General features: G+C 50.9%; 3 protein-coding genes and 1 pseudogene across 5 annotated transcripts; all 4 read left to right on the top strand.

Moving 5' to 3' along the window:
- The first annotated feature begins 7,613 nt into the window (after nucleotides 1-7,613).
- LOC132431518 (large ribosomal subunit protein uL10 pseudogene) lies at nucleotides 7,614-8,627 on the top strand (annotated as a pseudogene).
- A 12,877-nt stretch (nucleotides 8,628-21,504) lies between these two features.
- PTK7 (protein tyrosine kinase 7 (inactive)) lies at nucleotides 21,505-45,467 on the top strand. The gene is made up of 19 exons (XM_060021631.2): nucleotides 21,505-21,587; nucleotides 21,973-22,075; nucleotides 22,443-22,633; nucleotides 22,729-22,879; nucleotides 23,859-24,007; nucleotides 24,257-24,523; nucleotides 28,085-28,218; nucleotides 28,379-28,514; nucleotides 28,626-28,745; nucleotides 30,040-30,189; nucleotides 30,307-30,457; nucleotides 30,555-30,682; nucleotides 32,016-32,219; nucleotides 33,078-33,233; nucleotides 33,858-34,090; nucleotides 34,992-35,072; nucleotides 42,739-42,890; nucleotides 43,704-43,882; nucleotides 44,376-45,467. The coding sequence occupies exons 2-19, from the start codon at nucleotides 22,044-22,046 to the stop codon at nucleotides 44,534-44,536; spliced, it is 2,775 nt and encodes a 924-aa protein (XP_059877614.2). The 5' UTR covers nucleotides 21,505-21,587; nucleotides 21,973-22,043; the 3' UTR covers nucleotides 44,537-45,467.
- A 7,108-nt stretch (nucleotides 45,468-52,575) lies between these two features.
- On the top strand, nucleotides 52,576-60,866 carry SRF (serum response factor). Of its 3 annotated transcripts, XM_060021787.1 has the most exons (8): nucleotides 52,576-53,463; nucleotides 54,376-54,450; nucleotides 55,090-55,356; nucleotides 56,828-57,089; nucleotides 57,649-57,768; nucleotides 58,820-59,011; nucleotides 59,415-59,491; nucleotides 59,717-60,866. In XM_060021787.1, exons 1-8 carry the CDS (start codon nucleotides 52,945-52,947, stop codon nucleotides 59,810-59,812), a joined length of 1,608 nt encoding a protein of 535 aa, XP_059877770.1. In that variant the 5' UTR covers nucleotides 52,576-52,944; the 3' UTR covers nucleotides 59,813-60,866. The 3 variants fall into 3 exon arrangements, with proteins under 3 accessions (XP_059877770.1, XP_059877769.1, XP_069397225.1); XM_060021786.1 differs by lacking the exon at nucleotides 54,376-54,450; XM_069541124.1 differs by lacking the exons at nucleotides 54,376-54,450; nucleotides 57,649-57,768.
- A 1,933-nt stretch (nucleotides 60,867-62,799) lies between these two features.
- Nucleotides 62,800-100,954, top strand: CUL9 (cullin 9). The gene is made up of 41 exons (XM_060021784.1): nucleotides 62,800-62,905; nucleotides 64,629-65,232; nucleotides 65,786-65,940; nucleotides 66,263-66,775; nucleotides 67,297-67,432; nucleotides 67,586-67,779; nucleotides 68,062-68,461; nucleotides 68,879-69,071; nucleotides 72,385-72,592; nucleotides 74,436-74,632; nucleotides 75,016-75,233; nucleotides 76,067-76,316; nucleotides 76,406-76,511; nucleotides 77,043-77,270; nucleotides 77,529-77,619; nucleotides 77,743-77,914; nucleotides 79,358-79,463; nucleotides 79,756-79,851; nucleotides 80,055-80,230; nucleotides 80,476-80,609; nucleotides 80,991-81,170; nucleotides 81,353-81,462; nucleotides 81,543-81,725; nucleotides 81,851-82,011; nucleotides 82,277-82,505; nucleotides 82,594-82,783; nucleotides 91,216-91,361; nucleotides 91,509-91,638; nucleotides 91,789-91,988; nucleotides 92,417-92,667; nucleotides 93,644-93,989; nucleotides 97,031-97,171; nucleotides 97,328-97,492; nucleotides 97,660-97,823; nucleotides 98,188-98,281; nucleotides 98,808-98,882; nucleotides 99,031-99,141; nucleotides 99,259-99,376; nucleotides 99,706-99,839; nucleotides 100,454-100,527; nucleotides 100,608-100,954. The coding sequence occupies exons 2-41, from the start codon at nucleotides 64,638-64,640 to the stop codon at nucleotides 100,804-100,806; spliced, it is 7,569 nt and encodes a 2,522-aa protein (XP_059877767.1). The 5' UTR covers nucleotides 62,800-62,905; nucleotides 64,629-64,637; the 3' UTR covers nucleotides 100,807-100,954.
- Nucleotides 100,955-115,714: the final 14,760 nt, after the last annotated feature.

Raw genomic sequence — 115,714 nt, 5'->3', positions numbered from 1 at the left:
GGGCACAAGCGGGGGCAGGAAGGCTCCTACGTATTTTAAGGGGAAGCTTAGCCGAAAGCAAGTGCTGTCTCCATTCACCCCACCCACCCCCTGTTCCCTACTGATGGACTTCAGGCTGTCTCTGAGGGTTTGCTCTTGTAAACAGTGCCACTACAAATATCCTTGTATCTATCTGTACCCTTGTGCTTGTGTACCTGAAGGGTAAATTCCCAGAAGTGGAGCTGCTCTGTCAAAGAATAGGAATATATCACAACTGGGTACAGCATTCTGTATTTATGTTATTTTTCTGGGGAGGGTGTTTATAGCTTTCATCAAATTTCTGAATCCCTGTTGTACAGTGGGCCTGTGAAAATTGCACGGGTTAAAGTGTGAAAACTAGTAAGCATGGTTCAGATGTGAGACATTGCTGGGGTGACTGGAGAATTTATCATCCAACCTGGGGCATTGTTAATAATTATGCGAAGACAACCTGCATAAACCAGGGTTGTTCCAGGTAACTTGGGAGGATGGTAGCCCAGTGCCCACCAAGATCTCTTCCCCTGATCTCTGGGACCATATATGTTCTCTCTTCTACACCATGGAGCTCTGAATTACCTGCTCCATTTTCTTTTCCATTCTAGCAGCTGTGGTCTTTTTGTTGCTCCCAACTTGATGATGAGCTTAGTAGGGTGGGTCCAGTTCCTGACCTTTGTTTTCCCAGATGCTCAGTGGTTGTTCAAGTTGTTCTTGGATTCCCAAGGCCAGAATTTGAGTCCTGGAAGCACTGTAACTTCTGAATTCCATTTCTCTTCTTTTCTTTTTTTAAAAAATATTTATTTATTTATTTGGTTGCACCGGGTCTTAGTTGCAGCAGGCAGGCTCCTTAGTTGTGGCATGCATGTGGGATCTAGTTCCCTGACCAGGGATCGAACCCAGGGCACCTGCATTGGGAGCGTGGAGTCTTAGCCACTGTGCCACCAGGGAAGTCCCTGAATTCCATTTCTTAATCTGCAGGATGACAACGATAATATCCACCTCATAGAGCTATGGTGAGGGTCTAATGAAGGAACGTTTGTGCAGGGGTGTTGCAGCGTGGCCTTTGTTTGTGGGAGGCAGGCTTCAGGGACACACATATTGACATGTGTTGTCACTCCTTATTGACATAGACTTGGGAGCCCTTGAGCATTGCTGGCTGTAGATTTGTGTTTTCCACTTCTCCAGTTATTACCATCCCTTTAATTGCTCTCGTATCTATTCCCTCCCCTTTTATCCTATTGTCTGTGGCTTTGCCATTTCTCCCTTGGAATACTGCTGGAAAAAAGAAGTGAGTTTTTGAAGGCAGCATCTTTTTTTCCCTCTCAAAAATGTCAAGAAGTCATGCACTTCATGAAACCTAAGATAAAAACATCCGGTGAGTCTCAACAGACTGAGATAAAAAGGAAGCTGACCGAGAAGGATGAAGAAGTAATAAGAGGACTGGCCGAGATAATGAAGGAGTATGAGGAGACAAAAAATGCAATAGCAGAATTCAGTTTCCAGTATTCACTTTAAGGAGCTGAATCAGCACTGCAGTTAATCTAATCAATGTCATGCAGTTGAGGAGCTCTCAGATTCCAGAGGAAAATGTACAGTGAGATGAAAACGATGAAAAAATGTGATAATTAGAGAAATAGATTCAAGATTTTAAAAAGGAATAAACAAAGGATATACAAGTAGAATTAAAAAGCAAATCCTAAGAGGCAAATAAAACACAATACATATAACAAAGGAAGAATTGTAGTATTAAAACATAAACCAGATAAAAGCAGAGGTAAATATAGCAGTTAGTATGATAAACTTCAGTGGAATATGTCTCCCACAGAGGTAAGACAAAATTAAGGTTGAGTTAGAAAAGTTTCATGTTCTTTACATGAGACAAACCTAAAATACAGACAGAGTTCATTTTATTCTTTTTTTAAACTTTAGACCAATAGCTTAATTTATTTCACTTATTATTTAGGAAAGAATTTTAAGGTTGTTAATTTTCTTCTGAGTACAGCTTGGAAATTAATAAATTTGAAATGAAAAAATATAGAATTGGTAAGTTCCATTGCTTCAGAAAAAACAAAAGAAACAAAACTTTGGCCAATGCAGTCAAGAAAAGGAGAGACATGGTCAATAAGCAAAGCAAGAAAGGAAAAAGAAGCTTTAACCTCATCCTGGCCTCACAACAATTTCTTGAGGCCAATTTCAACATACTAGGTACCTGGTAGATTCTGGGGACTTAGAGCAGGGAATGAGATAGAACTTACCATTTAGTGGGGAGGGCTTATGAAAAAGTGTACTAATAATTACAGTTGTGGTAATTGCCATGGAGAAGATTTTTTAAGTTACAAAGGGTTACCATGTTCAATGCTGTGCTGAGAAGTCGATGCTAGGAGAGTATAAATTATTGAAATGTAATGAGCCATTAGGATGACTAACTAGACCAGTAACTGTTAAAAGCAATTGAAAGATAGTGAGAAAATAAACAAAACACCCCCCACCAAACTGTCGTATCAGAGGGCCTTGAGGGGAAATTTTGAAAAATGTAGAAAATCGAGCCTTGTAGTGCTGTATAGGCAGTCACAGAGCCAAGGAACAGATGGATGGCCACCCCGTGCATGTCACAAAGTTGATATGACCTTGATCCCAAATGCTGACTGACAGTGCGGAAGAGGAAAATACACTACTTAGAAATATTGGTATGAAAGTCTAAAGAAAATATTGGCAAATACTACGTTAAAGATAATGTACCATAAATAATTAGGATTTACTCCAAAAATGGCATGGATGGTTTATTTTAATGTAATTCATCAAAATAAGAAGTCAGAGGAGTCACACAGTTATCTCAGTAGATGTGACAATGACATTAGATACAAATTAACATCCATTCCTGTTTCTTTTTTAATCTTAAACAACAGCTAACGTATTTTAAAATGAAATTATAGGGACTTCCCTGATGGCACAGTGGTTAAGAATCCGCCTGCCAATGCAGGGGACACGGGTTTGAGCCCTGGTCCGGGAAGATCCCACATGCGGCGGAGCGACTAAGCCCGTGCGCCACAGCTGTTGAGCCTGCGCTCAAGAGCCCGCAAGCCACAACTACTGATCCCGCGTGCCGCAACTACTGACGCCCATGCGCCTAGAGCCTGTACTCCGAAACGAGAGAAGTCACGGCGATGAGAAGCCCGCGCACCGAAACGAAGAGTAGCCCCCGCTCGCCGCAACTAGGGAAAGCCCGCGTGCAGCAGCAAAGACCCAACGCAGCCAAAAAATAATAAATAAATTTTAAAAAATGAAATTTTAATGCTATTCTCTTTAAAGAAGTCACTACATTAAAATAATAAAGTCTCTACTGTTGAACATTATTCTGGAAATTGTAGCTGAGATAATACTGTAAGAAAACGAAAGTCAAAGTTAATGCTCTTTGCAGGTGGTGCCATTATTTTTACATGTGAAACCCAAGTATCCACTGAAAACCATTAGAATCAGTAAGAGAGTTGAGTCACTTGGCCAAATACAAAACTACACAAAACCCAGAAGTTTCACTAGTTATCAGCAAGTAACCTTTTCGAAAATACAATGGAAACGTTTATCCCATTCACAAAATCAACAACTATAAGAAAACCCATAAAATACGCAGGCGTACAGCAATAGAATGGAAACTGTATGTTGAAGGAGTCAGTAAATAACACACTTCTTTCCTCTGAATTTTAAACCAGTGGATGTAGGGAGGAAAGAAAGACAGACAGGAATCAGACAGATGGAAATTAATGTATCACCTTTATTACAGATAAAGGCTAGGTTGAGGAACAAGGCTGTAATCTGAACAGGATAAGCTTGTCTGATTCATCCCTGAATTAGGGTGTGTGTGTGTGTGTGTGTGTCTGCAGGGGGTATATTCCCCCTCCCCGAAGTGGGCAGGAGAGGAAGGATCAGAGCCAAACATACTCGGGGAGACATCACGCCTCCCTGGAACTTCTGGGAGGAGGTGGAGTGAGACTCCAGTGGTACCCCCTCCACTGAAATGGGGAAGAGTTATTCCTCCTTAAAACTTCCTTTGCTCTCTGAGCTCACCAGGGCTTAATTGTTGAAGGCCCTGGACTTCTAGGAGGTGTGGGTGCCTGGGGTGTGGCTCTTTCAAGGAAAGGGCACAGCTGTCAGCTGTTCCTGCTTCCACCTTCACTAACCACACTGCTCCTTTGTGGGTGCTTCCAGAACACCTGGAGAACAGAGTAGATTTCCCCCTAAAAGGCTCTCGAAGCAAAACAGGACAGTATTTAAATGAATTCCAAGGCAGCTTTGCACCCAAGGGTGAAAATTCACTTCCTATCTATTTCCAAGCCCAGATTATATGCAAACACATTTTCTTTTGAGTAGTTAAGTAACATTTGAGAACAGGAAGCCTCACTGCCCTGTTCACTGCTGTATTCCCAACACTTAGAACAATGCCTGGCACTTAGTAGGCATTCAGTAACTTAATGACCATTCTCGGGGGGGAAAAGTGTAACATGAAATGCAGAAAAGGCCTTATATTAGTGATCTTATTGATTATAAATTAATAAGAAAAAGATAACAGTAAAAATAAACAAGGAAAAAAGTAGACAAGGAAGTTGAATAGAAAATTCAGCTAACCCGTGAACATACAAAAGATGGCTTTATGTTGTTAAGAACAGACTAAATGTCTTAAATGAGTTGCAGAATAAAACGAAGTATTATTTTACGTCTCTCAAATTGGCAAAGATTAATAAGTATCAGTGTTGGTAAGGAAGCATAAATTGGTACAGCCTTTTTAAAGAGCAATTTGTCATTTATCAAAGCCCTGAAATTGTGTTCTCTTTGGTCCAGGGGGAGTCCTGTTTCTAGGAAGTCATACTACAAGAAACATTCCCATTACCAATGTGCATAGGTGCCTGTACAGAGAGATTCAGCTGGGGCATTGTTTGTAATGGCAAAAAATTGAAAACCATCTGAATGTCCATGATTAGGGTGTTAGACAAATAGATTTTGGGTCACCGATACAGTGAAATAACATACGGTGGTTGAAATGAATGGGCCAGAACCATGTGAACAGACACGGAAAAATACCTGTGGCTAGCTGTAGGGCAAAAAAAGCAGTTTGCAGAAGAGCAGGTGTTCATAGGTTGAATGGTGTCTCCTAAAAGGGTATGTTCAAGTCCTAAGCCCTGTGACCTGTGACCATGACTTTATTTGGAAATAGGGCCTTTGTAGATGTAATCAAGTAAAGAGATGTCATTAAGGTGGGCTCTAATCCTATGTGACTGGTGATGTCCTTACAAGAAGAGAAGAGACACAGACGCGCACAGAGGGAAGAAGGTCACATGATGACGGAGGCAGAGCTTGGAGTGATGCAGCCACAAGCCAAGGAGCGCCAGGGATTGCCTGCAACCACCAGAAGCTGGGAGAGGGGCATGGAACAGACTCTTCCTAGAGCCTCCAGAGGGAACCAGCCCTGCCGACACCTTGATTTGGCACCTCTGGCCTCCAGAACTGTGAGAGAATAAGCTTCTGTTTTTTTAAGCCACCCAGCTGTGGTCATTTGTTACAGCAGCCCTAGGAAACTAATAGACCAGGTATGACGTTATCCCATGATCATGCCTTCTGTGAATGTACCGTGACAAAGAGCTTCTTCAGTCCATCTTCTAACCTAACAGCCACCTCCTTGGAAACGGGGACTCACTGTATTGGTGATTTTTTTTTGTCTGGGGACAGCCTAAGCAGGGTAAACTTGGATTTCACCTCCTTTGCCTTCTCTACCCCTCACAAACCAGTGTCCTAGTGGCCTTTTGCTGTGTTCCCCCTCATCATCCCTTAAACTCTGAGCATCTGGAATTACCCTGAGTTCGTGTTTTGTTTTTGTGCTTCTTGTTCTATTTGCCAAGCCCTGTTCCTTCTTTTTTTGTGTTTTTAATTTTTTTATTTTTTGGCCACTCTGTGTGGCATGTGGGATATTAGTTCCTTGGCAAGGGATTGAACCCATGCCCCCTGCAATGTAATTGCAGAATCTTAACCACTGGACTGCCAGGGAAGTCCCCAAGCCCCGTTCCTTCTTAAAATCTTGTTTTGAAGAGCCTTCTTCCAGGATGCTTCTCTGCCCCCTTATACCCTCACTCTGAGTTAAAAGCCTGCCTTGTGCACCCACCCATCGTGCACCCACCCATCATGCTGTGTGATAATGTGGTAAAGCCTAGTGATTATGATAGGTTTTCCTTTGGAGCCAGATGACCGGAGATTTGAATCCTGCATTTGTCACTTACCAGCTATGTTACCTTGAGCAAGTGGCTTCACCTTTCTGTGCCTCAGTTTCCTCATCTGCATAACGGGGGTCGTAGTACCGACCTCACTGGGTGGTTTTAAGCATTAACAATGGGGTTAAAGCTCTCGCAATAGTGGCTGGCACGTAATAAGCGGTCAGTAAGCCTTCGCTGTTGTAATTATATGTTTACTTGTCTGACTCTCCCACTAAACAGAGATACTTAAAGGCAGTAATTGTATTTTTCTCTCTCCATCCCCAGTGTCTTGCAGAGTACTTGGCACATGGTAGGCATTAAATAAATGTTTGTTGAATTAATAATGATAATTAATGTAATTGCCGACCAGGATCCCATATTGGGCTCAACTCTGTTTGGATTCACATCATGCAGGGGCCAGTGAACCCACCACAGATCAGCTGGTATTTCCCAAGCTCCTCCAATGGGCAAGGCGTCCACAGTGGAGGGGATGGAAGAGTGGACGTCCAGCCCCTGACCTCAGGGAGATGAGAATCTGGTGGAGAAGATGGTGGAAGCGCACGAAACATTAACAACAACAATATTAGGTCTTAACCGTTTGTGGGAGCAACAGAAGAATGTGCATTCACAGTTAACTATTTCAGCCCTTGTTTTCCAAATTCTTTCTAGAGAGCTTCTTTTTTTAAAATAAATTTATTTATTTATTTTTGGCTACTTTGGGTCTTCGTTGCTGTGTGTGGGCTTTCTCCAGTTGGGGCGAGCGGGGGCTACTCTTCGTCGTGGTGCGTGGGCTTCTCATTGCGGTGGCGTCCCTTGTTGCGGAGCGTGGGCTCTAGCCGCGCGGGCTTCAGTAGTTGTGACACACGGGCTCAGTAGTTGTGGCTCACGGACTCTAGAGCGCAGGCTCGGTAGTTGTGGTGCACGGGCTTAGTTGCTCCGTGACATGTGGGATCTTCCCGGAGCAGGGCTTGAACCCTTGTCCCCTGCATTAGCAGGCAGATTCTTAACCACTGCGCCACCAGGGAAGTCCCATAGAGAGCTTCTTTTTAATAATGAAACATAGATCTGGAGGCTTCGTCAGGGTCAGATTTGATTTTTTTTTTTCCAGATATACTTTCTCAGTAGGCACATAACATCTGGTTGTCTCTCTGGAATTAGCAGCCGTCAATAATCTTTGCTAGATCCAGTATTTCATTAGGGACTATAAAATGGTGATATTCTGTTTATCAGCTGGAGACTTCTATAAAGATAAACCGCCCCTTATTAACTGTTTGGTTACCCTGAGGTATAGCTGTTCATGAAAGGGAGAGTAAATGCTTCTTGACCAGTTTTTAAAATAATGAGCCTCTTGCCAGGTGTCCTCGAGTGAGTGACATCGTCTTTAAACCCTGCGTGGCAATCCCTGACGCACCGCCGTGATGCCCAGGGAAGACAGGGCAACCTGGAAGTCCAACTACTTCCTTAAGATCATCCAACTTCTGAATGATTATCCGAAATGCTTCACTGTGGGAGCAGACAATGTGGGCTCCAGGCAGATGCAGCAGATCCGCGTGTCCCTCCGCAGGAAGGCTGTGCTGCTGATGGGCAAGAACACGATGATGGACAAGGTGATGCGAGGGCATCTGGGAAACAACCCAGCTTTGGAGAAACCGTTGTCTCACATCCAGGGGAACGTGGGCTTTGTGTTCACCAAGGAGGACCTCACTGAGATCAGGGACATGCTGCTGGCCAATGACGTGCCGCCTGCCGCCCTGCAAAGTCACTGTGCTGGTCCAGAACACTGGTCTGGGCCCTGAGAAGACCTCCTTCTTCCAGGCTTTAGGCAATACACTAAAATCTCCAGGGGCACCATCGAAATCCTGAGTGATGTGCAGCTGATTAAGATTGGAGACACATTGGGAGCCAGTGAAGCCCCGTTGCTGAACATCTCCCCCTTCTCCTTTGGGCCGGTCATCCAGCAGGTGTTTGACAATGGCAGCATCTGTAACCTTGAAGGGCTCGACATCACAGAGGAAACTCTGCATTCTCGCTTCCTGGAGGGTGTCCGCAATGTTGCCAGTGTATGTCTGCAGATTGGTTACCCAGCTGTTGCATCTGTACCCCCTTCTATCATCAGTGGGTACAGGTGGGTCCTGGCTTTGTCTGTGGAGACTGATTACACCTTCCCACTTGCTGAAAAGGTCAAGGCCTTCTTGGCTGATCCGTCTGCATTTGTGGCTGCTGCCACCACTGTTGCTCCTGCTGCTGCTGCCCCAGCCCCAGCCAAGGTTGAAGCAAAGGAAGAGTCGGAGGAGTCGGACGAGTATATGGGATTTGGTCTCTTTGACTAGTCGCCAAAAAGCAGCCAACTCAGCCGGCTTTATTTGTGAAACAAGGAAATAAACGCTTACGTCTCTTACCAAAAAATAAAATAAAATAAAATAATGAGTTGGTTTTCTAGCATCCTTCAAAGGTGACCAATGGAGGACTTTGGGCTCTTTTTTTTTTAATTTTAAAAACTTTTTTAATTTTTAAAATCTTATGATTTGGCATTACCGGTGTCTTTTTAAAAAATTTTTATTGGAGTATAGTTGATTTACAATGTTGTGTTAGTTTTAGGAGTACAGCAAAGTGAATCAGTTATACATATATCCACTCTTTTCTTAGATTCTTTGCCCATGTAGGCTATTACACAGTACTGAGTAGACTTCTCTGTGCTATACAGTAGGTTCTCATTAGTTATCTATTTTATATATAGTAGTGTGTATATGTCAATACCAATCTCCCAATTTATCCCTCCCCTCTGGGCTCTTGTTTTTTGGCGGTACGCGGGCCTCTCACCATTGTGGCCTCTCCCATTGTGGAGCACAGGCTCTGGACGCGCAGGCTCAGCGGCCATGGCTCATGGGCCCAGCCGCTCCGTGGCATGTAGGATCTTCCCGGACTGGGGCACGAACCCGTGTCCCCTGCATCGGCAGGCGGGCTCTCAACTACTGCACCACCAGGGAAGCCCTGGGCTCTTTTTTTAAAAATATCATTATGAACTCACAGATTTTAAACTTACCAGTGTGTTAAGGCCATGTAGTTCTTACCCTTATGAAGCTTAAAAGGTCCCTTCTTGGCCTCGCGGGAGCCTCTTCAAGCTGGCCCTGAGCCTTTTGATGCGGCCCTGCTTGTCTTTGCTCATTTCCTCGTATGATAAGATGTTCCAGGTTCATTTGGCGCATTTCCTGCCCAGACCTGGAATCAAGTACTTCTCCAAGGAAGAGGGCATGTATTTTTTAGGATACTGGTACAATATTACCAAACCACGTTCCAGAAGGACATTATTATCATTTACCCTCCCATCTTCAAGGCATGAGGACCATTTTCTCCATATACTCAACCAGTGTTGAGTGTTATTTTAAAAACTTGGCATTCATTTGATAGGGCAGAATGATTTGCATTTCTTATTTGCATTTATGTTCCAATTTGCATTCATTAGGTTACTGGTGCATCGGAATGTTTTCTTATCTTTATTAATCATTTATATTTGTTTTGAGAAGACGTGCTGTTTTGACCATGTTACTATTAGAATTTTAGTAGTTATTATGATTGATTTGTAACTGTGTATCAAGGCCAGCAGCCCCTTTTCTGTCGATTGCTAGAAACCATTTTCCTAATCGGTCGTTTGCCATTGAGAGTTGATTACAACTTCTATTTTATGTAGTCAGATATTTTCCTTTATAAAGCATTTTCCAGTCCTCTCTCATTGGGGACTTCCGGGATCAGAAAGCTGAACCCTAAGAGTTATCTCCAGGCATTAGTTGGCACCCAAACATTCACTGTGCTGTCCTCACCTAACTACCGTTGGGTCCCTTGAGGCCAGAGTCCTGCCTCCTTCCAACATGGTCTGGATCCATATTTTCACCCAGACAGACTCGCTCTGACTCTTCTTCATAGTGAAGGTGGGGGAGTGACTGAAACGATGAGCAACTGCTAATCTGGGCACTGCCTGGAGGTTCCCGGGGCAGTGGGCCAGAGAGCGCAGAGGTCCCAGCAGTCAGCTGTTTCCCTGTGGAGACCCGCTGAAGTGACCCGCCAGCTCCAAGGCTCCATGGGGCAGCTGCGGGACAAAGTTTTGGACCCCGGGGTCTGTTCAGAACCTATACACCCACATGGCAGAGATCGAGTGGGTGGCGAGTCAAACAGGGCAGCCGGCAGCTGCAGACGGTCTGCGTGAGAGGGGTGCCGACCAAGGCCTGCACTGGGTGAGAGGTGGTTGTCATGGGACGGAGGCCCTTAAAAGATTAAAAAAAAAAAATCTTGAACATAATAATGACGAGCAAGAATGGCTAAGAGCCCAAACTCATACGATACTTAATACGTGCCAGGCACTGTTCCAAACACGCTACATTGGTTAACATGTGAATTTACTTTTCGCAAGCCTAGGAGGTAGATACTGTTATTAGCACCATTTTATAGCTACAGAAACGGAGACACCGAGAGGATAAACAGCTTGCCCAAGGTCATATGCTCGGTAAGTGGGAGAGGAGAATTGAAGTGCAGTCTGACTCCAGACTCTGAGCTCTTGTCGCACCTCGGTCCTGCCTGTACACGGTGAGCCAGGGCCTTAAAGTGGTGCAGCTCTTCAGACTTCCCAGGGGGCATTTCGTCCCTGCAGGATAAGGAGCAGCTGGCTTTACAGATGGGGAAACTGAGGCCTGAAGGAGAGAGTGATTTGCTCAGAGCCGTCTGTGCAAGTCAGATGCAGGTCTTTCTGTAGGTGACACTCGTTTGGCATCAGAGTCAAACTCTTTGAACCTCCTAGGAACAGAATTGCTCTTAGACAGGTACAGACAGTGGTTGCCTTTTCCCTTTGAGAGGGCTGACCCCTCCGGGGTCTGGTGAACAGGGGGCGTCTTACTTAGGACTTTGCTGGGCTCCTGAGGGCTGTGGAGGCGGGCCTGCTCTCGGGATCTCATGGTCTGAGCCCAGGCTGTGGCCGTTTCTGGAAGTTGACGTCTTTGCCTTTGTGTGAGGAGCAACAGAGTGTGTTCCAAGAGCGCCAGGACTGCTGGGTCAGGGGTTCTGGAAGAGTTGGGTAGAAAGTGCCCTGCTGTCTTCTTGCTCCTGGCCTAATGGCTCAGACCATTTTTAGATGTCAGGAAGTGTAACAATATGGTACATTTATCTTGGTGAATAATGGATGAGCGCAGGGAAGGTGCTGTATTTTTCCTGGTGAATTATTTACCAGGAGCCTCTAATTTGAGGCTCTCCACTAGGAGTGGTCTGAATCGGGTGTATCTAGAGTCCCTCCTGACTCCTCTCACTCCCCCGGTCTCCCAGCTACAGGTTTGCTGTAACCTTCCGTGTCTAGTGTTACACTGGGCAGCCCCGTGGCTGCCAAACTCTCTTGAGTTTGGAGTCCCTGTGGCCACTGGGTTGGGTGGCAGGAGGGAGTGGGGAGGACCCTCCCTACTAGAGATGCAGGGAAAGCCCTGTGGGGGGTTTACTTGGCCGGGGGTGGGGGGGAAGCTGGGGTCAATGTGGGGCTGGGGGCTGCTCTACAGGCATGGGGAGCCTTTTGTGTGCTTACGTGTGTGTGTGCACATGTGTGTGCTCTGGGCCTTTGTTTTTTTTGTCCCTTTCTCTGGGTCTCTCTAGGACTGTATGTTACTCTCTGTCTCTCAGTTTGTCCGTGTCTCTCTGTTGATCTGGGTCTCTCTGTGTCTCTCTGTCCCCGTTCCTCCCCCCTCCCTCCCTTCCTCTGCTCCTCCCTCCCTTCCCCCGCCCACACCATCAATCTCCCTCCAGCCCCCTTTTTCTCATCTTCCTGTCTCCCTCTGTCTTTCTCCATCAGTGTCTGCTTCTCTCTCTCTCTCTCTCTCTCTCTCTCTCTCTCTCTCTGCGTGACTTTAGAGGCCTGTAAGAGGCACCTCCTGGGATGGAGGGGCAGCCGGTTCCAGACTTAAGTGAAGCCAGATCTTGGTACCTTCCAGACCCTGACTTCAAGATCGACAGAGTAGGCATAAAATAAACTTTAGGTCTTTGTCATTTTTTTGGCTATTCAGTTATTGCATCAGCCACTCCTAGGGGCTGTTTTTTTCTTTAGCTATTTGTGTGTGCTTTATGTTTTATAACACCACCCCGCCCCCCGGCCCCCAAAAGTCAGTTATCCCTAGGCTTTAAGCATCTGGTAATGTGTTGCAAGTTTTTGGTGCTTTTAAAAATAACTTACAAGGAATTGTTTCTGTCTGTTATTCATCAGATTGTATTTTTTTCATCTGTTGTTACTGATTTGGAGATTGAAATACATATTTTGCCATCTTTAGCCAGAATGCTTTTTCAGAACAGCTGATTTTTCAAAAACGACTCTTTTTTGGTTATGTTCTTTTAAACAATAAAGGAGCAAATCATCAGTGATGCAGTTAAGAAATAAAAGAATAAAATTGATTTTGTCTTACTAGAGAGTTTATATTTTAAGCTGTAAAGTGAAGTTTATAAGGAGTCTGATGCTTTGACTCTAATTAAGCAGCTGGCCTGCCTTCCCCTCCCCCCTCTGTCCCCTGACCACGCCCTCCCCCAACTGGGCAAGCATCAGTTACATCTGAGTGATGTCGGAGCAGTGACCACGGCCACAGTAGTCGATCCCCACCTCCAGATAGCTTCCCCCTCCGACATTTTTCCAGCCACACGTGGTAGCAGAGGTGGCTGAGGGGAGGGCCTTTGATGGCAGCAGCAGGTCTACCTTCAGAAGAAGGCAGTGGACACTGTGCAAAATCCTGCCCCCCACCCCCCCCCAGCAGCCTAGAGGCGAGGAGGGCACCCTTGCTTCTTGAAGACACTGGCTCTTCCAAACCGCCTCCTTCAGTCGGGATTCTTCTCTTTGTGTTTCAGATTGAGGCTTAAAGCCTGGAGCAACCCTTTCCCTGGAGAGAAGGGTTGGTTTCCAGAAGCAGCTGTTGGTCAGACAGGTGGAGAAGGAAAGAAAGGAAGGCTGGGAGAGGGGCACTTGGAGGACTGTGTCCGGCTCCGACTCCTGGGCCCTGCCTTGTGCCCTGGCCCCGAGGGGATGGCCAGGCTGCCGAGGGCCACGTTCATCTCCTGCACATGTGTTCGGCATCGCCGCATGTCATCGGGTGTGTGGTACACGCAGCCCATTGCTGCAGGCCCTGGGTGGCTCGTGCTTTCCACATCACACATAGCAAAGCGATGTCCTCACATTCCCCACTCTTGTCTGCTCCAGGAAGTGGTTTGCAGAGCACTTCTAAATATAAAAGTATGAGACTGCCTCTTTCTCTTATCCCTTTGGAACCAGCTGAGGACCAACCTCTTTAGTCACTTTTGGGGTTTGGTGGGAGGAGGAAGGGGCACGGGAGAAGCTGGGGGGGTGCGCCTGCATGCGTGTTTCCCCAGGCTCTGCTGATACCCGTATGCGTGCCGGGGCACGGCTTGAGGCTAGGTGCAGTGCTGGAGGCCCGGGCAGAGAGGAGGGTGAAGGCTCAAAGACTGATTTTCAAACTTTGGGCAGCTATGTTCAGCCACTTAACTTGTTTTCAAAAATTTCATTTGCTTCTTGCTTCTCCAGACCCAACAGTATGTTCTTCTACTGGGAAAAACAGCAGGATGTAGGTGATGGCCCCAGGGAAGGCGCTTCAAAACATAGTGCCGAATGGAATAAAGTGAGAGGCAGAATGAGAGATAATGCAAGATCATTTATATGGGTTAAGAATAGCTGCGCACGAAACAACATCACATTTGACCAGAGCACATACAAAGAGACGACCTACCTGAAACAGGACAGAATGGTTGTTGGGGGGACCTGGATAAAAGGGAGTAAAGTGAAAGAAATGAAGAGCAGCTAGCGTGGCAGCGTGGAAAGAACACAGACGTGGGAGCCAGACAGATCCAGGGGCAGTTCCCGACCCTGCCATTACTGGGATGGCCTTGACCCCAGTTTCCTCCTCTGTGAAATGAGGCTGGTCCGTGTGGAGGGTTCTTTGGATGAGAAGTAATGCGTCCATGTAATAAGGGCCGGCAAGAAGCAGACGGTCAGAGTAGCTAAGGCAGCGCTGACTGATGGGACTTTTTGTGGGGACAGAACTGTTCTGCATCGGCGCTGTTCAGTACGGTGGCCACTAGCCACGTGCAGCTCCCGAGCACTAAAAATATGGCTAGTGGAACAGAAGCAATGAGTTTTCAGTTTTGTTTCATTTTGATTAAGTTACATTTGAATAGCTCCATGTGGCTAGTGGCTGCCATATTGGACAGAACAGGCCGAAGGGATGTAAAGTCTTTAGGAGCCAGGGAGGATTTTCCCTCATTGAGTGCAGTTGAGGCCACTCCACCTAAAGGGCAGGGAATCATGTTCTCCCTGCATAGGGAGTTTAGGGCGTGTGCCTCAGAGATGAGTAGAAAGAGCTCAGAAAACAGAGTCTCCCAGAGTTTTCTGAGCCTGTCTTGAAAATGAATAGATGAAGTCAGGTCCAACCAGTCCCCAGACTGTCATTTAGTTTGCCCTCTGCTTGCACAAGAAGGACCGTGGGAAGCTCACCCTGGCACTGTTCTTGCTGTGGTGTCCCTGGGCCCCTCCCCACTGCACCTGGGAGGAAGACCTGGTTGGGCCTGGGTCTGGGCCCACCTAATGAATGGCTGTGGAACCTGCAGCGAGTCCCTTTCCATCTTTGGATGATGAGGGCGGACTCTTTGAGCACACCATCTGAGCATCCCAAAAGTCTTCCTGGGCCTGAGCTCCTGGATCATTTCCCAGTCTCGTGGTCCAGCAGCCCCATTGCCTTCCCGCAACGTAGATTATTTCTGCAGGCCGCTCACTGGCGTCTTCAGGAGACAGGTGGCTGCTGTCTCTCTCTCTCCTTGGAGCCGAGAATGGGCATAGAAGGTGCCCATTCAAGCTCACCTTGAGCTTGCAGTCTAGCTTGGAAGATATGGCTCTTGGTCACAGCACAGGCGGGCGTATCAGGGGTGTCACGGGCAGTGAGCTGGCAGTGCAAGTGTGTGGCCGAGGCAGAGGCGGGATCTCCTGGGGAGGCAGGATGCAAGCTGAGCCGCAGGAATGGGAGTAGCTCATCAGCAGTGATGCTGGGTCCCAGTTTGCGACTCCCAGCTGCCTCTAACTGCACACCTGCCATTTATAGCATCACTTTTAATCCCTCCCGGGGCTGGCCCTACATGTGGTGTGTGGGCTTTAGGGGCCGGCTGTGCAGCTGGAGGCTGGGGGGCAGGAAGGGGACTCTGGGGAGTGAGCCCTTTGTTTCTGTAACTGCGTCTCAGGCTCAGTGCCAGCGAATCCAGGACTAGGTCTTGGTGACTGTCCAGTCACATCCTTTCAGTTCTCTAATTTTACAGATAATAAAACTACCTGGTGGCGGGTGGTGGTTGTCAGGGTCACCCTACTTGTGAGGGATTGTATCGAGACTAGAACCCAGGTCTCTCCACCCCATGTTCCTTCTGCCTGATCACACCACGTCACTCTGGCTGAGCTTTTAATTTATTGCCGCTTCCTTGGAGACATTGCAGCCATCTGAGGGTTACTAAGGGCGAGAGATGTGTCCTAGGTGTGGCCCTCTGAGCCCCAGCAGAAGACAGGCTGGTTCGAGGATCAGGTGGTGTGGCTGCTGGCTGAGGAGCTTCTTAAAGCACATCTCCCAGCCGGTGTACCTGCCCCTCTGGGCTCGGATGCCGCGTGATACTGGACACGAGGACCCGCTTCTGCCGTCAGAGGTTGATCTTCCCCCTCCAGGGCCTCCCAGGAGTGGGCAGGGCAAAGCTGAGCTGTGGTTTTCATCTAAGGTAGAAGAGCTGGCCCGCTAGGTTGTTTCTGTGCTAATCCCTGGTGATTTTGTTCTGTTTCTGTAATCCGGACGTGGGAGCCTCTCCAGATATTTACAGTTAAATCCCAGGACAGGAAAACTCAGCCCGGTCCCTGGCTCTGCTCCCTCCCGCATGTCTCCAAGCGAGGGCTGTGATGGCTTGTGGAGGGCTGCGGGGCTGCTGTCGGCGAACCTGGGGCCTTCTGTAGACACTCAGGAGAGGGGGCCGAGGTGGGGGGGCAGCTAGAACTTTGTGCTCTGCCTCTGGGTCTCTGAGTCAGCGGTGGTGGATTTTCAGCGACCCTCTGAACCCTGATTTTCTGGGGCTTATCATCATACAGGGTTGTTGGTGCTAAACCCACCTGTGGTATATTGGTGGTGGACTGGTGGCGGTGGAGGGGGACATTCCAGATCCCCAGATTCACAAACCCCACTGCAGCATTTTGTGTTCCTGCCGGCCCAGGTGCACTGGGGAGTGCTTGCTGTTCATGCAAACGACTTGTTCTTACAGAGACTGAGATTTGTCCCTCAAAAAAATGATGCACGCCTATGAGCCGTGGACCCTTGGAGTGTCCCAGAGCAGCTGAAAGTGCACCAGTTAGACCCTGAAGGCCAAAGTCCAGTGGTGCATTGGCCCCTTGGGGAGGAGAGGTGGGGCAGGGACCCTGGTACCCCTGGGGCCTCTCATTTGGTGTCCTTAGAGTTTCCACATGGAGGGGACCTGTGAACAGGGCCATCCTCGTGTGGGTGAGGAGGCCTGGGGCTGCTCTCTTTCCTGGAACAGAGCATTTGTGCCTCTTGGGTTGAGGGCTGTCTCTCCTGGCCTGTGTCCTGATGCTGTCACCCCACATGGGACACAGGAAGTTGGCAAACCTCTCCCTCAGGGGACCATATGCCCAATAGGAGCTGTCTTGGCCTGTGCTCTCGAGGTCATCCGGGAGGCAGGATGTCCCCACAGGGACGTGGGCCCTGGAACCAAGGACTGAGTCTCGGGGATGGAGGAGTCAGCTTCCTGCCTGTGGCTCGTTGGCCTCGTGCGTGAGAAAGGTCACAGTCACTCGTGATTACACACATCCGTGCAGAATGCCCATGCCCGGGCCACTCAAGGTCATCTTGGTACCTCTGCCTGGTGCCAAGGCAGCTGTCTGAAGGATGGAATTTCTTTAGTAGGAGGGAGAGAAGGTAGATGGAATCAACTGGTCAGGTTTGGCAGGTTCTGGGACCTGTACAGATTCAGGGGTTGTCTTTCCAAGACCAAGAGGACTGGTCTCTGGGAGACAGGTAGTTGAGTGGCCCAGATGGTTACTTGGACCGAAGTAGCTGAAATTATCAGAGCAGAAAAACTTCCTGCTGCTCTCTGCTCTCCACAAAATCATGTTTACACATGTGTGTGCGCAGATGCACACGTATATACACGTGAGTCGACTGGGCCTGGAGCCCAGAGAGCATCAAGGAAGGTGGGCACCAGACCAGCTGCTTGCTGGTGAGTGGGGGACGGGAGTTGGGCTGCTGCCCACACAGGCCTTTCTCAGGGGGCTGGGGCCAGGGCGCAGGCAGAGTGAGTGTCTGCATGTAGATGGCTGTCGAGGAGCCAAGGAAATGGCTTGGAAAATGTCCTTATTGGGTATTCGCAGCGCCAGCTCTGTTGGGGTCGTGCCTGATGTGGGCAGATGACTCTGCCTGCCGGTCACGGTGCCAGTGCTTCCTGAGCCCACCATGCCCTCTCTGTGCTTCGGGCTTTGCGTTTATGAACCCACTTAGCCTCACACAGCCCCTGAGTGGTAGGCTTGGGGTCCTCATTTCATGTCAAGGGGGAGGCCAGCGGAGGTGGCATTGCTAGGGAGCGGCAGGGCCACTGGCTGCTGCTATGCTGAGCGGCTTCCTTGAGGAGCACGTGGGCCAGGTGTTCCGTGAGGGTGCAGAAGGTGTCATGCACGGAGGACCGGACTCTGAAAGGGGGGAGGCTTTGGGAAGCCCAGGACCGGTGTGCTTCTAGAGCGGGCCTTCCCTGGACCACAGCCCTGGGGGCATCCTCAAGTCAGGTGGTGCAGGGACAGGGATGTGCTGGGGACTGTGCCACCTCGAGGCAGGTACCACCTCGATCCCCAGAGCCTTCCTCCTTCTCTGTCATTCAGCCGAAGCTTCTGAAGAGTCCCTCGCTTCCCAGCCCCTCCCTGTCTGGAGTCTGGCATATCTGCCAGGGGCTCCTCGGCCTGCCCGTTTCCCCTCAAACAAAACAACAGACCAGCCTCTCCTGCAGACCGTGCAGATGGCCAGACTGGGCGCAGTAAACGTGGGTGCCACAGCACTGGGCCAGGCTCCTGCGTGAGAAGCCTGGTGGCCAGGGGTCTTAGAGGAGGCCTGGTGGCTGCCCTCCCTGCCTTTTGTTACATCTAAAGTCTGCCCCAGCCAAGCACTAACCAGGACCTGCTGTGAGCTGACGTCAGGACAGAGGGCCCCGCGGGGCCGGCTTTGATGTTTCCCAGGCCCTGTCTTGGGGGTGCGGCGGGGGCTCTGAGTGGCAGTCTGGGAATGCAGCGTCTCACCACAGCTCCTGCAGCTCCAGCCCCGGGACAGGACGGGATGCTGGAGGCTGAGCTGGGGTCCCTCTGAGTCATGCCATCTCTTCTCCCAGCTCAGGTTTCTGTGGCAAGTGGTCTGTGGTTCCTGCAACCCCACAGCCCCTTTCCCTCCATCCTACCCCCCACCTGATTATCCCTTTCCCATCTGGGGTCTGAGATGGTGCTGGGCCTTGCCTGGGGGGAGCTTCCCAATATCCCTAAAACTCGAGTCCTTGGGCAGGATGGGTGACAGTGGTAAGGATCACGGTAGCCACCCGCCGAGTGAGCTCATCCAAGACACTTCACACGTGTTACTGCGTTTTTGAGTCACGACGGCCTCATGGGAGAGGCAGAGGAAGCTGGGGCACGGTCTGTGTTCCTTACCCAAGGTCAGGCAGACCGAGTGTGATGGTCAGGATCGAGTCGGACCTGACTGCAAACGCTTAACTAACGCTCCTGTGTATGGACGAGACTCCTGGCCCCCACTGTGTCTGGAGAAGCTGAGCTGGGAAGTGGGGAGTCACCTACACTTTGAGGCAGATGATCTCTCTCTGGTCTTTGATGAGCATCTTTAGTTCTGGGTTGAGGGCCCCAAGATTTGGGTGAGTCACGTTTGCAGAGGCCTGCTGAGGCCTCGGTGCGAGGCTGCCCATCTGTGTCAGGAGTCGGGGTCGGGAAGTGTTTCGGATGCCCCTGTGTCCGCCAGCTCTTGCCCCACGCTTCCTCTGAGGTCACCCCAGTTCAGCTAGTGTTCGCTGAGTGCCTCTGTGAGCCTGGCGTTGTCTGCAGGAGGTGTGTCTAGCTTTCTACCTGGCTGCGGGGAGTGAGACCCATTCTGAGATCAGATACTTCCAGGATTGGTTTTGAGTTCCTGGACGGGGCTGGGAAGAGCGTGGGGTATGGAGTTGGCCTCCTTGGATCATGGTCCTGGCTCTGCCACCAATTAGCTGTTTGATCTCTCTGGACCTCAGTTGACCCACCCATCCGTACTACACAGGGTTGTACCATGTTGCTCAGCGGGGGCAGGACCGCACTCCTGTGCAGATATTGGAACTGAGCGGGGTTGTTTGGGCTGTTAGGGTGACTGGGTGCAGATTTGCTAACTTGCACAGTGGGTGGGGTAGCCCAGCGTGGTGGAGAATTGTCCCATCCAGAGAGCCAGCAGGAACCCAATGAGAAGTAATGCGGGAGCTCCCAGCCCCTTTCAGCTCTGTGTGTCTTGCGGGCCGGCCCCTCTGGAACGCTGGGAAGCAGACCAACATCGGGTCAGCCCCTCCTCTGGCCCCAGCCCTGGGGGATCCTGAACTTGTCTTGAAACTGACTTTATGAGGAGACAGGTTCTTGTGCCCTAAAGAACCAACACCCCCCTCCCCCGGCTCCGCCCAGGGACTGGGAAGGGTGCTCTTTGGGCCAAGATCAGTCTCCAGTGGTTTGGGATGGGATGGGCAGAACCCCATTAGCCTCTTCCTTCCGGCCCTTACTGGGCCCAGTTTGGCCAGAGGCAGAGCCTGCTTCTTCACGTAGCAGCCCCAGGTGGCCTGTTCCTTCTTCCTGGAGGGGTAACGCATCCTCCTCTGTGCCATCACCGCCCCCCCCCCCCCACCTGCCAAACTCCCCAGGCGGCTGGTGTCCCGGGCTCTGCAGCTCTGGGCCTCTGCAGGGCGCCCACACGGACCAGGAACAAAGCCCGGTGTATTATTCCTGGCTTGGTAACTATGCCACCTGCGTGGCCCTGCCCTCCGCCTCCCCAGCCCATCTGCCACTCTGCACAGGCTCTTCACTCTCCCCTTTGTTTGGCTACAGTTCCACCTTTGATTGCAGGGCCCCTTCCTCCGAGGGTGCCCCCCTGACCCCTGCCAGAGCTGAACTGTAGCCATGCAGGAGGAGGAGTGGATTCAGGTGAAAACCTGGGACCACTTAGCTCACCTCTCACCTAGCACAGAAGAGCCAGCCTTGGCCACAGACGGATCCTTAAGGATGGAGAGAAGGACGTGGGGGTGGCCCTGGCATGTCTTTGGGAATAATGCCAGTTCAAGAGAATATTGGCTTCTCCTGTGATGGGATGGGTTCTCCCAAAGACGCCCCTGGGGAATGCTGGGCTGCAGAGTGGTCTGTGGATGCGATTCAGAGCCGCCTCCCTGACCTGTGGCCAGCTCTGATGCTGGACCCTCAGCGGGTATGTGAGTGCCAGCAATCCTTCCAAGAAGCTCTTTGGATCATGATTTAACTTTGCTCAGTGTCCTGCATTCTGAAGATGGTGGGAGGGTTGCTTGCTGATGTTCCCCGCTCCTTGGTCTGGCATTTCCTGTGATCTGGTCCCGTAGCTCCAAGGCCCTCTTCCTCTAGGGAGTGTCCCATGTGGCATTAATCCCCTCCTTCCCCTAGCCCTTGGGGCTCCCTCCCTCTTCGGTGTTCTAGAGGCACCGACTGCCCACAGCATTCATTTGGCACGAGCTTTGCCTTATCCTGGGTCCGCCTCCAGACTAGCGTCCTGGAGGGTACCGCATCTTTGTATCCTGCGGAGCACCCAGCACAGTGTAAACGTTCCTCAGTGGACACTTGGCAATTGTGGTCTAATGATCCTTCTCACCTGCACTTACTGGACGTCTCCTGTGCACAGGACAGTGGGTGACCTGTGTTAGAACAGTGGCTGCAGCTCCCCCTGACCCTGCCTCTCCCGTGTTCCCCATCTGCAGGTGCCCAGGCAACCATTGTCTTCATCAAGGAGCCATCCTCCCAGGATGCGCTGCAGGGGCGCCGGGCGCTGCTCCGCTGTGAGGTCGAGGCCCCAGGCCCAGTGCACGTGTACTGGCTGCTGGATGGGGCCCCAGTCCAGGACACCGAACGGCGCTTCGCCCAGGGCAGCAGCCTGAGCTTCGCAGCTGTGGACCGGCTGCAGGACTCGGGAGCCTTCCAGTGCGTGGCGCGGGATGATGCCACCGGAGAGGAGGCCCGCAGTGCCAACGCCTCCTTCAACATCAAATGTGAGAGCCGGGAGCTGTGCCCGCCCCCTCCCTCTAGACCCTCAACTCCCGAGCCCTGCGGGACTCCTCCTTTGCCTCAGCTTCTCCCATTTCCAGTTGAATGGGGCAGGGAGAATGCAGTTGGGGTCAGCTCTCTGCTTGTGTGGATAAGAGGAAGTTAAAAAGTTTTAATTTTTCCAGAACTTATTTTTTTTCCCCTTCAAGTCTTGAACCCATTGATCTGCCAGATACTTTTGCAAATGGCAGGAGCAGTGAGGCAGTGTGCCCCAGTGTCCCTCGGCTGCAGAGCCTCCAGGTTCCATCGTTTCCTGCTTGTCCTCCTCCTCTGCTCTCTCACTCTTGCTCTGCCCCGCCCCTCACTCTGCAACCATGGCCTCTGCTCCAGGGATTGAGTCCGGTCCCGTGGTCCTGAAGCATCCAGCCTCGGAAGCCGAGATCCAGCCACAGACCCAGGTCATGTTGCGTTGTCACATTGACGGGCACCCTCGGTAAGGAGACACTGAGGGTGGGGAGGGAAAGGGTTATTCTGGACTGATGTCAAGAGCTGTCTCCCCAAACTGTGGACTCTGCCACCGCCCCTGCCCCATGCTGCTCCACACTGGGCCCTGGTCACCAGAGAAGGGGCAGCCTTGTGCTGTGGAGTGATCCTGGATTCTGGGAGCTGTGAAATCTAGAATCTCAGCCAGATTCTGCCCCTGAATTGTGTGCCTCTGTGCAAGTCACGGTCCCTCTCCAGGCCTCAGTTTCCCCATTTGTAAACTGAGGGGTCTAGCCCTGACCCTCTGATTCTGGCCCTCCCTGCCGGCCACCTGAGACCCCCCTGCCCCCCTGCTACTGACCCCCTCGGCCCCTCAGGCCCACCTATCAGTGGTTCCAAGATGGGAGCGCCCTGTCTGATGGTCAGAGCAACCACACGGTCAGCAGTAAGGAGAAGAACCTGACCCTCCGGCCAGCCGGCCCTGAGCACAGTGGCATCTACTCCTGCTGTGCCCACAATGCCTTTGGCCAGGCCTGCAGCAGTCAGAACTTCACCTTGAGCATTGCTGGTGAGCCTGGGGCAGGGATGGAGAAGGTGAGTTGGGGATGGGGGAGGGGCCTCCCCACCTTGCCTGCTCATGTGTCTGTGCCTCCCTCACCCCAGATGAGAGCTTTGCCAGGGTGGTACTGGCCCCCCAGGACGTGGTAGTGGCAAGGAATGAGGAGGCCATGTTCCACTGTCAGTTCTCAGCCCACCCGCCCCCGAGCCTGCAGTGGGTCTTTGAGGATGAGACTCCCATCACTAACCGCAGCCGGTAAGGCATCTGGCAGCAGCTTTCCAGTATGGTGATAGAAGTTGTGTATGGTTCTCTAAAAGGGAATGAAGTTCTTATCGCAGACATCATAGATCTATACGTGTATTACTTTGACTTTCCAGCAGATGGCAGTAGAATGTCTTCCTGTTACAAAATGATTCCAACAAAGGGAAGGGTCTCCAGGAAGGGCATCTTTTTCCAGTTCCCGCAGACACACTGTGTGAGCCAGCGATGGCTCTGCTACTTTCTCTCCTCCCCTTCTGCCCACATGGGTCCTCTGGGATGGGGGGTAGAGACCCAAGGGTGGAGGGACACAGGGGACCTGGGGGATCACAGTCTGCACAGGAAGGTCCTGGAGGGCAAGGATACCTTACTCACACACATGCACGCACACGCACATTTTTTGGAAGAAGCAGACATTACTAGAAGGTGCCGGGAGGTGTCAGGCCCTCTATAGGGACTTCTGTCCTCATCCAGGCCCTATGAGAGCAGAGACCACACCACCTGTGTGGTGTCAGGTGTGGCCATGGTCCTTTGGAGGTGTGGCTCCCTAGGCTGTGGGCTGGGATCCCGCCTGGCTGCAGCCCTGAGGACATCATCAGTAGTCCGTCTGGTGCGTCTGAGGGACTTCTGGTGCTGGAGTTGCTGCTTTACCAGCAGGCGTATCTTGACACTGTCTCCACATTGATTGCTTGCTGCCTCCCACTTGCACTGCTGCTCGCCTGGCTGCCCCAAAGCTGCGTCTCTTGTAATTAGAATACACACCTCCACATACACGCGGACAAGCGCACGCACACACGTGCACACACAGGCACACACGCACACACCAGAGTGGCGTGTTGGCTTCCTTCTCTCTGCCCTGTTCCTGGTTGATTCCTTCCTGCATATCTGACCTGTGCAGGATGGGGTTCCACTGGCCGCCCTCCAGAAGAAGGCCTGTGGGCCACTCCTTTCAAAGAGCACTCTCTCCCCTCCACAGCCCCCCGCACGTCCGCAGAGCCACGGTGTTTGCCAACGGGTCCCTGCTGCTGACCCAGGTCCGGCCGCGCAATGCAGGGGTCTACCGCTGCGTAGGCCAGGGCCAGAGGGGCCCTCCTGTCATCCTGGAGGCCACTCTCCACCTGGCAGGTGGGTCCCTGGGTCTGGGGTGCCGAGGTGGGAGCCGCCTTCAACGTTGTGGGCACGTAGAGATTTAGGCTCCTGTTTCCACTCAGAGCAGCTTGGAGGGCAGAGGGAGGAAGAGGATGCTGGGCTTGGAAGAGGAAATGCTGAAGGTCACGGGGAGGGCTCGTGCTGGAAAGGGCAAGGCTTGCTGCGGGAGAACGTCAGGTACCCTGGGCCCCACAGTAACCAGGCTGTCTGCTCCCATCCCTGCAGAGATTGAAGATATGCCACCATTTGAGCCACGGGTGTTCACAGCTGGCAGCGAGGAGCGTGTGGCCTGCCCACCCCCCCAGGGTCTGCCGGAGCCCAGTGTGTGGTGGGAGCACGCGGGAGCCCGTCTGCCTGCCCACGGCAGAGTCTACCAGCAGGGCCATGAGCTGGTATTTGCCAGCACTGCCGAGAGCGATGCTGGTGTCTATACCTGCCATGCAGCCAACCTGGCTGGTTGGCGGAGACAGGATGTCAACATCACCGTGGCCAGTGAGCACCTTTGCCCTGAAGGGCGAGGCGAGGAGGGGAGCCCAGGTCCCAGGAGGTCTTGGGCTCTGGGTGTGATGGATAGAGGCTTCCCTGGTGCTCACCTGAGGCCCTGCCTCAGCTCTGAGCCCTGCCGGCTTGGGAACCAGTCAGCCGTTGGGAGGTGATATTGGAGTGGACAGTGGCGAGTCAGGCACAGAGGTTGTGGTGCCAGAAAAGTGGTCCTCTGGCTGCAGAGGACAAAGCAACAGAGTGGGAGTCTTGAGACCCAGGTCCCACTCCGTCCCCAGTGCATGGAATGACCACGGGTAGAAAGTCACCTGCCTTGCCAGGCGTCAGTTTCCTCATCCATAAAATAGGGCTTAATAACTCACTACCTTCCCTACTAGATGGCCAGAAAGATCAGTGAAGTAGATAAAAAAGATCTTTCCTTTTCTTTTTGGGGAAGGTGATGTGTCAGAGTTATAGGTAGTAATTATTTTATTTGTTGTTATACTTTCCAAATTTCTACAGTGAACATATGACTTGTGAAATAAATGATAAAGACCTATATACCCTTGCTACAGGCATAGAGATTTATTTATTTATACCATGCCTGTGTCAAACGTTTATGATAATTTAAAAGGATATCCGAGACAAATTCATACACACACACATACCATTTTGCAACCTGCTTCTTCCATTTACCTCTACATCTTTCCAAGTAGGTAAATTGCAAAAATTCAAAAAGATTTCAAACATGAAAAGAGCTTTGTACACTTGGAAGTTGTGATGGTATTATTCCCATTAAGATACTAAAACCTAGGAGACATGCACTTTCGTGCTCAGGTACCTGGTTCGGGTGGGAAGCTGCAGCATCCAGGTAACATGCGCTCAGGACACTTCCACAGCGACGTGCAGACAAATGCAAGCAGCCATGATCAGCCTTTCTCCAGTCGGGGTCTGTTGTTCACCTGTTTCATTGGGGACGCTTTTATTTTTTTATTATTATTTTTTAATTTTGCATTTTATTTATTTATTTATTTTTAATTATTTTTGGCTGCGTTGGATCTTTGTTACTTCGTTACTGTTTGCGGGCTTTCTCTAGTTGCAGTGAGCAGGGGCTACTCTTCATTGTGGTGTGCAGGCTTCTCATTGTGGTGACTTCTCTTGTTGCAGAGCACGGGCTCTAGGCATGCGGGCTTCAGTAGTGTGGCACGTGGGCTCAGTAGTTGTGGCTCATGGGCTTAGTTGTTCCGCGGCATGTGGCATCTTCCTGGACCAGGATCGAACCCATGTCCCCTGCATTGGCAGGCGGATTCTTAAGCACTGTGCCACCAGGGAAGTCCCGGGGATGCTTTTAAAAATACAGAATCTGGGACCACACTCCACATCTCCTGCCCCCGGCCTCTCTGGGGGTGGGCCCAGACAAAGAGTGTTCAGCATATGCTCCAAGTGAGGCATATGCGTGCTGGAGGTGGGAGTGCTGGCTTTGATCAGTCTTTTGACAGGCACCAACAGTGCCCTGTGCCTGCACTGCTCCCTGAGAAGACCTGTGGAATTAGAGAGAGTGCGTGACGCACGCAGGGCTGGACTGGTGCGAAGGGGTAGTGGGTACAGTTCGGAGGAGGAAGGACTCCATCCCTGCATTCCATCAACAGCTTTATCGAGTGCCTTCTTTGTGCTGGGCACTGCTCCCAGTACTGGGAATGCAGCAATGAACAAAGCAGACAAAAATCCTTCCCCTTGTGGAGCTCGTAGTCTAATAGCAACAAAGCAAGCAAGGAAAACAATTGAATGAACAAATATATGATTTTAGGTGGCAGCAGAGCCATGAAGAAAAATCAAATAGGGTAAGTGACAGAGAGATGGCATGAGGGCCAGGGGGAGTTTAGAGAAGGCTTCTTTAGAAGGTGGTATTTGAGCTGATGCTTAAATTAAAGAGGGAACCATGTGGACGGGCCCTGAGCAAGAACTGGGCTTGTAAATTGAAGGGACAGCAGTAGCCTGTGTGGCTTGTGTTGAATAAGTGATGGTGAGTGTGGTTGAGGTTGTCTGAGAGGCAGAGATTAGATCATATGAAGCTTTGTAAGAACATGGTAAGGACTTTGGTTTGTAATACAAGTGTACCAGTTAGCTACTGCTGTGTAACAAACCAGTCCAAAACATGAAACAATAGCCACCGATTTGCTCATGATTGATTCTGTGGGTATGGTTCAGCTCCATGTGCTGTTGGCGGCAGCTGGTACGTCAGCTGGTGGCTGGCTGTTCCCTGATGTCCTCCCTCAGGTGCCTCGCTCAGTCTGGCAGTTGAGGGAGGATATCGACCAGGGTGCCTTGGTTCCCTTCCACACAGCCACTCCAACAGACTAGCTCAGGCTTCTCACGTGGAGGCTGGGTTCCAAGAGTGCAAAACTGGATGCTGCAAGCCTTCTCAAGGCATTAGCTTAGACATTGTCCACTATATTCTATTGGACCGGGCAAGTCTCAGGCCACCCAGATTCCAGGCAGTAGAGAAATAGACCCTGCCTCTTGTTGGGAAAGTGGCAACGCCACATTACAAAGAGAAGCAAGAGATGGGAGGACTGTTTAAAGCCACCTTTGCAAAGTCTGCCCCACCAAGTCAGAGGATGAGAAGTCCTTGCAGGGACTGAGTGTGAGAGTGACATTTTCAAAAGGTGACTCTGGCTATTCTGAGAAGACTAGACTGTTAGGGGCAAGAGTCTAAACAGGAAACCAGTTAATAGATGACTGTAATCGTCTAGGGGAGGTGTTTAAGGGGCTTGAACAGAGGTGGTAGCGGTGGAGGTGGGAGGTGGTGAAAGTTAGGATACATTTTAGAGCTGAGGTAGATGAGGTTTGTATAGAATGAATGTGATGGCGGGGGGAGCCGTAGAGAGAGAAGTCAACTAAGTTTTTGGCTTATACAGTTGGCTGGATAGTGGTGCTATTTACTGAGATAGAGAAAACTGTGATGAGCAGGTTTGGGGAGAAATTGAGCATTCTCTTTTGCACGTATAAAGCCTGAAGTGCCTATTAGATATCCAGTTGGAAACGCCGGTAGGATTTGCAGGTCTGAAGTTCATTGGGGGGAGGCCAGGAGCCAGGCTGTTGGGACTCATCCACTTGGATGGTACTGAAGGCCGTGGACTGGATGAGATCATTCAGGGGATGAGCATGGCTAAAACGGAACAGAGATTCAGGGACCGAGCCTCGGAACGTTATGGTGTAATAAAGAAAGCAAGGATTTTGGAGTCATGCAGACCAGAGTTTTCAATCCTCTCTCTATCATGGATTAATAAATCACCATTACTTCTTTGAACCTCTGTTGTCTTACCTATAAAATGGGTATAAAAATAAATACCTGGGGGGTATATTGTGATCATTAGCTAGGATAATGTTCAAAAGGTACCGGCACATGGGCCTTCACTAAGGGGTCATGGCTGCAGTTATTGCCGGAGCAGACAAGGGTTTCTAAACTCAGGGCCGGGGTTGGGGGGGAGGGTATTAGAATTTCTTGGGATTGGATCTGTTGGTTTTGTAGATGGGTTGGTCAACCTTCTGTTTCCTCCCTGTCCCTCTAAGCTGTGCCCACGTGGCTGGAGAAGCCCCAAGACAGCCAGCTGGAGGAGGGCAAGCCAGGCTACTTGCATTGCCTGACCCAGGCCACACCCAAACCCACAGTCTCCTGGTACAGAAACCAGATGCTCATCTCGGAGGTGAGAACGGGGATTACTGCTGGGGGGGTGGGGCGGGGACACGGAGTCCTCTGTGCTCACCTCCAAGGCTCGCTTCCCCCCACCCCGAGGCTGTCCCCCAGGGAGATGATGGTGGGGGGTAGGCCGAGACCTGCTCTCAGGCACATCTTCTGTGCTGCAGGACTCGCGGTTCGAGGTCTTCAAGAACGGGACCTTGCGCATCAACAGCGTGGAGGTGTACGACGGGACGTGGTACCGCTGCGTGAGCAGCACCCCCGCTGGCAGCATCGAGGCCCAGGCCCGCGTCCAAGTGCTGGGTGAGCTGGCGCCTGGCCTCCTGGGCAGGAGAGGACCAGGGAGGGAGCAGCAGCGTCCAGAATCTTCAGGCCTGCCGCCTCAATTCCTCCCCTTTTCTGCTACTGAAACAGAAAAGCTCAAGTTCACACCACCGCCCCGGCCGCAGCAGTGCATGGAGTTTGACAAGGAGGCCACGGTTCCCTGCTCAGCCACAGGCCGAGAGAAGCCCACTATTAAGTGGGTCCGGGCAGGTGGGTACTGTGTGAGCATGGGGTGGGGGCAGCAGGCAGTCCACTGGTCAGATGTATGCCTGTCTGAGGACGAGCTGAGTGCCCAAAACTTTGGGATAGACAAGAAATGTAGGGGCCGATTTATGGTCCAGTTAGAAAAAAAAAAGCCAGACACAAAAGAGGTCAGGTTACAGCATTAAACAACATATAAGACGACTCAAGGCAACAAATGATTGGATTGGTCCAGACAGGGCCGTAAAGTCCTTTCCCTCTTTTCAAAATAGTCATCCTTTCCAATGTAAAAGTAATCCTTTAGAAAATTTTGGCAGAAAATAATGCATAATCCCACCATCAGTCATCTCTGGGTGTGTACCTTTTTGTGTGTACATCTTTTTGTTTTTACATAGCAGTTTTACTGTACATATAATTTTCACTTATTATACTTCCATGAGTTGAGTCATGCTTACTATAGAAATAGAAGATGCAGATAACTGTATGTAATTTTATCTTTTTTTACTTAACATTATCAAGCATTTCCCCGTGGTTTTGTACATAAACATTGGTTTTGATGATTGCAATAATATTCCAATGATTGGATTCACTGTAATTTACTTAAATATCCCCTAAATGTTGGACATTTGGGTTGTTAACCACCCTCCCTTCCTCCCTCCCTTTCTCTGCCTCTTTCTCTCTCTCTCTCTCTCTCTCTGTCTTTTTATTGCTGCAATAAACATCTTGAGGCAGAGTTTTTTCTGGACTTGGGTTTATTTCGTTTGGGAAAGATTCCCAGAAATGGAATAATTATGTATAAAAGGGTATGCACATTATTACAACCCTTGATGCGAATGGCCAAATTGTTTTTTAAAAGGTTTTTACATTCCCATTAACAGTGAGAGAGAGGGGGGTTGTAGATTCTGAGCAGCAAGTGGGCTGTCTCTGCTCAGGTGTCTGGGGGAGCTGTCTGTGGGGGGTGGAACTCAGAATGGGTGGGACGATGGCAAAGAGCAGGAATGAGTTCTAGGAGTGGAGAGTGACAGGCAGTGAGGGTGAGAGCAAGGCACATTCCAAGCCCAACCAGAAGTCCGGTTTGGTGGAAGTGGAACGTTATACAGGGCAGTAGAAGGACGTGAGACTGAAAAATTAGAAAAGGAGTAAGTAATAGGGACTCCCAATGCCTGGCTCAGGCGTTTGGATCTTGTCTGTGAATAGCCAGGAGCGATGCCGTGTTTTTCAGTAGAGGCGAGTGACTGAGGGCTTTGCTGGCCACTCATGGGACTCTGGTCCATCCCATCATTCCCCAATGTTGCCCCTGTAGATGGGAGCAGCCTTCCAGAGTGGGTGACGGACAACGCTGGGACCTTGCACTTCGCCAGGGTGACCCGCAATGATGCCGGCAACTACACTTGCATCGCCTCCAATGGGCTGCAGGGCCAGATCCGTGCCCACGTCCAGCTCACCGTGGCAGGTGCGACCGTGCAGGGGGCTGGGGCTGGGGCTGGCGGGCCCTGTGGGGCAGCTGCCTGCACCCCGCCAGCCCCTTTGCTCAGTGCTCCCTGCCCCTCACCGGGCTCTTCCCATCCAGTGTTCATCACCTTCAAGGTGGAGCCGGAGCGCACGACCGTGTACCAGGGCCACACGGCCCTGCTGCGGTGCGAGGCCCAGGGGGACCCCAAGCCACTCATTCAGTGGAAGGGCAAAGACCGTATCCTGGACCCCACCAAGCTGGGACCCAGGTAGGCTGTCTCCTTCCCACACCCACCCTGCCTCTCCTGCAGCCCAGTCTCCCTGGAGCTGGCCTGGTGGGCAACGCTGTGACTTCTCTCCTGGCAGGATGCACATCTTCCAGAACGGCTCCCTGGTGATCCACGATGTTGCCCCCGAGGACTCGGGCCGCTACACCTGCATCGCGGGCAACAGCTGCAACATCAAGCACACGGAGGCCCCCCTTTATGTCGTGGGTATGGGACCCGGAGGGGTGTCCTGCACAGGAAGTGGGGGCACCTCACTTCTTTCTCATCCTTGTGCTCATCGGCCCCTGTACACAGAAGGCACGAAACCATTTTTGCGGTGGGCGCGGGCATTCAGCTGTGTCCCCTCCACCAGGCCACCTCACCATCAGTCTCAGGTTCCTTGCCTGGACCTGGGCTCTCCCTTAAACATTCCACAGCTAGTGGGTGTGTGCCTGTTCCGGGGAAGTCAGGGGATGGTGCCCTTGTCCTAAAATGCTTCCTCCCAGGTCTCCCTACAGGTCCCTGGGTGGGCAGGGAGGGGATCAGGCCAGGAAGCAGCAGCACAAGTTTCCTTTACCCTGGAGGCCCAGAGAGGATGGTGTGTCAGGTGAAACACCCTGACTAGGGTCAGGGACTTGGGGTTTGGGTCTGGCCTCTCTTGTTAACCACCTCTGTGCCCTTGCAGGTGTTATTTCCTCCCCAGGGGCTTTTTTCTCTGTCTGTAAGGTGGGCGTGGTTTAAATGAGAGGTTTCAAACTTTTTTTGGTTTAGCAGCAGAACTGGTTTTCTAGACAAAGTTTTATGTGGAACTTTAAATGAGTAAGGTGAAGTGACAGCCTCCTTGGTTGAAGCCACTGGGTGTGTGTGAGAGTTGGGGAATCCTGCATGGCCTCCCCCTTGGGCCTCTCTCCCTCCAGGCACCTCTTTCTCCATGGGACCCGAGGCCACTGAAAGCCCCTAGACTAGAAGATCCCTTCTGCAAATACGTTTCTCTTTTTTTAATTTTTTTTTTTTGGCCATGCCGCACATGAAAGGTCTTAGTTCCCTGACCAGGGATTGAACCCATGCCCCCTGCAGTGGAAGTGCAGAGCCCTAACCACTGGACCGCCAGGGAAGTCCCTACCAATACTTTTCTTGAAGAACCACTCTGTGCTGGGCGATGACTGGGATTCTAAACCAAAAGTTCCCAGATGCAGCTCTTCAGAGCCTGACTCATGATGTTAAGTCATTAAGGAAGCTTGTTAGCAAACAGTGTGGGTTTGTGGTGGGGCCGACAGATGTGCCTCTTAGATGTGTCCCCGGCCTCGTGTCCAGATGCAGAGCCAGCTTGGGAATCACTGGCCTCAACTCCTGCAGAGCTCCCTCTGGCCTTGGTGGGGCCCTGAGGACCTGGCCCTTGTTGATGCCATTGCTGGTGGTAACCCTCCCTGGGTCGCTCTGGCTTGGTCAGGCCAAGTGTCTGGGAGGTTGTCTTATGTGTGCAGTAGGGAGCAGCCAGTAGAGAAGTAGGGCTGGGCTTGCTTCAGCGGCCCCTGCTCACACCTATCTGTATGTCTCTCAGACAAGCCGGTGCTGGAGGAGTCGGAGGGCCTGGGCAGCCCTCCACCTTACAAGATGATCCAGACTATTGGGCTGTCGGTGGGCGCCGCCGTGGCCTACATCATTGCCGTGCTGGGCCTCATGTTCTACTGCAAGAAGCGCTGCAAGGCCAAGCGGCTTCAGAAGCAGCCGGAGGGCGAGGAGCCAGAGATGGAGTGCCTCAACGGTGAGGGGCCCTGGAGGAGGGAGGCCCAGGAAGAGGGAGGTGGTGCTGTGCGCAGGTGCTGAGCGCCCTCCCGTGGCCACGGAGGACAGCGCTGTGGCGCTGGAGGGAACTGCTGGAGCCAGAGCAGAGCCGCTCTGCACCGCCCCCCTCCCCTTCCCCCGCCGCCCCCCTGCCCCAATCCCAGCTGGAAGCCTGGAGTTGGCCGATTCCCTGGGCCTTGGCTTCTGCGCAACCTGGCTTACATCTTGCTCGTTGGAGCCTCTTGGGCCAGCCTCCTACGTTTCCCTGCCTTCTCCCTGCAGTTCGAAACCACAGACATAATTTAAGTATGTGTGTTCATGTTTCTTTGCACACCTTGTCTCCCCCCATTAGTCTTTGAGATTCCCCAGGGGCGATCTGTCTGCCTGTTTCCCTCCTCCTGCCATTCTCTCCTCCGACTGGGAGCCCCCTGGGGACATTGCTGGGTCTCCCCTCTCAGTTTAGGAGTTCAGGAGCAGGGCCTGGGTTTCCCTTGTTGTGATTTTCCCTTTGTGCCTGCAGGAGACCCTATGAAAGCAAAAACCCTTATGTCACCATGCTGTCCAGGGACCATTGACTCAGATAAGACTTGTGCAGTTTTTTCCATTTCAAAAGTTGTAATCGGCTGTGTCAATAAGTGGTCATACCCTAAGGGATGCCTGTCTCCCTCGCCCCAGCCCCATCAGTTCATCGGTTGGATTGTGTGTGGATTTTGTGTGGGACCCCAGAATTGGACCCCTTTGGTGGAAGTGGGAGATTGTGGAAAAGAACTGCAGTCCCCGCCATGGTGGCCAGAGTGTCAGGTCTTATCCTGACACCCTCCCTGCCCCTTCTTCCCAGGTGGCCCTCTGCAGAACGGACAGCCCTCAGCAGAGATCCAAGAGGAAGTGGCCTTGACCAGCTTGGGCTCCAGCTCCGTGGCCACCAACAAACGCCACAGCACAAGTGACAAGATGCACTTCCCTCGGGCCAGCCTGCAGCCCATCACCACACTGGGTGTGTTGCCTTGGCCATCATCACCCCTGCTTAACTACAGGCTCTGGTCTGTCTTGGGGCTGCGCCAGGGCTGGTGGCTCTGGAGTCCCTGAGGCCCAGAACATCAGAAATGGAGGGAGCTTTGGAGAGGCCCGGTCCAGTGTGTCCCCCACCTGTTGTCCACACCCACCTCCACAGATTTTGTCATTCCTGTGTATTATTCACTTGATGTTTTATTTAGATTGACTCTCCCTCACCTTTAAAAAGAAATCAACTAAAGTTAGCTTTGTTTTAGGAATGACTCTGAAAGTTACGGATCTGTGCTAGTTAAATGTTTTCTGAGCATAGGTTAGAATGTAGAACTAAGATCTATTTATGGTGAATGACCTGAAATTCTCATACAGACCACCCTCTAGAAAGTACCATTAATCTGACCCCTTTATTTCACTGTTAGCAACTGCCAGGCCCAGGGCAGAAGGGGAAGTGGTTTGCTCAGGGTCACCCACACAGCTGGGGCCACCGCCCGGTCCAGGTGGGTGGAGCAGAGAGACTCCCTGCTGTGTGACACAGGCCAGGTGCCTCCCAAGTCAGGGGCTTTCTCTGCTCGGGGGAAGGCTGCTGGCCGACTCAGACGTGTGCCCGCAGGGAAGAGCGAGTTTGGGGAGGTGTTCCTGGCAAAGGCGCAGGGCTTGGAAGAGGGGGTGCCAGAGACCCTGGTGCTTGTGAAGAGCCTGCAGAGCCGGGACGAGCAGCAGCAGCTGGACTTCCGGAGGGAGTTCGAGATGTTTGGGAAGCTGAACCACGCCAACGTGGTGAGGCTGCTGGGACTGTGCCGGGAGGCCGAGCCCCACTACATGGTGCTGGAGTATGTGGACCTGGTATGCTGCTGGCCGGGGCCCTGCTTGTCTCGGGCTGGGCAGTGCTCTGACCTGGGGGGTGGGGGGCACCGTGGGAACCTGCTGTCACCACCTTGAGATGCTCAGCCTCCTGTCCCCCCAGCTCTCCGACACCCACCTTTCGTTGACCCGCACCCCGTCTGCCAGCCCCAGGTCTGGGGGTGAGACCCAGGTTCTTCCGGCTTCTCCCTCTGACCGCTGCTCAGAAACTGGCTTTCCTTCTTTCCCTGCAGCCCGCACCACTTGAGGGACAGTGTTAACCCAGCCACTAGCCTTGTCTTTCCACCCTGCTTGGCATGCCCAGCTCCACCCCTCACCCTTCATTCCCTCGCCCATCTAGGCCTAATCCCCTTGGTCTTCGAGCTGCTGCTTGTCAAACTCCCCAGCTCGGGGCAGGAAGGGGGCGGAGTGACCCTCGTCTTTCTGTTAGCGAGTGCTCGTGAGCACTTTGTGCATGTTTTTGCCGCTGGTGTCCCCTCTTCGTTATGTCTGGAGGACACAGCCTTCCTGTCTGGGGTCCGTGAAGACCCCGTGAGGACGGAGGGTTGGGGGCTGTGGGGTTTTCCTCTCCTGGCTCCCTCAGGGCAGGGGCTTCCTCACCTGCCCATCTGGGGCCTCCCCTGAGGGCCGCAATGACCGTCCTCCTCCCTTTCCGACGTGAGAGCTTCTAGGAGGCACTTCCTATAGTTTTTAATTCCCACTGGACACTCCCCATGGGAGGGGGTCTGGGCTGGGGATTGGGCGTTCAGGTCAGAGCTCCTCAACCCCCCCACCCACCCACCATCCCCCCGGGGGCGGGTACCTTGTGAGCACCTGCTGGGTTGGATGCTTTGGAGATACCGGCTGGACTCTGACTTGACAGGGACGCTTGGCTTTTCCTCAGGGAGACCTCAAACAGTTCCTGAGGATTTCCAAGAGCAAGGATGAAAAGTTGAAGTCGCAGCCCCTCAGCACGAAGCAGAAGGTGAGGACGGGGGCGGGTCGAGGCCCCCAAGGTGGGCCAGGACCCGGGGCGGTTACCTAACAGCAGTGCACTGGTTGAAGGCATCCTGTGGGCCAGGCCCCGTGTAAGTACTTACCTCAGCGATCACGGTGATCCTCTGCGATACATGTCGCTGTCCGAGTTGTGGGTGAAGACGCCAAGGTTTAGAGAGATTAGGTGACTTGTCCCAGTCATGGAGCCTGTGAGTGCCTTTGTGTGGCCATGTTGCTTTCGGAGAGAAGAGCTGCCCTTCACCTTGGCCGCTGGAGCAGGACTTCTGTCGCCTGCCTTGGACGCTGAGCTGGAGGAGCAGCAGGCAGCCTGGGCGTCTAGGGGCCTTCGGGGCTGGGCGTGGCCCTGAGCGTGTTGCTTCATCCTCCGCGTGTGAACTGGCCTCCTGACATGGTGCCCCTGCCTCCATCTCCGAGAATCCACAGGATTGTCTGCTGTGGCTGTATGTGGAAAGCCACAGGACAGGACGTGCTTCTCCAGCTGGGTGGGATGTCAGGACCCCAGAGCTCACAAATCAGGGCACGCGTGGAGCCAGTGAATCTGGCATGATGGGCCCTTGGGGATGCAAAATTGAGACTGTGCCTGTCCTTGGGGCACTTAGGATCTAGTGGGAGAGCTTGGGTAAGTGAGTATGGCGCGTGCCTTACAGACTTCAGGTAAGACACAGAAAGCAAGTGAGAGACATAAAATAAGAGACGTTGAAGACATCCACGTCCTTTAGGTGGACAGAGAGTGTGGTTAACAAAGAAGGTCTCCTGGTAGAGAAAGGCATTCGAGTTCAAGTCTCAAGGACAAGAAGTAGGTGAATGGTGGGAAGAAGAGGAGTTTAGGTATGTTGCTTTGGCTGGGACAGGGGCGTAGGCAGGTGACGGGAAGTTATTTCCATCACGTGATCCGAGGGACTCTCTTTGGCTGAGAGCCGTCACCACTGTTGCTGAAGATCTCTCCACACTTTTTTGCCCAAGTGTCTTGAACTTGATGGGGAAAATGCAGTAAGTTGGGTTTCATACTCTCCAAGGACAATATTCTGCATTGGATGGTGGGGGAAGGGCATTGCTTTAAAAAAAAATTGGAGGTTTATGGACCGTACCTCAGACTTGCGGAATCTGTGAGAGTGGGGTCTGAGGATCTGCATTTTTTTTTTTTTTTTTTTGCGGTATGCGGGCCTCTCACTGTTGTGGCCTCTCCCATTGGGGAGCAGAGGCTCCGGATGCGCAGGCTCAGCGGCCATGGCTCACGGGCCCAGCCGCTCCACGGCATGTGGGCTCTTCCCGGACCGGGGCACGAACCCGTGTCCCCTGTATCGGCAGGCAGACTCTCAACCACTGCGCCACCAGGGAAGCCCGGATCCACATTTTTTAAACAAGCTCTCCAGCTGATTCTTAAGCTCATTAAGGTTTAAGGAGCCCAGGAGTAGCATAGTGGCTTTGTAATGGTTTTGGTTAAAGTCCCCTGTAAGAAATGCATTTTAGGGCTTCCCTGGTGTCGCAGTGGTTAAGAATCCTCCTGCCAATGCAGGGGACATGGGTTTGTGCCCTGGTCCAGGAAGATCCTACATGCCACAGAGCAACTAAGCCCGTATACCACAACTACCGAGCCTGTGCTCTAGAGCCCGCAAGCCACAACTACTAAAGCCCTTGTGCCTAGAGCCTGTGCTCCGCAACCAGAGAAGCCACCACAATGAGAAGCCCGCACACCGCAACAAAGAGTGGCCCCTGCTCGCCGCAACTAGAGAAAGCCCGCACGCAGCAACGAAGACTCCAACGCAGCCAAAAATAATAAATAAATTTATTTAAAAAAATGCATTTTACATCATGGCCCAGCAAACACACACATACACACACACACAACTAAAATTAATCTTTCACAACCCTGTATTTGATGCACTTAATATTTCCTATCCTATCCTTTTTTTTTTTTAACCCACTAAATTGGTTTTCAGACCCATATGGGTCTCGATCAGTAGTTTGAAAAACACTTCTTTTGGGGGATTCCATGAAAATGAAAATTCTTAGGAAAGCTATATTAAAATTTGTAGATGCTTTCTGGCGCTAATAATTTAGTGAGCTGCTGTGCCACTTTATATTCCTAGGGTTCTGGGGGAATAGAAGGAGAAAACGTTCAGGTTTTTTTTTTTTTTTTTTTTTTTTTTTTGCGGTACGCGGGCCTCTCACTGGCGTGGCCTCTCCCGTTGCGGAGCACAGGCTCCGGACGCGCAGGCTCAGCGGCCATGGCTCATGGGCCCAGCCACTCCGCGGCATGTGGGATCTTCCCGGACTGGGGCACAAACCCTTGTCCCCTGTATTGGCAGGCGGTCTCTCAACCACTGCGCCACCAGGGAAGCCCAACGTTCAGTTTTTTTTTTTTTTTTTTTTTTTTTTCAACGTTCAGTTTTTAAAGGGAGGTGGTGGAGTGGTAAGCAGGGTGCTCCCTGGCCAGCTAGAGCTGGAATGAGGGCGCTGTGCCTGGACGGGGAGGAGCCTCAGGAGGATTCCAGGGTAGCTGTGGGATCGTGATAGCAATCAAAGACACAGGCCCTGGGTGGTGGCATAATTGTAGGTGATGCTTGTTAGAGTAGCTGATAAGATAATGGAGATGTTGAAGTTGGAGCACTGTAACCTGTGATTTCTCCATGGATCACCTTCAAGCTAATGATGGGACCAGGAGCAGGGGCCGCTTAGCACACCTGGTGGACAACGCTTTGCTTTAAGCAGTCAGATGCCGGATAGGAAGCAGCAGCCTGTTTGGGAAGAGCAGGGAAGCATCACGGTGGCTTAGCCAGAACTTGGGCGAGCCCCCAGGGTGTTAAAGTTGGAAAGGAGGGGTGGATCTGGTCTTTACCAAACTGCAGGTGTTTATAACAGCATTTGAAAATTAATCCCGTGGCCATCTGATGGCGGCTTGCCCAGCAGTAAGGAAACACTTAACTGGCTTGGGTTAACAGAATTCCCTTTTACTGTCCTCGCTTAGCCAGTATTTCCAGAAGCACTGCTTCTCTGGAAAGATAGCAAGTTAGTCACTGGGCCAAGACCTCTGTCTTCTGTTCCCATGACTAGCAGCAGATTGTTTAGCTTGTGAGCCAGAGCAGAGAGGGCAGGCTGAGGGGAAAGCCAAGTCTGATGAGGGCTTGTTACAAAATCCTTTGTCTGCCCCTTACGGACAACGGGGCAAGGCTGGACAATGCCCTGGCGTTTCGTTTTTTTTTTTTTTTGCTGTAGGCGGACCTCTCACTGTTGTGGCCTCACCCGTTGTGGAGCACAGGCTCCGGACGCACAGGCTCAGCGGCCATGGCTCACGGGCCCAGCCGCTCCGCGGCATGTGGGATCTTCCCAGACTGGGGCACGAACCCACGTCCCCTGCATCGGCAGGCGGACTCCCAACCACTGCGCCACCAGGGAAGCCCGTGGCTTCACTTTTGATAAAGAAAATGCACCAAAAAGATGAGATTTCCCCTAACTCTTGGTAGTGGCCCGCGTTCAGCCCGTCTGCATATGCAGTGTCAGTCGATATGTTGGATATGTAATGGGTCCAGACTGGTTGTGGTTGGGATCAGTGCTGCCTAATAGAACTGAATAGAATAGGTGGTGGAAACATTCCATACCTGTGCTGTCCAGTGCAGTGGTCACCAGCCCCACGTGGCTACTGAGCACTTAGCATGTGGCTAGAGAGACGGAGGAGCTGAGTTTTTTATTTTATTAAGTTTTAATTAACTGAAATAGCCACACGGGTCTAGGGGGCTACTGTTTTGGACAGCGCAGGTGTAGACCATTGTTTTTAAACTTTTTTGACTGAGACCCACAGTAGCAAAAAAAAGAAAAAGAAAAGAGAGCACATTTTACATCACAATGCAACACAGACGTGCATATTTATTTATTTATTTTAAATATTCTAAAGTATCACTTTTTTAAAATTAATTTATTTATTTTTGGTTGCGTTGGGTCTTTGTTGCTGCGTGCGGGCTTTTCTCTAGTTGTGACGAGTGGTGGCTGTTCTTCATTGCGGTGCACGGGTTTCTCATTGCGGTGGCTTCTCTAGTTGCAGAGCACAGGCTCTAGGCGCACGGGCTCCAGTAGTTGTGGCACGTGGGCTCAGTAGTTGTGGCTCGCGGGCTCTAGAGCGCAGGCTCAGTAGTTGTGGCACACGGACTTAGTTGCTCCTCGGCATGTGGGATCTTCCCGGAGCAGGGCTTGAGCCGTTGTCCCCTGCATTAGCAGGTGGATTCTTAACCACTGCGCCACCAGGGAAGTCCCAGACGTGTATATTTAAAAAATGAAAAAAGTTCCATGAATGATAGTTATCCTTACCACGTGTGATACACTCTGATATTTTCTATTCCTTTAAAAAAAAAGTGCTGGTTAAGATTCACTAAATGGGTTTTATGCCATACTAGTAGGTTGTGACCACAATTAGCAACTCTCCAGTGGAGGCAGTGGGGCCTGCAGGGATCTCACTGGTCAGAGCACACAGACTGAGAAGATCTGTTTTTGGAGTGACCCCTCTCCCAGTGTTTGGACTCAGCTCCTCTCCTGGCCTTTCCGTAACCCTGGGAGCCAGGCCGGTGAAGCTGCTTGGAGCCAGCCAGGGATGCCGAAGGGCCAGTCCACAGCCAGCACCCCACCCCTGGGGTCACTGATGGCAGACAGCCCTTCCTGTGCCCCCATCCACAGTGAGGTGACCCAGGAAAGGCGGCTGCAGTGTTGAGGAAAGAGCCAGGCTTTGGCATTCGGCTGGGACTGTGGGCAAAGCTGAGGAGGAGCCCACCTCACAGAGAGCAAGAAGGGGAGCGGCTAGCTTGGCTCAGGGCCCGGGCACACAGTAGGTGCACAACAAGTGTTCCCACCCCCTTCTCTCTGACTGCTTGGTCTCCTCCTTGCCCTGGGTAATGTGGGAGCAGCCCTTCTACCACTCACATTCACCTTTGTTCCTTTTTGAACTTCAGGGACATAGAATCAGATAAACCATAATCTTGGTTAATCGGTGACATACTGTCATTGGTCCACACACAGGCTGCTTTTACTTACTTATTGTTATTTTTTTAATCTTTTTATTGACTTGTGTATGTATGTGTGTATGTTTGTTTCACTTTGATATTTCAAACTTAAAAGACTGTAAGAATGGTTCAAGGAGCTCCTACAAACCCTTTAGCCAGATTCAGTTGTTTACGTTTTGCCCCATTTGCTTTATTGTTCTCTGTGTCTGTATATTATTATTATTATGCATTTTTCTGAACCATTGGAGGTAGGTTACAGGCCGACTTCTGACCTTTTGCAATCAGATGTGTGGCAAATGATACCTTGTCAGGTCTTGATTAGTATTTTCTTGGTCGCCCATGATACTGGTCCTTAGCCACGTTTGTCTCTCCGTGATTTAGTATGTGGTGGGTGGCTTCTCCCTTATGGATCCTGAAAGTGAGTCTGTGTGCTGGAAGAAATACACAGCTGGCCAGTAACTTGTTAAATAACCTTCCACGCGGACCTCTTTGCATTTCTGTTTGCCTTGTTTTTATACACAAGGAAATGCTACATGTCCTGTGTCCCTTGGTGTTGCTCCCAAGGATTGGATAAGGTGACGGAGGCATAGGGACCATTGGTCTTTACAGGCACTCTCCTGGTGCTCCGATTTTACCTCTGTTTGGCATGGCTCACCTTCCCCCAATTGGTGACACCCTTCTGCAGGTACAATTCTTACCTCCCTTCTAGACTGCCCTCTCACCAGGAGCCCAGTCTTGCCATCCCTGTCATATTCCATCAGCACCCAATTGTATGTGGTGTATAGTAGATGCTCAGTTGATATTCGTTCAGTGCATTGGTGTATATTTTTTAAATGTTAATATTTCTTAATTATAATTACACTTAATATGTTATATAATGTATTATATGTAATACATTCACATGGCTCAAAAACTTTTAAAAGGTGTCAGTGAAAAGTCTCCCCAACTGTCTTACACTTTGGAAAATAGTATTGCATTATTTTGTAATGCTAGAGCTACTCACAGTCCATGACCCCCCACAAGGTATCTTAGAGAAACTCATGCATATATACACTCATAAGAACATTCATAACAGCACTGTTTTTTTTTTTAAAGAGGGAGGGAGGGAGGAAGGGAGGGAGGAAGAGAGAGGTCATGCTCTTATTTATTTATTTATTTATTTAGTTGTGCCGGGTCTTAGTTGTGGCCGGTGGGCTCCTTAATTGTGGCTTGTGGGCTCCTTAGTTGAGGCTTGCCAGCTCCTTAGTTGTGGCACGTGGGCTCCTTAGTTGTGGCATGCATGTAGGATCTAGTTCCCTGACCAGGGATCGAACCTGGGCCCCCTGCATTGGGAGCTCGGAGTCTAACCACTGTGCCACCAGGGAAGTACCCAGTACTGTTCTTTTTTTTTTTTTTAATTTTATTTTTGGCTGCGTTGGGTCTTTGTTGCCGCACGCGGGCTTTTCTCTGGTTGTGGCGAGCGGGGGCTACTCTTCGTTGCGGTGCGTGGGTTTCTCATTGTGGTGGGTTCTCTTGTTGTGGAGCACGGGCTCTAGGCGCTTCAGTAGTTGTGGCATGTGGGCTCAGTAGTTGCCCAGCACTGTTCTTAATAGTGAAAATCTGGCAGGGGGCGGGGGGGGAAACAAATTTCCACTGACATTAGAAGGAATAAATTATGATGTGTTTATGATGAGAAAGAACTCAGTACAATGATATCCCAAAAAAAGGATGAACCTTGCAATGTTAAGTGACAGAATCAAGGCACAAAGGAATATACGTATTTGTATGATTGCAGCCTTATCTGGCTCTAAAACAGGCAAAACGGAATTGTATTGTTTGTTTAGGAATATACGCATCAGCGGTAAAACTGTAAAGAACAGACAAGACATTATTTTCATACAAGTCAGGATAGTGATTACCTCTTGAGGAGAGAGGAGAATTTGTGATGGGGAAGGAGCCAGTGAGGAGCTTCTGGGGGCCTATCATTGGTTTCTTTTTTTAACTTGGTGACTGTTACCTGGGTGTGGGCGTTATAGTTATTCGTGAAAGTAGACATATTTTATGAACTTTTCTATATGTAGTTCACACCAAAATGTAAACCAAAAGTTTCCCTACCTTTTCTCTCTGGCCTCCAGCTACCCTTCTCAGAGGCAACCTGTGTGTGTGTGTGTGTGTGTGTGTGTGTGTGTGTGTGTGTCTCTATCTACCTTCGCTCACACATATATTTTATATATAGATATATATGATTGTTTATTTTGTTTTTTATGAAATGCAACTAGTAGAAAATATGTAACTTTGAAGTAAAAAAAAAAAAGGAGCAGCCCATAAAGATGTGAGCTATACTTACTGCCCAGTTATTTTTCACTCAGCAGATGGTCACTATGTGGTCTCCCCACCCCACCTGCCACTCACTCAATCTAGCACCTGCTGTGCATGGGCGTGGGGCCGAAAACTTTATTTCATTCAATTCAGTTCTCCAACAACCCAGGAGGCGCAGGTCCTGTTATTCCCATTTTACAGAGAAGGGAACAGGCTGTTGTGCCTTTGTTTTGGGGCTTCCTTCAGCATCACATTAATGGTGCTGAGACCCCACCAAGAGCTGTGTCAAGGGCGGTCCGCCAGTACCCCAGTCCTGATGTGCTCTGACAGCCCCCTTTCTCGTTCCAGGTGGCTCTGTGTACCCAAGTGGCCCTGGGAATGGAGCACCTGTCCAACAACCGCTTTGTGCACAAGGACCTGGCCGCTCGAAACTGCCTGGTCAGCGCTCAGAGACAGGTGAAGGTGTCGGCCCTGGGGCTCAGCAAGGACGTGTACAACAGGTAGGGGGCACAGGTGGAGTGGGCGAGGGGCAGAGGGCAGACACAGCTGGTGGGGGGGTGGGAAAGGGCTTAGTCCAAAGCTGGAGGCCCCTGGAGGGGCAGAACCTTCCCACCCTCTCCCAAGGGTGCAGTAGGCATCCCAGCCAGTGGACCACAGCTCCCTCATCTTACACATTTTCTCTAGTGATAAAACAATTATAAACCTTTTTCAAAAGTAACTAGTCACACTTTATGTGGTTTTCTATAGAATTTAACTATTCATATGGTTCTCTCTGTAACTTCCTGAACTCAGTAGTTATTTTTAAGGCTAAGACTTAAAGCTCAGCACCCGTAGCCAGAGATCGCGCTGGAATATACATTACCTGGTGCCTCCGGGAGCTTCCCCTCGAGTCATCCCAGTTTTGACTCACCCTGATTTGTCTGACCGTTGCTTTAGTCATGATTGGGTTATCACTACTAAAGCTCTTTAAGATTTCTTTCCATTTAACGTGTTGATTTTTCACACTTTTAAACTAATATAGAAAGTATGTACGATTATTAGCTTTTAAATATTGACATTAGGCGAAGTCTGATTCTTAAGGGAATTTTTTAACCGTCAGACCCCATGTGGATGCCTCCAGGTTTCATCCAGTATACAACCCCCCCACCCCACCCCTTGCTAAGCAAAAACGTTTCCAATTTCCCTGAATGCCTTGATACAGAAAATCTGGGCTGTAGCTTGGGTATGAGACCCAGACCTGGGATGAGGTGGGGATCCCAGGCTGTGCCCCTCACCCCCCTACCCCCATGCCTGTGTGTCCTCTTGTCCCACAGTGAGTACTACCACTTCCGCCAGGCCTGGGTGCCGCTGCGCTGGATGTCCCCTGAGGCCATCCTGGAGGGCGACTTCTCCACCAAGTCTGATGTCTGGGCCTTCGGTGTGCTGATGTGGGAAGTGTTCACTCACGGGGAAATGCCCCACGGAGGGCAGGCAGACGACGAAGTGCTGGCAGGTAGGCAGCTCTGTTTCCGAGAGACAGTTCCAGATGTTCTCTAGGTGGAGAGCTTGCTCAGGGTCCCGGGGCCAGTTCAGCCCCCGCCCTCCTCTCTCAGGGCTGGTATCAGCACGTACGTGGATATGGCCACTCCACTTGTTAGATTACCGAAATACCTTCATACTGGTTGGTAAATAGCCCTTGTCCCCAGTGTTCACTCCAGCTACTCTGGTGCCTGCCTATTGACCCCACTTCAGCCCCTGTGTATTGGCTGCTTCTTGTGCTGCTTGGACCCTGCCCCCGCCAGCCAGAGAGAGCTGGGATCAGGGGAGTCCTCCCCTTTGCTTGCAAGATGCTTTCTATAAACTCCCTGAATCCTTGCTCATCCACACTGGCCAGCGTCCCTCAGAGTCTCCCTCACGTGGCTGCCTGTGGGAACTGCAGGCTCCACAGAGTATTGGACAGGTGGTTAAATATTTTGACTAACCCTCTTCCCACCGTCTTTCTGCAGACTTGCAGGCTGGGAAGGCCAGACTCCCGCAGCCTGAGGGCTGCCCTTCCAAACTCTACCGGCTGATGCAGCGCTGCTGGGCCCTCAGCCCCAAGGACCGGCCCTCCTTCAGCGAGATCGCCAACACCCTGGGAGACAACCCCGCGGATAACAAGCCGTGAGGAGGGAGCCCAGGCAGGCTGTGCCTCAGGATGGCGTGGGCAGGGGAGGACCTCCTGAGGGGTGCCCACAGCATGATGGGCAAGATCCTGGTCCTCTCGGGCCCTAGGGGCCCCGCCCGGGCACCACAGGCACTGCTGAGGTCAGGCAGGGCCTGGGCTTTCTTCCTCTTCCTCACTCTCAGCCCTTGGGGAGGCTGATTTGGACCCAGACTGGGTGACTGGGGCTTTGGGCTGGGCAGCTTTCTCTACCACCCCTTCCCCCATCAGGGGCAGTGTGGGTGCCTCAGGTAAACCCAATTTCTGGCCTGGGTCTCCTCCCTTCCACCAGGTCCAGTTCTGCCACTCACCTGCCAACTTCATCGGGGGAGGGCTAGGCTGGAGGTGAGCTGGCTTCAAGGGGATTTCCTTAATATACTCAAGTCCTGGATTGTTCTGGCCTCTGGGGACCACTGTGGGGTCTGCACTAGGATCATGGAGGACCCAGCCAGCGAGTCCCCCCCCACCCCCACCCCCGCCATGGACATGTGCACGCTGACCCAGACCTGCGCCTCCTACCCACCCTTCTCTCCTTTTCTCATCCTAAGTGCCTGGCAGATGAAGGAGTTTTCAGGAGCTTTTGACACTATATAACCCGCCCTTTTTGTATGCACCGTGGGCGGCTTTTGTATGTAATTGCAGTGTGGGGTGGGAGGGCATGGGACGTAGGGGTGGGTCCTGGAGGAGATGGGACAGTGGGCCACCCCTGCCTCACACCTTTATTGTTGTTGTTGTTGTTTGTTTGTTTGTTTTGGTTTTTTTTTTACACTCGCTGCTCTCAATAAAGAAGCCTTTTTTACAACCTGCTTCTGATGCTCATTCCCTACTTTTTGCCCATAAATGATGTGCCTTCTTCCCTCGCTTATCGGAAGGAGCCATGTGCCTTCCCGGAGTCTTGGGGGGTGCTTGGGCAGGGATAACTGGCAGACACTGGTCCTTCTCTCTGGTTTGTGGAGCAGTTGAATACTTTTTTTTTTTTTTGGCCACACTGCGTGGCTTGCGGGGTCTTAGTTCCCCAACCAGGGACTGAATCCGGGCCACAGCAGTGAAAACATGGAGTCCTAACCACTGGACTGCCAGGGAGTTTCCTCCTGGGGAAGTTGAGAATGTGGGCTCAGAGGAGGTGAGGCCACCTCTTGTTCATGTGACCCTGTGTTGCTCTTTGATGCCAACTAATTATTCTCTGCTGGCTGGCCTGGTACTCACACTCAGGTATTGGGCGTAGAAGTGTGAGGAGGGAACTAGTTAGAGTGGGATTGGAGAAGGAGTTAGTGACAGATTCAGGTCTCTGAATCCCTTTTAAGACTCTAGGAAGGTGATGGAGGAGATAAGGCTGAGCAGAGATGCGCTTAATGCCTCACTGCTCCAGGGCTTTCAGCCCTCAGCTGGTTTGATTCCTGCCTCTTCATTACCTAGACCTTGTGTCATCAGTTACACTCTACCATATCGTAACTTCAGCATGGTTCCCCATCCTAAAGAGATAAGTCCTGACCTCTGGAATTGCCCTAGTTCCTTCTTTTCCTCACCAAATTTCTCAGTAATGAAAAGAACAGCTTTTATTAAATACTTGCTCTGTACCAGTCACTTTGCTAAGCACTTAGCATGCATTATCTTATTGAACTTCTGTGACCACTCTGTTAGCCAGATATTATTGTTCCCATTTCACAGATTACGAAACCAAGGCTCAGGGAGGTCAGGTAGTTTCCCTAAGGTTAAATGGTAAGTGAGCCACTGTTGTAGATATACAGTGTGGTACATCCCTCAGGTGTGTTGGAGTGTAAAAAAACAAAAACAAAAACAAGAAAAACCCATAAGAACAATATCTCTAGAGCAGTGCTTTTCAAATTGTGGGTTGTAACCATCATTTTAAAAATATGAAACAATAAAAAACTATCTGAGTACATTGTATACCTCATGGGTAAGTATTGTTTTACAAAATTTTGTTTGTTATATTTGATATGTGTTTGGGTATGTTAGCTTATGTCAACTATGGGGGTGGTGCTGCGGCATAAAAACCCCAAATCTCACAACAACAATTTATTTTTCTCACAGATCTGCAAGTTGGTGAGGTTTGGCTGATCTTGGCTGGACTTAGCTGAGTTCAGGCGGGCTTGGCACCAGGTGGTAGGTCTGGTTTGGGTCTACTCTCCTGGCCCCCAGAGCATGCTCCCATGCAGTAGCAGGAGCACAAGAAGTCCCGCCAGATCATGCCAGCACATTTAAAAGCGTCGGTCTATTAACATTTTATCAGCCAAAGCAAGTCACATGTCAAAACCCAACATCAGCACTAGTAGGATGGGACTGCAAAGGATGTGGATATCTTATTCCAACACAGGGTGTAAAAATGGGATACAATAATTGAATTCACTCGATGTTGTGATGTAAAAATTATTTCCTCCTGTGGGATGCACTCAGAAGTACTGGGAAGGCAGTACTGTAGAAGGTCATTTATCACTAAGCCTCTTAGAGGCATCAAGGAAGATGCCTGGTCTTCCTTGACCGCTCTGCAGTGGCTAACACTGCTGGCCACATCTGCCTTTTCAAATTCTCCTCTCTTGCCTTTGGTGATGGTACGCCGTATCCACCTTCTCTGACCAGGCCTTCTCCATCCCTGGTTGTGGCTTCCTTCTTCTGCCTGCCCCAGAGATGGCTGTTCCACTGGCTTCTGTCCTTGGCCTTCCTCTCTCGACATTCTCACCCTCAGGAATCTCATCTTACCTCATGTGACTTTAACTGGCCCTTTAGTGTGGACAGTTCCCAAAGCATTAGCTCCAGTTCCAGCCTCTACCTCAAGCTTCAGACTCACGCTCCCCTTTTTCTACAGGACATTTCTCTCTACCTGTTTCCCTGGGCCCAAACTGAACTTACCTCTCTCCCAAACCTGTTCTTTAAGCCAAGTTCCCTGTTCCCATTATTGGTGGAGAATAGTCACCCTTACTTAGAATCTCAACCCATCATGAGCCCTCTTCTCTGTGCACCCCCTTCCCATGCAGGCCATCACCAAGATCCATTTATTCTACCTCTGCCCTGTTTCTATCTTTGGTTAATTAATTAATTAATTAATTTTGGCTGTGTTGGGTCTTCGTTTCTGTGCGAGGGCTTTCTCTAGTTGTGGCAAGCGGGGGCCACTCTTCATCGCAGTGTGCGGGCCTCTCACTGTCGCGGCCTCTCTTGTTGCGGAGCACAAGCTCCAGACGCACAGGCTCAGTAGTTGTGGCTCACGGGCCTAGTTGCTCCGCAGCATGTGGGATCCTCCCAGACCAGGGCCCAAACCCGTGTTCCCTGCATTGGCAGGCAGATTCTCAACCACTGCGCCACCAGGGAAGCCCTTTGCTTAATTTTAAGAGAAAAATTTTCACATAGAAGTAATACTACTGATCATGGAAGAAGTCAAGTGGTATAGACTTGCATAAAGCAAAAAATACATTCCTCTAGAAGGAACACACCCAAGCTCATTCTACAAGACCACTATCACCCTGATACCAAAACCAGACAAAGATTTCACAAAAAAAGAAAATTACAGGCCAACATCACTGATGAACATAGACACAAAAATCCTCAACAAAATACTAGCAAACAGAATCCAGCAACACATTAAAAGAATCATATACCATGATCAAGTGGGATTTATCCAAGGGATGCAAGGATTCTTCAATATACGCAAATCAATCAATGTGATACACCATATTAACAAATTGAAGAATAAAAGCCATGTGATCATCTCAATAGATGCAGAAAAAGCTTTTGACAAAATTTAACACCGTTTTATGATTAAAAACTCTCCAGATAGTGGACACAGAGGGAAACTACCTCAACATAATAAAGGCCATATATGACAAACCTACAGCAAACATCATTCTCAAAGGTGAAAAACTGAAAGCATTTCCTCTGAGATCAGGAACAAGACAAGAATGTCCACTCTTGCCACTATTATTCCACATAGTTCTGGAAGTCCTAGCCATGGCAATCAGAGAAGAAAAAGAAATAAAAGGAATCCAAAAAATGAACTTATTTGCAAAGCAGAAATAGAGACACAGATGTAGAGAACAAACTCATGGATACTAAGGGCGGAAGAGGGGGGTGGGATGAATTTGGAGATTGGGATTGACATATATACACTACTATGTATAAAATAGATAACTAATGAGAACCTACTGTATAGCACAGGGAATTCTACTCAATGCTCTCTGGTAACCTAAATGGGAAAGAACTCTTAAAAAAGAAGGGATAGGTCTTCCCTGGTGGCGCAGTGGTAGAGGGTCCGCCTGCCGATGCAGGGGACGCGGGTTCGTGCCCCGGTCCGGGAGGATCCCGCGTGCCGCGGAGTGGCTGGGCCCGTGGGCCATGGCTGGTGGGCCTGCGCGTCCGGAGCCTGTGCTCTGCAACGGGAGAGGCCACAACAGTGAGAGGCCGGCGTACCGCAAAAAAAAAAGAAGGGATATGTTTTTACGTATAACTGATTCACATTACTGTACAGAAATTAACACGACATCGTAAAGCAACTATACGCCAGTAAAAATTAAACACATTCCTCTGTCTGATGGAAAGCACGATGAGTGTTTGCAGTGTGGCTTTTCCTGAAATTTCCTGGGCACACTGACTCATGACCTTTCCATTCCCCCTAATGCTGCCATCACCATTGAGACCTCTTTTCTTCTATGTGAAGTTAAGAATTCCTGTGTAGAATTCTGCTCAATCTTATGTGGCAGCCTGGATGGGAGGGGAGTCTGGGGGAGAATGGATATGTGTATATGTACGGCTGAGTCGTTTTGCTGTGCACCTGAAACTATCACAACGTTGTTAATTGGTTATTTCCCAATGAAAACAGTTTTAGAGTGTTACAAATTTTTTTTTTTTTTTTGGTGATAGCAATTTTTTTAAAAGCAATCTTGGACTTTCCTGGTGTCGCAGTGGTTAAGAATCCACCTGCCAATGCAGGGGACAAGGGTTCGAGCCCTGGTCCGGGAAGATCCCACGTGCCGCAGAGCACCTAAGCCCGTGCACCACAGCTACTGAGTCTGCACTCTAGAGCCCGAGAACCACAACTACTGAAGCCCATGTGCAAGTCCGCGTGCCACAACTACTGAAGCCCGCGGCCTAGAGCCCGTGCTCCACAACAAAAGAAGCCACCGCAATGAGAGGCCTGCGCACCGCAACGAAGATTAGCCCCCGCTCGCTGCAACTAGAGAAAGCCCGCATGCAGCCACAAAGACCCAACACAGCCAAAAAATAAATTAATTTTTTAAAAAAGTAATAAATTTTTGTTCCAATTTTATTTGGGTGATAAAAATCAGGAGAAAGAAAGTTCAGGGTGGGAATGGTGTAGAATGAGGGGATCTGGCTGAAATTCTGATGCCCTTCTGGAGGTCCTTCATGGTCTGGATGGACAGGGGGCTACTGCGATTGAGGCCTTATCGGAGAAGCACCAAACTCACATTCCAGGGAGGCCAGGCAGGGGACTTATCTGAGTTCAGTGGGCTGTGCAGAGTCTATAGTGAACCTGGGAGCAGATGCCTCTTCTCTGGCCACCATTCAACTCTGCTCCATAATATTGGGCTCCTGCAGGCGCGTAGGCCCGGGGTTGCTAAAAATTCCAATTTTTTGAGAGAGGCCAGATAATCAGATTTCTATGTAAAATCTCCTGATTTTAAAATAGTCTATGGTCCAAAGAAGACACACCTATGAGCCAGTTTATGATTGTAACTATCCACGTCAGCAGTTTTGTTTCCTGAACCTGCAGTAATGTGGTGTGGGTGGAGTGGTGCCCCCCTTCCCCCGCCAGTGATAAAGGGCTGTGAAGGAGCTGTGGCACTAATGCTGCTGTGCAATTGCCCTGGGGTTCGGTGAACTGGGAGAGACGGCAGCCTCTGTGAAGGGAAGCTGAGTACTTTTGTCATCCTGGACCCCCTTCCTGCTGACGTGGCAGACGGCTGTCGACCTCTGTTGAGTGGAGTGCCACCGCTTAGGGCTGTCCACCCTGCGTGTCTAAAGTAGGTTTTTCAAATGGAAAAGTCTTTAGAAGCCAGGCAAGAATGAACCCCAACGGCTGTGATTTTGACTGTGCGGCTTAGACAAACCCCAAGCAAATGTTTGTGGCCCCTGAAGCCCGTCTGGAACCTATTTATCTATTTGACCTGTTCTTCCTCTTGAGCTAACACATTCCATATGTTTAACTACCTGTTGTGCAGAGTAAATTAGGAAAAGAGAAAAAAAAAACCTCTTTAGAAAACTATTGGGAAAGGGGGGAGAGGAGGGCTCTTAATTCCTGTATTTAGGGGTTTGATGAACAAGCCATGTTTTTAGTATGTATGTGTATATGTATGTATATATACACACATGATATCTCACAAATCACTTGAACATACTTTATTTCAGTATTTTTCAGTCTTTGGATTGCGATTCACAGTAAGAAATGCATTTGACGTTGTCATCCCGTATACACACATTGAATCATATGAAACTGACAGTATCCTACCCTCTTGACCTATAAAATGGCAATTTTTTATGGTTCAAACTAAAAATAATGCAAAGAAAAGTTTTATGCAACAATATTTACTCTTGTCTCTTTTTTTTGTGAGACCCATTACTTTATTAATTTAAATGCTGGTTGCAGTGTACTAAATTGATTTCACTATCACTACCACTTTATTCACAACTGACTGCTTTATTTAATCTTCATAACAATTTTTAAGGCGGGAATCATCACCCTATGCCATCCCCTTAAACACAAGAGGCTGTTTATCCTAGGGACAAGGTGATTAACTCCCTAACCACTTACTTAGACCACCACTGCACTTTAATCTATATCTCATCTATTTAAGGACCTCATAACGACAATGAGTAATGTGGAGTTTGGAGAGGTCAAAAACTTGTTTCCAGGCACAGGGCTGGGAAGAGGCAGCTTCCAGATTTTAATAATTTCTGTAATAGTAAAGCTCAAGCTATTTTTACTGCTTTGGAGCTAAGAACCAGACCCAGACCCTGAACCTGGGTTTTGCAGCACTCCACTCTTTTTTTTTTTCCTCCTATGGGCTTTGCTTGGCTTTCAAAAGAAGGGCGTGTGTGTGTGCGTGTGCGTGTGTGTCTGTGTGTGTGTGTGTGTGACGCATGCACTTGCTTGCTTGCTTAAACTTTCTGTCCGGCTACACTTTTTCCCAGGCACTGGTTGAGGGGTGGGCTTTATCCCCGCGACCACCCCCTCCCCCAGCCCAGGCCGCAGCTGGAAGTCTTTACAGATCATCATCTCTCCTCCCTGCCCCCATTGGGGACCGGGAGGCCGACTGTCTCCCCCGGTCTTTTCCAGATGTACGTCTGCCAAAGATCCCCGCCCCCCCCAAACCAGTATAGAGAATGATGAATGAGGACCGGGGAGCTGGCCTGGTGGGAAAGTGTCGTCGCCTTGAAAAGAGAGGGAAAGGGAAAGGAAGTGGTGGGGGGGGGAGGGGAAGCGGTGGAGCAGAGAGGCCGCAGGGCGAAGAGTGTAGACTGCGGGGACACAAGCCCCCTTTGCTCCGCCAGTAACGTTGACTCCCTCGGGAAGGCGTGGGGAAATGCTCTAATCCCTGCAGTCCCTGGGAATTTGGGCTGCATATCATTTACTGCAATCCGCACAATCCACTCAGGGACTATCCCAGTGTTAGCTTCCAGCCCTTCCAGCTCCGGGTTCCCAGTACCGCTCCCTCTCCTCCGCAAGACTGCGCTCCAGTGCTCTGCCAGGCTTCCTCTACCGCAGGTTCCTCCCAATTCTCTACCATTCTCTGGTCAGGGAGGCGGAGTCGTATCTCCTCTCCTGTTCCTTTAAGAGGCGTCGGCTCCTCCCCTTTCGGAGTAGCCGTCTGACGCGTGATGACAGCAGCGAGTTCGGTATGTCTATGCAAATAAGCGCTCCCTGTGGGCCAATGGGGAGCGGAGGTGCTGGAACCGCGGACCAATGGGGCGGGGGTGCAGGGGCTCACCATATAAGGAGCGGCCTCGCCATAAAAGGAAACATTGTATCTCTTTATATGGGGGGAAGGGTCGGGGGATCCCTCGCCACCAGCGCGTGGTCCCGGCCCCCTCCACCCGCCGTCTCGGCCGCGGCCAGCAGCCCCTGCCCCCCGGGGGACGCTGACGGCCGCCGGGCGCGCCGCCCTAGAGTACGGACAGGGGGCGCTCCGCGCGGCCTGGGGCAACCCGGGCCACAGGGGCAGGAAAGTGAGGGCCCAGGTCGGCCCGGGCGTGCAGGGGCCCCGGGTTCGCAGCGGCAGCGGCGGCAGCGATAGCGGCACTAAGCAGCAGCGGGAGCGCCGGGTTGAGCCGGGAAGCCGATGGCGGCGGCGGCGGCGGCTCCGATTCCTCGCTGACTGCCCGTCCGCCCTCCTACTTTGAGCGCCATGTTACCGAGCCAAGCTGGGGCCGCGGCGGCGCTGGGCCGGGGCTCGGCCCTGGGGGGCAGCCTGAACCGGACCCCGACGGGGCGGCCAGGCGGTGGAGGCGGCGGCGGGACTCGCGGGGCTAACGGGGGCCGGGTCCCCGGGAACGGCGCGGGGCTCGGCCCGGGCCGCCTTGAGCGGGAGGCTGCAGCAGCAGCGACAACCACCCCGGCGCCCACCGCGGGGGCCCTCTACAGCGGCAGCGAGGGTGACTCGGAGTCGGGCGAGGAGGAGGAGCTGGGCGCGGAGCGGCGCGGCCTGAAGCGGAGCCTGAGCGAGATGGAGCTCGGCGTGGTGGTCGGTGGGCCCGAGGCGGCGGCGGCGGCCACTGGGGGCTACGGGCCGGTGAGCGGCGCAGTGAGCGGCGCCAAGCCGGGTAAGAAGACTCGGGGCCGCGTGAAGATCAAGATGGAGTTCATCGACAACAAGCTGCGGCGCTACACGACCTTCAGCAAGAGGAAGACGGGCATCATGAAGAAGGTACCGGGCCGGGAGGCTGGCTGGCCACGGGAGACCGGGAGGGTGGGGACGCGCAAGGGGAGCCCGGGAAGGAGGCAGAGCCGAGGCGGAGGTGAGAGGCGGCGAGTCCGCAGGAGGTGTGTGGGAGGGGATGGCTGTTGCCCCAGGAGGGTGAAAGGGGAGGGGCCGCCAGGGAAATGTGGGGAGAGGGGAGATGCCGGGAACGTCCGGAAAAGAGAGGAAAGGCGCCGAGGTGGGAGTGACGGGCGCCAGAGAGGAACGGGGCCCTCGTAGAGCGGAGGAGTGAGGAGTGGTAATGGGAGGCTGCGGGGCTGCCCGGGAGGTGGTTAATGAGACCCGGGGGTCAGTAGGTCCAGTGCGCTCTGGTGTTGGGGGGAAGGCGCCGGAAAAGCAGGGAGAAGAGAAGGTATGGGGGTGAGGAGGTTGGAGCTGCATAACAACAATGAGCGAACATGTGTGGGAGGAAGGTGGGCATCACTAGAGTAGTGCAGGCTGGAAGGATGGGCAGGGCTGATGACCGAATGGGGCTTAAGAGCCCCAGGTAAGGGAGCAGGGCAGGAGACCTGATGCTGCCCTGAGCATCAGAAACCAAGTCCTGAGATGGCCATGTGTCTTCCGTGCATCCACTGGAAGCTGGCACACTCCCTGCAGGACAGGCTTCAGAACCATTTGCCCTTGGAACAAGTGGGATTTCCAGCCCTAGGGAAAAATCTGTGCACGGAGTTTGGGGAGAAGGTTTGCAGAGGTACCTAGAAATGCCTCCTCTTCTGGCTGATTATCCAGTGAAAAGGATGAGGAAAGGAGTTGTCTTGGGGTATAGAAGACATGGGAAGGGATGAAAGCAGAGGAACTGGGAAACAAGAAGCTAGAACTCTGGGAACATTGGCCGGTGTTTATATTTATCCCATATAGAAACCAAGGCTGCTTCCAGTGGGTTGTGGAACTTTGTTGGGAGTGAGGATGCTACCTATGGGGCCATCCTTGAAGGTCTGTGAAGGTCCCCTTCCTGGGTTTATGGCAGGGTAGTAGCTGCTAATCTAGCTGCCATCTCCCCTCATTCCAGACACTGTTGAATCAAGACAAAGAAAGAGAAAAGGGGGAGCAGAGTATTATAGAGCAGGACAAAATGGCAACAGGTTAGTGCCTGTGCAGTTTCTGGGAAGAAACATGGGACATTTTAGAGCTTAGGTGGCCCCTTATCCCTAATATCTATGTGACTTCCAGTGTAGTAGCGACTTCATCCTGGTCCCTGTGACAGTGAAGAGGTAGTGGAAGCCATCTCTTTGTGAGTCTCTGGGCACCAAGCTGTAATGAGGAGCAGCTACCTGGGCCCCTCCATGTCTGCTGAGGTGTTATATGTTCTGTCACCGGGAGCTGTGGCTATTTGCTTGGGGTATCTGCAGGTCAGTGAGGCTGTTCCTCAAAAGAGAAGCATGGGGTTTTTCTACTCTTCAGCTCACCTTCAGATATCCTTCAGATAAGACCCCTATAGAGTCACTGGAGAGGAAGGTAATTATGGGAGTGGGGGCTTGAGATCACTGTGTACTTCCCTCTCTTTCCCACTACCCAAGGAAGGTAGAGATTAAAAGTTTTGCTGACCTACCCATCTCCCCCCCCTACCCCCAGGCCTATGAGCTGTCCACGCTGACAGGGACACAGGTGCTGTTGCTGGTGGCCAGTGAGACAGGCCATGTGTATACCTTTGCCACCCGCAAACTGCAGCCCATGATCACCAGTGAGACTGGCAAGGCACTGATTCAGACCTGCCTCAACTCGCCAGACTCTCCACCCCGCTCAGACCCCACCACAGACCAGAGAATGAGTGCCACGGGCTTTGAAGAAACAGATCTCACCTACCAGGTGTCGGAGTCCGACAGCAGTGGGGAGACCAAGGTGTGTTTGGGTCCCCTGTCTGAGGGGAAGGAAGGGGAGGGACTTGACCGGCAGAGAGGGGAAGGGGTCTCTCTCCCTCGCCCAGGACAGGTGGATAGGTGCCTACTGATGTGGAGTGGAGCCGGGTTAGTGCCCCGCATCTTAGGGTACAGGTGTCCGTCCTCTCTATTCTGACAGGAGGCTGGCCCCCTAGATAAGCGGGCGGCCTCCGTGCCCATATAAGGCCGGCTCCGGCTCCACGCCGGCCTCCCGCCTGCAGCCCGCCTGCCTGGCAGGGCCCTTGCATTCCTCCCGCCAGCTGTCTCCCTGCTGGGGGCGGGGGCGTCGCTTAGCCCTGCCCTCCTGGCCGGCTGGGTGGCCGGGGAGTAGGAAGGGAGTGCTCATGGGTTCCAGGGTCCTGGGAAGCCAGCACTGTCAGCAGGCAGACTGGCTGACTAGGCTGGAGACTACCTTGCTAGCCAGCCGCCTGCCTCTTCAGGATGTCCGGGTCTGCGCACGTTAGGGAGTGTATTCGCCCGGCTGCTAGGGATGCCAGCCGTGGTTACGCCTCCCCCTTCCTTTTCCCGGTAAGGAGAGGGGGCGGAGCTTCCTCCCTTGCTGCTCTGGGGAGCTCCACCTTCTGTGTGGCCCTTCACTAACTGGCCAATCGGAGGAAGCAGCACTGTTTGCCTTAGCAACGCCTCCGCCAATCAGGGGCTTCAAGCTCCACTGCTTAGCAAACATCCCGCGCTGACCCAGCTCCAGTATCGGAGCCCCCTCAGTTCTCTGGGCCTGGTTCTCAGCTCGTGGCTTCCTCTTTCCTCTTCTAAGAACAAAGCCTCCCTGAGGGGCGAGTCAGTGCTCTAGGCTCCCCACTCTTTTAGCAGTAGGGCTAATTTATTCGCATGAAATTTTGCTGAATGAATAAATTCTTTTGGTGCTTCCTTGCCAAACCCCCAAGATCGCTCTCAAACCCTAAATTCCCTGAAAAACTGTCGGTCCCTATCTCAGAAGCCTGGCAATTCAGATCTGGAAGGACCCTTTTAAGGATGACATAGTAGCCCAGCCCCCTCATGTTTACAGAAGAAGAAAACTGAGGCTCAGAAAGAAGAGGTTTTCCAAGGGTCACACAGGATATCATTGCCAGAGCTGGGAACAGACCTCAGGTGACATTATCATTGTCATCATTATAAGAGCAGCAAATACTGCTTTTTTATGAGCCAGGCACTATTCTAAGTGTTTTACATATGTTAACCTCTTTAATCTTCACAACACCTATGGGGTAGGTATTATCCTTCTTTTACAGACAGAAGACTAAAGAAAAAAGCTCAGCAGCTCAATAACTTGTCTAAGAGTCAGGCTGCAGGTAAATGGTGGACTTGGGATTTGAACGCAAGCACACTGGTTCCATTCTGGGCTGTCAATCCACACAGTTTCTTGAAGGGGCAGGGTCTGGTAGAGGCTCACCACTCCATCTTTACTCTGGGTGTAGGATACACTGAAACCGGCCTTTACTGTCACCAACCTGCCGGGTACCACCTCCACCATCCAGACAGCACCCAGCACCTCTACCACCATGCAAGTCAGCAGCGGCCCCTCCTTTCCCATCACCAACTACCTGGCACCAGTGTCTGCTAGCGTCAGCCCCAGCGCTGTCAGCAGTGCCAACGGGACTGTGCTGAAGAGTACAGGCAGTGGCCCTGTTTCCTCTGGGGGCCTCATGCAGCTGCCTACCAGCTTCACCCTGATGCCTGGTGAGTCACAAGGGGCAAACTGAGCATGCTAAGAGTGGGTTTAGGGCTGGCACAAGCAGAATGACTTTCCTCACTCAGAAGGAGGGTGAACAGGGGCCAGAGCCTGAGAGAAGCCTCTTATGTCCCATTGGTAGGCACTGGGTCCCTCCCCACTGGGACTTGAACTATCCTTGTCAGTAAGTTTCAGCCATATGCTCTGGCCTTGTCTAGCAAGCCAGCCCTGTGCCTCCATTGCCACAAGGACAGCAGACATTCTACCACTTCCTTACCTTGACTGGAAGGCAGGTCATGTCCTTGATGGGTCAGTGCCTGCTCCTGTGTCAACTGAAGAGGGTAGAGTCAGGGCCTAGGGCAGGAGGAGGAGGGAAGGGCAAGAGCAGAGTGTGGAAGCCCCTGGAGACAAGATTCTGGTCATGAAGGGCTTCTTTGGCTCCCAGGAAAGATAGTGATGGGAGTTGGGGATAGAATGCCAGACCTTGGGCCTGGGGGTGTTTGAGGGTGCTTGGTGCAGGTGGTGGCTGGGTAGGACAGAGCACGAGTAAGTCTCTGTGTCTCATAGGTGGGGCAGTGGCCCAGCAGGTCCCAGTGCAGGCCATTCAGGTGCACCAGGCCCCACAGCAAGCGTCTCCCTCTCGCGACAGCAGCACAGACCTCACGCAGACCTCCTCCAGCGGGACAGGTATAGCTCGAAGCTCTGTCACCTCCCTGCTCTGCCTCCTTCATGAGGCCTAGCAGCAGGTGCCCAGCAGTATCCATCCCATAACTAAGGTCAGAGAATTTCTTCATGTGGAGACTGAGGCTTTGGGGTTAACCCTTACCCTAATCCTTATGAGAAAGTCAGGTGAGGATGGTTAGGTTTTGACTCCTGCCCTGCAGTAGGGCTGTGGATTTCAGGAAGAAATTAGGGACCATTGAAGCTACACTCCTTACTTAGGTGAGAAGCCTGAGGCCCAGAAAGGAGAAGTTACTTGCCCAAAGACACACGTTCGCTCAATTACCAGGAAGGACTTCTAGAGTAGTTATCTCCTTGTGGGAGGGTGTTCTAGGTTTTGAGTAACCATAATTCCCCTCTGTGTCTCTAGTCATTTCAGAAATGACGAGACACTTTCACAATAAAAGTACTTTTAAGTACTTTAAGTTATTTGCAACCTTGTTACACGAAGTTTGGTCTGTGGAAAGAGGACCAGTATCACAGCATCACCTGGGAGCTTGATAGAAATGCAGACTCTTTAGCCTCACCCCAAACCTACTGAATGAGAATCCACACTTTTAACAAGTTCCCCCGGTGACTGTATGCACGTTAACATTGGAGAAGTGCTTATTTAAAAGCTGAATCTGTTAGCCACATGTTGAGGAAGAGGGAAGAGGAGTGAGAACAAGTGAAAAACGGGATGAGGGAGCTCTCTAAAAGAAGAGTATCTGAGTTTCCTTGGGTTGGGTCAGTCATTGTAATCTTTGCTTTTCCCAGGGCCTTGGGGTCTTGGAACAGAGCAGATAGATAATGGAATAGAACAATGTGATAGGATACACTTAAAGGTTGGTGTGGTTGTGTTCAAGAAAAAATAAGGATATTCTTAGTTGATGACAGGGAACCGAGGAATAAGTTTTATCTAGCTTTTGACCTGGGAAATGGCAAGAGGGCTCCGGAGGCCTGGGGTTCCCGGGGGTGGGATGGGGGATGTTAATATGGACCAGTGCCGACCTCCCTGACGGGTGTTTGTGTTTGCCAGTGACGTTGCCCGCCACCATCATGACGTCATCTGTGCCCACAACTGTGGGAGGCCACATGATGTACCCCAGCCCCCATGCAGTGATGTATGCACCCACCTCGGGCCTGGCTGATGGCAGCCTCACCGTGCTCAATGCCTTCTCCCAGGCACCATCCACCATGCAGGTGTCCCACAGCCAGGTCCAGGAGCAAGGTGAGTTTTGGGGGGGCAGGGCTGCTGAAAGGAGGGCCATTTCCTCCCTTACACACACACACACACACACACTCACACACACACACTCACACTCAAATGCCTCCCCCAACTCAGATGCACACACTCACACGTAACCCAAACCAGGTGCTCACACATATACCTACACATTTACACACACAGATGCTTGCACACATACTCCAGCACCCAGGCTGTCCACTTGGACACTCATGCACACTTGAACACCCACACCCACACACATACTTAGACACATTTGGACACTTACCTTTGGGCACTTACATCTGAGACTCACCCAGTCACTTGTGCATTTATCACCACACCTCCAAGATCTGGAAGTTTCTCTTGAGCAAGTGATTTGAGTTTCTCCTGTGGCTTTTTAATGCAGGTGGCGTCCCCCAGGTGTTCCTGACAGCGCCATCTGGGACAGTGCAGATCCCTGTTTCTGCAGTTCAGCTTCACCAGGTAGGTGGGGGCACCTTTCACCCCAGTCAGCCAGCCCCTTCTTTATCTTGACCTCAGGGGTTCCATTACTGGGTGGTCCAAGCCAAGATCCTTAGCCGAGAGGCCTCTCCATTTGCCTGGTCAGGCCTGTGTGGTGGGCAGGCAGGCAGGTGAGCAGGGGGCAGCCTGAGCTGGCTGGTCAGGTCCAGCCCCCTACGTCCTCCTCACACATCCCCTTCCCTCCAGATGGCTGTGATAGGGCAGCAGGCCGGGAGCAGCAGCAACCTCACCGAATTACAGGTGGTGAACCTGGATGCCGCCCACAGCACCAAGAGTGACTGATCCGCCCTGCCGCCCTGGACAGATGGCCCAAGGGACGGCACCACTTATTTATTGTTGCCTTTTCACGTTTTCTTTACACACATGTTGACGGGCCGCAGGAGGGAGGCGGGGAGGAGCAGTGGGCAGCCACAGGACTGAGCCCTCTCACTCCAGCCAAAGAAATGGGCCAGCCTGCCCTCCACCCCATCCTCCCTCACCCTCCCCTCCTTCTAGCTCCACCTCCCATCTCTGTTGATGGTGGGGCTGTCCTGCCTCCTCAGACTCCCCTTGCCAGCTTGGCTCCATGTTTGCCATGAGTATTAGCTTACCCAATGGGACCGTGCTCCCCCTCCCACACACAGGTCTCTGTGGGACGAGGCACTGTGTCCCCCTGAGGAAGCGGTCGGGGTCCTCTCCCCAGCCTCCTTGCTGACCCCACGTCAGCTCTGCGTCTGCCACAGGCTGGGTCAAAAGAGCCCTAACCCTGCCCCTCAGGGAGCCAGCTGGGGAGATGGGGCTTCTTCCCTCAAGACTTGCCCGTGCCTGTGGCCCCTGCAGCTCCTGAGTAGCGGGGCCTGTGCGCGGAGCAGATTCCTTGGGTGACCTGCCCTGCCCAGCCGCTCCCCTCGGAACTCCGGGGGCTACTGGGTTGGAGGGAACCACCGGTGTTCCCTCTCCCCGTCTTCCCCCCCGTCCTCCCAGCTGCTTTACTTAAAGTTGATTTTGAACTTTTTATTTGAGGAGACGAAGTGAAAACAAATCTATAAATATATATTTTTAAAATATTTAACTTTTTTTTATGGCGTTTTTCTCGTCCCCCTCCCTGCCCAAGCTCCCCTTCCCTGGGGAGCCCTGGGGCTCCCTGGAGCTGGCTGGGCTTCTGTGGACAGAGCTGCCCCATGAGCTTGGGGCCCGCCAGTGTATGGGGGAGATGCTGGGATCACCCGGTCCTGGGTTGTTTCCAGGAGAAAACCGGGGGAGGGGCCCTCAGGCCATGCCCCAACGGGGTGGGGAGGGTGACCCACAGCTCTGGGCCTCTTTTTGTCCTTCAGGGCTGTTGCTAGGGAGAGGGAAAAGGGAGACCAAATGTGGGGATGGGGGTGGGAGGGTGTCAGAGGCAACCGACTTCATTTGTGCCACACGCATGGGCATTGCAGCCTTGTGTGCCCCCAGGCCTGCAGCTGCCTGGGGCCCAAGTTGCAGTGAGCAGGGTGGGGTCTGGGAGGGGGCGGAAGGCAGGAATGGGGGGGCAGAAGAAATGGGAGCAGCTCTTGGGCTGAGTGTGGGGATAGGGGAGCCAGAAATGGCAGCTCTCCCAGGGAGTGAGCAGCTACTGTAACTTTTTAAAATTAAGACAAAAAGCCTTGAAGAAAATGACTTTATTTTTCTAAGTGTAACCTCAGTATTTATGTAATTTGTACAGGGGCCGTGCCCCACCCCCTCTACCTGCTTCGGGGTAGACCTTGAGGGTGGGCCAACATAGGGGGAGGGTCTTTTACCCTGTGTCAGAGCCTACCTTTACCACCTGTATCCAGAGAGGGAGCTTTTTCAGAACAGGGCAGCAGTGGAGTGGAGTTTTATTAACCCCTTAGGACTGCCTTCAGTAGGAACAAGCCTGCTTCTGTGATTAGGTGAAGGGGTGGGGGAAATTTTTACGCACAGCCTAGTTATCAAGGGGGTGATTTGCCGACATGTTTGAGAACCTCCGAACCTCTAACCCCCGTTGCTGTCTTGCCCCAGTTTGGGGTGCCAAGATGGAAGTCATCTTTCTGGCTTTCTCCTGGAGGTAGCTGGGGGCTTATGGGTGGCTTACAAGATTGGGGCATGGCAAATCAGGGGCTAGAGAGTGGGGGAGCTTGGGACTCAGGTCTGTAACTGCCCAGCCCCTTTTCTCTGCTCTTGTTTTCACTCCACCATCACTCACTCACTCCCCCCTCTCACCCAGGGGAGGAGACCTTGATGAATTCCTCCTCTCCTTCCCACAAAAGACAGACCCAGTGAGTGAATCAGGCAAAGTGCTTATAATGTGTGTTGTGTGAGCGTGGCCTTGGGAGAACATGTGTGCGTCAGGGATGAGGTGGCATTTATATGTGCAGCGACCCTTGGTGTTTCCCTTCCTTGGTGGCTCTGGGGTGTGTGTGTGTGCCTGAGTGAATGTGTGTGTGTGAATGTGGGGTGTGTATGTTAGTGGTTTCTACTTCCCTGGGATGCTGACCCAGGAATAGTGGACATGGTCACAGTCCTATGTACAGAGCTTTCTTTTGTATTAAGAAAAAATACTCTTTCAATAAATGTATCATTTTTGTGCACAGACTGTGGGGTCTTTGCCTTTGTTTTCCCATATTGGAGGGAGGGAGGTGTGAACATGAATCAAACCCCAAAAGTTGCTGCTCTGAGAAGCAAGCCTGTCTGTTTGATGAAATGCTAAGGGGTGCTTTGGGCTGTTGAAATTCTAGGATTATACTTGAGGAACATTTCCGGGGGGGCTCGGGCATTTATCTTTGGCCCCAGCTGTGCTAGGTGCTTAGGTCAACACAGAGAGGAGCAATTTTAATTAATAGGAAAAGTGACGCAACCAATCCAAAGTATCGGGTTTGGGAAACTCAGGGCCACGTGACCTAGTGCAAAATAAGAGGAAAGCCCTAGGGTGGGAGTGTGAGTTTCAGTGGGAGATGAGGAAGGCAGACCTAGTGAAGGGGAGGGAGGGCTTCAAAGTTGATATTGGATGGAAAGGGCTGCCTACGGCTGCTGAGAAAGGAGCAATGTGACCACTACTCCGGGCTCCGCGGGCAACCGCCCACTCACCCCTCCCCCGGCCGCTCGCCCCAGCGCAGCAGCCCCCGAGTACTACGCATGCTCCGCTTGCGCGCTGCGCTGCTGCCGCGCTCGGCTGTGGGCCGCGGTGGGACCCGTAGCCGCCGGGCAGTGCGTGCACTCGCGACGTGACCCGGAAGGGAGCTGCTGAGGAGGCGGGGCCAGGACGGCGGGGCCAGGACGGAGGGGCCAGGACGGAGGGACCAGGACGGCAGGGCCAGGACGGCGGGGCCAGGACGGCGGGGCCAGGACGGCAGGACCAGCGCTGTGTCCCAGCAGGGCCGAGCCGGGCGGTGGGAGGTGAGAGGAGAGTTCTGCGACGACCCGGTCCCTGCCTCGTTCCCTCCCCGGTCCCTTGCCCACTCTCCGTGGGGCTTACGACAGGAGCCAGGTCTTGCTGAGATTCGTTCGGACCAGTCAGCCTCCTGCGACCGCGCCTCTCCATCCTCACCCCGCCCCCCAAGCCCGTTCCTGTGGCGATACGGGCCTCCTCTACGGCCCCTGGGCCTGCAAGCTCGGGCCTGATCTTGCCACCTACGCCTACCTGCTGTCTCATCCCCGCATCCAGGCCTCGACTCCACACCTCAGTTTATTGCTCCTGTTCTAAGCCCTCCCTCTCCCCCCATTTAGGCCTTTCCGATGGTGTTACTTCACCCTGCTCGTCAGTTGTCCATCGCACATCTCTGGTTACCTTCCTGTCCTGCCCCCCATGCTAACTGGACCCCTACCCCCATCGAGGTCCACATCCCATGTTTCCCCTCCTCTTCACGCCTTCTGTTCTCATCTTCTATCCCTGTACCCCAACATGACCCCTGCCCTGATCACCATTTCTTCATCTTGGTTTATCCTCCGTTCTTATCCTCATCATTCCCTGTTGTCCCCCACTGCTTCATAGTGTTCCCTGACCACTAGCATAGCCATCACCCCACACGTATTTATAATCCTTTCTGGCTTAACAGCGTTCCGTTTATCTGGGGACTGATCCTACCTTCTCCTTCTCTAAGAATAATAATATTAGATTCTGTTTACTAAGCGCTCACTGTATGTTAGAGGCTGTTCTAAATGCTTTATGTAGCGATTTTAGTTTTTACAACAACTTCGTGAGTTGGGTATGAATATTATTACCATCTTTCAGAGGAGGGAACTGTGGCGTAGAAGTTAAGTAACTTGTCCAAAAGCATGCACACAGTAAGTGAAAGAGCCAGAATTCAGAGTCCCATTTATCTGACTCTGAATCTGTACTGTTGATATATTGCCTCTCTAGAATCTCTACTGTCTCCTGACCTCATTCCCTAGCCTTCAACTCCACGATTACCATCTCTGTCTATAACTACCTGACTTAGAGCCTCACCGTACCTATTGCATAAGTGCAGGGTGGAACCTGGTTTTTTTCTCCCATGATTTTACTTGGCCCACTAGTCCCCTCCCCCTTTCACAATATTCTCATACCCCTTTCCCATTCAGCCATCTGCACCTGGGGGCCTCCTTTCATCTCTGTTCTCTGTGTCTGCTGTGGCCCACCCTTTTATATCCACAGTCCAGTTTTACCCTGTCATTTATACTCCTTGTCCTGCCACTTCCCCATCCTGACTTTCCTGGCTTGTTCTGGCCCCACTGTCTCACAGGCTGCTGTCCTACCTGCTCACCCGTGTCATCCTTCTAAGTCCTGATCTGTACCCCTCAGCCACCCTGCTGTTCTGCCCAAATTGTCCTGATTAACTGTCAACTCTTCTTGTCACCTTGCCTTTTATCCTTCTCATCCTCTTTTGTAATTTCTTGTATTTCTTAAATCTTTTCATTTCCTTCTATCGCCGTCTTTCACTCCATTCTCCTTCTCTTATAAATCCCAAAGTGTGTTCAAGTGATTCATTCCATCCTATTCTTGGCCTTTTCTCTTTGGCCTCTAAATTCCATGCAACCTACCAATCACCACCCACCCTGTCTACGCCTCAAGATTCCACCCCCTTCATGTAGCCTTTTCCCTTTCCAACACAGCCTCTGTCTTTCTCCTTGTGTGTCCCAGGAAGTCAGGATGGTGGGGGAACGGCGCCCTGGGGACCTCATGGTGCCCTTGGGGCCCCGGCTGCAAGCATATCCTGAAGAACTTCTTCGACAGCGGCCTGGGCATGATGGGCGTCCTGAATACCTGATCCGATGGAGTGTCCTGAAGTGTGAGGAAGTGGGAAGAGTGGGTGTGGAAGAGGGCAAGGCAGAGCACATCCTCATGTGGCTGTCAGCCCCCGAGGTCTACGCCAACTGCCCCATGTTGTTAGGTGAGCGGGCATTACCTAAGGGACCTCAGCATGAAACAGCTGGGGGTTCCGGAAGCTTTCCCCGAGATCCGGGAGGCCTGGATGATGTGGCAATGGGAGAGATGGAGGCTGATGTGCGGGCGCTGGTGCGCAGGGCTGCCAGGCAGCTGGCAGAAGGTGGGACCTCGAGCCTCACGGCCGCTGTGCTCCACACCATCCATGTGCTCAGCGCCTACGCCAGCATCGGGCCCCTCACTGGTGTCTTCAGGGAGACAGGCGCCCTAGACCTGCTCATGCACATGTTGTGCAACCCTGAGCCTCAGATCCGTCGGAGTGCGGGCAAGATGCTGCAGGCGCTGGCAGCCCATGATGCTGGTAAGAGACAGCCAGGGGAAGAAGGTAAACACTGGGGAGAATGAGGCTACAGGAGTAAGAACAGGAAGAGGAGGGATTTCCCAGCTCTGTAAGAATACCTAGTATTTGGTGGACATCAGTTTCATTGCAAAGGGAAAAATATAAACTAAGCTATCACAGGTGCGTAAACAGGATAAAATGATAGCACCTGGTTTATCTGTCCATTCTCAGTGCAGTGGCAGAGAAGAGAAGGGAATAAATTTATATTTTTAAACTGGTTTGAGATTTGTTAGTTGGTTATGAAATCAGTTTGGTGGGTTGTAACCAACATTTTTTAAAATGTAACATATCAGTACATGGCACTTGGTAGTGTAGGTTTTGTAACCTGAAGTATATGTTTCAGTTTTATATGTGTACACTTGCATTAGGTTACCATGTAAAATGTGTGTGTTCCTGTGAGTCTCAGTCAGAGAGAAGTTTGAAAGCCTCTGGGGGTAGGGGATAGAGTCTGGGGGAAGGCAGTGGGTAAGTAGTGGGGACTGAGGAGAAGATACAGATTGGGTGTGGATTGCAGGGAGTCGGGCTCACGTCCTTCTGTCACTGAGCCAGCAAGATGGCATCGAGCAGCACATGGATTTTGACAGCCGCTATACTTTGTTGGAGCTGTTTGCAGAGACCACGTCTTCTGAGGAGCACTGCATGGCCTTTGAGGGCATTCATCTGCCTCAGGTACCCTGGCAGCTGTGGGGGAAATGCTGTGTACAAGGCCTATGGCATCATTTCTGAAAATGTGGTTCAGGACTGCGTCAGCCTGGGGAGCTTATTAAAATGAAGGTTCGTGCTACCCTCCCCACTCAGAATCTCTGAGATGAGAATCAGGAATCTCTGTTTTAGGGCACTCCTTGTGTATTTCTTCTATAAATCACAGTTTGAGAACTACAGGTGTGGGGATGAGGCCTTTATCTTTTTCTGGAGAGGGTGATATTGAGGGGAAGGGAGAGGGGCTAAAGCCGGGAGAAGAGGAGCCTACACCATGGACTGTGTCCTCCAGATCCCAGGAAAGCTGCTCTTCTCCCTGGTGAAACGATACCTATGTGTCACTTCCCTGCTGGATCAGCTGAATAACAGTCCAGAGCCAGGGACTGGAGACCGAGGCTCCCGACCCTCAAGGGAGGATTTTGGCCGGGAGAAAAGCCGGGGGCAGCGGGAACTGGAGTTCAGTATGGCTGTGGGCAACCTCATCTCAGAGCTCATGCGGAACATGGGCTGGGCCCGGAACCTCAGTGAACAGGCCGCATCGCCACCCCGGCCAACCCGGTCCATCTTTCAGCCCGGCATTTCAGGCCCCAGCCTTTTACTCCCCACCAACATCGCCACCCCCAGGAGGCAAGGGCGGGCCTTCCGCCAGCGCGCTGAATTCTCCAGCCGTAGTGGCTACGGCGAGTACGTGCAGCAGACCCTGCAGCCGGGCATGCGAGTGCGGATGCTGGACGATTACGAGGAGATCAGTGCCGGGGACGAGGGCGAGTTCCGGCAGAGCAACAATGGCGTGCCCCCTGTGCAGGTGAGCAAGAGTGCGGTGGCGGTCCACCGTTGGGGGTCTGTGTTGGGTGGGGCATAGCTGGGGCATCCACACAGGGGACTCCTGCAGGCCACCCAAGGAGAAAACCCCAAGAAAATTGGAATGGTTTAAAGGGGGTCAGTGATGGAGAGGGGGGGCTGTTTGAAGGGCTGAGAAAATCTGGCAGGAGTGGGTGGGCTGTGAGGTCAAGGAAACAGTTCTTCCTTCCCACCCAGGAAGCAGAGCTGACATGTTCACACACCCTGACCCCCACCAGTGGAGCTGGCTAGGAGGGAGTGTGGGCGCGGAGGCCATCCGGATTAGGAAGAGATGAGAGGCAGGGCCTGCCTGGTAGGGGAAGGGAGCCTTTTGCTGAACGGAGGTTTCCCAAGCCTAGCCAGGTGTGCCCCTGAGGACTGTGTGCCCAGGTCTGGGTCCAGCCATGTCTTCTCCAGCCTGCACAGCTCAGGGTTCACAGGGCTGAGCCCTCTTGTCTTCTCTCTTTCTTTCTCCCTCCACGCTAGGTCTTTTGGCAGTCAACGGGCCGTACCTACTGGGTGCACTGGCACATGCTGGAGATCCTGGGCCCCGAGGAAACTGCTGAGGATATGGCTTCAGCAGCTGTGGCCAAGGGGGCGGGGACCGCTGTGTTGGGCACAGGTGAGCCATGGAGGGAGGGGACATGGACGTCGTGTCTCTGAACAGAGGAGGAGTGGCTGGAATGAAGCCCTTCCCGACCAGGAACTGCCCCACAGATTCAGAAATTCAGTCTGTTCCTGGCGGAGCTGAGGCCCCTCCTGCCTGTCTCCTCAGCGCTTCCCTCCTGGGACTGGAAGCCGGTGGATGGGCTCTACTCTTTGCCCTACCTCCAGCCCGAGCCTCAGAAGAACGAGGAACTGGGATACCTGACCCAGGCTGAGTGGTGGGAGCTCCTCTTCTTCATCAAGAAGTTGGATGTATGTGAGCAGCAGCCAATTTTCCAGAATCTTCGGGAGAACCTGGATGAGGTATTACAGGCCTGCGATACCTGGGGGGTTTGCAATGGCATTGGAGGCGGGATCCTCTAAGGTAGTTTGCCATATGGGACTGCCTAGGGGAAGGCTGAAGCGAGAGGTTAGAGAGCCCAGCGCGGTGGTGGGGGGTCCTGCTGGGGGAGGAGGCAAATGCTGGGAGGGTCTAGTATGTAGCAGGTGTGCAAGGCACGGTGGGAGGTGGCCGCCCTTCTGTTTCTGTCCCCAAGGCCTTTGCGTCTGCTCCTTCCTAAAAAATACATACCATTCTGTTGCCAGACCCTGGGTGAGAAGGCCCTAGGTGAAATCTCCGTGCCCATAGCGATGGCTGAGGGTCTGCTGCAGGTTCTCAGTAATCGGTTTGAGGGCAGCGCCCTCAGCGACCTGCTCAACTCTCAGATCTACACCAAGTACGGGCTGCCACCCAAGGCACTGAGCAGCTCGTCGTCTTCACGAAGTCACTCCAGTTCTCCAGTTCTGGAAGAGGAGTCCAAGTCAGAGGCCAACTTCTCAGAGGAAGAGGCTGAGTCCCCCAAAGCAAAGCCCCTTAAGTTAGAGGCAGAGCCTGCCAGGGGAAAAACTGAGCCCCCCATGGCACAGAGTGATTCGCAGCTGTTTAACCAGCTTCTGGTGACTGAGGGGATAGCTTTGCCCGCCGAGATGAAGGAGGCAGCCAGTGGTGAGTCAGGTGCTGGGAGGTGAGGGCAAAGAGGTTGGAGCAAGTCCCGGGTGGTCCCCAGAGAAGTGGGTAGTCAGGGCAGAGGGCAAGCCGTGGAGGGAGGTCACTTTTGTATGGGAAAATGCTTTGGAAGCGTGCATCCATTTTCCTTCCTTCGACCTTGATTATCGGTAATTGATCACTGCTCCCTTTCTTCAGTATCCCTGGAAAAGGAGGGTCCATATTCCAGAGTACTGTCATCTTCATTGCTTGACTATTAAATCCCTCACACAGAATTGGGAAAGTTCTAGGTGCAAGCTACAGTAGTGAACAGTGTGTTAAAATGTCAGTAGGATAACTGGACTTGACCTTTAAAGACTTCCAACGTGAAGGTGCCACAGTTTTTTGAAGGCACTGCCTTTCCCTCACCGCTTTCAGAAATGGCTAGAGCCTTGCGGGGTCCTGGGCCACGCAGTTCCCTGGATCAGCATGTGGCAGCGGTCGTGGCCACCGTGCAGGTATCCAGCTTGGACACACATCTGCAGCTTTCGGGACTCTATGCCCTCTCTCAGGCCGTGGAGGAAGTCACTGAACGGGACCACCCTCTGGTCAGTCCCGACAGATCCCTAAGGTTAGAACCGTGGAGAGGTGGAGGGGGTTATGGTTTAAGCTGTCAGTGGGGGAGGATGGTTGGGGAGGGAAGGAGCTATGAGATCAAGAGTTAGAAAGGCTAGGAGGAAAGAAGGGTCAGCCTGCGGGGTAGCTGAGCAGAAGGGTGGAATATTAACGATGGTTAATATTCTTGGAGCATTTGTTCAGTGCCAGGCCTTGTGCTTAAAATTTTATAAGCATTCTCTCATTAAATCCTTCTATCTCCAGAGGAGAACTTGATGCTGTTCTTATCCATTGCGTGTGTCAGGAACTGAGGCTTAGAGAATTTAAGTAACTTGCCCAGTTTCACAGATAACAGAGCCAGGATTCAAATCTAGGTCCTTTTGACTTTTGAGCTTGAGTTTTCTTTTTTCTCCCCTCTTTTTCCCCCCTCCCTGCTTTCTATCTATTAAAAAAATTTTAAATACTTCTTAGTTATACACATAATACACAACTGCATTCTTATTTTAAAAGATCTAAAGCATATGAAAGAACAGAATGAAAAGGCAAGGTCCGTTTTTACCACTGTTGTCATGTCCCAGCACATATCCTTCAGACCTTATAGAGATTGACATTTGTTAGTGTGTTTTCTGAGTTTGTGTTTTCGTGTATGTGATCTCACTCTTCCTGTTTCTGCAGCTTTCCCCCTGCACGCAGTAGGTCTACACTCAGTATGTCAGTCCGCATGGTGCTACCTCATTCTTCACTACTGCCTCGGACTCTGCAGTATGATTATACCCAAGTTCAAATATAGCGTTCTTTTTAAAAATTTTATTTTACTGAAGTATAGTTGATTTACAATGTTGTGTTAATTTCTGCTGTACAGCAAAATGATTCAGTTATGCATATATATGTACTTTTTCATATTCTTTTCTATTATGTTTTATTACAGGATATTGAATATAGTTCCCGTGCTATACAGTAGGACCTTGTTGTTTATCCATTCTATATATAATAGTTTGCCTCTGTTAATCCCAAACTCCCAATCCTTCCCCCGCCATTCTCCTCCTCCACTTGGCAACCACAAGTCTGTTCTCTCAAATAGTGTTCTGATCGATCTGTTTTTCCTCACATCTGCCAGTACTGGATATTAATCATTTTTTAAATCTATCGGGTTGGGAAAATTTGAAGTGATTGGTACCTCCTTGTTTTAATTTCTTAGTTCTAGAGAAGTTAGTCATATTTGCATGTATTGTATTTCTTCTTCTATAAATATTCTTATCTTTTGCCCACTTTCTTATTGGGTCTTAGTCTTTTTTTTTTAATGTATTTTTCTTAATTAGTTAATTTATTTTTGGCTGCGTTATGTCTTTGTTGCTGCTTGTGGGCTTTCTCTAGTTGCGGCAAGCGGGGGCTAGTCTTTGTTGCAGTGCGTGGGCTTCTCATTGCCGTGGCTTCTCTTGTTGCGGAGCACGGGCTCTAGGTGCACGGGCCTCAGTAGTTGTGGCGCGCAGGCTCAGCAGTTGTGGTGCACGGGCTTGCTCCTCGGTATTTGGGACCTTCCTGGACCAGGGGTCGAACCTGTGTCCCCTGCACTGGCAGGCGGATTCTTTTTTTTCTTTTTTTTTTGTGGTACGCGGGCCTCTCACTGTTGTGGCCTCTCCCGTTGCGGAGCACAGGCTCTGGACTCGCAGGCTCAGCGGCCATGGCTCACAGGCCTAGCCTCTCCGCGGCATGTGGGATCTTCCTGGACCGGGGCACGAACCTGTGTCCCCTGCATCGGCAGGCGGATTCTTAACCACTGTGACACCAGGGAAGTCCCTGGCCTTAATCTTTTTTTTAATTTACAGACATTTTGGATATTAATCCATTACTTCTGTTTCAAATATTTTGCTTGTCTTTTTCTTTCAAAATCATATTAACTTAATTTTCTGAATATAAAATACATGCTCACTGTAAGAAAAATAGAAAATTGTGAGGATAACAATCATCTGAAAACCCTTTATGCAGAGATAGTCACTGTTAACATTTTAGTAAACATCTTTACTCATATTTATTTATTCGTGTTCAGATGCATTCCTATGTATGTTAACTTGTTTATAGTAAATCATGGCTACAGAGAGGAATATATATCTAAAGCACTTTTCGATTCACGTTGTAGTCATCATAAAGCTCATGAGAGAAGACAGAAAGCATCTCTACATGGGGAGGGGCTGTTAGCACTCTGGCCGCTGGTCCCCATCGGCACCTGGTCGAGTTAGGGCTCTATGGACCCCAGGACCTCTGGACCTCGAGACCCCAGTACAATGACAACAAAAAAGACAGAGATAAACACAGAACTTTCTCAGTGCTTTTATTTGCCTTATTTCCCAGAATTTCTCTTTTTGTCCTCCTTTCCTTCCTATTTCCCAGGCCACCTCCTCAATATACATCTCTGTCACTGTGGAGAAAAATGTCAGTCCCGGCTTTTTTCCTCTTGTGATGCTCACTGTGATCTAGAAACTCTGGAGACACTTCTTCCTTCCCTTCAGATCAGCATTTCCACTGGACCCTTTCTCTAGCTTATGTGGCTGGGCTCTTAATTTTGTGGGTAGTATCTTTCATTATGCTGAAGTTTCAGATTTTCATGTTGCTATATTTTCAACTTTTAAAAAATGGCTTCTGGGTTTTAAGAGGGTCTATTCCATGCTAGGATTATAAAAATATTTCCTTTTACTTTCTAAAAATATTTATGATTTTACTTTTCATGTTTATTTTAAAATCTGTTTGAGGTTTATTTTTGCAAATGGAGTGAAGCAGAGCTCCAGCCTTCGTTTTTTCAGATAGATAGCCACATGTCTCTGCCTCACGTTTTGTATGGTTCTTTCTGTCCTCACTGTCTGAGATGCTACCCTTATGTCTCTTCTCATCTATTCATCTGTTTGGCTACCCTGTATTGTTTCCAGAGTTTTAATTATTGTAAGTTTATGTTTTGATAAGTAGTAGGCAAGTCTACAATTATTTCTTTCCAAACATTTCTTGACAAAGTCTTGCATTTTCTCTTCCTATACCTAAACCTGCCTGTCATTTTTTTTTTAAACCTTTTGGGCATTTTGATTAGCATTATACTAAATTTATAGATTTATTTGAAAAGATGAACCAGAGTTCATAACCTTTTTGTAGTACTCCCTACTTGATGAGGTGAAGAGCCTGAGACAGACTGCAGAGGAGAGGGCAGCAGGACTGGGACTGAGGCAGGGAGAGTAGGATGGAGGGGGGTGGGGGGTGATGGACTGGATCTTGGTGGACAGGGTTGGGCGGGCAGTCAGACATGACTCTTGGGATGGGGGACCCCGATGTCTCTTCTCTCTCAGAGAGAAGCTAGTGAAGACGCTGGTGGAGCTGCTGACCAACCAGGTGGGAGAGAAGATGGTGGTGGTGCTGGCCCTGCGCCTCCTCTACCTGCTCATGACCAAGCACGAGTGGCGTCCACTCTTCGCCAGGGAGGGTGGCATCTACGCTGTGCTGGTTTGCATGCAAGAATATAAGACTTCTGTCCTGGTGCAGCAGGCAGGGCTGGCGGTGAGTGGACCGGGCCTGGGGGTAGAGAGTGATGGGCAGGGTGGGCAGGTTGGGGGCGTGGCTGATCTCAAGGAGGTTCTCTGGTGATTCGGACAAGGAGGAGACATTGGGATGGAAAGATGCAGGTGGATGGAAGAGATCCAGCTGGACAGTCTTGGAGGTTGAATGTGTATTTGGAGCAAGGGAGAAGGATGTTTTTGAGAATGACTCCCAGGTTGAAAATTGAGCAGCAGGGATGGATGAGGCAGTCACTTGCCAAGGGGGAGAATGTTGGAGGCGGAAGAGGTGTGGAGAGAAGGTCAGGTTGAGTTTCTAGGTATGCTGACTTTCCCATGGCTTTTTAGTTACAACTAGGTGTCTGATTAAAGACTAAATTTCTAGATGTGACAGAGTATTTTTTAACCCTTTTGTCTGAGTGGTACCGGTACACAGAAATTACCTCCTCATCAGATGTGGGTAAAGCCCAGCCAGCATTGCCATTGCCTTGCCCCGCCCCCCACGCCCATCCCCCGCCCCCTCCCCGGGCCCAGAGAATGGTGAAAGGAGGCCCTCGTTCAGGGAGGAAGAATTGGCTTCCTGAGTACTCCAGACAGAAGGGCTGGCTGATAGGGAGGTATGGGCAGGGGACAGGTAGACCTCGTCCAGAGCAGTTCTGAGAATGGATTCCAGCAGTGTAACGGCAGCAGCATGGACTGGAACACAGGTGCTCTTAGGGCAGGCTTCCCGGGGAGAGGCCGGGAGGCTCGTCCTTTATGGGGCCAGCCTGGTGCTGCTCCTCCCAAGAGCAGCCAAGCTTTCCTAGTTGAGACCGTGTCTGCTCAAAAAATTCCCTGATCCTTTCAAACCGCATGACCAAAATACGACATTTGCCTCTAAATTTGAACTCTTGCCCTATAACAGAATTGCATCTTTTTGTATGTAACTTCAGGTCTACAGAATTCAGCTTGGGGGAGGGGGAGGTAGCTAAAGGGAAAAAGCCTCATTATGAGGTAGCATTTGCTTGAAGGGTCCAGCCCTCACAAGGGGGATCGTCCTGAGAATTATTTCTAATTTACTTCATCCTTAGAAGGTTTCTTCTCAAGAGTCAACCCTTTCACCAGCCAAGACGTTCTCCACCCTGATGGTTTAGTGTTCATCCTAATTTAAGATTCTCTTTAGTACCAGCAAACAAGTTGGCATATTACCAGTATTTTTTCCTATAATTCCAGTTGCCCTGCCTGTGAGTCAGCACAAGTAGCCTCGTCCAGGCAGGCTGGCTACTGCCTTTGGAGGCCAGGGGACATAGGGGTGGGAGTGTTGGCACACAGGTGCTAGCGGCAGTTGTGGGAATGGCCGAGGTTGCGTGGGGAGGGGGTGCGGGGATCGAGGAGAAGGGGGACAAGGAACTTCCGTATTTGGGACCTGGCAGCAGAGAAACTCCAGAGAGGTAGGACGACCAGGAGGACAAGAAGTTATGGAACTCAAGGGAAGAGAGGTTTTTCAAAGGGAGGAGTGGCCAAGCGAGATGGAAGACAGCTTAAAGGAAAGCCTTGAAGGCAAGTAGAGGCTGTGAAAGGGCTCTGTCCTGAGGGGAAGCTGCGGAGGGGTGGCCACCCCAGCACTTGGGGAGCCCCGGTGCTGGCAGAGAGAAGTTACAGGCTCACATTACCGTGGAGCCTTAGGTGTTTTGGTTGGCTTTCTTTTCTTTCCTTTCTTTTTGATGTCCCATCACTACCTCTTTCATTTCTATTTGCAAACAGCTCAGCTGCCCCAAAGTTTGAGGCCTAGAATGATGGCCTGGCTCTCCCCTCCTCTGCACGATGGCTTTGCCCACTCCTTACTCTGCCTTCACATCCCCTCGCAGGCGCTGAAGATGCTGGCCATTGCCAGCTCCTCGGAGATCCCCACTCTTGTTGCCGGCCGAGATTCCATCCACCCTTTGTTTGATGCCCAGATGACCAGGGAGATCTTTGCCAGCATTGACTCGGCCACACGCCCGGGCTCTGAGAGCCTGCTCCTCGCCGTCCCTGCTGCCGTGATCCTGATGCTGAACACGGAGGGGTCAGGACCTCCCCTTCCAAACTCCAAACTCCTGCTAAGCCCCAAGCCCTGCTGCTCCCCTGCCCAGGTCTCATGCATTCCACAGAAATTCCCCTCACGTCGTTGCCTCTGGAGGAAATGTGGTGGCCCTCTCTGGCTGTTGTTAGAAGAGAGGCCAGTGGTTGAGGGTAGGGAGATTCCAGAGAGATCAGAGACACCTGATCTTCCTTCCTGGAGTTGGGAGGAGTGACCTGAGGTCAAGAGGCCAGATGTCTGGCCTCAGGGGAACCCCCGGAGCCCCTCCTTCCCCAGCTGCAGGGCTCCTCCCTCCAGGAGGCTGGCTTCCTGCTTCCATTGCATTCACTCTCTTTCAACTTCTTTCTGGGTCACCTCCCTCCTCCCAGGTGCTCCTCCGCGGTGAGAAACGGCCTGCTCCTCCTCAACCTGCTTTTGTGTAACCACCACACTCTGGGAGACCAGATCATAACCAGAGAGCTGAGAGACACCTTGTTTAGACACTCAGGGATAGCACCGGGGACAGAAGCCATGCCCACCACACGCACCATCCTCATGATGCTTCTCAATCGCTACTCGGAGCCACCGGGCAGTCCCGAGCGTGCAGGTACCATCGGGGAGGCAGTGGTTGTGCTGAGGAATTGGTCCCCGCCCGCGGCCAGGAGGGCTCAGGTTTACATCCTAGTACCGTGCTGGAAAGACACGATGAACCTTCAGAAATGAGTGAGGGTTCTGGTGCTCAAGTTAGGTCTCAAGTAGAACTTCCTGACCAAGAGGAGAGGGGGACTGTAGGATAGGTACAAGGAAATTGCCTTCTCTAAATGGCTTTAAACGTAAAGGGGTTCCATCTCTCTGGGCTGGGTTTGGTCCACTCTTATTGGACACTGGAAGGTTGGTTGAAATAACTTCTAGAGGGGCCTTCTGTAGAGGAATTGTAGCTTATGGTACAGAAATTTGGTGACTAGAATGTGAACCTACTGATGCCATAGGGAAGAAACCTTTTGTATTTAACAAACAAGTGAAACCTGGAAGTATGGGGGCAAATCAGAATAAGCACTGTGTGTCTTTTAGTCTGTACATCTGAAGCCACCATGCTAGGTAGTATAGGGATGTGACTGTAGTAGCTAATAGTTATTAACTTGTGTAATAACAAAGCTGATAGTTAATAATAAAAGGTAGTTGTGTGACTGTATGAGATTAAAACTGTGCTGTTTAACTTGACAGTTTTTGCCATACTAATTTTTTTTACAGATGTAGTTAGGTATATATTTGGTGCCAGAAAAGAAAATCCCCCACAGTTGAGTAGAAACTTCAGACATCCTCACAACGGGAGGAAAAGTGGGGGGCGGCGGTTATTTTCTGCACCTGCCAGTTTCTCAGTTTGACCAATTTGTATGACTCTCCTTCCTTCCCATTTTTGCCTCCTGTGTGTCTGAGCAGCAGCACTGGAAACGCCTGGCGCCCAGGGCCAGGATGGGTCCCCTGAGCTGCTGATCCGATCCCTGGTGGGGGGCCCGTCTGCAGAGCTCCTCCTGGACTTGGAGCGTGTGCTGTGCCGAGAGGGCAGCCCAGGGGGTGCCGTGAGACCTCTCCTCAGGCGCCTCCAGCAGGAGAGCCAGCCCTTCCTCCTGTTTCTGCGGACTCTGGACGCCCCCGGGCCCAACAAAACTCTGCTGCTGACGGCGCTGAGGTGAGAGGCCAGCTCGGGGGCACCTGTGCGTCGGGGGCAAGGGCAGCTGGCAGACTGCAGGGACTTCACTTGTTTCCATCCCTCGCCAGGGTCATGACCCGGCTGCTGGATCACCCGGAGGCCATGGTCCTTCCCTGGCACGAGGTCTTGGAGCCCTGCCTCAACTGTCTGAGTGGCCCTAGCAGTGACTTTGAGGTACCAGAGCCCTGGCAAGGGTGGGGGAGGGAAAGGCAGCTTCTGGACACCAGCTACCTAGTGAGGTTCTGGAGGGCACAGCACAGCCTTCCTGGATGAGTCTGGAAACTGGGAGGGGTGTGTAGGAAGGAGACCAGCGTCATCTGAGCGTCTCCAGAACTGAGGCCTTCTGGCTGCACCTGAATTTTAAGATTCTGGGTTTAGGAGAAGCTCACGTTCACCAGTCCACGCAGTCCTTGCGCTCCGCCTTTGGGGTTTGTGCCTTGTGGAACAAGGCTCAGACACCGAGGTTGGCTCCTGAGATAGCTTGGTCCTGGCAGGAAGAAGCCTGGGGAGCTGCGCCTGAGCTCTGCCCCTGCCACCTCACTCTGGAGTCCTGGCACCCCAGTGTTCTGTGCCAGCCTGGCTTTGGTACTCTGCTTTCAAGTTCTCCAAAATCTCAGCCACCACATCCCCATTTCTAAACCCACCCCTCAGCCTGTACAGCCTGCCCTTTGTTTCCCTACGTTAATCTCTGTGGCTCTGGGCCAGATTGTTCAGGAGCTGCTCTGCTTCCTGTATCGCCTGGCCTCCATGCACAAAGACTATGCAGTGGTGCTCTGCTGCCTGGGAGCCAAAGAGGCCCTGGCCAAAGTCCTGGTCAAACACCCGGCTCAGCTGCTGCTGGCCTGTGAGCTGCGGGACCTGGTGACAGAGTGTGAGAAACACGCCCAGCTCTATAGTAACCTCACCTCCAGCATCCTGGCTGGCTGCATTCAGGTGAGGAGGTGTGTGGGTCCGGAGCTGAGAAGTAAGCCAGAAGCAGGGGAGGGTGGTTCAGTGCTTGTCCCTGTTTGGCATAAGTAGTAGCAAATCTAGGGCACTTGTTCCCCAACCTTTACCCCACATGGTTCTGTTCTGCCAAACTTTGGGAAGAAAGGGATTGAGTGTTCTGTTGCCCCTTGATTCTTCCTCCACATGTGTTTCCGTGTCTCTGCCCCCTCCGCGCACCCCTTCTCTCTGATGTCCGGGCTGCAGATGGTGCTGGGCCAGATCGAAGACCACAGACGAACCTACCGCCCCATCAACATCCCCTTCTTTGACGTGTTCCTTAGGCATCTCTGCCAGGGTTCGTGCCCCCATCTACTTTCTCCTGCTGCCACCCCAGCATCTGTTCCCCCCTTCCCTTCATGCTCCCTAGTCCCCTTCCTTTCTTCTCTCTCAACTAACCAGGCTTCCCGCCTGCCCGCAGGCTCCGGCGTGGAGGTGAAGGAGGACAAGTGCTGGGAGAAGGTGGAGGTGTCCTCCAACCCGCACCGGGCCAGCAAGCTGACGGACCGCAACCCCAAGACCTACTGGGAGTCCAACGGCAGCACCGGCTCCCACTACATCACCCTACACATGCACCGCGGTGTTCTTGTTAGGTGTGAGCGTGCCCATGTCCATGTGTGCATGTGTGCCCTCATGCAAATGTGCACACACGCGAATATTCTGATATGCCCCAGTACACATCCTCAGCGGATTGCCCACATACACACAACCCCGACTGAACCCCTATGCCTGAGGGACACGCTGAAACCCATTTTGTGCAGTGAACATAGACACGTTGGCCTCATCTCCCTGAGCTAAGTGTAGACCTCCCCTCACTCCCCAAGCCTGTGCCGTAGTCCCCCTACAGGTCACATGTCACTGCCCTGTGGTTTTGGTCGAGGGAGAGCAATGACTCACTTATCCACTCCTCCCATGGGCATTTGTTTATTGTGTACTCTGTGCCAGGCACCCTGCAAGGGTCTGGAGCTGCGCGGACAGTAAGATAAGGGACCTGTCTTCAGGGAACTTACAGTCTTGTTGGGGAGCCAGGCTGGAAAATCAGTAAGAAATAGAGTAAGAAAAAAGTTACGGTTGATGTGTGCACTGGATCCTGATGCCAACTGAGAGCTCAGAGGAAGCTGCCGGAAGGAGGGGCTGACTGGGTTAAGTTTGCAGTAGAAATTGATGTAGTAAAGAGAGGGCAACAGATACTCCAGGTCGAGGGACAACGTATGTGCAAAATGGAAGCAAGAAACAATGATGTATTTGGGGGAACCTTAAGTAATTGTGTCTGGCTGGAACGAAGGGTATGTGTAGTGAAGTGGCAGGAGAGGAAGCCAGAAACGGAGGCAGAGCCAGACCACAGAGTTCTGATCTAACAACTCTGAGCTTTATTCTGAAACTTGAGGAGCCACTGAAGGATTTTAAGAGGGAAAGAGACAAAAGTAGGCTTTTTAATTTAGAGAACTCTGGCAACTGTGCGAGTTCGGGTGGCAGGCTGGGAGAGAGTTGGAAGGCATACTGAGTGATGAACGTTCAGTGAGGCAGAGGGGACGGGAATAGATGGCGAGGGGGCGGTGGACTGGGGGAGCTTGAGAGGTGGCATCTACAGCGCCTGCCACTGACTGGATGAGGGCGGCCGCGAGGGAGAAGCCATGTGTTCTAGTTGGAGAACTAGGTGGATGGCAGTTTTCTTTCCCAGGAGAGAAATAGGAAGAGGAGCAGGTTTCTACAGACAGACGACCGGTCTGTATGGGCATGTAGGCTTGGAGCTGCCTGTGGGCGCGACATAGAAACGTCTGTTGGAGGCATGGCGTGAAAGCTCAGGAGAGCCGTCTAGGGTAGAGATGTGGATTTGGAGTCATTAGGTTGTGAACTTTCAGCTGAAACTATGGGTTTAAATGAAGCCACTTGGGGAGAGGATAAATGTAAGAGCGGGGGTCTGGGGAAAACTGACGCTTAAGCAGAGGACAGGAGTCTGAAGAGGAAGTGGTGGGCTGAAGTTCTGAACCAAGACCAGGGCCCTGGTTCTGACTGATTCCTTTCTCCCCTGCCAGGCAGCTGACTCTTCTGGTGGCCAGCGAGGACTCAAGTTACATGCCGGCCAGGGTGGTGGTGTTTGGGGGTGACGGTGTCAGCTGCATCAGCACGGAGCTCAACACGGTGGGGACCCTGTGCCCCGCTTCCCCTTACTCTCCATCCTTTTGTTGGTCCCGGGGCCTTATCAGAAGGACCCAGTCCATGGGGAGCTCCCACGTCCCTTCCTCCCAGGCAGGCAACTGCCTCGTAAGCAGCGAGAATAGCATTAGGACTGTGGAGGCGTGTAGGTCCACGGGCGCAGGGCGGGAGAGGTGAGGGCACACGCTGTCACAGACGTGGTTGCTGTCAACAGCCCTTCCCGTTCCACTTCTGCAGGTGACAGCTCTCTCTTTACTCTTCTCCCCTGCCCCACCAGGTGAACGTGATGCCCTCCGCCAGCCGGGTGGTCCTCCTGGAGAACCTGAACCGCTTCTGGCCTGTCATCCAGATCCGCATAAAGCGCTGCCAGCAGGTGGGGCGAGGGCAAAGGCTGGGGGCTGGGGACCAGGAGGAAGCGCAGGGTCTCCGCAGTGCCTGGATTCTCCAGCATTCAGGCCAGGCTTAGGCCAAGGGTCCCCCTTGGTCTGCTCGTGGATGGCCCAGGAACCTGTTGAGTTCCAGAGATGCGGGAATGTCTCCAGGGAGCCGAGGGTATGAGACATGTGCACATTGCAGGGCGGCATTGACACCCGGGTTCGGGGCGTGGAGGTCCTGGGCCCCAAGCCCACTTTCTGGCCACTATTCCGAGAGCAGCTGTGTCGCCGTACATGTCTCTTCTACACAATTCGGGCGCAAGCCTGGAGCCGGGACATTGCAGAGGACCGCAAGCGCCTCCTCCAGCTCTGCCCCAGGTGAGTGGGCGGGAGGCAGGCAGGGAGGAGAGGGGATGGTTAAGGGAGCAGGAGCTGTGCTTCAGGGGAGTCTGAAGGGTAAAGCAGCAGCCGGGATCGGGGACAGAGCAGAGGTGAGAAGTGTGTGCTGAGGCGGGGAGCAGGGTAAGGGACTGGCTCAGCTCGGGGGGATTGGGAGTTGAGCGGGCTTGAGTGGAGGCCTCAGGGAAGTCTTTAATCCTTGACCAGACACTCTTTGTTCCCAGACTGAACAGGGTTTTGCGTCACGAGCAGAATTTTGCCGATCGATTCCTCCCTGACGACGAGGCCGCCCAAGCACTGGGCAAGACCTGCTGGGAGGCCCTGGTCAGCCCCCTGGTGCAGAACATCACCTCCCCGGGTAACCGTCCCCACCCCTGGCCCAACTAACCCGCTCCTTGTAATTATTCCCAGGGCTGACCTGAGTTAATGCTCTTGGTTCTTTTGGTTCCTGTCTTTATCCCTGAAGGCTTGTCACCTCAGTGTTCCTCTCCTTCCTGCCCCAGGGACTGCTCCCTGAAACTCTGGTATTTGAATTCTCACCCCCACCCCCACCCCCACCCCTACCCCCAGCCTGTTCCCATGTCCCCAGACTCCAGCTGAAGCAAACCTTGGTGAGGGGAGGACGAAGGCCCTGCTGCCCCCAAATCCTTTTTGTACAATCACTCCTTCTCTGTCGTTCTCCTGGGCTGTCCCTTCCCCATCACCCATGGAGACCTGTTCCTGACCCACCTCCTTTTAGATGTGGAAGGTGTGAGCTCCCTGGGGTGGCTGCTGGATCAGTACTTAGAGCAAAGAGAGAGCTCTCGGAACCCCCTGAGTCGAGCAGCAGCCTTTGCCTCTCGAGTCCGTCGCCTTTGCCACTTGCTGGTGCACGTGGAGCCTCCTCCTGGGCCTTCTCCTGAACCGTCCACTCGGCCCTGTGAGTCCCAGTCTGGCCAGTTGAACTAAGAATCTGGGCAGCGGTGATATCTGACTCCTCTCTCCTGGGTTTTACTCATCCTTTCTGCTTTGCCATGGGCCTTCCAAGGGGTCAGTTCCCAGGATGCTGGGACTCGCCCAGGGACTGAGATGAACCCCGTTCTTTGACCTCTGTGTCCACAGTCAGCAAGAACAGTAAGGGTCAGGACCGGAGCCCTGGGCCTTCACCAGTTCTTCCAAGCAGCAGCCTGAGGAACATAACCCAGTGCTGGCTGAGTGTGGTGCAGGAGCAGGTGGGCAGAGGGAGCTGAGGTCTGGGCGGGACCGAGGCTGCTGGGCTGCCCTTTGGATGCAGTTTCCCCTTTCTCCTCAGGTCAGCAGGTTCCTGGCTGCGGCCTGGAGGGCGCCAGACTTCGTGCCCCGCTACTGTAAACTCTATGGGCGCTTGCAGAGAGCAGGCTCGGAGCTCTTCGGGCCCCGAGCAGCCTTCATGCTGGCCCTGCGCAGCGGCTTCTCGGGCGCCTTGCTACAGCAATCCTTCCTCACCGCTGCCCACGTGAGTGCTGGGGACCGCCGGCTTCCCAGACCATTTCTGCTCTGCGTTTTCACCTCCTTCCACCCGCCACCCTTCTACTCCACTCCCTCTTCATGGTTTGCTGCTGCCCTTCCTGTTGCCCCCAGATGAGTGAGCAGTTTGCCAGGCACATCGACCAGCAGATCCAGGGTGGCCTGATGGGTGGAACTCCTGGAGTGGAAATGCTGGGACGGCTCCAGTGGCACCTGGAGCCCATCATGGTCCTCTCTGGCCTGGAGCTGGCCACGACTTTTGAGCACTTCTACCAGTGAGTGCAGGGCTGGAGAAGTAGGGCATGGGAGGCATAGAGTCTAGAGAAGGGGGAGACTTGAGTCTTAGAGGGAAGGTGAGGGAGGAGCAGTAGGGAGGAGAGATTAAGATGCAGAGATGGCCGTGGCACTGGTGGGAAGGACAAGGTGAGGGATGGCCTGTGACCCAGGCAGGCTACAACAGAGGTAGTACCTACGTTCTGGAGTGCGGTGGCCATGCCGAGCCCCCACACTGAGGCTCGGCCTGGGCTGTGTGTGCTGCAGGCACTACATGGCGGACCGTCTCCTGAGCGTGGGCTCGAGCTGGCTGGAGGGGGCCGTGCTGGAGCAGATCGGCCCCTGCTTCCCCAACCGCCTCCCCCAGCAGATGTTGCGGAGCCTGAGCACCTCGGAGGAGCTGCAGCGCCAGTTCCATGTGTACCAGCTCCAACAGCTGGACAAGCTGCTCTTGGAGCAGGAGGATGAGGAGGAACAGGGCCTGGAAGAAGAGGAGGTGAGAGCAAGGGAAAGAGTGGGAGAGCAGGGGAAGACTAGACCAAAGAAGGGGGCCCAAGAGCCCTTGAAATCCTTCTGTCTCTCAGGAGGAAGAGGAGGAAGAGAAGGCTGAGAAAGAACTATTTATCGAAGATCCAAGTCCAACAGTTTCTGTACTGGTCCTGTCACCACGCTGCTGGCCGGTCTCTCCACTCTGCTACCTGTACCATCCCAGAAAGTGCCTTCCCACAGAATTCTGTGATGCCCTTGACCGCTTCTCCAATTTCTACAACCAGAGTGAGGAGATAGGGGCAGGCATTGGGAGACTGGGGTGAGATTTGGGGTGGCATCTCAGAGAGGAAGAGGAGAGGATCTTTGGACAGGAATGTGTAGATATGAAGAAAAATAGCCTCTAGAGAGAACCATCTCCTAAGGAAGGGTGGAAAAGCGTGGATTAGATCTTCATTAATTTCTCTCTTATTTTCTTCACCTTTGTATGAATTTGTTCTATTTTTCTTTTTTTAACTTCAAGTTGCATGCTTACTTAATTTTTAGTCCTTTCAGGCTTCTGATTTTCAAATGAAACTATTTAAGGCTATTCATTTCCCTCGCAACATTACTTTAGCTGCATTCAGTAAGTTTTTTGGTTTTATTTTCTTTTAGAGTTTTTTTTTGATGTATAATTAATATTCAGTGAAGTGCACAAATCTTAATTATAGCTTAATGAATTTAATGTCCATATGCCCTCCCATAACCACTCCCCAGATCAAGATACAGAACATTTCCAGCACCCCAAAAGGCTTCCTCCTTCATGTCCCCTTTCTAGTCAGCATCTTCTTCCAAGAGAAATTATTCTTTTTCCCTTTATCATCATAGATTTTTGCCTTTAAGCATCAGGTAAGTGGAATCATAGAGTATGTATTCTGCTGTGTCTGATATCTTTCACTCAACATAACGTCTGTGGGAGTTATTCAGGTTGTCAGTTATGTCATTACGTTGTTCTTTTGTATTGCTTAGTCATATTCCATTGCATGAATGATGTACATTTGGGATGTTGCATAAGTTTTTATCATGTAGTACTTTATTATTGTTTAGTTCTAAGAATTTTCTAATTTCCATTTTTATTTCTTTGATTTATTAGTTTCTTTGAAGTATATTTTAAAATATTTATTTATTTATTTATTTATTTGGCTGTGTTGGGTCTTAGTTGCGGCATGCGGGATCTTTCCTTGAGGCACGTGGGCTTTAGTTGTGGCGCACGGGCTCAGTAGTTGCAGCGTGTGGCATCTCTAGTTGTGGCACGCAGGCTCCAGAGTGTGTGGACTTTGTAGTTGCGGCACGTGGGCTCTTTAGTTGTGGTGCGTGGGTTTAGTTGCCCCATGGCATGTGGGATCTTAGTTCCCCGACCAGGGATCGAACCTGTGTCCCCTGCATTGGAAGGTGGATTCTCAACCACTGGACCACCAGGGAAGTCCCGGAAGTATATTTTTAAGTTTCCAAACTTTTATTTTGCTTAGTTATCTATCTGGTTTAGATTTTAACCTTCATTCCCTTGTGGCCAAAGAACACGATTTCTATGATTCTGAATCTTTGCAATTTATTGAGACTTCCTTTATGGCCTAGTAGATGGTCAGATTTTATAAGTGTTCTATGTGTGATTAAGAAAAATGTGCATTCTTTAACTGTTGGATATAGATTTCGGTATATTCCACTAAATTGACCTTATGTTGTTCAAATCTGTAACCTTACTCATTTTTGTCTGTTTGCTCTGTTACTTAGAGAAGTATGCTAAAATCTACCATTATAATAGTGAATTTTTAAACTTCTAATCATGTCAGTTTTGCTTTATATATTTTTTGACTGTATTATCAGATACAAGCTTAAAATCATTTAACAGTGCTGTCCAATAGAGCTTTCTGCCATGATGGAAAAGTTCTTTTCTGTGCTGTTCAGTATGACAGCCAATTGTGTCTGTTGAGCACTTGAAATGGGACTAGTGTGACTGAGGAGCTCGATATTTAATTTTATGTACTTTAACCAGTTTAAAGTTAAAGAGCCACATATGGCTAGTGGCTACCGTAATGGACTGTGCAGGTTTAGAATCTTCATGGTCAGTTAAGCCTCATTATTGTGAAATGACCATCTTTCTTTCTAGTAAAGTTTTTTCTCTTAAGATCTACTTTTATCTGGTACTAATAGTATACCAGCTTTCTTTTCCTTTTTAATTTTTTTGGGCACGCCACACGGCATGCAGGATCTTAGTTCACCGACCAGGGATGGAACCCATGCCCCCTGCAGTGGAAACGCGGAGTCTTAACCCCTGGACCGCCAGGGAAGTCCCTATACCAGCTTTCTTTGATTAGTATCTTCCTAGTATATCTTTTTCTATCCTTTTACTTTTTTTTTTTGAATTCATCATTCTTTTAGGTGTCTTTTATTGTGGTAAAATATGAATAGCAAAGTTTGCCATTTTAACCATTTTAAGTATAAAATTCAGTTGTTCCTTTACTTGAAAATTTTATTTGGAAATTCAGATTTACAGAAAAATTGTAAGAATAATACAAAGAGCACTCATATATTCTTTATCCAAGTTTACTTTTCGTTAACTTTTCACTCATTTGCTTTTATCGTTTGCTCTTTGTGTACATATACGTATCTATAAATGTGTATATGTATGTATATGTGGTATGTGTGTGTGTATACTTTTTTCTCATGAACTGCTGCATATATGCTGGCTCTTTGCCCCTAAATAGTACACATTTCCTCAGAATAAAATATTCTCTTATAAAACCGCAGTACATTTATTACTTTCAAATATTTAACATTCATATAATACTTTTAATCTACTTTCCATATTCCAGTTTTGTCAATTACTCCAAAATCTTTTTTTTTTTTTTCCCCAGTCCAGGAGAGGATCCAGTCTAGGATCACCCGTTATGTTTAGTTGTCATGTCTCTAGTCTCCTTTAGTCTGGAACAATTCCTTGGCCGTTCTTTGTCTTTTGTGACGTTGACATTTTGGGAGAATATAGTCCTTTAAAATTTTCTAAGTAGTTCCTATCTTAAGTTGGTATATTTCCTCATGATTGATTCAAGTTATGTATTCCTGGCCAGAGTACTAACTGATATTATATACTTCTTAGGGTATTACATCTGGAAGCACAGGATTACCATCTGCCCCTTGTTTGTGATGTTAATTTTGACAACCTGGTCAAGAGGTTGTTTGATTTCTCCACTGTATAGTTAATATTTTTTCCCTTGCTACTATTACTAAGCAATCTGAAGGTCCTGCTGTATAGCACAGGGAACTCAATGTTATGTGGCAGCCTGGATGGGAGAGGAGTTTGGCGGAGAATGGATACATGTGTATGTATGGCTGAATCCCTTTGCTGTGCACCTGAAACTATTCACAACATTGTTAATCGGCTCTACTCCAATATAAAATAAAAAGGTAAAAAAAAATAAGCAATCTGTTGGCAGTATACTTTAAAACATGCCAATATTCTACTGTCATCAGAATTTCCCCCAGTAGCATTTTACTTTTTTTTTTGGCTGCCTCTGTGGCTTGCAGATCTTAGTTCCCCAACCAGGGATTGAGTCCGGACCCCCGCACTGAGAGCATGGAGTCCTAACTGGACTGCCAGGGAATTCCCTCATTTAACTTTTAACTTTACCATACTCTTATATTTTAGGAATGTGCCTTATAAATACCTAGAATTTGTTTTTATAATCAACCTAATAATCTCTTCTTGAATTGTCAATTTTTGCCTATTTATAATTATTATGAGTAATGACGTATTTGGCTTTTATTTTTAACCTCTTAGTTCACTCTTCTTATTAGTTTTAAATTTTAGTTATTTCATATACACAAAAGAGTATATAAAATGTACAGGTAAAGCAAAAAAAAAAAAAAAGGAACACCTTTATTGATGTGATTCTGCCCTGAGGTTTTATGCATTTTATTATTTTGGATTTTAAAAATTCCTTTTTTGTCTCTATCAGTTTTGGAAGTTATGCATTCTATTTCTATAGTTGATTGCCCTTATATTTTTAATGTAAACTTAAGTTGTTACTATCACTTTGCATCTTCCTGAACAATAAAAGGACCATAGAAAATCTTAATTCCAGCTCTAACTCCCATCTTGTATCTTTTTTTACCTTCCAGCTGGTCATCATTATTATTGTTTTATTCAGTTTGGATTTGCCATCATAACAATTGCTTTAGTCACCATTCCTCTTGCATATTTGAAAAATATTTTATTTATTTTTTTGGCTACGTCAGGTCTTAGTTGCGGCATGCAGGATTTTTTTGTTGTGGCATGCAGGCTCTTCGTTGCAGTGCACGGGCTTTTCTGTAGTCGCGGCGTGAGGGCTCCGTAGTTGTGGCACATGGGCTCTGTAGTTGTGGTGCGTGGACTTTCTCATTGAGGCGTGCGAGCTCAGTAGTTGTGGCGCACTGGCTTAGTTGCCTTGTGGCGTGTGGGATCTTAGTTCCCCAACCAGGGATTGAACCCATGTCCCCTGTGTTGGAAAGCAGGTTCTGTACCACTGCACCACCAGGGAAGTCCCTCCTTTTGCATCTTGATCCTTCTTTCTGAGTTCAATTTTATTCCTAAAGTACATCCTTTAGAAGTTGTTTTTTTGTTTTTTTGTGGTACGCGGGCCTCTCACTGTTGTGGCCTCTCCCGTTGCAGAGCACAGGCTCCGGATGTGCAGGCTCAGCGGCCATGGCTCACGGGCCCAGCCGCTCCGCGGCATGTGGGATCTTCCCGGACCGGGGCACAAACCCGTGTCCCCTGCATTGGCAGGCGGACTCTCAACCACTGCGCCACCAGGGAAGCCCAAGTTTTTTTTTCTTTTTAAATTTTTATTGGAGTATAGTTGATTTACAGTGTCATGTTACTTTCTGCTGTACAGCACATGAATCAGTTATACATACACATATATCCGCTCTTTTTTAGACTCTTTTGCCATATAGGTCATAACAGAGTATTGAGTAGAGTTCTCTGTGCTGTATAGTAGGTCCTTGTTAGTTATCTATTTTATATATAAGGAGTATGTAAATGTCAATCCCAATCACCCAATTTATCCCTACCCCCCTTCCCTCCTGGTAACCATAAGTTTGTTTTCTACATCTGTGACTCTATTTCTGTTTTGTAAGTAAGTTCATTTGTACCAGTTTTTTAGATTCCGCATATAAGTGATATTATACGGTATTTGTCCTTCTCTGTCTGACTTACTTCACTCAGTAAGACAATCTGTAGGTCTATTCATGTTGCTGCAAATGGCATTATTTCATTCTTGTTTATGGCTGAGTAATATTCCATTGTATATATGTACCACATCTTCTTTATCCATTCCTCTGTCAGTGGACATTTAGGTTGCTTCCAGGTCCTGGCTATTGTAAATAGTGCTGCAGTGAACACTGGGGTGCATGTATCTTTTCGAATTATGGTTTTCTCTGGGTATATACCCAGGAGTGGGATTGCTGGATCATATGGTAGCTCTGTTTTTAGTTTTTTAAGGAACCTTCGTGCTCTTCTCCATAGTGGCAGTACCAATTTACATTCCCACCAACACTGTAGAAGGGGTTCCCTTTTCTCCACACCCTCTCCAGCATTTATTGTTTGTAGATTTAAAAAAAAAATTATTTATTTTATTTTATTTTTGGCTGCGTTGGGTCTTCATTGCCACGTGTGGGCTTTCTCTAGTTGCAGCAGGCGGGGACTACTCTTCGTTGCGATTTGCAGGCTTCTAATTGCGGTGGCTTTTCTTGTTGCAGAGCACGGGCTCTAGGCACACGGGCTTCAGTAGTTGTGGCTTGCGGGCTCTACAGCACAGACTCGGTAGTTGTGGTGCACAGGCTTAGTTGCTCCATGGTATGTGGGATCTTCCCGAACCAGGTCTTGAACCTGTGACCCCTGCATTGGTAGGCGGACTCTTAAACACTGTGCCACCAGGGAAGCCCTGTTTGTAGATTTTTTGATGATGGCCATTCTGACCGGTGTGAGGTGATACCTCATTGTAGTTTTGATTTGCATTTCTGTAATAATTAGTGATGTTGAGCATCTTTTCATGTGCTTTTTGACCATCTGTATGTCTTCTTTGGAGAAAGGTCTATTTAGATCTTCCACTCCTTTTTAAAAATGTAATAATTATTTATTATTTACAGTTATAGGAAACAAATTTGCATACATGTTTTGTTGCTGTGATATATGAGACACTGATCAGTAAAAGACTGACAAGCATAAAAATATCAATGTATTACATCAGGATAAAATTCTGTGGGGGAAGTGAAATGGAAATATAATTTCAAGGAGTAAAAGGAATGATGTAAAATGTCTGATTGTTAAAGAGCTTGTCTTGTACTTTTTAAATGGATGATGGTGGCTGTCACAGCATAGTGATTTTTTTTTCAACATCTTTATTGGAGTATAATTGCTCTACAATGGTGCGTTAGCTTCTGCCATATAACAAAGTGAATCAGCCATACACATACACATATCCCCATATCCCCTCCCTCTTACGCCCCCCTCCCACCCTCCCTATCACACCCTTCTAGGTGGTCACAAAGCATCGTTCTGCTCATTTTTTGTATATTTTGGAGATTAATCCTTTGTCGCTTCGTTTATGAAGAAGTCTCTTAATTGATGGAATATTGTTGGAAGACTTTTATCAGTTTTTATTTCAGAATGGCTTATTTTTACCGTCATTTAAAAAATCATTTTATTATGAGAACTTTTATTTAATTAATTTCTTTTTGGCTGCATTGGGTCTTCTTTGCTGCACGTGGACTTTCTCTAGTTGCGGCGAGAGGGGGCTACTCTTCGTGGTGGTATGTGGGCTTCTCATTCTGGTGGCTTCTCTTGTTGCGGAGCATGGGCTCTAGGCACGAGGGCCTCAGTAGTTGTGGCTCGCGGGCTCTAGAGCGCAAGCTCAGTAGTTGTGGTACACGGGCTCAGTTGTTCCGCGGCATGTAGGATCTTCCCGGACCAGGGCTTGAACCCGTGACCCCTGCCTTGGCAGGTGGATTCTTTTTTTTTTTTTTTTTTTTTTTTTTGTGGTACATGGGCCTCTCACTGCCGCCGCCCCTCCCGTTGCGGAGCACAGGCTCCGGACGCGCAGGCCCAGCGGCCATGGCTCACGGGCCCAGCCGCTCCGCGGCATGTGGGATCCTCCCGGACCGGGGCACGAACCCGCGTCCCCTGCATCGGCAGGCGGACCCTCAACCACTGCGCCACCAGGGAAGCCCGGCAGGTGGATTCTTAACCACTGCACCACCAGGGAAGCCCTATGAGAAACTTTAGACATACACAAAAGTAGACAGAATAGATAAACTTCGGTATACCAACATCTATCAATTCATGGCCGATTTTGCTTCATTTGTACCCCACCCGCTTTCCCTAGCCCTCAAATTTAAGGTAAGAACTCTCTTTTTAAAAGCAAGGACACTACAATTATCAAACTTACAGAAATTAGTAACAGTTCCTAATATTATCAGATATACAGTCAATATTCATATTTCCCAAATTATCTCGAGCTTTTAAAATTAGGTTGTTTTTTTTTTTGCCTGTTGAGGATCCAAGCAAAGCCCACGCATTACATTTGATGAGTTCTATCTCCTGCCGCCCTTAATGTATAGGTTCCTGCCTCTGTTTTCTTCCCCCTGCAATTGTTTGTAGAATAAACTGGGTGGTTGTCCACTGACTGAATTTTGCTGATTGTGTCTACACGGTGTCCTCTAGGCACCGTATTCTGTCTGCTTTCCCGAAGACCGATATTTAGACGTAGGAGCTTATTCAGATTCAGAGTTGATTTCTCGGGCAAGGGCACTTCATGGGTAGTATCGTGTACTTCCTCCTGGAGGCTGTCTCTCTCTGTGATGTTAAAGTGGATCAGTGGATTTCACTGTTGTCTGTCCAATTTATACCTTATATATAATTTCCCATTAGCCGTTTGCTAGACGCTCATTCATTCTCATTGCCATTAGGGTTAGGAACTAGTGACATTCTGCTTTTGTCATTCCCTCTCCATGTGTTAGCCAGAATGCTTCCTCTATAAAGAGAAACTTCCTCTCATCAGCTTTTTGGTTGCCCTGAAGTACTGTTTATACAGGAAAGGCTTGATTCTCTTCTCCCCCTTATTTTTAACCAGTTTTCAAAATAATGTGTTGGTTCTCTAGCTTCCTCCAAAGATGACTGGTGAGGTCTTTTTAAAAAAATATATCATTTTGAACTCATGGCTTTTAAAACATTTCATGTGTTTCAGTTCATCGCAGGTGTTATTTTTTTTTGATCTTCACATTGTCCCATCTTTGGCCAGAGAGCACCTCTCAGGCTGGCTCCTTTTGATACCCTCTCCCTTTGACAGCATCCTTGTTTTCTAGTCTGAGCAGACAGCCCAGGCTCACAGGAGAAGGAAGAGACCCAGCCCAGCGGGTCTTTAAAACTGTCAGCTCCCTGGGAGCAAAACCCAGCTCTCCTCTCCGGTGTTTCTGCTGTGGAGCTCGCCTGGCGCAGGGCTAGGCTCAGGGTGGACTCCCAGGTCCCTGTGGCAGACACAGAGGAGGCTGAGCCCTGGATGCTGGACGAGGCACCTCTGTGTTTGTGAATGCTGAGCCCTGCTCCCCACAGAGACTAGCAAAGTTTGGTAAATGGTGCACCCTCACCTCAACGCTGACCCCTTGTTTCCCCTACTCTGTCTCCACATTTTCCCTCAACACTTTCCCAGGTCAGAACCATCCAGTCCTGGATATGGGACCACATCGGCGACTGCAGTGGACATGGCTGGGCCGGGCTGAGCTGCAGTTTGGGGACCAGACCCTCCATGTGTCCACCGTGCAGATGTGGCTGCTGCTGAATTTCAATCAGACGGAGGTGCCTCAGCTCCTTGGCCTCTCGCTATCTTCTCTTCTTTGTCTGTCACTGTTCTTCTCAAGTGTCTCCCTCCTTCTTTCTGTCCTCCCTCTTATTTTCCTTTCCCTTGACTGTCTTCTCCTGACTAGCCCTGTTTCTCCTGACCAGGAGGTGTCAGTAGAGGCTTTGCTGAAGAATTCTGACCTCAGCCCCAAGCTGCTGCTCCAGGCACTCCTGCCCCTCACCGCCGATAGCGGCCCTTTGACCCTGCAGGAGGGTCAGGACTTCCCACGTGGGGGTAGGTCTGAGGGGGGCTGGGCTGAGCCTCTGCTCCGAGGGGGCGGGGCTCTCCGGGTGGGGGTGGTGTAGGGAATGAGAATGGGGTCCCCTCTGCCCCCACTTCTCTGTCCCTTCCCCTCCTCGGGCACTGACTGGGAGCGGGTTCCAGGTGTGCTGCGGCTCCGTGAGCCTGGGCTCTGGCCCCACGGGGAGGCCCTGTGGCTGCTACCTCCCCAGACGTACCTGAACGTAGAGGAGGATGAGGGCCAAACCCTGGAGCAGAAGAGGAACCTCTTGAGCTGTCTTCTTGTCCGTATTCTCAAAGCCCACGGAGAGAAGGGCCTCCACATCGACCAGCTGGTTTGTCTGGTAGGCAGAGGAGACCATGATGGTGGTGGGAGAGGGAGGGAGTCGTGCTTGGGGGTGGGGTTGGAGGCAGGGGTCATCACAGGGAAGGTGAACTGTCTCAGCCCGAGACCTGGTAGGGTGACATTTCCATTTGGGTTTTCTATTCCCGACAGGTAGAGACCAGACATGAGTGCTGACCATGTGCCAGGCTGTATTCTAAGAGTTTATGTGATTAAGTCATTTAATCCACACAAAAATACTATGAGACAGGTGGTGGTGGAGTTGTTATTATTATTACTATTCTCATTTGACAGATAAGAAAAATGAGGCACGAATTAGGCACTGATCCATAGTCACCCAGCTGGTAAGGGCAGAGCCGGGCCTTGAACCCAGGCAAGCTGGCTTCTCTGGGTAAAAGCGTCCCGCCTGTTTCCTCTCCTCCCGTCCAGGTGCTGGAGGCCTGGCAGAAGGGTCCAAATCCCCCTGGAAGCCTGGGCCGTGCTGTTGCCGGGGGCGTGGCCTGTACCAGCACCGATGTCCTCTCTTGCATCCTGCACCTCCTGGGCCAGGGCTACGTGGAACGGCGGGATGACCGCCCCCAGATCCTGATGTATGCCAGCCCAGAGCCCATGGGGCCCTGCCGAGGTCAGGCAGAGGTCCCCTTATGTGGCAGCCAGACCTCCGAGACCTCCAAGCCTAGGTAGCCACCCCTAGCTCTGTCCCCTTACTGCCATGCAGGACGGACGGCACTGCAGTGACATGGGAGGGGTCGTAGTGCCAAAGTCAGGCTCCCAGTGGAAAAATATTTCATTTCTTTCTTTGTCTAACCCCATTTTCCCTGTCCCTGTTATCTCCCCCATTTTGCTAGTCTTCATTCCCCCTCCCAGCACTATCATCCCCTTCTTTGCCTCCTTCCCAAGCAGGGGCCTTGCTCTCCTCAGCCTCCTAAAGCCAGCCCTTAGGCAAGGGACCCAGACATGTAAACTCCTTTCTGGGTGTCTTTCATTCTAAGCAAAATTGAAATATTATGCAGATATGTATTGAGTCCTAACCATGCACGTTGCTCAGTGAAATATACAAATTCTAGCTTTCAGGAAGTCTGTTCTACAGAGGAATTTGCCGTAGGATTCCCCTAAGTAGCTGGCACCCCTAAAGCTTTTTACATCAACTCCAGTTCACCAGGAGTTGTTACGGCTCTATTTTTATGCCTGCTGTTCACACTGTGTGTCAAACAAGTTCTCTAGAGTAATCTTTCTCCAGCTTTCACATGCACACACGTTCAAATTCAGTTGAGCTCCCAGTGACACTTAGGCTGCTGGTCCACAGACCGCACTTGGAGGCATAAAGCTGTAGATTGTTTCTCACCAGACACCCTGGTAGTATTTTGGGCGGGACCTGCAGTAGGATTGTCCCATCCACTGTAGGTCAATTAGCATCGTGACCCCTGCCCACTAGATTCCTGTAGTGCCCCCAGTCATTGCAACTGCCAGCCCCCCCGCCCTTACAAATGCTCCTGTGGAGGCTGTGCTCTGACGGTTGGATGGTTATCCTCAGGTTGGTTAAGCAAGTGTGGATGGAGATGTGCAGGCGGGGACTGGGGGACCAGGGTGGGGTTCAGCTAGCAGGTTGGATAAGCAGGGCAGCGAGACTGACCGCTGACTCTTCTGTCCCTCAAGCCCGGAAGTTGTGGCTGCCCTGGCATCCCTACAGCTGCCTGCGGGCCGCACCATGAGCCCCCAGGAGGTGGAAGGGTTGATGGAGCACACGGTGAGGCAGGTGCAGGAGACGCTGAACCTAGAGCCAGACGTGGCTCAGCACCTTCTGGCTCATTCCCATTGGGGTGCTGAACAGCTGCTGCAGCGCTACAGCGATGACCCCGAGCCACTGCTGCTGGCGGCCGGGCTGTGCGTCCCCCAGGCGCAGGCTGCCCCTGCACGCCCGGACCACTGCCCTGTGTGTGTCAGCCCCCTGGAGCCCGACGACGACTTGCCCTCTCTGTGCTGCATGCACTACTGCTGTAAGGTGAGGCCCTGCCAGCTGCTCTCCTGCCCCGGCTCTCGCCCGACAGCACAACTCCTTGGGAACTTCTGGGCTTCGGCCCCAGCACTGCCATTTCCCATCCTGGGCAATGTTGAACGAGTCTCTTAGTCTCCCTTAAACTGGTTTTGTCATCGTAAGTGGCGCCTTGACACCCTGCAGGTTGTTAGGATCTGGCGGTACGTGTCTGTGGTTCTCTCTTTGCTGCATATTGTAATCACTGGGAGCTTTGAAAAATCCCGATGCTCAAACTATGGCCCAGACCAATTAGAATCTCTGAAGGTGAAACCCAGGCATCTGGAGTTTTAAGAGCTCCTCAAGTGATTCCAGTGTTCAGCCAAATTTGAGAACTGTAGGTAGGTAGGTAGGTAGGTAGATATACACACACATATACAGAATCAAGGTACTTTCTAAATGAAAAGTGTTATGAAATTGGTGATGACTGTAGTTTGTGGTTTCCTTATCACCATTCAAGGCTCTTTATCCCAGAACATCATCACTTATTTTTACCATATATACTCTCATTTAATATAAAAATAAGAAGGAATGGTTTAAACCAAAAAATAGCACAAAAGCAGAGGGCAGCATGAGAAGTCAGGCTGCTGGAAAGCTGAGGCAGAGAAGGCTGTAGATGGAGAGGGAGTAGTCCTCAGAGGGGGAGGGGCTGAGGCAGGAAGCCGGGTACTGAGTGCCTCATCTTCCCTGCCTCACAGCTTGTGGGACCGGTGTCCAAACCCATCTACTTAGCAGGATGAGCTCCCTTGTTGCCCTGAATTCTAGTCGCCTCTCTCAGCAGCGCTGCCCCAGTGGTGGGTGACCGGGGCTGTGTGCGTTTGCATGCGTGTGTACTTGTACTTTTTTCTCCTTCCCTTTTGCTCGGCTTCAGGTTACTCTTCTCACATAGTTGCCTCTGCTCCCTTTTTCCAGGTTCTTAATTATTTCCTTTACACTTTCACTTTTTCATTCAACTAATACTTGTCATGGACTTACTACGTGCACAGCTCTGGGTGCTGCGTGAGGGAGTGGGGAAACCCCAACTGGCAAGGACCCGAGAGCTAGTACTAACCACAGCTAATATTTATGGGGGACTCACTCTGGGCCATTGTGCTGTTTTACACACATCATCTGGCTTAATTCCCAAAATAGTTCTGTGAGGTAGGTGAGCAAACTGGTGGGACAGCGGAAGGAGAGGCGATTTGGGAGGTGGACAGGGTCCCAGATGGGTTGGGTTGGTGGACAGTGGCCTTTAATTTATGGGAAGCCCTGGTGGGTTTTAAGCAGGGAGATGATATGATGTGATTTCCATTTTTGAAAAGATCACTTTTTGTGGAGAAAAGACTTGGATGGAACAAGAGTGGAAGTAGGGACACTGGTTTGGAGACTGTTGTACAAAGAGGCAAGAGTGGGTGGCAGCTGGGCCTAGGGACAGTGAAGAGGGGAGTGGACGGATTGGGACGCATGTGGAGATGGAGCTGACAGGTTTTGGTGGCTTAGGACAAGGGAATCAAGGCAGTTCTGGGTTTTTTACCTGAGCATCTGGGAGTAGGGGATGTGCCATCTTTTACTGAGCTGGGGAAGGTGTTTGGGCTGGAGGGCAGGTTTTTGAGGGGAAATTCCATCTGTTTGGGCCAAGTGAAGTCAGCTGCTTTTGCTTTGGTGGACACCTGAGTGGGACTGGGAAGCAGACAGTGGATCTTTGGATTTGGAATTAAGTGGAGAGGCCTGGCTGGCAACACCCAGGGAGAGAAGAGCAGGCCCAAGCTGTACCCCGACCCTGTAGAGGTGAAGAGATGGGGAGCCGGAAAATGGGACTGAGGAAAAGCAGGCTGATGGCAGAGGTCCCAGCCAAAGGGGAGCCAGTGGCAGTGCAGGAGCGATCAGACGGGAAATCCTGGGGTCTGGAGCAGTCGGAGGTGGCTCCCCGGGGTGAGGCTTGAGTGGCAGAGGGGGGGAGGAGGAGTCCAGTCCACCCCTTGTGGGAGTGGAGTGGGCTCTGAACTGAGATGCTGGCCTTCGTCCTACAGGGCAGGGCTCCCACCCCATGGTGGTGAGGGGCCCTCATGGCCTGTGTGCTTGCAAGCGTGGGGGTCTGAATTTGGAGAAATTTCCCCTGTATGATCTCAAAAATGCAAGAATTTTGCATTCAACTTCCCAGTTTATCTGGGCTTGTTTCACTATAGAAGGGGTTGGTTTTGTTTAGTACTTTGAGTGAAAATAGTCCGGTGAAGTGTTTCTTACTTATCCTGGAGCTTTGAAACCACCCGGGGGACTCTCCAGGGGTTGGACGCGTCATTTGGGGAAGCTCGGCCATTGGCTGTGTGAGGGAAAGGGTCGTTAATGGAGTCTTCTGGAGGCTCGGGTGCTCATGGTTTCAGGAGCGATGGGGGAAGGAAGCGCACTGATGGGACCGGCTCCCGCGGCAGTTGAGGGGTGAGGGGATGATGGCCTGGGTTGGCGGGGGCAGTGACGTGGAAGCAAGAAAAAAATTCAGGAGTTGTGACAGTTCCAGCACTGGGGACTGGGGGAGCGGTGGGGTGGCTGATTAGGATTTGGGGGTGCAGCTGGCAAGGCTGCTTTGTGGAGGAGGCTGAGTCTGGGGAAGCGGGATCATTGAGACAGGCACTGAGGTGAGCAGTGGAGCCGGGAGGCGAGGCTGCAGCTGCGGCGCAGTGACCCTGGCCAGCCCCCCAGGCCTCCTTTCTCTCTGACCTTCTTGCTGTCTCCAAATCTTTCTTAGAACTTGAATCTTCTCCTTTTTCCTGATTCTCTTTTCCCATTCCCTTCACATCCATCCCAACAATAATTATAATTACATTACCATGGCCTGCACATCCTCAAAGTGAACTGTAATTTGGGCCAATCTCAGGAAGACTCATGGAGGCCGGAAAGCTTAGGGTCAGTTTCCGGGTTGACGTAGAAGCAGGCTTGTCTCTGGCCTCGTGCGCCGTCGGGGAGGGGTGCTAGGTGAGTCACACTTGTGCTGCTTCCGCGCTGCCCCTGAGCGGCTGCTCCTGTGTCCCACCCAGTCTTGCTGGAAGGAGTACCTGACAACTCGAATTGAGCAGAACCTTGTGCTGAACTGCACCTGCCCCATTGCCGACTGCCCCGCCCAGCCCACGGGGGCCTTCATCCGCACCATCATCTCCTCGCCAGAGGTCATCTCCAAGGTACCGCCTCCTCGGAGAGGCTCCAGTGCACAGCCCCAGGGAGTGGGCTGACATGCAGTGTGCCGGGTGGGGGTGTGGGGGTGGGGGTGGGGGGGGCCCGGAGGTGTGGCATCCGGAGAGCCAGGCCCTCACCTCGTGGCACCTGCGTCCCCACAGTACGAGAAGGCCCTCCTGCGTGGCTACGTGGAGAGCTGTGCCAACCTGACCTGGTGCACCAACCCCCAGGGCTGCGACCGCATCCTGTGCCGCCAGGGCCTGGGCTGTGGGACCAGCTGCTCCAAGTGTGGCTGGGCCTCCTGCTTCAACTGTAGCTTCCCTGAGGTGGGTGCCCACCCTGGCTCTGCCCTGGAGCCGGGATCCGCACCTCTCCCTGCCACCCACAAGGACTCTTCCCTGTCTTCCCCACACTGCCGTCCTCCAGACCTGACCTCCCCCTCCCTCCCTGCAGTAAGGGGTGGGCTGCGTCCTCACTGCCCCTCCTGCTCTAGGCACACTACCCTGCCAGCTGTGGCCACATGTCTCAGTGGGTGGACGATGGTGGCTACTACGATGGCATGAGCGTGGAGGCCCAGAGCAAGCATCTGGCCAAGCTCATCTCCAAGCGCTGTCCCAGCTGTCAGGCTCCCATCGAGAAGAACGAGGGGTGTCTGCAGTAAGAAGGGGGTACTGTGGGCACCGGCAGGGTCGGGGAGCATGGGAGAGGGTGGGAGGCCTGGCGGAAGGAAGGGGCAGTGGGCCTACCCGAAAGCTCAGCAAACAAGGGCAGTTACTCAGCCACCTTCGCTGCACCCTCCAGAGTGTTCCCTGGATCTGAGTGTTCCTTCCCCCACTTTGAAGCCCACGCTGTGTAGGGGAATTCAGAAGCCAGGGTGTGGTCAGTAAGGATTGGTAAGGTTGAGACTAAGAGGGCACGAGGGGGACCAGGGCATCTTCAGTGGTGAGTCCAGGCCCTGGGCATTCCTGGTGTGGCCCTGGCCAGAGGCAGGAGCCCTCTGACCAGCTAGCTTCCTCCACAGCATGACTTGTGCCAAATGCAACCATGGATTCTGCTGGCGCTGCCTCAAGTCCTGGAAGCCAAATCACAAAGACTATTACAACTGCTCTGCCATGGTAAGGGGCCGGCGCCGGAAGGAGGGGCAGAGGCCCAAGGGCAGTGAGGACGAGATGCTGCTGCAGGGCCTGGGCACAGACATCTCTGTGTCCCAAGCAGCCGAACAGCTGTTGGGGCGAAGGCTCAGTGGGGAGAAGGCAGAAGCCACCTGGGCCTACGGGTGCTGAGAGTTCTATCTTGGGAGGTCTGTGCATGAAGACCTTCAGCTCCGGAGTCAGACGTCTCACACCGAGGTGGCTACAGGAGGCCGGGGCGGGCTGGGCGCTCCCAGGAAGCACCAGCCCAGAGCAGAGCAAGGACTCTGTCAGAGCCTGGCCCCACTGTGTACTCAGTTAACCTGTCCAGGCCTCAGCGCCCTTATCTGTAAAAGGGGATGGTAGTCTGACCTACGTCACAGTTATGAGAATTGAGTGAGAAAACCTGGGTAAAGCATCAGAAGGCCTCCATGAATGGCAGTTGGTCTGATTATTAACCTCATCCTGTCCTGCCAAGTACCCGACAGCCATCTCGACCTGTCTTTACCAGGTGAGCAAAGCAGCTCGCCAGGAGAAGCGGTTCCAGGACTATAACGAGAGGTGTACTTTCCATCACCAGGCCCGGGTGAGCAGCGGGGGAGACGGCTGGGTCGGTGAGGAGGCCAGAGGGCTGGGCCAGACGGCCGGGCAGAGGCTAGAGGTCCCAGCGGGACGAGTGCTCTCCTGACTGGGTGGGGCTGCGCGTGCTGGCACTGACCACCTTCCCTGCGCAGGACTTTGCTGTGAACTTGCAGAACCGCGTGTCTGCCATCCACGAGGTGCCCCCGCCCAGATCGTTCACCTTCCTCAGCGACGCCTGCCGGGGTCTCGAGCAAGCTCGAAAGGTGTGGGGCGGGGCGGGGCGGGGGGGACGATGTGCCCAGGGGTCTGGTGGGCTGGGAGAGGGAGGAAGAAGCTGGCGGGAGGCGGCCTCAGCGGGATCGGCGGCCTGGGCTCTGCAGGTGCTGGCCTACGCCTGCGTGTACAGCTTCTACAACCAGGACACAGAGCACATGGACGTGGTGGAACAGCAGACCGAGGCCCTGGAGCTGCACACCAACGCCCTGCAGATCCTCCTGGGTGAGCCCCCTGCCCACTCAGTGCTCTCTCCTGCCCCCTCTCCCCCAGCACCCACCCCCGACACACAAACGGGTGGGTGACCAGAGCCAGCTGCCCACCTTTATTCTGTCCCCTTCCTGTCCTTCATAGCCTTATCACTGTTACAAAGTTCCGGTCCTCAGGTACACAGTACACAGCCCTTCACCCGACCTTTGCTTTGGTTACGACCTGTCCCCACCTCTAGGCGCTAGGCCCCAGTAGACGTGGGTGGCACATAGTGGGCGTCCAGTATGCATCTGTGGAAGGACGGGAAGAAGGGAGGGAGCCCCCGTGCCCTGCCCCCTCTGCAGAAGAGACCCTGCTGCGCTGCAGAGACCTGGGCTCCTCGCTGCGCCTCCTGCGGGCGGAGCACCTCAGCACGGGCCTGGAGCTGCTGCGGCGGATCCAGGAGCGGCTGCTGGCCATCCTGCAGCACTCCACCCAGGTAGCCGCCCACCCGGCCCGGCCGCCCTGGGGGATCCTGAAGGAAAGGCGTCAAGGGCAAATGGACCTGGCGTTCATCCCAGCTCCCAGGCCTGCCCCTTAGCCACCGGGCGTTTCCTGGAAAATGGAGTTGGTTATCCCAGATCAAGAGTATTTGGCCAGTTGCTTGCTCCCCAGAATCACTTGGGGAGCTTCTTCAGAAGATTCTTCGCAGATGGGGATTTAGAATCCTGGGACTTGGGGCAAGGGACTGGCATCCACTAGAATAGGGGATCTGAGGTTCTTTCTGCTCTAACACTCTGCTGTCGAGTCTAAACTAGGAATCCCACCCTCAGGGAGCTTGCGGACTGGTAGTAACTTGGGCAGAAAAGGCATGAACATACATGGGAAGTGGGGGTGGTGCCTCACCGCAGTATCCTGGGTCCCTGGAGACCACCTCTGAGTCACATTACACAGAGGCAGTGGCTTGTGGAGGGCGGTGCTGAGCGGGGGGCATTCCTGGCAGGGGCCGGGCCCCCCTTGGCCCTCAGAGGATGCTGGGTGAAGCGAGCCTGGGCACAGAGGCCCTGTGTCCTCTACTCTCCTGCTCCCCGCATCCTCCCGTTTCCTTTCCAGGATTTCCGGGTTGGTCTCCAGAGCCCATCATCAGAGGCCCGGGAGGCGAAAGGATCCAACGTGCCCGGCAGTCAGTGAGTGGAGGGGGCAGAGCCACGGAGGGGGCGTGGGAGGCGCCAGGCGTCCTCTGGGGCTGAGCGTGGCGCTCTCCCAGGCCCCAGGGCTCCTCGGGGCTGCAGGTGGAGGAGGAGGAGGAGGACGACGACGAGGACGATGTGCCTGAGTGGCAGCAGGATGAGTTTGAAGAGGAGCTGGACAATGACAGCTTCTCCTATGATGAGGAGTCTGAGAACCTGGACCGAGAGACTTTCTTCTTTGGCGACGAGGAGGAAGACGACGAGGGCTACGATTGAGGGGTAGGATGCAGGGAGCGCTGGAGCCGCCAGAGTCCTGGGGCCACGGGCTCAGGAGTGCACCCTTCCCCCTGTCGTGAGGGTAGGCGGTTACCAGTGTCTGTGGCACCGTCTTCTGTTCACTGAATAAACTTCTTTTTTTCATATACTTCTCTGGAAGCAGACCAGACAGCTTCCTCAATGGGCCACTTCAACTTCCCCCTCCATCGCACACACCCAGCCCTCCTCCTCCTTTACTGTTTTCTTCAGGCGTCCAGACTTCCATCCTCAGAGAAAGCCCACGGCGGACCTGTGTGACTTACACCGATAAAGGGAAATAAAGGTCCACGTGATAACAGGGCCAGGTACAGGCTGGCCCATTTGCCCCAGACCCAGCCCTGCATCAGAGACAGAGAGGAATGGCCACTCCCATGATCGATCAGCTTCCTCCACACTCCTGAGTGTTCCTGGGGGGAGCTTGAGGGCGTTAGGAAGTATCCTCGTCTTGGGGGTCTGTAGATCTTTAAAGGGTCTCTACATCTTGAAGTGAAGTGGGGTGTTAAGAGGATATTATGGGGGACCTGCCCCCACCCCACTCTCACACAGACGGAAAGTTAGAATTGTAAACGTGCCATGAATCTGGTACTGGGGCTAAGGGGTAGGAATGGTACTAGAGCAAGTCTGGGGTCAGGAGAATTTAATAAGCTGGGGTGAAGTCAAGTGGTGGGGTCAGGGGAGCAGCCACCGCTCAGGAGGATCCGCCGCCTCTGCCGCCTCGTAGCCCCACACCTGGACCTGCGAGCCTTCGGCTACTCCCCGGATCGTGTCCGAGAGCACTGGGAAGGAGGAGGGAGGTGAAGGTGGCTGCCTCCCACACTCCCCCCTCCCCTCCCTTTCCTGTCCCTTTTTGGGTGGGAAGGAGCGGAGGGTGGGGTCCTCAGAGAGCTGGGGAGGGAGGCAGGGGCGGCCACCCAGGGCTGGGGGTGCTCACTTCGGTCAGACTGCGGGCGGAACAGGCACAGGACTGGTTTACTGCGGGCCACGGCCCGGTCCAGCTCGTAGCCTATACCCAGAGAGGGCTGGGCCACTTCTACACAACCACTGGGAAGAAAGAGGAGACCAAGGCTCACTTGGGTTTGTAAGGGAGACATGAGAGTCTGGCTGTAGTGGGGAGGGAGCTCTAGAAAGTCCCTTCTAGGTGGGGAGGCCAGGCGTGTCCAGGGGATCTAAGACCCCAGGGGAGTTTGCAGGCAGAGGGGGGCGCCACTCACCCTCTGCCTGCTGCAGCCAGGCCGGGTCCTACTCATGGATGAGCCTGTCGCCCCCAGCAGCCTCTTCTCCTGTGGTTGAGGGAAAGCTGGTCAAGGGCCCGCCCTGGTCCTCAGTTCCTCTCCTCTGATGTCGACCCCCTGCCCAGCCACACCCTGCTCATGGAAGCGGGGAGACAGAAGAGATGAGCTCCAAGGGCCCACCCAACACTAAGATTCCATGAAAATGAGTGAGGAAATGAAACAGCCCGAAAGAAAAATTTACTCCTGTGCAGGGGGATGTGTGATTAGGGCCAGGGGAGTGATACAGATGAGATGAAGGGAAGGAAGGACTAATTCACCGTGGGTCCGTGATTGGGGTGGAGAGAAGGAGGAATCGCATCCCAGGTGGGGGAAAGGCAGGCAGTAGCAAGAGGCTGGCCCCGTGCAGGGAAACTAGGGCCTCATAGGCTCTCAAACTGTGCTGGGTATGAGAACCACCCAAGAACCTGACCAAACTACAAAGACCCAGGTGTCGATGAGCCCAGGCCGATCTCCAGGTGATTCTCATAGCCAGGTAAGTTTGAGAACCAGTGCTGGAATGCAGAGTGTAACCAGTAGGGGTGTTGGCAAGCAAGGCAGGAGAGGCGCTGGGGTCACAGGGCAAGGAGCCCAGCTTTCCAGCTTGATTAAAATCCACCAGGAGCACGAGGCTCACAGCCCCCCAGATCAGAGCAGAATAACTGGAGAACTTCTTCAAAATAGACTCTAAGGCTTTATCCCAGAATCTGCATTTTCACCATGCTCCCGCAGATGATTGTTGAGCACAGTAAAGTTGGAGAGCCACCAGGCAGGGGGGCACAGACCCTGAAACCAAAAAGACTTAAGCTTCAGGGTCCCTGGCTTGCACAGGCCCTTCCAAAAGCCCCAGCAATTGTGATTTGTGATTTCGTCTCTTTAAAGAGGTTGCCCAGAATTGCATTGGGTCCCTCAGATCCTAGATCTGCCCCTGGTGGGGAAACGGGAAAACACTTAAGGTTTTCTGAGAAGTACAAGAGTTCTGGCACCATTTCTAGAAAGTCAGCCAGATTCCGGGCCAATCACGCCACAGGAGCAGCACATACTGGTAACAGTCTGATCAGAGAGCCTGAGAGAGACGGTGGTCGCGGGAGCTGGGGTCTGTCGGGTCTGAGGGAGGGCTGATACCTCGGCCCAAAGAGGGGTAGCAGGAGGGAAAGCTTTAGTCCTAGGTGGGAGAGATGCCAGCGGGTGAGGCATCTCGCTGAAGCAGCCCGGCCCACTCCCGTTCTGCTCCTCTCTACAAACGCCTCCGGAAAGAGCCCGACAAAGTTTTCCAAAGACCCAAAGGTCAAGATAGTAACTGAATGCGGAGAGTGGGCTCACAGGTCGGACGCACGCGGGCAGCCTTTCCTTATCGGGCAGGGGAGGGGCCCTGCCGGGAGCTTCCCCGCAAGAGAGCGGGCCTGGGCCGAGGAGGCGGACCTGTCCTCGCCCTCCCGGCCGTCCGCGCCCCGCGCCCCGGCAGCCTCACCGCCCGCGCCCTGATCGGCGGCCGCCAAGTGCTCGGTGAGCTCCGCCCCAAAGCGCCGCAGCCGCGACACGATCCGCCCGTACAGCTCCCGGTCCTCGCGTCCGCCGGGGATGCTCCCGCCGAAGCACAAGGAGGGGCAGCCCGGCTCCGCGCGCTCCGGCCGCAGCCGCCGCACTTCCCTCCCCGCGCCAGGGGGCGCCCGCCTACGGCACGTGATGCGGCCAGCCCGGGGGGCTCCGGTGCAGGAGTGTACACACTTGTGAAATGGAGACGTCAACTGTACCCACGTGTGTGAAGCCACTGCCTCCCGGAATTCTTTAACTCGTCCAGGCAGAAGGCGGGGTCCTCCCGATCTTATACACTGCTCCCCGCCGCCCCCAGGCCACCGCGTCTCTGCCAAAGGCAACTTCATCCTCCCAGCTCCTCAGCTCCCAAAGCTTGGAATCAGTTTTGACTCTTCTCTTTCCACCAAACCCTACCTCCAATCTATCGGCAACCTCTATGGGTGGCTTCTCCTTTCCAAATAAATACAGACTCTGACGCCCACCTGTTGGGGAACCAACCTTGGGTCGCCCCCCCCTCCCCCCCCCCCCCCCCCCCCCAGTAAAGCCTCTCTGCAGACACCTGGTTGTGGTGCAGGAAAGGGCAGCGATTACGGCAGGGCTCCAAGCAAGGAGTTCAGGACAGGAGCGTTCAAAAAACCCAAACTCCCCTTTGGGGTTCAGGAAAGCATTTTTAAAGGCCAGGCGAGGGAGGGGAGTCCCAGGGTAGGAGATTAACTCGAGCACAATTCTCTGACTGGTTGATGGTGAGGTAACGGGCTGTGTCACGGGGGTGAACATTATCAATCCTCAGGTTCCCTCAGGTCTGGGGGCTACGAGCTCATGGTCATCAGGTGGTTAATTTCTTCCATTTGGTGGTGGTTTGAGCATCTGCCCAACAGCTCAGAAAATGTGCAGATACCGTTACCTATAGGCACTTCAGAGAGCAGCTAGAGCAGAGGATATGGGAGCGGGGTCTGTCCTGGGAAGACCCCATAAGGTCCTGCGTGGTTACACCTCCACCACCTCTCTCAACAGCCTCCTCAGGGTCACCTCACTTCCCTGCTACACAGTCTGGTCTCCAGCGGGGGAACCCTGTGAACATATTCGTTAGGTCATGTCCTCCTCAGCCAAACCCTCCAACGGCTCCCACCTCACTTGGGGTAAAACCCCAACCCCCTGCAGTGGCCCACCAGCCCCACGGGATCTGGGGGCCGCTTGCCTCTCTCATCCCAGCTCCATTACTCTCACTGGGTGTTTTGCAGCCACGTTGCCTTTCTGGCTCTTCCTCAAGCAAGCTGGACATGCTCTTGCCTCCGATCCTCTGCATTTGCTGTTCTCTGGAGCCCTTTTCTCCCAGAGAGCTCCCTGGTCACTCCCTTACCTCCTCCAAGTCTGCTCAGGTCACCTTCCCTGACCACCCTCTTCAATATGGCAGCCTCCCATCCCTATCACCCTCCTGTGCCTTGTCTTTTCTCCTCTCATTACCATATAACTGATTAATTTTGTTGTATGTCTTTCTACACTCAGTAGAATGTAAGTCCCCAGAAGGGCAGGCATTTTTCTCTGTTTTTTTATCCCTAGCTTCTAAAACTGTGCCTGGCACATAGGAAACACTTACCAAATATGTGTTGAATGAATGAGTGGATTAAAGGAGCAGCTGCTTTTGATAGCACTTTGTAATCTGCTCAGCCCTGGACTAAGCTAATAGAAGCAGAGTCTGCAGGGAGCCAGGCAAACACACCATGGCTCACTGGTAATAACAATGATTTCTCCCTCATTTTATTTTGAAAATTACACAAATATAGGACAAAAACTTCAAGGGGAATGAGAGAGTACACAGTGGAAAGGGAGACCTGAGACCCCAATCCCATTCCCCAGAGGAGCGCATCATCGGAGGTTTCTTCTGAATTCTTCCTGATTAACTATAAAATGTCAAAGCATGGGGTGACAGAGCAGACACAATAACCATTTGTTTTAAATGCAAAGACACAAAGAGAAGGCAAAGACATCTTAGGCTATCTCTGTCCTCTGATGGGCCCAGCTCCGAAGATACATGAACCATGGGGCAAACGTGTGTGCACAGCTGTGCACTAGTGCTCTCAGCACCTTCGCACACACAGCCACAGGTGCATACTTAGGAGGCTGGCCTCAGGTGCCAGAGGCCTTGAGGGGCAACTTCCTTCACTCTCCCTACCCTCGGTCATGCCGTCCTCTGGTTCTCGCCACAGGTGAGGAACACACGTGCACATATAGACACAGAGCACCTTGTTTCTGCCTCGGTGTCTTCAAGAAAATAAGCCGGCCTCCGTCTCCTTAGCTCCCACACTTCTGATGTGCCTAGCATCCCCACCTCAGGCTGAAGGAGAAAGAGGAGAGAGATATTTTGTCTGTTTCTCTAAATGCGATATAAAGCCCTGCGATTGGTTCTGTGTCCACAGTTGAGTTGGGTGAGGATGCAGAGCCAGCCATGGCTGGCAGCTCAGATCCTTGCCTCAATGCAGAGAGGCCTGAGTTGGAGGGACAGGGCACTAAGTGATGGGTTGGGGGAGCAACGGTGGTGGGCAGGTCAGTGTATCCAACTTGTATAACAGTAAAGGGAGCAGCAGAAGACTATCTATTGCATGATTGTACTTAAGTGAAATGTCCAGAAAGGGCATATTTAGAGATACAGAAAGCAGAGCAGTGGAGGGCTGGGGTGCGAGTGGGAACTGACTGCAGGGTAGGGCCCAAGGAAATCTTTTGGGGTAATGGAGATATTCGAAAACTGGACTGTAGTGAAGATTGCACAACTCTATAAATTTACAAAATATTAAATTGTACACTTACAAACGGCAGATTTTATTGACATGTAAGTTACTCCTCATAAAGCTGTTTTAATTAATTATTTTTATAAATTTATTTTATTTTATTTATTTTATTTTTGGCTGCGTTGTGTCTTCATTGCTGCACGTCGGCTTTTCTCTGGTTGTGGCGAGTGGGGGCTACTCTTCATTGCGGTGCCTGGGCTTCTCATTGCGGTGGCTTCTCTTGTTGCGGAGCACGGGCTCTAGGCGTGCGGGCTTCCGTAGTTGTGGCACATGGGCTCAGTAGTGGCTCACGGGCTCTAAAGCGCAGGCTCAGTAGTTGTGGCGCACAGGCTTAGTTGCTCCGCGGCATGTGGGATCTTCCCGGATCAGGGCTCAAACCTGTGTCTCCTGCATCGGCAGGCGGATTCCCAACTACTACACCACCAGGGAAGCCCTAACGCTGTTTTTAAAAAGGCAAAAATAAAGTACTGAAAATAGTAAGTAGTATCAATATAATGAGATTCAACAATTACCAATTTATGACCAATTTATGATCTTGTTTCACCTACATGCATATTCAACTTCCTCGCTGTCCTATTGTGATGCAAATTGGCTACGTGTTCAACACTGTCTTCATTCCCTCTGATAATATGTTTTCAGGTATTTTTTTGTTACATTTAAAAATCTGTATGGCTTGACAACTACTTAAGGGGAAGATAAGATTTCTTTCTACTAAGTGTGATACTGTGATACTTTAGGCATTAAAGCACAGCTAGTTCTTCTAGTTTCATATTGGCATTTTAACAGATGGAATTTTATTTTAACAGACAGAAGTAGCGTTTGTTGTAAGGTGTGTGTAACCTATGTTAACTTCGTGGTCTGAAGTGTCTAGCTATCAAGCGGATTCTTTAGTAGACCAAATCTTTTGTCACTGAAATGTTCTGAAGCATATACCTTGATGTTTAAAAGAAAAATATTAGTTAAAGCAACTTTTCATCTTCTGGGATCTACTTTTTAAAACTTCTATCCCCTGTAGTTATCAACTGCATGTGCCAGGCCTCTAGAAATTAGTATGTTAAACTGAACCAACTTGATGGGAGTCACTATCCATACATAGGGCTTGTTTTCCAAAGAAAAGTATTGTTTAGAGTAGCAAGATTATAAGCCTACCTAGGCATGTTGTAAAGCTGTTTGAAAAGTAACTAAGTTTTGTGAATGGAAATGTAGTGCTCAAGTCACATCCTCCTTTAAAAGTTGTAACAAATACAGATGAATTAAAAAGAAGTTGTGAGAAAAAGCAAATTGAAGATCATATTAATTCATTTGTAATTTTTTTTTTTTTTTTTTTTTTTTTTTTTTTGCTGCGTTGGGTCTTCGTTGCTGCGTGCGGGCTTTTTTCTCTAGTTGCAGCGAGCAGGAGCTACTCTTCCTTGCAGTGTGCAGGCTTCTCACCATGGTGGCTTCTCTTGTTTTGGAGCATGGGCTCTAGGCACGCAGGCTTCAGTAGTTGTGGCACATGGGCTCAGTAGTTGTAGCTCGTGGGCTCTAGAGCGCAGGCTCAGTATGAGTGGCGCACGGGCTTAGTTGCTCCGCAGCATGTGGGATCTTCCCGGGCCAGGGCTCGAACCCGCGTCCCCTGCACTGGCAGGCGGATTCTTAACCACTGCGCCACCAGGGAAGCCCTGTAAATATTTTAATGTGTCTCTAAAAGATACTCTTTTTTCTTTAAAAAATATAACGATAATACTATTATCAGAGCTGAAAAATTTAGTAAGATTTTCTTACTTGTCATCAAATATTTTATCCATGTTCAAATTTGAATTGTTTTTATTGGTATATCCAATTATGTTATAAATGTTATGAATGTTTGTTTACAAGCTATCTGTTTAAAATCAGGAGCCACGGGACCTCCCTGGTGGCGCAGTGGTTAAGAATCCGCCTGCCAGTGCAGGGGACACGGGTTTGAGCCCTGGTCCGGGAAGATCCCACATGTCGCAGAGCAACTAAGCCCGTGCGCCACACATACTGAGTCTGCGCTCTAGAGCCTGCGAGCCACAACTACTGAAGCCCACGCTTCTAGACCCTGTGCTCTGCAACAAGAAAAGCCACCACACCTAGAAGCTCACACACCACAAAAAAAAAGAAACCCCCGCTCTCCGCAACTAGAGAAAGCCCACGCGCAGCAATGAAGACCCAACACAGCCAAATAAATAAATAAATAACTTGATTACAACCTATGAGAGACACACCTTGATTCCGGACTCACAGAAACACAACAAATATTAAAAATAAATAAATTAATAATAATAATAAAATCAGGAGCCACATCAAGTCCACACATGGTGATTGGCTGACATGCCTTTTAAGTCTATTTTAATCAACACGTTCCCCTTGCATATCTTCTCTCCTCCCCTCATCTGTCCTGCAGAGGTTCTTACAGTCTGGAGTTGACTGATGATATACCTGTAGTGCCATTTAAAGTGTTCCTTTGTGCTGTAAATTGGAGTTGGATCTAGAGGCGTGACCAGATTCAGGTTCAATCTGGGGTTCGACTACGTCACAGGTGGTGGTGTGTGCTCCCATCACGGGGCACAGAATGTCTGGATGTCTCTCTTGTTTGATGTTAGCAACCATGGATGGTCAATGCCCAGACCCATTCATTCATTCATTCATTGGATACACCAATAAAAATGTCTCAATATTAAAATAAAACTCACCAGCAGAAAGCCACCTTAAGGCAAATGAAGTATAATAAAATACTCTTATAACCACCACTCATGCATGTCAAGAAATAGAGCTTCTCCCACTCAGAAGTTTCCATGTGCCCAATCCCAATCTCAGCCTCCTCATTCCCTCCAAAAGTAACCACTGCCCATACTTTTACGGTAAGGACAAAAATAAACGTCCTTATGTTTCTTTATGGTTTTATCACCCAATGTGCATCCCTCGTCATATACTTTAACCTTCTTCATTGTTTTATAGGTCTTTTAAATCTCTTTTAAGCTATAGCTTTGGGGATACATTTTTTTAAGCGTGAGACACTCAGTGGGCACTCAAAGAACTAAAAAAAAAAGGAGTGAAGAGGAGTCTGAGACTTGAGACTCTGTTTGGCTTGGAGAAGGGCCAGAGTTAGCTCAAGAGTAGAAATCAAATCAATGTCATGCAGGGATGTGCGATGAGTGGAGAGATTCAAAGAAAGTAGAAATCAAGCATGGGGGGTATCCCTTCCCGTTTATCCTTGCACTCCAGCCATTAACTCCCAGATCAAATATCACTTCCAGCCAAGAAGGAGTGGCAGGCAGCAGATTTACCCTCCCTTATATTTTGTTTTTTTGTTTTTCAAATGTGACTTTCCCTTCTCAGAATGTTGTAGAGAGAGTAGCGCTGAGATGTTCTGCCCCAATATGTACTATACCTAATATATACTATACCCACCTACTCAGGTACATTCTTAGTTTGATTTCCTCCCCATCCCAGCGTCTAGGCTGTTTTCTTGCTGGTGATGTCATTTATGAGGACAATTTTGTCAAAGTGGGGAACATCTGGGGTCCTAGTCCTTGTCTTTCCTGGGTCTGGAATCTATAAAGGCCTAAACAGGAGACTCAGCCTTAGTGCTCAGTTTTGTATTTTCTTGTGAATAATTATGAATTTTAAAATTTATCAGAAAATTTAGCAAGTATGAGAAAAGAATGAAGAATAGTTTATCAAATATCCTTGTATCCACTACCCAGTTTCATCAAATCTTAAAATTTTGTTATATCTATTTCAGATCCATATATATTATATTATATTATAAATACACATATATTACACTATGTATTGTGTATATAATATATGTATGTATATAGTATTGATATCTCTGTATAAAAATAACCTAATACCTAAATATATAATATAGTAGATAATATATTATTTATATATATGATAGTCTATACACACATACACCGTAGATCATGCTTGTTATAGTTTTTGTGTTTTTTTTGCCGTACGCAGGCCCTCTCACTGTCGTGGCCTCTCCCGTTGCGGAGCACAGGCTCCGGACGCGCAGGTTCAGTGGCCATGGCTCACGGGCCCAGCCGCTCCGCGGCATGTGGGATTTTCCCGGACCGGGGCACGAACCCGTGTCCCCTGCATTGGCAGGCGGACTCTCAACCACTGCACCACCAGGGAAGCCCGTTAGTTATAGTTTTATTTTCAAATCTTCTATATTCTTACAATTTTTTTTTTTACTTATTTTATTTATCAACTACTGAGGTAATTTTGTTAAAATCTCCCTTTGACAGTGGATTTAAAATTTTTTTTCTTGTAATTTTAACTATTTTTACTTTGTATTCTGAGACTAGTAGGTGAGTACAAGTTCAGAATTGTTATATGTTCTTGGTGGTATGCATTTTGTCCTCATGAAGTGACCCACTTTTTTCCTAATAAATTCTTTTGGACTCATATATTTTTACACCTTTTGTTTCAACCTTTCTGTATTCCAAGTGTGTCATTAGTAAGCAGCTTATATCTGCATTTTAAAAAAGCCGATGTTCTATTAATCAGTGAACTTCGTCAATTTATATTTATTGTGATTACTTATATGTTTGGAAGTTTTTCCTATTATCCTGTTTCATCCTTTATATTTACTATGCTTTTTCCTCACTTCTTTTTGTTTGTTTGTCATGCTTTCTCCCATGTGGATTTTTTGAAGTTTGAGATATAATTGACCTATAGCATCATATTAGTTTCAAGTATACAATATAATAATATGATACATGTATGTATTTTGAAATGATCACCACAATAAGTTTAGTTAACATCCATCACCACACATAGTCACAGCTTGTTTTCTTGTGATGAGAACTTTAAGATCTACTCTCTTAGCAACTTTCAAATATACAATACAGTATTGTTAACTACTGTCACCATCCCCTGGACGTTATTATCTTATTACTGGAAGTCTGTACTTTTTGACCACGTCAACCTATTTCACCTACCCCCACACTCCACTTCTGGCAGCTATCAGTCTGTTCTCTGTATCTATGAGGTCATTTTTTTTCAGATTTCACATATAAGTGATATGATATAGTATCTGTGTTTTTCTGTCTGACTTATTTCACTTAGCTTAATGCCCTCAGGGTCCATCCATGTTGTTGTGACTGGCTGGATTTCCTTTCTTTATGGCTGAATAATACTCCATTGCATATATATATATATATATATATATATATATATATATATATATACACACACATCTCCACTGACAGGGCACAAGTGTTCCCTTTTCTCCACATTCTCACCAACACTTGTTATTTGTCATTTATTTATTTATTTTTTGGGCCACACTGTGCGGCCTGATGGATCTTAGTTCCCTGTCCAGGGATTGAACCTGGGTCCACGGCAGTGAAAGTGCAGAGTCCTAACCACTGGGCCACCAGGGCACTTCCTCTTGTCTTTTTGATAATACCCATCCTGACAAGTGTGAGGTGGTATCTCCTCATGTTTTTTTTTAATTAATTAATTTATTTATTTTTGGCTTCATTGGGTCTTCATTGCTGCGCACGGGCTTTCTCTAGTTGCGGCGAGTGGGGGCTACTCTTCGTTTCAGTGCGCGGGCCTCTCATTGCGGTGGCTTATCTTGTTGCAGGGCATGGGCTCTAGGTGTGCTGGCTTCAGTAGTTGTGGCGTGCAGGCTCAGTAGTTATGGGTCTCGGGCTCTAGAGCGCAGGCTCAGTAGTTGCGGTGCGCGGGCTTAGTTGCCCCTCGGCACGTGGGATCTTCCCGGACCAGGGCTTGAACCCGTGTCCCCTGCATTGGCAGGTGGATTCTTAACCACTGCACCACCAGGGGAGTCCTCATTGTGGTTTTGATTTACATTTTCCTGATGATTAATGATGTTAGGCACCTTCTCACGTATCTGTTGGTCATTTGTTCATCTTCTTTGGAAAAATGTCTATTCAGATCCTCTATCCATTTTTAAATCAGATTTTTTCGAGTTGTATGAATTCTTTATATTTTTTAGATATTAGCTGCTCATCAGATATATGATTTGTAATATTTTCTCCCACTTCGTAGGCTGCCTTTTCATCTTGTTGATGGTTTCCTTTGCTGTATACCTTCCCATGTTTAACAACCAAAAAACTGGGAGGATACATGAAATAATGACGTTTGAACATTGGCTATCAGTCGGCCTAAGACAGTGACTCCTGAAAGACGAAACAAGCCAGGTGAGAGTATTGTCTGCAGGGTTTCTAGGCTGCAGGCAGGAGGGATCCAGGCTGAGCCTGGCTGTCTCCTTGAGCTGAGGAGATGGAAGGGGAGGCCAAGGCAGCTAGCTTGCGGGACAGAGCACAGGATAGGAGAGAGAGCTCTGGAATCTTCAGAGGGTTCCCTGGGACAGTCAGCTGAGGACTGATCAGCACATATGTGTGAGGAAAGTATCTGAGGTGGGAAAAGAACCATCTGAAATGAACAGAGAGAACAATCTGTGGAGCCCACACAAGGTGGAAATCATGCCTTTCCCTCCAGATGAAGGGGTAAAACCTCATAATTCTTGGGGCATTGGGTAGATGATACCAAAGCGATTGCCTCAATGGTGGGGAAAATTAGGCCCAGACAAGATGCTTCTCAGTTCCCTCCTAATGAAGACTTAAAAAGTAAGCTTTGAAAGGATCAAACTGTTTCTAAGTAAATTAATTGCATCCCAGAACAAAGCTCAAGAGTATTTTCTTTTTTTTTTGCGGTACGCGGGCCTCTCACTGTTGTGGCCTCTCCCGTTGCGGAGCACAGGCTCCGGACGCGCAGGCCCAGCGGCCATGGCTCACGGGCCCAGCCGCTCCGCGGCATGTGGGATCTTCCCGGACCGGGGCATGAACCCATGTCCCCCGCATCGGCAGGCAGACTCTCAACCACTGCGCCACCAGGGAAGCCCAGCTCAAGAGTATTTACTGAAGCACAAAAATATCCAGGACACCACAAGGTAAAATTAACAATATTTGGCATCCCATTTAAAAAATTACACTATGGAAAGGAGCAGAAATGTATGACCTACAGTGCAAAGGTGAACCGACTGAAATGGTTTCAGAAATGATTCCGATAATAAAATTAGTAGACAGTTCATTAAAAGAGTTATTACTATTCCATGTGTTTAAGAAGTTAGAAGGAAAATTAAATATGGAAGATTTTTAAAAGATCCAGGTCAAATTTCTAGAAATGTAAACTACAATAAAAAAATACATTGAATGGGATTCATACCAGATTACATGCTGCAAAAGCAAAGATGAATAAACTTGAATAAATAGCAGTAGAAACTATCCAAAATGAAACACTGTGAGAGAAAAGACTGGGAAAAAAATGAGCAAAGCTCAGTGAGCTGCAGGACAACTTCAAGCAGCCTAGTAGACAGAGTGTTTGGAGTCCCTGAAGGAAAGAGAAGAGCAGAAAAAGTATCTGAGTAAATTGTGGCCAGAAGTTTTCTGAACTTGATGAAAACTATAAATCCACAGATACAAGATGCTCAACAAACCCCAAGCACAAGAAACATGCATACAGGGACTTCCCTGGTGGCCCAGTGGTTAAGAATCCACCTTCCAATGCAGGGGACTCGGGTTCGATCCCTGGTTGGGGAACGAAGATCCCGCATGCCATGCCACAACTAGAGGCAACTAAGCCCGCATGCCACAACTAGAGAGAAGCTTGGCACGGAAACAAAGCCCAAGTGCTGCAACAAAAGATCCCATGTGCCACAACTAAGACCAGATGCAGTCAAATAAATATTTTTTAAAAACTTAAAAAAAGAAGAAACATGCATACAACTACACCAAGGCACATCATGATCAAGTAGCTTAAAAACAGCGATAAAGAGAAAATCGTAAAAGTAGCCAGAGGAGTAGAAAACATTACATACAGAGAAAGCAAAGATAAGGATAACTGCAGATTTTTCATCAGAAGCAATGCAAGCTAGAAGACAGTACAGCAACGTTTCTAAAATACTGAAAAAGAAAAAAGTCAACCTAGAAGTCTAACCTAGAAGTCTACTCAGATCAGACTGTCTTATCTCTGCTCAAAGTTCTTCAGTGATTTCCTGTCTAGAAGTCTGAGTCCTCTGTACATTGACTCTGCGACACAGATGCTCATGCAGTAGGCTTATTGGGATGTGGTCTGAGGATCAACATCTGGGGAGGACTGAAGGAAGCAGCACTGGGCAGAGTAGATGCTGAGTTTTGACGCAGCCTCAACAGAAACCTTGGCTCACCCTATCGGGGGTTCGCAAATGGGATGTTCCTTCAGAGTGGCCTTGAGTTGGGGTTATGGTGCCAGGCCTTTGTACTCACGGGTCTATCATCGATTGGCTATGGGATGCCCCAGGAAGGGCACATGATCTTGGGCACGGCAGCTCCCTTGGTCAAGGGCAATTCCAGACAGACAGTGAGCTGAGAGAGCCAGTCTGCAGCACCCCAGGCAGCCAGGGAAATGTGTCCCTGGATTCTGAAGGAGGATCTGATGGCTCACCACATTGTCCACTATGCTTCCAAAAACTAAATGGAGGGAATCTAATCTCCTTAGCACAGCACACAAGGCCCATCATTAATGATCTTGCACAAGGTCACCCCCAGCTCACCACACACTATCTTCTCAGCCTGGAAGTCTGTCCCACCCTCTGCCCTGGCCCCACTCATCTGTTGAAAAACTCCTACTAATCCTTCAAATTACAGTCGAGTGCACCTCCTCCAAGAAGTCTCTTCTGGCTACTTTTGCAGATTCAATGATCCTTTTTGCCAGCATAGAGGTTAGAAGTATGCACCCTGGGGCCAGGGTTTGAAACCCAGCTCTGCCACTTGTTAGCTGTGTACGTAACTTAAGGCAAATTATTCAACCTCTCTGCATCTTAGTTTCCTCATCTATACAGTGGGTATAACACTAATACGCTACCTCAAAGGGTTGTTATGAGGGTTAAATGAGTTAATATGTGAAAGGTCAGAACAGTGTCTGGCAGGAGTAAATCGTTACTGCTATTATTATTGTTGTTGTCGTTGTGGTTGCTGTTGAAGTTACTCAGTGTGCATTTGTTGAAGACAAGAAGGATGGAAGGAAGGGACCTGAGAGAGACAAATTGCAAAAGTATGCTCAGGAATGTTGAGTAATCCAATCTGTCAGAAGGGTAATAATAGCCTCTCTGGGCCCATATTGGGAAGAATGTTTCATGTCACAGTAAAGAGTGTGCATCTAATTTGCTAAGAGAAACGAGAGTTTGTCAACAGATGGGAGAAAGGACCAAAGAAAGAAAGGGCCAGGCTGAGCCAGGAGGTAAGGTGTATA

The sequence above is a fragment of the Delphinus delphis genome, chromosome 10 (assembly GCF_949987515.2).
Source record: "Delphinus delphis chromosome 10, mDelDel1.2, whole genome shotgun sequence".
NCBI classification, from domain to species: domain Eukaryota; kingdom Metazoa; phylum Chordata; class Mammalia; order Artiodactyla; family Delphinidae; genus Delphinus; species Delphinus delphis.
This window is presented reverse-complemented; position numbering and strand designations above follow the sequence as displayed.

Bases quoted from the DNA above. Each gene is read 5' to 3' on its own strand.
- PTK7 (XM_060021631.2), top strand. From the start codon at position 22,044: ATGTTGCGTTGTCACATTGACGGGCACCCTCG. The intron at 28,219-28,378 runs GTGAGAACGGGG...TCTGTGCTGCAG, and splicing joins ACCAGATGCTCATCTCGGAG to GACTCGCGGTTCGAGGTCTT. The intron at 32,220-33,077 runs GTGAGGGGCCCT...CCTTCTTCCCAG, and splicing joins AGAGATGGAGTGCCTCAACG to GTGGCCCTCTGCAGAACGGA.
- CUL9 (XM_060021784.1), top strand. From the start codon at position 64,638: ATGGTGGGGGAACGGCGCCCTGGGGACCTCATGGTGCCCTTGGGGCCC. The intron at 72,593-74,435 runs GTGAGTGGACCG...ATCCCCTCGCAG, and splicing joins TGCAGCAGGCAGGGCTGGCG to GCGCTGAAGATGCTGGCCAT. The intron at 77,915-79,357 runs GTGTGAGCGTGC...CTCCCCTGCCAG, and splicing joins CACCGCGGTGTTCTTGTTAG to GCAGCTGACTCTTCTGGTGG.
- SRF (XM_060021787.1), top strand. From the start codon at position 52,945: ATGTTACCGAGCCAAGCTGGGGCCGCGGCGGCGCTGGGCCGGGGCTCG. The intron at 53,464-54,375 runs GTACCGGGCCGG...TATCCCATATAG, and splicing joins AGACGGGCATCATGAAGAAG to AAACCAAGGCTGCTTCCAGT. The intron at 54,451-55,089 runs GTCTGTGAAGGT...CCCTACCCCCAG, and splicing joins CTATGGGGCCATCCTTGAAG to GCCTATGAGCTGTCCACGCT.